Source organism: Ipomoea nil, unplaced genomic scaffold (assembly GCF_001879475.1).
Source record: "Ipomoea nil cultivar Tokyo-kokei standard unplaced genomic scaffold, Asagao_1.1 scaffold3245, whole genome shotgun sequence".
Lineage (NCBI taxonomy): Eukaryota > Viridiplantae > Streptophyta > Magnoliopsida > Solanales > Convolvulaceae > Ipomoea > Ipomoea nil.
The window spans coordinates 450,466-594,644 of NW_017619673.1; the positions used below are offsets into that span (position 1 = coordinate 450,466).

The window sequence follows — 144,179 nt, forward strand, 5'->3', positions numbered from 1 at the left end:
AAAAAAACGGATGAAATAGTACAATTAGACAATAATATTGCATATTTAGCAAGTTACCATTAATGTGACACTAATTATGCCAACACATGGTGTCTCAATACATACATGTACAGTTTTTATTTTATTTTGTTACTTTTTAGTTTCTACTTTAAAAAATAAATAATATGTGATTGTCTGTCAATGGAAACGACACTAGTCAATAGTTGTTGATGACAACGGGTGTTTTTTTTAATTTTTCTAAAATTTTAAATTAAAAATAAAATAAAAATTTACACAAATCCACGTAAGCAAATATCAAATTCTCAATATTCATCAAAACAAATATTATATGCTACCATAATTTTTTTAGGGTGTGTTTGGAAACTAGGAAAATGACTTCTGGAAAAATGAGTCATTTTCTAGAAAACATTTTCATTTCCAGTGTTTGATTATATTCTAGAAAATTGTCTTGATGTATTTGGTTCATTTTTCAGAAAATATTTTTTTTTTTTCCAAATAGCAGAGAAAATAAAAGAATAGCAGAGTACTGGTTTCCGAAGCCTAATACCAGTCTGGTTTCCGAAGCCGAATACCAGTCTGGCTTCGCCGGAGCAGATCTGGCACTGGATAGCCTCGACGCCACCTCGACTGCGGCCTCGGCCCTTGCCACGACCTCGGCCTCGATTTCCGCCGCCACGCTGCTGCCCGCCCGAGCGACCTCCACCTCGCCGAATACCAGTCTGGTTTCCGAAGCCGAAAACCAGTCTGGTTTCCGAAACTGAAAACCAGTCTGGTTTCCGAAGTCGAAAACCAGTCTGGTTTTCGAAACTGAAAACCAGTCTGGTTTCCGCATGGCTTCGAAAACCAGAGCACTAGTTTCCGGCTTCGAAAACCAAAGATCTGGTTTTCAAAGCCGAATCTTGTTTCCAAAGCTGGAAACCATGGTTTCCGGTTATGGGTTTTCGTCCCCATAGTCGAAAATTGTCTTTGATGGCGGAGGTCCGCCAGATCTGCCACCGGAGGTTAAACAAAAAAAAAAAAAAAAATCAAAACTGTCAAGAGAAAGAGAGAGAGAAGGAAAAATACCTTGGACTAGCAAATGAAGAAAGACGGCTGAAGAAGGTAGGCAATGGGATGGCCGAGGAAGAAGTCACGGAAGATGAATTAGAAATGGAATAAGGTTGCAGACTATTTGAGAAGAGAGATAAGGGTCGGTAGTTTGTTGGAGTTTTGCGTTCAAAGATGCCGTGTGGATTGAGAGAGAGACGAGAGGTGGATGAGATAGAGTGTGATTGGATGAGTGAGTAGGGTTCTAATGAAAAAAGATATTTTTGTTCAAAGAGTCAAACCTTTTCTCCTACAACTCTCGAGATTCACGGAATTAAAATTTTCATTTGTGGAAGGCGAAGGGGACAATGGTTGGGATTTGTAATTCCACGTAATGAAAGAACTAAAATTGCATGATATGATACCAATTGTCATAATCAAGCGATTGATATGTGCATGATACGTGCGTGCTATATCTTTTTGGTGTCGCCGCCCACTTGTGACCTATTTTGATACCAATTGTCAAAATCAAACACTTACCACTATGTCAAAAGTTATAGCTAACAACGAATCAAATGTGCAATTTTATTTCTTTATACTTTAATACCAGTCAATGCCACATTTTGATAGTAGGATGCTGGGTTCACCTCTTTAAACCGCCGCCCAATATAAATAATTTGTGATTGTCTGTCGATGGAAACGACACTAGTTGTCTATCAACAAACAAGACAACCATGATTGTATTGTCAATTAACGGAAATAGTCACTAATTGTTTATGGCAATGTATTGTTTTTCTAAAATATTAAATAATCAATTACACACTTAGGTTCCACGTAAGCATGTATCAAATTCTCAATATTCCTCACAAAAAATATTATATGCTACCATAATTTCTTAGCAGAAAAGAAATGTCATGTATTTAAAGTTTTCCTTATTCGATGAAATCAAAATGATCTTTTGATATCTGTGAATGGCACAAAGTCACGGATTATGAAAGACAAGAAAAAAAAAAATCATCATGATTTCATGTTTGATGTTGAGGAAGAAGGGATCAGAATTAAAAAAAAAAAAAAAAAAAAAAAAAAAAATATATATATATATATATATATATATATATATATATATATATATATATATATATATATATATATATATATATATATACTAGTTTTGTACGCGCATTGCGCGATTGGGATAATGCCCAATATTTTTTTTTTAAATAAGTACTTTAAAGTATATTAAGGCAGGATTATATTGAAATTGTTCATGCATAGATAATTGAAGGTTGAATTTGCATATTTAAATAGGTAATTCTTCTCCCAAAGGTTGAGTCCCCAACCCCAAGGGCCCCCCACACTCCGACCCGACAGAGCATTGTGGGAAGTTGTAAATCACGGTGACTCAATGGTTCAGCAGACAGGGCTAAATGCTGATACGCACAAGGAATCTGCCCACTTTGGACATAATTCCCGCATTGCCGCTGCCGATGTTCAAACCTTGGTCTCTTCTCCCAAATACTACCCACTAAACCATTGAGCTAAGCCCGTGCGGGTTAAATAGGTAATTCTAAGTTTACAAATGCAAGATAATATAGTCAAGATTGATTATAATTGTCAATAAAATAATTGTATAGGTATGGTTGAAACCAAATACGGGACATAAGAGAAAACAAATAAAAATTAGGGCATAAAATATTAAATATATACTAATATTGTTTGAGAAGATTCTGACATTAGGATTTGTGGTTAAGTTCTATTAAGACTTTAATATTAGAATTGGATTAATGGTGTAGTTATAATTCTATATTAGACTTTAATATTAGAATTAGACTAACAGTGAATTAACGGAAAAGTTAAATGGATAATCATATAATTAAGGATAAATTATAAAATCTTAAAAGAAAAAAATTAAAACCTGAACAATATGAACCATTCATTTGATTTAATAATTTGGCGGTCATTTTTTCTACCCAATGTTAATAATTAAATAAATTCGCTGGTCAAATCTGCTAGTATAATCCGCTAACGCTAACCTCTAACTGCTGATTGTCAAACAAGGACATTGCGAGGTAGTTCTCACTTCAATTTGTTGTGTGATTTGAATACTCTCTTACTTTGTCACAAAATCTATCAAGTAGTTAATATGGTTGGCTTTATTAATTATATTTTTTTTTAATTTTTTCATGGTATTAATAAAATACTTGGTAAATAAATATACAACATTATTTTGTATTATAACTTTGATATTTAATTAGAAAAGTAGTGCACAAAAAAGATAATAGATAATGTAGTGAATATAATCAATTGAAGAATTTGAATGTAAAATTTTTTACATTTGAGAAAAATAAAGACAATATAACTAATGAAAATATTTCTTTTAATTAATTTATTGATAATTAATAATTTTTTTTCACTGAATAAAAACATTGTAAGGATAATGTAGCGAATATAATCAATTAATAAATTTGAATAAAAAGAATTTTTATATTGAAGAAAAATAAAGACAATATAACTAATAAAATTATTTCTCTTATTTAATTTATTGATAATGAATAATTTTTTTTTTTTGAATAAAGACATTGTGGACACATAATTCTAAATTAAAGAAATGCATATGTATTATTTTTCGTTGTAACTACTAAATTATTATTTATATAATTTAATAAGAGTAAAATAGAGTACTAATTATGCCAACTTTGATTGGGATAAGGTTCGAACCTAAGATCTTTTTTTTTATTGAAATCAATGAGTAAGTTAACGGTGAACTAACGGCAATTCTTAAAATTTTAACGGAATTAGTAACGATGTGTGGGTATTTTAGGAAATTTTAGTGTAAAATTTAAATCTGATCAATCTTTTAATCAATCTGAGCCATACATTTGATTAAAATCTGTGACCGCCATTTTTTCTACCCATTATATGCCTAACTCTCTTGGGCTCTTATTAGTATATTAGTATGATGAAGATATAATATTTCTGAATGAATCAGATAATAAGTCTGTACAGGAATATATATAGTTGCGAATAGCAAACCTAATACAAGACTAATACTAGTAACAATAGGTAACGAATACTAATAATAATAGAGTCCTAATACTCCCCCTCAAGCACAAGGTGGACTAGCTACAACATTGAGCTTGCCACACAGAGTAGAGAAACGCGGACCAGGGAGAGCTTTAGTGAACACGTCAGCCAGCTGATCCTTAGTAGAAATGAAGCTAACCTGCAACTCTTTCTTTGCCACTTTGTCACGAACAAAGTGATAGTCAATTTCCACATGTTTCGTACGAGCATGGAACACCGGGTTGGAACAGAGATAAGTTGCACCCAGATTATCACACCAGAGAGTGGGAGGAGCTGCCAACGGCAACCGAAGTTCATGCAATAGAGAAACCAACCAGGTGACCTCAGCAGACACGTCAGCTAGTGCCTTGTACTCGGCCTCTGTAGACGAACGAGCAATCGTACGTTGCTTCCGGCAAGACCAAGAGATCAGATTGTCACCAAGAAAAACCGCTAGTAGACTTTCTGTCAGCGGGGTCCCCAGCCCAGTCCGAATCCGAAAAAGCATGCACTGCAACAGAGGAGGATGGGCGAATAAACAGACCAAAATGCAAAGTGCCTTTAACGTACCGCAGAACACGTTTGAGCATTGCCCAATGCTCAGTGGTCGGGGAGTGCATATGCTGACAGACCCGATTCACAGCAAAAGATAAATCCGGGTGAGTGACAGTAAGATACTGCAGAGCCCCAGCAAGACTGCGATACTGCGTGGGATCGGCATAAGGAACCACAGATTCAGAAACGGGTCGAGTCACAGGCACCGGAGTAGCCAACGGCTTGCAGTCCACCATACCTGCACGGCTCAAGATATCTCGCATGTATCGCTGCTGAGAAAGAAACAAACCATCACCACGAGAGACCGTCTCAATGCCCAGAAAAAAAGACGGAGCACCCATGTCATGAATCTTGAACTCCGAGGCTAAGTCAGTCAGAAGCCGAGTAACACGCGAAGCATCAGATCCCATAACAAGGATATCATCCACATAAACAAGCACATATAAAGATACAGAGTCACGAGTGTATATGAATAAAGAGACATCAGTCTTTGAAGGTGAAAAACCAACCGACACCAAGAAAGCATGTAACCTGTTAAACCATGCGCAAGGAGCCTGCTTAAGACCATAGAGTGACCTCTGTAATAAGCATACATCATCCGGTCGTGACGAGTCCTCATAGCCAGGCGGCTGTCGCATGTAGACTGTCTCTGCAAGATTACCATTCAGAAAGGCGTTGTGAACATCCAACTGCTGAATTACCCAACCGCGAGAGACAGCCAAGGAGAGAAGAAGCCGCACGGTTGTGGGTTTTACAACAGGACTGAAGGTCTCAAAAAAGTCCTATCCTGCGACTTGATTGAACCCCTTAGCCACCAACCGAGCCTTGTGCCGCTCAATCGTGCCATCAACCTTGCGCTTTGTCCTGAATACCCATTTGCAGCCTACAACATTCATACCAGGTGTGCGACTAACCAGACGCCAAGTGTGATTCTGGAGCAAGGAATTAAACTCAAGATCCATGGCCTCACGCCATTCCGGATACCGAACTGCTTGAGAATAACAGGTCGGCTCAGAAACAGTCATAAGAGCCACATGCTGCGTCGGCCCCAAAGAACGAGTCGCCATAACATGAGACCGAGGTGGAACCGGTTTTACCGCGCGCCGACCTCGCTTGGGCGCCTTAGGAGCACCCGAGACTGCCACATCTGGAGCCACGGCAGTCTCGGTGCGGGAATCAGAAGCAGCACCAGCAGCCCCGGAATCTGTGTCCATCTCCGGACGAGGATCCGGCCTAGCAGAACAAACACCGGAGCTCGCGCAAACTTGAACGGCGCCAACACCCCACGGCTCAATCGGGCGAGAGCTAGAGACCTGAGAGGGGACAGAAGAAGCAAATGGAAATATGGTTTCATCAAACCGCACATGACGGCAAATGAATACCTTGTTAGTAGCAGGATCAAAACAACGATAGCCACGAAACGAAGACGGATAACCAAGAAACACACACGGAGAAGACCGATACTGCAACTTGTTACGATTATACGGGCGTAACAGAGGATAATAGAGACAGCCAAACACACGCAAGAAAGAGTAAGAAGGACTAGAATGATGCAACCGAGAATGAGGACTATCATTATCCAAAACCCGAGTCGGCATCTTATTGATGAGATAGACCGCTGTCTCAAAGGCATAATCCCAATATCGTTGTGGAACCGAAGCCTGGGCCAAGAGAGCCAAACCCGTTTCCACAACGTGACGATGCCGACGCTCAACTCTACCATTCTGCTCATGGGTATAGGCACAAGACTGCCTATGATTAATACCCAAAGAGACAAAAGTACGGTGCAACCGTTTATACTCTCCCCCTAAATCAGATTGAATAGAGACAATCTTACGACCATATGAACGCTCAACTAGTGGCCGAAACTGCTCGAAGATAGCATACACATCAGTTTTCAAACGCATAGGATAAAACCATACATAGCGCGTATAGTCATCAACAAACAAAACAAAATAACGAAAGCCATTGGCGGAAAGAAAAGGCGCTGGGCCCCAAATATCAGTATATATAAGTTCTAAAACATGAGACGTAGTAGTATTGACACGAGGCAAGGGAAACCGTGAGGATTTCCCAAGCATACAAGCACGACACAATTCCGAAGTATCACTAAAACTAGACTGAATAGAACATGAATTTAAAATCTGCCGCAAGACACGCGGGTGAGGATGACCCAACTGGCTATGCCACACGTCAGAGGAGACTCGAGAGGCCACAAACGCAGCGGGACTTGAACGAGAGACAGGCCAAGAATAGAGACCCCCCGAGGCCGGCCCTTTATATAGAACTTCCCTGGTTGAACGATCCTTCACAAAGAAACAATCAGGGTGAAACTCAAAAAAGACATTATTATCACGAGCAAACCGTTGCACAGACAATAAAGACGCAGAAAGCCCAGGAACATGAAGAACATCAGACAATCGAAACAGTGTTTTAGATGCGGCTAACGAAGATGAACCAGTACTAACAATAGGTAAACACTTACCGTCACCAACACGAAGATGATCCGGACCATTATAAGGAACCGCCGAGGACATTAAAGACGGATCCAGAGTGGCATGATTCGACGCACCAGTGTCAGGAAACCACTGCTGAGGATTAACCGAAGCCGAATCATCAACAGAATATGCAACATGTGCCTGCGGCCCCGGAGCGCCATCATAACGACGATAGCACGAAGCGGCCGAGTGGCCTTCGCCGGAGCAGATCTGGCACTGGATAGCCCCGACGCCACCTCGACTGCGGCCTCGGCCCTTGCCACGACCTCGGCCTCGATTTCCGCCGCCACGCTGCTGCCCGCCCGAGCGACCTCCACCTCGCCGAATACCAGTCTGGTTTCCGAAGCCGAAAACCAGTCTGGTTTCCGAAACTGAAAACCAGTCTGGTTTCCGAAGTCGAAAACCAGTCTGGTTTTCGAAACTGAAAACCAGTCTGGTTTCCGCATGGCTTCGAAAACCAGAGCACTAGTTTCCGGCTTCGAAAACCAAAGATCTGGTTTTCAAAGCCGAATCTTGTTTCCAAAGCTGGAAACCATGGTTTCCGGTTATGGGTTTTCGTCCCCATAGTCGAAAATTGTCTTTGATGGCGGAGGTCCGCCAGATCTGCCACCGGAGGTTAAACAAAAAAAAAAAAAAAATCAAAACTGTCAAGAGAAAGAGAGAGAGAAGGAAAAATACCTTGGACTAGCAAATGAAGAAAGACGGCTGAAGAAGGTAGGCAATGGGATGGCCGAGGAAGAAGTCACGGAAGATGAATTAGAAATGGAATAAGGTTGCAGACTATTTGAGAAGAGAGATAAGGGTCGGTAGTTTGTTGGAGTTTTGCGTTCAAAGATGCCGTGTGGATTGAGAGAGAGACGAGAGGTGGATGAGATAGAGTGTGATTGGATGAGTGAGTAGGGTTCTAATGAAAAAAGATATTTTTGTTCAAAGAGTCAAACCTTTTCTCCTACAACTCTCGAGATTCACGGAATTAAAATTTTCATTTGTGGAAGGCGAAGGGGACAATGGTTGGGATTTGTAATTCCACGTAATGAAAGAACTAAAATTGCATGATATGATACCAATTGTCATAATCAAGCGATTGATATGTGCATGATACGTGCGTGCTATATCTTTTTGGTGTCGCCGCCCACTTGTGACCTATTTTGATACCAATTGTCAAAATCAAACACTTACCACTATGTCAAAAGTTATAGCTAACAACGAATCAAATGTGCAATTTTATTTCTTTATACTTTAATACCAGTCAATGCCACATTTTGATAGTAGGATGCTGGGTTCACCTCTTTAAACCGCCGCCCAATATAAATAATTTGTGATTGTCTGTCGATGGAAACGACACTAGTTGTCTATCAACAAACAAGACAACCATGATTGTATTGTCAATTAACGGAAATAGTCACTAATTGTTTATGGCAATGTATTGTTTTTCTAAAATATTAAATAATCAATTACACACTTAGGTTCCACGTAAGCATGTATCAAATTCTCAATATTCCTCACAAAAAATATTATATGCTACCATAATTTCTTAGCAGAAAAGAAATGTCATGTATTTAAAGTTTTCCTTATTCGATGAAATCAAAATGATCTTTTGATATCTGTGAATGGCACAAAGTCACGGATTATGAAAGACAAGAAAAAAAAAAATCATCATGATTTCATGTTTGATGTTGAGGAAGAAGGGATCAGAATTAAAAAAAAAAAAAAAAAAAAAAAAAAAAAATATATATATATATATATATATATATATATATATATATATATATATATATATATATATATATACTAGTTTTGTACGCGCATTGCGCGATTGGGATAATGCCCAATATTTTTTTTTTAAATAAGTACTTTAAAGTATATTAAGGCAGGATTATATTGAAATTGTTCATGCATAGATAATTGAAGGTTGAATTTGCATATTTAAATAGGTAATTCTTCTCCCAAAGGTTGAGTCCCCAACCCCAAGGGCCCCCCACACTCCGACCCGACAGAGCATTGTGGGAAGTTGTAAATCACGGTGACTCAATGGTTCAGCAGACAGGGCTAAATGCTGATACGCACAAGGAATCTGCCCACTTTGGACATAATTCCCGCATTGCCGCTGCCGATGTTCAAACCTTGGTCTCTTCTCCCAAATACTACCCACTAAACCATTGAGCTAAGCCCGTGCGGGTTAAATAGGTAATTCTAAGTTTACAAATGCAAGATAATATAGTCAAGATTGATTATAATTGTCAATAAAATAATTGTATAGGTATGGTTGAAACCAAATACGGGACATAAGAGAAAACAAATAAAAATTAGGGCATAAAATATTAAATATATACTAATATTGTTTGAGAAGATTCTGACATTAGGATTTGTGGTTAAGTTCTATTAAGACTTTAATATTAGAATTGGATTAATGGTGTAGTTATAATTCTATATTAGACTTTAATATTAGAATTAGACTAACAGTGAATTAACGGAAAAGTTAAATGGATAATCATATAATTAAGGATAAATTATAAAATCTTAAAAGAAAAAAATTAAAACCTGAACAATATGAACCATTCATTTGATTTAATAATTTGGCGGTCATTTTTTCTACCCAATGTTAATAATTAAATAAATTCGCTGGTCAAATCTGCTAGTATAATCCGCTAACGCTAACCTCTAACTGCTGATTGTCAAACAAGGACATTGCGAGGTAGTTCTCACTTCAATTTGTTGTGTGATTTGAATACTCTCTTACTTTGTCACAAAATCTATCAAGTAGTTAATATGGTTGGCTTTATTAATTATATTTTTTTTTAATTTTTTCATGGTATTAATAAAATACTTGGTAAATAAATATACAACATTATTTTGTATTATAACTTTGATATTTAATTAGAAAAGTAGTGCACAAAAAAGATAATAGATAATGTAGTGAATATAATCAATTGAAGAATTTGAATGTAAAATTTTTTACATTTGAGAAAAATAAAGACAATATAACTAATGAAAATATTTCTTTTAATTAATTTATTGATAATTAATAATTTTTTTTCACTGAATAAAAACATTGTAAGGATAATGTAGCGAATATAATCAATTAATAAATTTGAATAAAAAGAATTTTTATATTGAAGAAAAATAAAGACAATATAACTAATAAAATTATTTCTCTTATTTAATTTATTGATAATGAATAATTTTTTTTTTTTGAATAAAGACATTGTGGACACATAATTCTAAATTAAAGAAATGCATATGTATTATTTTTCGTTGTAACTACTAAATTATTATTTATATAATTTAATAAGAGTAAAATAGAGTACTAATTATGCCAACTTTGATTGGGATAAGGTTCGAACCTAAGATCTTTTTTTTATTGAAATCAATGAGTAAGTTAATGGTGAACTAACGGCAATTCTTAAAATTTTAACGGAATTAGTAACGATGTGTGGGTATTTTAGGAAATTTTAGTGTAAAATTTAAATCTGATCAATCTTTTAATCAATCTGAGCCATACATTTGATTAAAATCTGCGACCGCCATTTTTTCTACCCATTATATGCCTAACTCTCTTGGGCTCTTATTAGTATATTAGTATGATGAAGATATAATATTTCTGAATGAATCAGATAATAAGTCTGTACAGGAATATATATAGTAGCGAATAGCAAACCTAATACAAGACTAATACTAGTAACAATAGGTAACGAATACTAATAATAATAGAGTCCTAATACTCCCCCTCAAGCACAAGGTGGACTAGCTACAACATTGAGCTTGCCACACAGAGTAGAGAAACGCGGACCAGGGAGAGCTTTAGTGAACACGTCAGCCAGCTGATCCTTAGTAGAAATGAAGCTAACCTGCAACTCTTTCTTTGCCACTTTGTCACGAACAAAGTGATAGTCAATTTCCACATGTTTCGTACGAGCATGGAACACCGGGTTGGAACAGAGATAAGTTGCACCCAGATTATCACACCAGAGAGTGGGAGGAGCTGCCAACGGCAACCGAAGTTCATGCAATAGAGAAACCAACCAGGTGACCTCAGCAGACACGTCAGCTAGTGCCTTGTACTCGGCCTCTGTAGACGAACGAGCAATCGTACGTTGCTTCCGGCAAGACCAAGAGATCAGATTGTCACCAAGAAAAACCGCTAGTAGACTTTCTGTCAGCGGGGTCCCCAGCCCAGTCCGAATCCGAAAAAGCATGCACTGCAACAGAGGAGGATGGGCGAATAAACAGACCAAAATGCAAAGTGCCTTTAACGTACCGCAGAACACGTTTGAGCATTGCCCAATGCTCAGTGGTCGGGGAGTGCATATGCTGACAGACCCGATTCACAGCAAAAGATAAATCCGGGTGAGTGACAGTAAGATACTGCAGAGCCCCAGCAAGACTGCGATACTGCGTGGGATCGGCATAAGGAACCACAGATTCAGAAACGGGTCGAGTCACAGGCACCGGAGTAGCCAACGGCTTGCAGTCCACCATACCTGCACGGCTCAAGATATCTCGCATGTATCGCTGCTGAGAAAGAAACAAACCATCACCACGAGAGACCGTCTCAATGCCCAGAAAAAAAGACGGAGCACCCATGTCATGAATCTTGAACTCCGAGGCTAAGTCAGTCAGAAGCCGAGTAACACGCGAAGCATCAGATCCCATAACAAGGATATCATCCACATAAACAAGCACATATAAAGATACAGAGTCACGAGTGTATATGAATAAAGAGACATCAGTCTTTGAAGGTGAAAAACCAACCGACACCAAGAAAGCATGTAACCTGTTAAACCATGCGCAAGGAGCCTGCTTAAGACCATAGAGTGACCTCTGTAATAAGCATACATCATCCGGTCGTGACGAGTCCTCATAGCCAGGCGGCTGTCGCATGTAGACTGTCTCTGCAAGATTACCATTCAGAAAGGCGTTGTGAACATCCAACTGCTGAATTACCCAACCGCGAGAGACAGCCAAGGAGAGAAGAAGCCGCACGGTTGTGGGTTTTACAACAGGACTGAAGGTCTCAAAAAAGTCCTATCCTGCGACTTGATTGAACCCCTTAGCCACCAACCGAGCCTTGTGCCGCTCAATCGTGCCATCAACCTTGCGCTTTGTCCTGAATACCCATTTGCAGCCTACAACATTCATACCAGGTGTGCGACTAACCAGACGCCAAGTGTGATTCTGGAGCAAGGAATTAAACTCAAGATCCATGGCCTCACGCCATTCCGGATACCGAACTGCTTGAGAATAACAGGTCGGCTCAGAAACAGTCATAAGAGCCACATGCTGCGTCGGCCCCAAAGAACGAGTCGCCATAACATGAGACCGAGGTGGAACCGGTTTTACCGCGCGCCGACCTCGCTTGGGCGCCTTAGGAGCACCCGAGACTGCCACATCTGGAGCCACGGCAGTCTCGGTGCGGGAATCAGAAGCAGCACCAGCAGCCCCGGAATCTGTGTCCATCTCCGGACGAGGATCCGGCCTAGCAGAACAAACACCGGAGCTCGCGCAAACTTGAACGGCGCCAACACCCCACGGCTCAATCGGGCGAGAGCTAGAGACCTGAGAGGGGACAGAAGAAGCAAATGGAAATATGGTTTCATCAAACCGCACATGACGGCAAATGAATACCTTGTTAGTAGCAGGATCAAAACAACGATAGCCACGAAACGAAGACGGATAACCAAGAAACACACACGGAGAAGACCGATACTGCAACTTGTTACGATTATACGGGCGTAACAGAGGATAATAGAGACAGCCAAACACACGCAAGAAAGAGTAAGAAGGACTAGAATGATGCAACCGAGAATGAGGACTATCATTATCCAAAACCCGAGTCGGCATCTTATTGATGAGATAGACCGCTGTCTCAAAGGCATAATCCCAATATCGTTGTGGAACCGAAGCCTGGGCCAAGAGAGCCAAACCCGTTTCCACAACGTGACGATGCCGACGCTCAACTCTACCATTCTGCTCATGGGTATAGGCACAAGACTGCCTATGATTAATACCCAAAGAGACAAAAGTACGGTGCAACCGTTTATACTCTCCCCCTAAATCAGATTGAATAGAGACAATCTTACGACCATATGAACGCTCAACTAGTGGCCGAAACTGCTCGAAGATAGCATACACATCAGTTTTCAAACGCATAGGATAAAACCATACATAGCGCGTATAGTCATCAACAAACAAAACAAAATAACGAAAGCCATTGGCGGAAAGAAAAGGCGCTGGGCCCCAAATATCAGTATATATAAGTTCTAAAACATGAGACGTAGTAGTATTGACACGAGGCAAGGGAAACCGTGAGGATTTCCCAAGCATACAAGCACGACACAATTCCGAAGTATCACTAAAACTAGACTGAATAGAACATGAATTTAAAATCTGCCGCAAGACACGCGGGTGAGGATGACCCAACTGGCTATGCCACACGTCAGAGGAGACTCGAGAGGCCACAAACGCAGCGGGACTTGAACGAGAGACAGGCCAAGAATAGAGACCCCCCGAGGCCGGCCCTTTATATAGAACTTCCCTGGTTGAACGATCCTTCACAAAGAAACAATCAGGGTGAAACTCAAAAAAGACATTATTATCACGAGCAAACCGTTGCACAGACAATAAAGACGCAGAAAGCCCAGGAACATGAAGAACATCAGACAATCGAAACAGTGTTTTAGATGCGGCTAACGAAGATGAACCAGTACTAACAATAGGTAAACACTTACCGTCACCAACACGAAGATGATCCGGACCATTATAAGGAACCGCCGAGGACATTAAAGACGGATCCAGAGTGGCATGATTCGACGCACCAGTGTCAGGAAACCACTGTTGAGGATTAACCGAAGCCGAATCATCAACAGAATATGCAACATGTGCCTGCGGCCCCGGAGCGCCATCATAACGACGATAGCACGAAGCGGCCGAGTGGCCTTCGCCGGAGCAGATCTGGCACTGGATAGCCCCGACGCCACCTCGACCGCGGCCTCGGCCCTTGCCACGACCTCGGCCTCGATTTCCGCCGCCACGCTGCTGCCCGCCGAGCGACCTCCACCTCGCTGAGCCGCCATGGCGACCGGAGCAGCAGCAACGTCACCACCATCATCAGCACATATAAAGGCCTGCGAAACAAGAAAATCGGATAACTCGGGTAAAGACACCGGAGCACCCCTCGTCAGCGACGCCACCAAAGGGTGATATTCGGACCGCAAGCCCCGGAATATATACATATTCTTATCTTCTAGTGTCACCGGACGGCCGGCAAGTGCCAAATCCTCAATAAGCACCTGAGCACGCCCAAGATAATCTGGGATCGAAGCATCCCCCTGCCGCAATCCTTGCAGTTCGCCCACCAACCAAAGAGCACGGGCCCGAGTCGTCGAACCAAGAACCTGTTCGATCGCCACCCACAAATGCCGAGAGGAGGTTTTACCGATGGCAAGATGCATCATCTCGTCGGACAAGGACGAGATCAACAAGGAGAGCACGGCCTTATCTTGACGAAGCCATGCACTCCGAGCGGCGGACGATACGGCCGACGAAGACACAGTAGCAGCAGCCTCCTCGGCAGAAGGTACCGTAATCGCAGTAAACGGGGGACACACAGACGTTCCATCGACAAAACCCAATAATCCTTGGCCACCCAGAAACGGAAGAAGCTGAGTGCGCCAAAACAAAAAATTACGGGATGTCAATTTGATGGAAACGAAGTGATGAGCCGAAGAAAACGACACCCCGGACTGCAGGGGTGCCACAAGCGCAGCCTCAGAAACAGTCCGTTCAGAACTTCCAACAGAACCGCCATCAGAACCGAGGTGCGCCATAGAGAGAGAGAAAAAAAACCTGCTGATACCAGATGAGGATATAATATTTCTGAATGAATCAGATAATAAGTCTGTACAGGAATATATATAGTAGCGAATAGCAAACCTAATACAAGACTAATACTAGTAACAATAGGTAACGAATACTAATAATAATAGAGTCCTAATAAGTATAATATATATATATATATATATATATATATATATATATATATATATATATATATATATATCTACTATACTAATAAGAGCCCAAGAGAGTTAGGCCTATAATGGGTAGAAAAAATGGCGGTCAAATTTTTTAATCAAATGAATGGCTCAGATTGATCATATTTTAATTTTTCCTTGAGATTTCCTAATTTATCCTTAATGAATATGATTATCCGTTAACTTTTCCGTTAAATATTATCTTTTCCGTTAGTTTCTGTTAGTTCACTGTTAACTTACTAATTAATTTTAATAAAGGTCTCAGGTTCGAACCTCATCCCAATCAAATTAAAGTTGGCATAATTAGTACTCTATTTTATTCTTATTAAATTAATTAATAATTAATAATTTAGTAGCTACAAAATAATAATAATAATAATAATAATAATAATAATAATAATATATGCATTTCTTTAATTTAGAATTATGTGTGTACAATGTCTTTATTCAAAAAAAAAGAAATTATTCATTATCAATAAATTAAATAAGAGAAATAATTTCATTAGTTATATTGTCTTTATTTTTCTCCAATGTAAAAATTCTTTACATTCAAATTAATCAATTAATTATATTCACTACATTGTCTATTATTTTTTTTGTGCACTATTTTTTAATTCAAAGTTATAATACAAAATAATGCTATATATTTATTTACCAAGTACTTTATTAATACCATGAAAAAATTAAAAATTAAAAAAATATAATTAATAAATCCAGTCATATTAACTACTTGAGGGATTGGTTGACAAAGAGAGATTTCGAATCACACAACAAATTGAAGTGAGAACTACATAATGAATAATTTTATACTTTAGATTCCAATTGTTGAACTTTGTTTTCACAAATCAGAGAATTATATGTTCATAATTGATAACTATACAGTTTAGAAATTATGAATTTTACAGTACAGAAATTATGAATCTACAGTACAGATATTATGAATCTGCAGTATAGAAATTATGAATCTACTATATAGAAATTATGAATCTACTGTTTTTAAATTATGAATCTATGGTTTAAAAATTATGAATCTAAAGTATAGAAATTATAGATCTACAATATAGAAATTATGAATTTACGTACAGAAATTATGGATATGGAACCGTGCCCACCTTGCAAGGTGGGCACGTGCTCATAGCATGATGCTCCTACTGCCAGAATCTCCTCAAACAATATTAGTATATATTTAATATTTTATGCTGTAATTTTATTTGCTCTCCCTTATATCCCGTATTTGATTTCAACCATACCCATACAATTATTTTATTGACAATTATAATCAATCTTGACTATATTATCTTGCATTTGTAAACTTAGAATTACCAATTTAAATACACAAATTCAACATTCAATTATCTATGCATGAACAATTTCAATATAATATTGTCTTGATATATTTTAAAATACTTTTTTAAGAAAAACATTTGGCATTATCCTAATCGCGCAATGCGCGTAAAAAACTAGTACATACTAATAAGTCTACTATATCTACTATACTAATAATAGTCCAAGAGAGTTAGGCCTATAATGTGTAGAAAAAATGGCGGTCACAGATTTTAATCAAATGAATGATTCAGATTGACCAGATTTTAATTTTTCCTTACGATTTTCTAATTTATCCTTAATGAATATGATTATCCGTTAACTTTTCCATTAAATATTATCTTTTCCGTTAATTTCTGTTAGTTCACCGTTAACTTACTCATTGATTTCAATAAAAAAGGTCTTAAGTTCGAACCTCATCCCAATCAAAGTTGACATAATTAGTACTCTATTTTATTCTTATTAAATTAAATAATAATTTAGTAGCTACAACAAAATATAATACATATGCATTTCTTTAATTTAGAATTATGTGTCTACAATGTCTTTATTCAAAAAAAAAATTCATTATCAATAAATTAAATAAGAGAAATAATTTCATTAGTTATATTGTCTTTATTTTTCTCCAATATAAAAATTCTTTACATTCAAATTCATCAATTGATTATATTCGCTACATTGTCCCTACCAATGTCTTTATTAAAAAAAAATTATTCACTATCAATAAATTAATTAAGAGAAATAATTTTATTAGTTATATTGTCTTTATTTTTCTCCAATGTAAAAATTTTTTACATTCAAATTCATCAATTGATTATATTCACTACATTGTCTATTATCTTTTTTGTGCACTATTTTTTTTAATTAAATATCAAAGTTATAATACAAAATAATGTTATATATTTATTTACCAAGTATTTTATTAATATCATGAAAAAATATAATTAATAAAGCCAATCATATTAACTACTTGAGGGATTTGTTGACAAAGAGAGTATTCAAATCACACAACAAATTGAAGTGAGAACTATCTCGCAATGTCCTTGTTTGACAACCAACCGTTAGCGCACTGCTGAAAATTTCGCTATTTCCGTCCAACATTTCCGTCCAACAAAAATGTTGGTCGGTAATTTGTAATAAATCACAACATTCCGTTGCAAATAGAAGTGGACGGAACCTTGGATGGAAATTCCGTCTAACTGTAGCACGTTGGACGGAAGTTTTGACTGCCTCAAAATGTTGGACGGCACTTCCGTCTAACAGTTGCGCGTTGGACGAAAAACCGAATTGACTGGTAGGTGAATTGCAAACTGGTAGGTATTTTTAATTACCGTCCAACATTTAAATGTTGGACGGAAAATTAAATATTAAAACTTCCCTTGCGTATTTAAGCTCATTTTCTTCAACTTTCCTCCATTTTTTTTCTCTTCTCCATTGTAAAATTTGCTTCTTTGTTCGAAATTGGCATGGATAACAACATATAGAGTTATTTTCAACAAAATACATTTTAAATCCAGGTATGAGTTAAAAATAATACTCCGTAGCTTTTAATTTGTATTTGTGTTTATGGATAATATATATGGACATACAATTGCAATGTTATTATATAAAATCATTTATTGTGGTTTTAATATATATATATATATATATATATATATATATATATATATATATATATATATATATATATATATATATATATGTGTGTGTGTGTGTGTGTGTGTGTGTGTGTGTGTGTGTATGTATGTATGTTTAAACAACAGAATATGCAATACGTATATATATATATATGTGTATGTATGTATGTTGTTTAAACATACATACATACATACATACATACATACATACATACATACATACATACATACATACATACATACATACATATATATATATATATATATATATATATATATATATATATATATATATTTATTTATTTTTGTGATTTTGAGATATTTTTATTTTTATAATAGGCATATATGGATAGTATACCAGAACATCGAAAAGGGATGTATAATCGATTGTTGCCTGGAAAGAGAGGATACACTGATGAATTTTTAGCTGGTGTTGAGGAATTTGTTAATTATGCATGCACACTTCCAGTATATGAGTCGACAAATACAGTTAGGTGTCCATGTAGTAAATGCAAGAATAAAGTACATTTATCTGCTGATGAAGTCCGTGTTCACTTGTATAAGAAAGGATTTGAACCGTATTATTGGGTATGGACGTGTCACGGTGAGCCGATTCCCACGGTAAATGAACAATTTCCAGAGACACGTAACGAAAATAATCAGTATGAAACAATGGTGTTTGATGTAGGTGGTTCATCATTTATTCCATTTAATGTGCAAAATGACCAAGAAGAAGATCCACATACAAGTGCAAAAAACTTTTATGATTTATTAAGCACTGCTAGGCAACCTTTATCCCCTACTTGTGCTGAGGAAACAGAGTTGTCATATGCGCTTAAGATGATGAATATAAAGGCAACCTATAACATTCCGCAACTAGCAATGGATGAAATATTTGAGTACAATAAGCATATAATGGGTCAAGATAATCGAGTACCGTCTAGGTATTACGATTCAGAGAAATTGATCTCAAAGCTTGGTCTTGCTCATGAGAAGATTGATTGTTGTGTTAATAGCTGCATGTTATACTATAAATCTGATATCAATGATAGACATTGTAAGTTTTGTGGTGAGCCTCGGTTTAAACCACGTCCACCTAATTGTACTCGTGGGAAAGAAGTGCCCCAGAAAAGGATGCATTACTTGCCTCTCATCCCTAGATTGCAGCGATTGTATGCATCGCCTAGTTTTGCTGAGCACATGAGATGGCATTATGAAAATCGTCGCCAACCAGGTGTTATGTGTCATCCTTCAGATGGTGAGGCATGGAAACACTTTGATAGTCAATATCCTGACTTTGCAACAGATCCTCGTAATGTCAGACTAGGTTTGTGTTCTGATGGGTTTTCTCCATTTGGTTTAAATGCTAAATCATATTCTTGTTGGCCAGTTATGGTTGTTCCATATAATCTTCCACCTTCAATGTGCATGACTCCCCCATATACATTCTTAACTTGTATTATTCCTGGGGAGCACAACCCAAAGGCCAATATTGATGTGTATCTACAGCCTTTAATTGATGAGCTTCAATTGTTATGGGAGATAGGAGTTTTAACTTATGATGTCTCATTAAAGCAAAACTTTATGATGCGAGCTATGCTGATGTGGACCATCAATGACTTTCCTGCTTACGGTATGTTATCTGGTTGGCAAACCGCAGGAAAACTAGCATGTCCTTATTGCAATCATTATACTAAATCTTTTTATTTAAAGAATGGGCGTAAGACATGTTGGTTTGATTGTCATCGACAATTTCTTCCAATGGATCATCCGTTTAGAAAAAATCGTGATTCTTTCATCAAACAACGGGTAGATAAGTCAAGACCCCCAAGGATTTGGACAGGGGAAGAATTGTTGGCTAGTGTATTGATGTTCCCAAAGATTACCGATGGCCCAATCGGTCGACTTGAAGGGTTTGGATGTTCACATAATTGGAAGAAAAGAAGTATTTTCTGGGATTTACCATATTGGAAAGATAACCTCCTCCGTCATAACCTTGATGTAATGCATATAGAGAAGAATGTGTTTGATAACATCTTCTACACAGTTATGAATGTTAAAGGAACAAGAAAAAACAAAGACACACCTGCTGCTCGTTTGGATATAAAGGATTTATGTCATAGGCCACAATTGGAATTGGTGGAACATAATGGAAGATATCTTATGCCAAAGGCGAGCTACAGTTTGAGCCGAGATCATCAGATTGCTGTTTATGAGTGGTTAAAAATTCTAAAGTTACCTGATGGATTTTCTTCAAATATAAGTAACTGTGTTGATTCAACGTGTTCAAAATTATGTGGGATGAAAAGTCATGATTGCCACATTTTTATGCAGTGTCTTTTGCCAATTGCCTTCTTCTTTTTACCAAAACCACACTGGAAGGCTTTAGTTGAGTTAAGCACTTTTTTTCGAAATCTATGCTCAACTAATCTCAGGGTCGACATGTTGAATGAAATGAAAACTTCTATTGTCCTTATACTCTGCAAGTTAGAGCGTATTTTCCCGCCAGCGATGTTTGATTGCATGGAACACTTGCCTGTACACTTGGCTGATGAAGCATGTTTAGGTGGACCCGTCCAATATCGCTGGATGTATCCATTTGAAAGGTTCATTAACCATCTCAAATCTAAAATGAAGAACAAGAGATATGTTGAAGGGTCGATATGTGATGCATACTTGATTGAAGAGATAACACAGTTCGCTTCATTTTACTTTGAAGATAATGTACAAAGTAGGAGGACACGTATTGGTCGAAATTTGAATGATGGTGGAATTGACCCGGATTTGCCTATAACTTTATCCATTTTCAATCGACCAGGCCGTCCAATCGGGGCGAAAGGTCAAAGATATTTGGACACCAAAGAGCGATTCACAGCTCATCAATATATATTACTTAACTGTGAAGATGTTCAGCCAATTTTACGGTATACACTATGTCTAGGGCTAAAACATTCTGAGCTTCTTCCTAAACAATTCAGAAGCCATCAAGGGTATTGTACAGGAGATTTCGAGAAAACATTCTGAGCTTCTTCCTCCCACAAAGGTTTTACTTATATCTCTTCTCTTCTCACATTTCGAGTTGATTGTTCATTTTTGTTCCCCAGTTTTTATTCCAGTTGAATGTTGATTTTTGCTAAAATTTTCTGTGTTTTCCCTCTGTGGAGAAAATCTCCAGCTAAAGTGCAAAATCTAGGGCTAAAACATTATGAGCTTCTTCCTAAAGAGTTGAGAAGACATCAAGGGTATTGTACATGCGATTTCGAGAAAACATTCTGAGCTTCTTCCTCCCACAAAGGTTTTACTTATATCTTTTCTTCTCTCACATTTCGAGTTGATTGTTGATTTTTGTTCCCCAATTTTTATTCCAGTTGATTGTTGATTTTTGTTGAAATTTTCTGTGTTTTCCCTCTATGGTGCTTAATCGGAAAGGTACACAAAGTGATAAAAAAAAACATAAATCTTGCTTAGTTCTTTTCTGCATGCTATTTTGTTGCTGTGAAAGAAGGGTATTTTGGTTGAAGAAATCATTAGGCAAATGGGTACCAAGCATTCATAAACTAATAATTAACTCAGAATTGTTTTTACTAATGAATTGTTGGGGCTGTAGGTCCAAACCCAAATGCAAAGAGGTTTGCTTGCTCGTTAAGCTGGTAGACTTTGGTTGTGAAAAGATTTTGTTGCTTTGTAAAGAGGGAATGAAGAGGTTTGCTTGTTTTGATTATGTTTTGTTTCATTCATAGCTTGTTACTAGGGAAAGAAAATAGTTTTCATAGATGGTTAAAAATGAGGAGGAAAATAATATGTCAATTGTCAAATGCTGTAGATAAATGAAGCCTAAAGGAGACTGTAATTTAACATATAACTCTCTCTTTCTGGGTTTCTGACCTTGTTAGATTTAAATTGGATGATTGAATAAATGTTTTTCATTTTAAAAGACACCTTATTTTAATAATTAAATGAGTAGACTTGGTGTTTCCATTCACATTTTAAGTCAACTCTCAGAGCATATCTTGTAATTAATCTATACTTCAAGTTTTAGTATTTCCGTTTTCAGTTTTTGTCCTTCTGATAGTAGAATCAATAGGCTGTTTTGGTAGGAATATAATGCTGGGAATTGCTGTGAATATAATGATGGCAAATGACAAATAATCCCCTGGAGAGTGATATATGCATGTGTACCAATTTGTTGGCCAATTTCATTGTTTGCATGTGAACCACATATAGCTTTCCCTATGTTTGACAGATTTACATTAAAAACTTCAACAATCATGACCATAATCCTTTCATCATAAATCTGCAGACCTCTCTTCTCTTTCTCTTCTTGTATGGGTAGAAGTGCATTTAATATTGTATTTTATTAATTGCATTTGACTATCATCTTGTGGTGCTATATAGATGTCTCAACATAAAAGAAATAGAGGGAGTAAAAGGAAGACATGTACAAGTACTCAGTCACAGCTTCACTTGTCACGACCGCCAGCATTGCATCCCATAATTAATGGCTCGGAAGAAGAAAATAGAGTGACAACAGAAAGTAATGAAGTCAGAAGGCATTTGCATGACACTGATTCTGAGCGTACTGCCTCAGCTTCCAGGGAGAGTGAGCATACTGTTGAAGCAGCGACTGAGCATACTTCTCAACCGACTTCTGAGCCATCAGATGTTCCACCAAACATGATTCCAAATGACCGTAGGACTCTGATTCACCCAATTGGCGGAAGAGCGTAAGTACTATACATTTTCACATATATTATATAAATGCCATAAAACCTAACATTGCATTATAATTCAGATTTGAGCCTCATTCAGCACATCGTGGGATCATCGATTGCATACAAAAGGCATACACGCAGGCTATAAAATCATTTAAGGTTGCTCCTTAATATCTGAAGGACGTGTGGTTTAATGAGTTTAAGGTAAGCATTTTAGAAGAGTTTGTAATTGCATTAAACAACTGGACATATGTATATTAATTTGGTAGAGAAACTATATTAATTCCCATGCACTCATCTATTATTTCTTGTTACTTATCAAAATATATAATTTACCTAATGACCAGCTTATCTTTTATCTCTGTTTCTGCTGTTTACACTAGTATATTAGCTGGACTTCTTCTGCAATTTTATAGGCATCTCTTATTTATACTTTATACTAGTATATCTACTAAAACTTTGTCTGAGTTAGCACCTCATGTTATTCATTTTTGAAGTGTATCTTTTTATGCAGTATATCTACTAAAACTGACTCATAGAATTAAAAGATGAATCTGACTCAATAAAACATTACTTGTCTTTGCTAATTTAGAATTTTGATGATTATAGAAACATTATAGATGGGATCCACTAGAGGAGAATACTGTACGCCGCATCTTTGAGAAAAAAGGTGCAAAGCTCCTTACAGACCATCTGACAGTGGTTCGTGTGGGCTTGACAAAAAAACAAAACCAAACCACATTGGATTCCTAATGATGTGCTAGATGACTTGGTCCGCATTTGAGAGAGTGATGATTTCAAAAAGCTCTCGGAGAAAAACAAGATTAATAGAAATTCAAATTCTGGAGGACTAGGTGCATCACTTCACAGTTGTGGTTCTATTCCTATGACTGAACATCGCCGAATATTGGTAAGTTTGAAGAAAAAAAAAAACTTAAAATAGCTTATCTTATAAAATTATACTAAATATGTTGTATTATTCTTGAATAGAAAGAAAAAATTGGAAAAGATCCAAGTATTGTAGAATTATATCAACACACTCATAAACGGAAGAATGGAGATGGAGCATATGTTTGTCCAAAAGCTCAAAAAGTTGTGGTAAGAATCTTTGTAATATAACCTCTATTTAAAGTGTGACATTGAATTATTTTAGTAGATAAAAATACTTTGTTTTACTTTATAGGATACAATGGATGAACTGCGACAGACTCAAACTGATGCATCAGATGTAGAGCTGTGGTTGGAGGCCACCGGTGGTGTAAAGAGGGGAGGGAACGTATATGGCTTAGGATCGGATACGCCATACTATTTTCCTGAAGCTTCAAAGAAATCAAAATCTCAAGCTGGAGCATCATCTTCAAATGCAACTTTTATGGCAGAAATTCAACAAATGAGGGAAGAAAACAAAATGTTTCGGGAAGAAAACAAGATTATCCGAGAAGAACTTGAAAAGATGGGTAATATATTTGCACAATTCAGTGCAAATCCTGAGTTGTTAAGTTCTTTAAACTTGAACAACTCCAGCTTACTAAATGATGAAACACAAGCTGCTTCCGATGAAGATTAAGTACTTGATGTTTGTATGACTTTTTTTTGGTGTGTATGGCAATAGTACACTGCTTAAATATTTATGCACACGATACTCTCTTTTGGTTGTAAATAATTTTGATATTTAAGTATTTTCATTTTGAATTTAGATAGTGTGTAATTACTTTGTTTATGATATAGAATGTATTGATAACAGGTAAAAAAATATTATAGCAAGATCAAAATAAAAAAATAATAATTTATATAAATTTATATTCTCCTGTCAAAATCAATGGTCACAATTTCCATCCAACGGTTCAAAGTTGGATGGAAATTCTCATTTTAAAATGTGAGTTACCATCCGGATTTTCCGTCCAACGGGTCAAAGTTAGTCACAATTGTTGACCAACCTATTGGTCAGAATTTCTATCCAACGGGTCAAAGTTGGACGGAAGTTTCCATCCTAAAATAGTAGATTGCCATCCAGAATTTCCGTCCAACGGGTCAAAGTTGAACGGAAATTCCCAGCCTAAAAATGGTGGGTTACCATCCGGATTTTCCGTCCAACTTTGACCTATTGGACGTAACTTCTGACCGACATCTGATGTTGGACGGAATTACCGGTGTTCAATTTTCCGAGGTCTCATTTTGGACGGAATGTTGGACGGAAACCCGTTTTCCGACCAATAACCCCCGTTTTTCGTCCAATTTTCGTCGGACGGAAATAACAGAATTTCCAGCAGTGGCGGTTAGCGTTAGCGAAATTATATTAGCGGATTTGACCAGTGAATTATATCAACGGTGGGTAAAAAGATATTTGAAAAAATTAGCAATTTAGATTAACATGTAAAACTGATGATATAATAATAATAAGAAAAAAGTGTCAAATTGGCCCCGTCAGTCGAGTGGATAGTACAATTGGGTCCCCTAAGTGAAAAAAGCTCCATTCATGTCCTCTAAACTGGTAAAATTGTTCAATTAAGTCCAAATTAACTTGTTTATCAGGTTAAATGCAAACGGTGTTGACATGTGTCCTTATTTTATTTTTTATTAAAAATATTATTTATTATAAATTAATTAAAATAATAATGATAATAATTAAAAAATTAAAAAAAAACAGACAGTCGGTGGCTGTCTTCCTTCTTCAAGGACGGCCACGACTGTTTAAGGTAGACGGCCGCCGTTGTTTTTTTTTTTTTTTGTTTTTTTTTTTAATAATAATACTTATTATTGTTTATCAGGTTAAATGCATACGGTGTTGACACGTGTCCTTATTTTATTTTTTATTAAAAATATTATTTATTATAAATTAATTAATAAACAAGGCAACTTGGACTTAATTGAACAATTTTACAGGTTTAAGGAACCTAAATGGAGTTTTTTTCACTTAGGGGACCCAATTGCACTATCCACTCGACTTAGTTGGCCAATTTGACACTTTTTCCAAATAATAATAATAATAATAATAATAATAATAATAATAATAATAATAATAATAATAATAATAATAATAATAATAATAATTGTTTTTAAAAAATAAAAATATAAAAAAAAATATAATAATCCAATCATATTAACTACTTGGGGGATTTGTTGATAAAAAGATTATTCAAATCATACAACAAATTGAAGTGGGAAACTACCTCGCAATGTCATTGTTTGGCAATCAACGGTTAGCTCTTCAATATTAGTATATATTTAACATTTTATGCCCTAATTTTTATTTGCTCTCCCTTATATCCCGTATTTGGTTTCAACCATACCTATACAATTATTTTATTGAAAATTACAATCAATTTTGACTATATTATCTTGCATTTGTAAACTTAGAATTACCTATTTAAATACGCAAATTCAACATTCAATTATCTATGCATGAACAACTCCAATATAATCTTGCATTGATATATACTTTAAAGTACTTATTTAAAAAACATATTGGGCATTATCTCAATCACGCAATGCGCGTAAAAAACTAGTATATATACTAATAAGAGTCCAAGAGAGTTATTAAGCCTATAATGGTAAAAAAAAATGGCAGTTAAATTTTTTAATCAAATGAATGACTCAGATTGATCAGATTTTAATTTTTCCTTAAGATTTCCTTAAAATTTCCTAATTTATCCTTACTGAATATGATTATCCGTTAACTTTTCCGTTAAATATTATCTTTTTCGTTAATTTCTGTTAGTTCACCGTTAACTTACTCATTGATTTCAATAAGAAAGATCTTAGGTTCGAATCTCATCCCAATCAAAGTTGGCATAATTAGTACTCTATTTTACTCTTATTAAATTAAATTAAATAATAATTTAGTAGCTACAACAAAAAATAATGCATATGCATTTCTTTAATTTACAATTATGTGTCTACAATGTCTTTATTCAAAAAAAAAAAAATATTCATTATCAATAAATTAAATAAGAGAAATAATTTCATTAGTTATATTGTATTTATTTATCTTCAATATAAAAATTCTTTACATTCAAATCCATCAATTGATTATATTTGCTACATTGTCTCTACAATGTCTTTATTAAAAAAAAAAATTCATTATCAATAAATTAATTAAGAGAAATAATTTTATTAGTTATATTGTCTTTATATTTCTCCAATGTAAAAATTCTTTACATTCAAATTCATCAATTGATTATATTCACTACATTGTCTAATATCTTTTTTGTGCACTATTTTTTAATTAAATATCAAAGTTATAATACAAAATAATACTATATATTTATTTACCAAGTATTTTATTAATACCATGAAAAAATTTAAAAAATATAATTAATAAAGCCAATCATATTAACTACTTGAGGGATTTGTTGACAAAGAGAGTATTCAAATCACACAACAAATTGAAGTGAGAACTATCTCGCAATGTCCTTGTTTGACAATCAGCAGTTAGCGGTTAGCGTTAGCGGATTATATTAACGAATTTGACCAGCGAATTATATCAACGGTTGGTAAAAAGATATTTGAAAAAATTAGCTGTTTAGATTAACATGTAAAATGACATAAGGGTATATATATATTTAATAATAATAATAATAATAATAATAATAATAATAATAATAATAATAATAATAATAATAATAATAATAATAGTTTTTAAAAAATTAAAAAAATATAATTAAGCCAACTATATTAACTATTTGGGGGATTTATTGACAAAAAGAGTATTCAAATCACACAACAAATTGAAGTGGAAACTATCTCGCAATGTTCCTGTTTGGCAATCAGCAGTTAGCTCTTCAATATTAGTATATATTTAATATTTTATGCGCTAATTTTTATTTGCTCTCCCTTATGTCCCGTATTTGGTTTCAAACATACCAATACAATTATTTTATTGACAATTATAATCAATTTTGACTATATTATCTTGCATTTGTAAACTTAGAATTGCCTATTTAAATACCAAATTTAACATTCAATTATCTATGCATGAACAATTCCAATATAATCTTGCCTTGATATACTTTAAAGTACTTATTTAAAAAAAAATATTGGGCATTATCCCAATCGCGCAATGCGCGTAAAAACTAGTATATATATAAAGAACAAATACCAATTTTGGTCCCACAATTATAAGTAAAATGACAGTTTTGGTCCACATATTTAATTCCTACCAATTTTCATCATCGACTATTGTTTTAATACCAATTTTCATCCACGACTATTATTTTAGTACCAAAATTCATCAGGCCGGTCATCCCTCCATTTAAGACATGCCAAAATCTAAAAATTTTAAGGGAATTTTCGTCCTTTTCAACTTAAGATTTCAATTTGAGCATGAATAAAGGGATTTAAGTCCTAAAATTGATCTCATTTAGAAGTTCTCCTCCTAATCCTACCTTAATTTGATGAGGAGAACTACGAATTGGGATAGATCTTAGGGTTTAAATCCCTTTTATTCATGCTCAAATTGGGATCTTAATTTGAAAAGGACGAAGATACCCTTAATAATTTCATAATTCGACATGTCTTAAACGAAGGGGTGACCGGCGTAATGAATTTTGACACTAAAATAATAGTCGTGGATGAAAATTGGTATTGAAACAATAGTCGTGGATTAAAATTGATAGGAATTAAACATGTGGACTAAAACTGTCATTTTCCTAATACTCGTGAGACCAAAATTGGTATTTGCTCTATATAAAAACCCTATATTTTGAGTTGGAGGTATAGATGTCAAAACGGGCTAGCCCGTCTCGGGTTCATCCAGAAACGGGCCGGGCCGTCTCGAGTTCATCCAAATACAACCCGTGTTGGACGGGCTGATGGGTTGGCCCGTTTATTTATTTTTTATTTTGTATTATTAAAATTTATTACTTTTTGTATAATTTAAGAATTAAACCCTTGATCTTTGCATTAATAATTAACACTATTTCCAACTAAACACATAAATCTTTTTGAATAATACCATGTATGAAAATATATATATATATATATATATATATATATATATATATATATATATATATATATATATATATATATATATATATATATATATATATATATATATATATATATATATATATATGTTGGCCTTGTTTGGCAAACCTAGCTGAAAAGCTATAAGCTAGGAGCTGAAAGCTGAAAAGCTATAAGCTAGGAGCTGAAAGATGAAAAGCTATAAGCTCGGAGCTGAAAACTGAAGAGTTGTTAAGCTAGCTATTATGATTGAAAGTGTTTGGTAAAATTAGCTTTTTGATAAGCTGATAAATGTAAAAAGACTAAAAAGGACATTTTCATAAAATTTAAATTAGTTTGTTTACATATTAAAATTTAACATTTTGTCTTTAAAAAAAATTAACATTTTGAAATAAAACTATTAGCATGATCACGATCTAGCATCTCATAACGAAGTAGCAATATTGTTGCAAATAATAATAATAATAATAATAATAATAATAATAATAATAATAATAATAATAATAATAATAATAATAATAATAATAATAATAATAATAATAATAATAATAATAATAATAATAATAATAATAATAATAATAATTGCGGTGAAAGTTGCGGATAAAGGAGAAGAGAAAAGAGTTTTAATTGGGAAGGGTAAATTATGTCATTTCTTTAAAATAATAAGGATAAAGATGGAAAAAAAGTTAGGAAGCTAGGAGCTTATTTTGAAACGTTACCTTGTTTCAAAATAAGCTCTTATTTTAAGCTAGGAACTTATTTTGGGAACATACCAAACAGAGCTTATAGCTTATTAGTAGCTTAAAATAAGCTATAAGCTCCTAAATAAGCTCTGCCAAACAGAGCATGTACGTAGGCTCAGTTTGGCAAACCTAGCTGAAAAGATATAAGCTAGGATCTGAAAGCTGAAAAGGAGCTGAAAGCTGAAAAGCTATAAGCCCGGAGTTGAAAACTTAAGAGCTGTTAAGCTAGCTGTTATGATTGAAAATGTTTGGTAAAACTAGCTTTTTGATAAGATGATAAATGTAAAAAGACTAAAAAGGACATTTTCATAAAATTTAAATTAGTTTGTTTACATATTAAAACTTAACATTTTGTCTTTAAACAAAATTAACATTTTGAAATAAAACTATTAGCATAATCATGATCTAGCATCTCATAATGAAGTAGCAATATTGTTGCAAATTTAATAATAGTAATAATAGTAATAATAGTAAAAATAGTAATAATAATAATAATAATACTAATAATAATAACAATAATAACAACAACAACACAACAACAACAACAACAACAATAATAATAATAATAATAATAATAATAATAATAATAATAATAATAATAATAATAATAATATTTGTGGTGAAAGTTGCCGATAAAGGAAAAGAGAAAAATATTTTAATTGGGAAGGGTAAATTATGTCATTTCTTTAAAATAATAAGGATAAAAATAGAAAAAAAGTTAGGAAGCTAGGAGCTTATTTTGAAACGCTACCTAAAGTAGCGTTCCAAAATAAGCTCTTATTTTAAGCTAGGAGCTTATTTTTGGAACATTACCAAACAGAACTTATAGCTTATTAAGAGTTTAAAATAAGCTATAAGTTCCTAAATAAGCTGTGCCAAACAGAGCCAGTACTCTTTTGTTTTCTTCATTCAACAATAAACATATATGTTATGTATGTACATACTCTTTTGTTTTGTGTTTGTTGATGATGGATTAATGTGAATGTAAATAAAATTTGATATATATATAATTTGTATTTAATAGTTAATATATATATATATATATATATATATATATATATATATATATATATATATATATATAATTTATATTTAATAGTTAATACTAATATTGTTTACATGTAATATTTTATTATTTTGTAATTATAATATTATAAATTTATATAATATATAATTTATAAATTTTTATAATTTATATTATAAATAAACTTTATATTAATATTGAATATTTATATAAAGATACAATTAATTGTATTAATTAATATTTGTAATAAATGTAATATAAAGTATATATAAAGTATATATATATATATATATATATATATATATATATATATATATATATATATAAAATGCTTGTGAATGATCTTAATAAATATATAATTATTTAAAGGTACTCAACATGTGCGCTTAGTATAGTTAGTTTTAATAGTGATAGCTTAACTAAAAGGTCAAGTGTTCAAGTCTTATTAGTAATAATATTTTAAAATATTAATACAACACCTAATTACACAACTAATTTGAGGGTACCCGTGTAGCCCGTATCCCCCCACACGGGTTATACGGGTCGGGTTGGAAATTCTCCAACTAGGGTTGTAAACGAGTTGAGCTCGACAATTTTCAAACAACTCGAGCTCGAGCTCAAGATGAACTCGAATTCGGGCTCGATTTTGACCTCAAACGAGTCGTCGGCCGGCAGTCTTCTGGTGTCTTCGTATCACGTCTCCGCGTTGTCGTCGTCGATAATCTTCTAGACTTCAGAGTTAGGGCTTGGGGGGAATAGGGGTGGGAGTGCGGAACTGCGAGAGTACTGGAGGAGGGTAAGCCTTAGAAGCAATCGTTTTACCCCGCGCTTTCCAAAACGACGTCGTTTTGTTAAGTTGTGTTAGGAGTCGACGCAACAGAGTGTATGTGTATTATGTTATATAATTATGTACATTATGTTATACAATTATGTACATTCTGGTATACAATTATGTAATTCTGGTGTACAATTATGTACATTATTTTATACAATTATGTACATTTTTTATACAATTATGTACATTCTAACATACGTTTTTTTTAACAGTTAAAAGTTTATGTGTATTCTGTTATACAGTTATGTACAATCTCATATACAATTATGTACATTTTCAAAACTTGAATTTTCTTTTAACAAATTAACATCAAACACAGAAAAACAAATTTTTTTTAAAAAAAAGAGTGCAAAACGACGTCGTTTTGCACCAGAGTGCACAATGCAATGTGCGCCCTGGTGCACGATATAAATTGCCCCTAAGAAGGGAGTAAAATGTTAATTTTTGATGACAATAATAATAATAATAATAATAATAATAATAATAATAATAATAATAATAATAATAATTATAAGGCTCGCGAGCGGCTCGTCGAGCCACGAGCATAGGATATGCGAGCTCGATAAGTAAACGAGCCGCTCGAGTTCGACTCGAGCTCGATTTTGACCGAGCTCGATTTTGACCGAGCTCGGACCGAGTTGCTCGCGAGTGACTCGACTCATTTACACCCCTATCTCTAACCCATCCTATCTAAAATATGGGCTAAACGAGCCCAACACGACGGGTTGGGCCCGTTTTGACAGCTCTAGTTGGAAGTGTAATAAGAGAGAAGGGGGTTTAGGAAAACACACCTATTAGGGTTGCAAAATTATTGGGAAGGGAGATGAGTATTCGACAGTCTTTTGGAGTTGCGTTCGGAGATGTTGTATGGATGGAGAGAGAAACGAGAGATAGATGAGTGAGAGAGAGGGTTATTGGATGAGTGAGTAGAGTCAAAATGAAAGAAATATTTTTGTTCAAAACATCCAACTTTTTCCCTACAATTCACGGAATTAAAATTTTCATTTGTGGAGGGCGAGGGAGCGAGGGTTGGGATTTGTAATTCCACGTAAAGAAGGAACTAAAATAAAAAAGATTTAATACCAATTGTCATATTCAAGCGCTTGATTTGTGTATGATCTGTGTGTGCTATAGCTTTTTGGTGTCGCCACCCATCCGTTACGTGCTCTGATATCAATTGTCAAGATGAAACGCTTACCACTACGCCATAAGATATAGCTAGTAGCGAAGACTTAACTTTATTTCCATATACTTGCGTAGCAGATAGATCTATGTTTCAATAGTAGGATGTTGGATTCGACTCTCTAAACCGCCGCCTAATATAAATAATATGTGATTGTTTGTCAATGGAAACAATACTAGTTATCTAATCAACGGAAATGACAACCATGAATTGAACGTATTGTCTATTATGGAAATTGATGGGGTGTGGACCCCGGCCCAAGAAGAATTGGGAAGCCCAAAGAGTATACGGAGCGGCCCAAGGGAAAAAGGGGCGGAAGCCCAGAAAGTAATAAAACCCAGGAGAAGATCAGACCGAGTCCAGGAGTCGAGCCGACTCTGAGGTCGGGGCGAGGACTCGGCGAAAGTGACAAGGAGCCGTTGGAGGGCATTTAAAGAAGCAAAGAAGAAGCCGGTCAAAGATCCGTTGGGAGGCCCAGTAACGGCAGCCCAACGGCCCTCTAATATAATTAGTCATCAAGGTCCAAATTAATCTTAATTATAATAAAGCCATATGGTCTTGTGAAAATTAAATGTTGATATTAATGGTTAAATGTTGGTATTAACAACATTTAATTTTCACAAGACCATATGGTATATATATATATATATATATATATATATATATATATATATATATATATATATATATATATATATATATATATATATATATATATATATATATATATATATATATATATATATATATATATGAATATGAATTACAACTATGTTGATATTTGGTTATGTATTTTTTAATAAATAATATTATTATAATGTTGTCCAATATTCATTCCGTGCATCGCATGGGTAGTATACTAGGAGTAGACATACTCAATATCAAATATGTATACCGCTAGCTGCGATTAATAATAGTAACTTTTTGTATCATACTATTTTCAATTATTAAATTAAATATTGTAAATACAATATCATAATTATTTTGTCATATACTTAATAAAAATGTAATTTTAAACAATTAAATTGTGGTTCATGTTTTCTTCTTCTGTACTTCAAATACCATTATTAAAAACATTTTTTTTTTACCTATTCTAACATTACAAACAAATCTTTAATATTTAGTTCGTGCATTGCACAGGACAATACTAGTGCACTTAAAGCCCGAATTAAAGAAGGGCCTACTATATAAAGGCCCCTCCTGGATGTAAAATGGGCGAGTCCATGCCAAGAGGAAACAGAGACACGTTTACTAAAAGTATTCATTCCCTTTCTATTTCGAATAGCTTTATTGAAAGGTGTATCCACCAACCAAGGTTGTGTTGGACCTCCCTGGGCCCGAAAAACCATAAAACCAACACTGGCACCGTCCGTGGGGATCGATACAAAGAGTCACGTCCATTCTTGAGCATTGGAATTCGCAGAGAAAGAGAGACGAGCCAGCGGGAAGAAGAAGCCTTACAGCATGTCGGAAGGACGAAGCTGTGCCTCCAACCGTAACCACGAACCGGAAGCCGATTTGAGAGATCAGCTGAACCAGCGAAACTCGCAGAGTCAAGGAAACGACTCGACACCCTGAAATCGATCCCCGACAATAATACCTCTCACCCCCGAGCAAATTCGGGCCATCGGTCGAGCGATCGTAGCCGAGACTCGAGAAAGAGGAGAACCGTCGACCCCTCGGCCGCCGAACGCACAGCCGCGTAATCAGCAATTGCCTCACCAGTGCGGTCGGTACATTCGAGGCTAGGCCTGAACGCGACGCGCCAATCGGTGAGAGAACGATTGGGGGAAGGGGAACCCAGTCGCGTGCCGACAAACCAGCGAAATCGAGAGGCCCCCCGAGAAAGGACCGGTACCGGAAGGACGCGAACTCGAGCGCGCCAGGCCGATCGACCCATTCGCAATGAGGAGCGGCATGCCGAGTCACAGGTCGGCGAAAGTACAGAGTCCACAGGAAACCACACCCGAAACGCTGAAGATGTGGCCCACTTGGCCCAAGAGTTATGGAATTTGATGGAGCAAGTGGAAAGTAGAACCAAGTCCCCAGGTCGGACGTTGCTCACCGCCTTGCCCTTCTCGGCCAAGATTATGGCGTACAAGATACCCGGCGACTTTAAGTTCCTAGAGCAGGCCACCTTCGACGGATCCGGCGACCCACGCGAACATCTTTTGAGTTACTAAGCCAAAATGCAGGTGCTGGGGGTCCAGGATCCCGTCATGTGTCGCGCTTTCCTGCCAACGCTGAAGGGCTCGGCGCAAAGATAGCTCGTGGCCTTACCCCTAGGCTCAATTCGCAGCTTCGAGGAATTGGCTGATTGCTTCATGAGCCATTACGTGGCTAACATCAAGCCACAAAAAGATTTAACTTATCTGGGAGATATCCATAAAGTAGAGGGCGAGTCCCTCAAAACTTACCTAGCCCGGTGGCAGAAAGAGATCCAATCCATTGAGGAGGTGGAGGACTAGACTACCCTCACCTTCTTCATTGAGTCGTTATGATCCGGACAACTGTATCGTGACTCACGGGACAACCGACCTGCCACTTATGCGGAGGCAATACACATGGCCAACAAGCGAGCCAATACGGAACAAGCTATGAAGTACAAGCGACAACGAGAAGTCGGAGGATCTTCTTGCGGAAAACGAACTCGTGCAGAAGTAAAGGAAAGGCGTCCGGAACTAGCTAGATGGCCCGAAGCTCGATGCGTATACGATAGGCCCAGTATCCAGCCTTACCGGCCGACCTCCCAACATCCGGTACATGAAGTGCAGGCGGTCGCACTGCCTCCACCTCCTCCGACCGGAGAGCGCGCGGTAAATGAGGACCCGGGTAAGTCGTCTAAGTATTATCGATACCACAAATCATACATCCACAACACGGAGGAGTGTTATTACCTGAAGAAGATCATGGAGGGGATCATCCAACAAGGGATGCCGCCTCCCAACCAACGGCGAAGAAGGTCTGCGGCTAAGGAGGATGCCGACCCTTCGGAAGCGGTCGAAGGCGATCACGGCAAGCAGCCGGTAATCGATGAAGGCGAAGCCCAGTGGAGGCAGAAGCTGGTTATCAACATGATAGTCGGCGGACCTGAAGGAGGCGACTCTGCCATCACCAGGAAAGCCTGGCTCGGCAGCTGTACGTAGGGACTGTGTACGGACGAGAAGGTGGCTCAAAGAAGGTATGCCGGGAGCCTATCATCTTTACGAACAAAGATTTGCCTACGGGAGAAACTCCGCATCGCGACGCCCTAGTCATTGCCATGGATGTGAACGGGGTGGTCGTCCGACGGATCTTGGTAGACACGGGGAGCAGCGCCAATATCCTATATCTCGAGACTTTCACCAAAATGGGATTAGCACGAGAACAACTAGCCTCAGTCAAGACACCACTAGCCGGTTTCACGGGCGACTCCGTGGAAGTTGAAGGATCCATTATTCTACCCGTTGAGATTGGTACCTATCTTGATGTACATAAGCTAGACATGAAGTTCATTGTGGTCGACTTGGCATGCTCTCACAACGCAATCCTCGGCCGGCCTGGTTTAGAAGATCTAGGAGCTTTGATCTCCATCGAGCATCTTTGCTTAAAATTCCGCACACCAAGCAGAGTAGGTACGGTGCGTTGCGACAAGAGGGCCGCTCGCGACTGCTACCTGCAAGCTTGCCAAGGTATGGGCAAACGGGAGATGTAAGTTCATGAGATCACGGAACGACCCCCGAAGAAGATGATGCCACCTCGCCTCGAGCCGGCCGTAGAACTGGAGGAAGTTGAGATTGACCCGTCTCGACCAGAAAGGCGAGTGAGGATTGGAGTCGGCCTCCGTGAGGAGGTGCGAGAGGAAGTCATCAAGGTGCTCCGAGAAAACCGCCTAGTTTTTGCGTGGGGGCCCGAAGATATGCCTGGAGTGGACATGTCTATAATTTCTCATCGGCTCGCCGTCGACCCTGGCCACCGACCTGTGATCCAGAAGAAGCGATACCTGGCTAATGATCGCAGAGAATTCGTCAAGAAAGAGGTAAATACACTGCTGGCCGCTGGCCATATCCGGGAAGTCAAGTATCCGGAATGGTTAGCCAATGTGGTGCTTGTGCCGAAACCACCAGCCTGGAGGATGTGTGTAGATTACACCGACCTTAAAAAAGCTTGCCCAAAGGACCCTTGTCCTTTGCCCAGGATTGATTAGTTGGTCGACGAGACGGCATGTTCGGCGTTATTGAGCTTCATGGATGCCTTCCGAGGGTATCACCAAATCTACATGCACAAGGCCAATGAGGAGAAAACAACCTTCTTGACCCCGAATGGCGTATACTGTTACCAAGTCATGCTCTTCGGACTCAAAAATGCGGGAGCCACGTATACACAAATGGTCGCCCAGCTGTTTCAGGACTTGTTGGGAAAATCCATGGCGGCATACGTGGATGATATGCTGGTGAAGAGTCGGGAAGAAGTCAGTCATGCCGGGGACTTAGCCGACTGCTTCCAGGTAATGCTTAAGTATAATTTACGACTTAACCCCAATAAATGTGCCTTTGCTGTGCAAGGGGGGAAGTTCTTGGGATACATGGTAACCAAGAGAGGCATTGAGCCCAACCCCGAGAAGGTACATGCCATAATGGATATGCAGCCTCCCAGCACCGTTAAGGATCTGCAACGACTGACTGGTCGACTGGCCGCCCTAAGCCGTTTCCTAAGTAAGTCGGCGGATAAGACTGTGCCCTTCTTCGAGGCCATGAAGGAAAAGGAGGGTTTCGCGTGGACGGCCGAGTGTCAGCACTCCTTCGAAGAGCTGAAAAGATATCTCTCCACACCTCCGGTGCTGTCCACCCCCCAGGTCGGCGAACCTTTATTCTTATATCTGGCGACGTCCCCCAAGGCTGTGAGCTCGGTACTTGTTCGAGAAGAGGAGCGGACTCAACACCCGGTGTATTATGTGAGTCATTCCCTAAAATCGGCTAAAACTCGATACACACCTCTGGAGAAGATAGTTTACGCCTTGGTGATCACAGTGCAAAAATTAGCACCTTACTTCCAGGCTCACACCGTTCGAGTCCTGACAGACCAGCCTCTGGGAAGTGTGTTGCGAACTCCCACGTCGTCTGGGCGACTCGTGAAATGGGCAATAGAGTTAACCCAATACGGAATCGAGTACCAGCCTCGCCCTTCGATTAAGGGGCAGGCCTTGGTCGACTTCTTGGTCGAGTGCACTGCGGGAGAAGATGACAAGGTCACGGTCTCGGAGGATGGCCCCGGCGAATGGTGGGAGATGCACGCGGATGGAGCTGCAAGTCGCTAACACTGTGGCGGCGGAGTCATGCTAATTACACCCGAAGGGTTCAGGCTCTATTACGCTCTGAGTTACCTATTTCAGACATCCAATAATGAGGCCGAGTACGAGGCAGCACTGGGAGGTCTACGACTTGCCAGGACGTTAGGGGCGGACCGCCTGCGGATCAAGACTGACTCGCGCTTGGTGGTAGGACAAGTGTCTGGAACCTACGAAGCTAAAAACGCCCGGATGGCCCAATACAAAGAAAAGATAGTGGAACTATTGAAGGGATTCGTTGCCTACGAGATAGAGTACATTTCGCGGGCCGACAACACGAAGGCAGACATACTATCAAAGATCGCTTTGGAAGGAGTGCCGGACCATCTTGTGAAGATTTGTCAAAAGGAGGAGTTGCTTCGACCCAGCATAGAGGAAACAACCATGGAGGTTCAACAAGTGACGACACAGGAATGGGATCGTGACAAGAACCCTGAAATGTTCTAGATGGAAGACATTCGCCGCTACATAGAGGAGGGAGAATTGCCAGACGACCCTGGGGTCGCCGCACGGGTTCGCCACAAGGCTCCGTCGTTCGAGATTATAGACGGGCAGTTGTATAAGCAATCGTTCGGGGGTTCTCTCCTCAGATGCGTACTTAGGATGGAGGCGAAGAAGATAATGGACGAGGCTCACCGTGGAATATGCGCGGCCCACCAAGGTGCTCACACTCTCGCCCGAAAGCTAGTCGTCCAGGGCTACTATTGGCCCACTATGATGAGAGACTGCATCGAGTGGATAGCCAAATGCGTAGTATGTTAAGCATTTGTCCGAAAGGATACTCGACCAGCTACCTTTTACACGCCGGTCACCACGGCCATTCCATTCGCGAAATGGGGTATTGACCTGCTAGGTCCTCTACCGGTTGCCCCCGGGCGTCTAAAGTTTTGTGTGGTAGCCATCGATTACTTTACCAAGTGGATTGAAGCCGAGCCCCTGGCCACCATCACGGAGTATCAATGCCGACGTTTCCTGTGGAAGAAAGTGATTTGTCGTTTTGGGCTACCCGAACATATAGTTAGCGACAACGGTCGACAGTTTGACTGCGACCCTTCGCCAATTTTTGCCGACAACACAGCATACGACACACTAAAGTGTTGGTCGCCTACCCCTAGGCCAATGGGCAGGTTGAAAATGCAAATCATACGATTGTGGATGGTATCCGGAAGAAGTTAGAGGATGTCGGAGGAAACTGGGCGGACGAGCTTGACCGAGTCTTATGGGTATATCGGACTACCCAAAGACGGGCGACCGACGAGAGCCCATTCTCTTTAGCATACGGCTTCGAGGCCAAGGTACCCGTAGAGGTCGTCTAGCTCACTCACAGAGTCCACAACTATTCGGACGAAGGAAACGAGGAAAGCCTTATGATCGAAAAGAACTTCCTGGAAGAGCGAAGGGAGACCGTGCATGCCCGCATGGTGGAGTATCAGCAGACTGTGAAGAGATACCGGGATCGGCGAATTCGACCACGAACCTTTCAGGTGGGCGACCTTGTGCTACGAGATCGGCAGGCTAGTCAGCCCACGGAGGGGGGAAAATTCGCTGCCAAATGGGAGAGACCTTATCGTATTGCCATTGTGGTCCAAGCCGGCACATACAAGTTGGAGACGCTAGAAAGAAAGCCCGTCGATCGAATCTGGAATGTAATCCACTTAAAGAAATACTACCAGTAAAAGGTCAGCCTCATGTATTCATTTGAAATCCGACTTTGAATAAAATGCCTATTGCTTTGCGCATTTTGGCAATAGTTTCTAAGTAAGAAAAAGCCTAAAGGGTCGCCTCGACTGAGGGATTTGGCGAGAAGAGATGGGAAACAAGGGCACTGACCCTTAGACGTTTCCGAGAAAAAGCCTACAGGAGTCGCCTCGACTGAGGGACTCGGCGAGAAAAGAAAGAAACGATGGGGCACTGATCCTAAACAGTTTCTAAGTGAGAAGAAGCCTAAAGGGTCGCCTCGACTGAGGGACTTGGCGAGAAGAGATGGGAAACAAGGGCACTGACCCTTAGACGTTTCCGAGAAAAAGCCTACAGGAGTCGCCTCGACTGAGGGACTCGGCGAGAAAAGAAAGAAACGATGGGGGCACTGACCCTAAACAGTTTCTAAGTGAGAAAAAGCCTAAAGGTTCGCCGCGACTGAGGGACTCAGCGAGAAGAGATGGGAAACAAGGGCACTGACCCTTAGACATTTTCGATGGTGATGCTATGATGAGTCTATTGATGTTTCCTCTTCTCGTTTTAAAGGATATATACTATATTCCACTGTCTCGAATGGTTTTTATTATATTTATATATATTGATACTCAACGCGTATTGGTGCGTTACCAGCATTATTCGCTAACGGGTGTTATCCCTTGTTTTACAGGTTTTGAGTAGACCCAGGAGAGTGCGCTAGTGGAAGAGCTAGATAGCGTAGTCTTTCCTTTTGATAGTTTTAGATTGTTGGCCTGTGAGCCTAGCTTATGAATACTTAACTGTTGTTTGGTTTTGACTTTAGATTTCTAGCCTGTGCATCTATGGTTAGATAGATGTGGCATGACATCCCTGTATTTGGTTAATTAGCTTCCGCTTTATCTTAAATGAATGACTAGTTTATCCTTTACAATTAAGTTTTGAAAATTTAAATTGGTGTTAAAATCGGGGGTGTTACAGTTGGTATTAGAGCCTAGGATGTTAAGAGTTCGACTTTAAGAACCTAGGATTGAGCCTAGGTTAGTGCTTGTAGTTTGAGACTTTAAGTTACTTAAGAAAGCCTTTAAGTGTTTAAGTGCCTAAGTATAGGATTCTTAGGACGCGCGGTGAGGATGTGAGTTACCTTTGTTATCTGTGTAGTTCTCTTATCTTGTTCTGTTGTTAGCGCTAGTAGTTGTGGTTGTTGCTCTCGGTTGGTTTGCGCCTTCGCGGTAAGTTGCGTCGTTTTGGCTTTCGCTAAAGGCTTGATGAAGACTGTGAATAAGAGAAGGAAGACTCGAAGGCCTGCTGATGCAAGGTAGTCAATTCATGGTGTTTGCAACTGGACACGTGGTCAACTCAAAGAAGAAGGTTGCGTTACTCGCGATCTGGAGTCAGTTGTAACAATCCCCGTCCCAGCAAGTGGCGTCGTCTCTGGTACAGTAGCATCTATCAAATCTGCGTTAACCTCTGGAGTTGAAGTCTAAGTTTCACGCAGCTGAAGCCCGACAAGAAGCAAATACGTCGTTTGGAGTTTGAAGATCAAGACTTGAAGACCCTCACTCGCGAGGGGAAGTCAAGAGCGGACACAAACGCTCTAAGAAGAGGTCAACTCATGCTAAGTGGTCGTCTTTGGATCAACGCAATAGAAACCTCCAAGAGTTAAAGAACTAAGAGTCAACCTTGGACTTTTAAAGCACGAAAAGTTGAAGTGTAAGTTTGAGGCGTTCAACATAGAAGTAGTTCTACCTACCCTCGAAGAAACAAAAAATGGGCAAGTTCGAAGCAATGAACTTGGAGTTAATGAGGAACAAGATGGCTAAAAAGGAAAAGCTTGGACCTTTAAGGTACACGGAAAAGAAGAACCACGTTGTTGGTAAGTCGTCTGACCCTGTGAGACGTGAAGAAGTTGGGAAGTATCTGGTAAAGGAGGGAAACTTATACCTTAGCCGGCACACCCTGAAAGTGATGGCTAACATGAAGACTTTCGGTAAGGAGGTTTGCAACAAGAAGGAAAGAAGAAGTAACCGAGTTGCAATCAACTGATGGAGTTGTCAAAAGACTAAAATCGACAAGGGCGAATCTAAAGGACAGATTTAATCACCAAGTGTTCCTAAGTTAAAAGTAGGACTCTGTGCCAATGATTCATGGTAAGAGATCTATCCTTAACAAAAACCAGGCAAGAACAAGAAGTAACTAAACTCGTGATTAGAAGTTTGAACAGTCAAAAGATAAGACTGACAAGAGTGAACTTAAGGACGAGTTCTATTGTTGGATCTTCATAAGTAAGACAGGTTCGTGTGGCAACAAAGTTTTGAGGGGAGACTTACTGTTAATCAAGACAAGAAAAAACAAAGTTGGTTTGTAGCTGACTACCTTATGAAGATTGCAAGGTTATCAACCGTGAACGAGTTTTAACCTATAGAGCATTTAGTAAGGACTTGAGTGAACCTGAGTAAGGAATCATGGGTTGTCTCAAGATGTTGACTTTGATAAAGATTTGACTCACGCTATACTTTTGGAAAGGTACTATCGTTTGTGTTAAAGTGTGAGGTCGCAGTTGAATCTACGATTCAATCAGCTAAGAAGTGGTTAACGAGAAGGAACCATGCAAACCAAGAAGGCAAGTTGGGAACTTACGCTATGGATTTACGAAGGCCGTGGAATGTGCCCTAAAGACGGATCAAGTTTTCCTTACAGTGGTGGTTATTGTCAAGCATTCAAAGGATTCCTTACAAGATTTTGTGATATCAAGAGTACAGAAATTCACGATGCTATGGAAGGTACAAGGGATACTCTGGTGCTAGACCTCGATGGTCTTAAGGTTCGACAAGGAAGAAAGTTTGGTTTGTAAAAATCACCGAAGTCTGGGATGACAAGAACAGACAACCGGGTGCACTTAAAGATAGAGGAAAGCGTTGGTCAGTGTTTTAACCGATAATGGATTAACAAGAATGGACAACAAGCCGAATCTTCAATATGTGTAGCTCATGTGTGTAAATGTTTGAAAAATAAATAAAATACATAAATAGCAAAACCTTAGATGACGTAGCATAAGATGCAGTATTTACAAAAGGCATAGGTCACTCACTGATGCTTCGAAATAGAAATGTACACTCTCAAATCTATAGAAAAATAAAATCAATCAAGGGTTTAGATGAATCGATGTTATATAGGGAGTCACCAGTAAAGTCAATCAACAAAAGTTGTATACTAATAATACTTAAATAGTTAAATCGAATTGATATGGTATTTTCACTTGTACCCTCACAATTCATACCGTCCAACCTGAACCCCCAAATAATTTTAGTCAAGCAATCATACCAGCTCCAAATCTATTCTAGATACCTAAGAAGATTTGTTAAAGAATAAATTAAAAAAGAATTGAAGTAGAGTAGGAAACCAACATACCCAAACCAACCAAACCTACGACAACACACCTCAATACCATGGACCCCAGCCCCCTACGCTCCGGTGGCCGGAGCAAGGGTTCCGGTGGCGATGGTCCGATGATTGATCTGATGGTTGGGGTAAGAAGCTGATGATGCGAAGAAGCCAGCGATGTGAACGCCACCTCCATCTAGCAATATATATATATATATATATATATATATATATATATATATATATATATATATATATATATATATATATATACATATATGTATATATATATACATATATGTATATATATATACATATATATATACATATATATATATATATATATATATACATATATGTATATATATATATATATATATATATATATATATATATATATATATATATGTATATATATATAGAGGATCATATGAGGTCATGTTCCTACATGTGGACTGTGGACAGAATCTGGCCTTTGATTTTGAGTTGATCTGTGGTTCATATTTCTTTGGCTATTTTTGGTTTTTTTTTTTTATTTCATATTTTCCCCGTGATTGTGGTAAGGGCTGTATAGTCTTTGCTTCTTTTTTTTTTTTTTCCTTTTATTTTTTGGGGTTTTATTTTCGGATGATTTGCTTGATTTTAGGTGTATTGTATATGGTAAATTAAGATATTGTTCATTTAAATTATGATGCAGTGTGTCTCTTTATATTCGTTGTAGTTTTCTGTGGTTTTTGTGTGTGTTGTTCCAGAGTGTGCAGTCTTCATTGTTCTTTTTTGCGGCATTCTCTGTGCAAAGGCCTATGGATTCTCCAGATTAGGGTTTTAATTTGTTTCGTCTATATATTTATTGAGCAGTAGGTGTTGTTTGGTTTGTGCATGATTAGGTGTTAATGTGTAAGATATGGGGTGGCGGTGTGGTGTATTGGCATTGGTATTTAAACACTTTAATCGTGGTATTTGGTCGTTTGATTAGTCATTGACGTAGGGATGGGGCTTTTTTTTGTTCTCGTTAGTAGTCGTGGTTTATGGGTTATGAAATATATATTATTTGGTTGTTGTAATTCTCATTTTATTTTTTTTGTTATTTCCATTGGCTTTTGGTGTTCGTCTGTATTTTGTATTGCTTTTTTATGCGGGTTTCCTTGTTGGTTGAACAACATGAGTTTGTAGGTTTGTGCATTGTCTGGTACATGTCCTTTGCATTGTATAATTTTTTGGCGCAATCCTATTCATTGGGTGTTTTGTTTCGGTTTTCATTTTTGTATTCCGTTTTTTAGCCCTTAAGTTATGTTATCGGTCTTTTTTCGTGGTTTATTTCCTGTGGGTTTTATTTGTTTTTTTTTTCGTATTTGTTCGAAGGGTTCTGGCTGGGGTGGTTACTTCGTAGTGTGCATATGTTGTCATTTGAAGTGTGCAACCAGTATGTTACGGTTTTTTTTTAAGTTTTTATGTGGAGCATGTTGGTTTTGATTGTTTTTTTTTTTTTTTTTTTTTTTGTTTATGTGTGTGTTTCTGGGTGATGTTTGTGCAGTACGTTCGGGATCGATTCAAGGTTGTGTTATTGACGTGTCTCCCGATGGAACTAAGTTCTGGACTCCTTCGTGTGATGAGGTGGTTAGGCCTTTTGAGGGGCAGCTTTTTCCTTCTCTTGCTCACGGTATTGTTTTTAATCGCCAGTATGGGTCTCTTTTTGGTTTTGACGTACGTTGTAGTTCAGTGCGTAAGAATAGGGAGGGTGTGGTTGTAAAAAACTTGTTGGTTTGTTCGCGTGAGGGATTCAAGCCAGGGGGGCATGGACCCGGTGTTGTGAATGGTGCGTTGGATCAACCAGCTGTGGCTCTAAAGTGCCGGCGTGTTTCGAATATAGTGGGTTGCAAAGCTAGGATGTTGTTGAAGATGGTTGACGATGGGGTTTTTGTGGTTCATTTCATTGAGCACCGACATAATCATTGTCTTTGCTCGGATGTGGCTAGGCCGTTCCTGCGGGTTAATCGTTCCATAGATGTTCAATACCAAATTTTTATGCTTAAGTGTGCCAGGGCCAACGTTGGGCCTAATAGGTCATTTCGCTTGGCTAGGGAGTTTGCGGGGTCATATTCCAATGTTGGTGCGACATGTGTGGACTTTAAAAACTTGAAGCGTGACTTTATGGCGTATATTGGCACTTCTGATGCTCATGTTGTTGTGAAAAAATATGCTAAGAAGGTAGAAGATTGCCCAGACTATTTCTTTAAATATGATTTGGATTCTGAGGATCAGTTACGGAGGGTGTTTTGGGCTGACCCTATTGCGAAGGAAAATTATTTAACTTTTGGCGATGTGGTGTCGTTTGATGCGACTTATGGTACTAATAGGTAAGCCACGTTTTTTTCTAAAAAAATCCCAGTACTTTGTTTATTTTTAAATTGCTTGTTTGTGCAGTTTGGTCTTTTTTATTTGTGCATGCAGTGCGCTAACGCCCATAGTTCTATTCGTTTTTTGGTTTGGTGTTATGTCTTGCAGGTATGGTATGGTATTGGTTCCATTTACTGGTGTTGATAATCACAAGAGAGGCGTCACGTTTGCAATTGGTTTGATTTCTCGTGAAGATGTGGATTCTTATGTGTGGCTTCTTCAACAATTTAAATCTGCAATGGGTTGTGTGCCTAGTTTCACTATCAGTGACCAAGATCCTTCGATGCGGATTGCAGTCCCACAGGTGTTTGGTACTATGCGCCACAGGTTTTGTATGTGGCATATAATGTCAAAGGTTGGTGAGAAGGTTGGTAATGTTCTATCTAAAGACGAGGAGTTTCGACGTGCTTTGAATGATGTTGTTTGGAATGAGACGTTGTCCGTGGAGGAGTTTGAGCGGGGTTGGCAGGACGTAATGGAAAAGTATAGCCTTGGTGATCACCGGTGGTTTCGTCTAATGTATGATCTGAGATCGTATTGGATTCCTGCGTTTTTTAATGATCTTTTCATGGGTGGGCTGCTTCGCACGACATCCAGGTCCGAAGCTGTGAATAGTGTGTTTGGTAGTTGCACAAACCAACATAATAGTTTGTCTGCGATGTTCAACAATTTTGAAGGGGCTATTGATGCTCAACGTGCGACGCAGGCCAAACTGAATGCCGAATGTGAGGGCCATTTTCCTACTTCCGAGACTCCGTTGTTGATTGAGAAGCATGCGGCTGCAGTGTATACTGTTAACATTTTTTATGATGTTCAAGCCGAGGTTATTGCGGGATCTTTTTCGTGTCGTTCTGTTCGTTCAAATGTTGATGGGGTGGTAACCCGTTATGAGGTGCAAGATGGTGATGAGTTGGTGCACACGGTGATTTTTGACTCTGGTAATATTGTTGTGGAGTGCACGTGTAACATGTTTACACGGGTTGAGTTACTTTGTCGTCATATTTTCTGGGTTTTCAAGGACCGCAAGGTTGTTTCTATCCCTTCTCGGTATGTTGTTTCACGTTGGACTAGGGGTGCTTGTGTGCGGCAGTTGTTGGGGGTTCAACGTCGGGGGTCGGCGGATGTAGATGTCGCTATTGGTGAAGCTTGGGCAGAATTCTTCTCATGCATGATCATCGCGTCACGGAGTGTTGATAATGTTATGAAGCTGACTGCATATTTGAAAGATTTCAACGCTAATTTATTGGCTGAGAATGGTCCCAACGATCCCTCTTCTTCTTCTTCTTCTAAGAAGCAACTTTTTGAGGTGTTTTGCGGTGCTTCGCTCGATGGTGAAGTTCATATTCGTCCTCCTCCTATCTCCATTAACAAGGGTGGTGGCAAACGTTTCAAAAGTTCAAGGGAATTAGCTATTGAAAAGGCTGGACGTCGTCAACGACAATGCCAAACTTGTGAAAAGTATGGCCATAATAGTCATACATGCCCGATGCGGAACGTAAACATTTGAGGGCGGGGCTCGTACTGGTCTTTGAATTTTATTTAAGCTTCAACACATTGCTATGGTTTTTACTTCTCCAATGACTTGTTCTTATTTTGCATTTTCTATTGGTTTTAAAATAATGGGTTTGTTTTGTTTTGTTTATTGGGTTTGTTTTCAAATATGTGGAACAATTTTATGACATGCGTTTTTTACATAGATTTTGTCAATTTCTCAATGCCCTGTTATTATTATTGTGGCTTCGTTACTTCTTTAAATGACATGCCTTTGGTATTGTTTTATTTTGCTTCCCCATTTTTTTAACCATTCCCCAATTGCACAGTGTTGTTTCGTGCCTTTGCACATCGTTTCTGGTATTTTGACCAATATTACACATATGCTTCCTCTTGCATTGCACATCACTTCAAGTTTTCTTGCAATCATGCACATTCCATCGGGGATTGCTACTGGTTGCACATTCACGTACGGAGTCGTTGCACGATTCCTGGCTAATGAATATATTGCATTTCTATAACCTTCGTTGTTGCACATCCAACTTTAGGGTTTACTACTGGTTGCACGTTCAAGTACGGGGTCGTTGCACGATTCCTGATTTATGAATAAATAGCATTTCTATATTCTTCATCTTTGCACATTCCAGCTTTGTGTGTTACTACTGTTTGCACTTTCGAATATTGAGTCGCTGCATGAATTCTAACTCATAAATAAATTTCATTTTTATAACCTTCATCTTTGCACATTCCATCTGTTGGAGTATCTACTGTTTGCACATTCAAGTACGAAGTCGTTGCACGAAAGCTGAATTATGAAAATCCATTTCACGTTTCTAAACTATTGCATATTCACGTATTTTGGGTTCTTTTACGCCTTTGTTAGTAGCCCGGTGCGTGTTTGTGAACCTAATGTTGGGAATCGCGCGCAATCCCAGTATAACTACACTTTTAAGATCAAAAATAAGTTAATGCACATTTGCAAACAAAACAATTCTTCCTGGCCAATTTCAATGTTCTAGTACCAGTCGTCATCTACCTTATTCGTGTGTCTTTTAGGCATAAAAAAACTAATTCCCAATCTCAGATAAAACCACTTTCTCCAATTGCATTCTTTCTCATATTTTCCACTCAACAAGTACGCTACACCTGTTGCGTGAATTCTCCCTGGTCGAATATAGGTGAGCTTTGAAGGTTTTTGCCGTGCTGCTCATTACACTCGCTGAGCAGGATCTCCTTCATGTACCTCATTCTAAATGTTTCGATTGTGGATTTGTCTCCTTTGCGTAGTCCACATTCCCAATTCCTAGCTTGCTCCCCTATGAAGCACTCCATGTGCGTCATTGCATACACACCACTATCTGGACTTTCTTTGGCATTCCTCCATGGCATTAGCATTCTTTTTGGTTCCATGTGTAGTATTTCAGCTGCCCGTTTATAGTCCTTGTTGTCGTCTATAAAGCACCCAAGCATGTCTTTCTGCGTACATAACACATTCGGTTAGTATCTCATATCCGGGCACCATCATTCATTATATAAAACTGTAGCATAACTCTTACATATTTTCATACATGCAAAGCAGGCACTTCATTGCACATTGAATAGTGTTTCAAATGCATAACGGGTATAAATACCGATGCTCAGTACGGTAGTCCGTTGGTGTACTCTCATATCATAACATCTTCAAAGTATATACTACTCTATACGCTCATCTACCATTACTCTTTTTACCATCACTCATGCATTCTTTTTTAAATCACATTACTGTTCAACTACTTTATCTTTTTTTTTTTTTTTTCGAATTATAACCCAATTAATTTTACAAACATATAATGCGTGGTGCTTACCAAATCTGCAGGGATTTTGCCATATTTTTGTTCTTTTTTCCCAGCTGATGAACTGTCAATTATTTGCATTTTTCCTCCCCTCACATCCACGGCGATGATATAGTAGTGAGACTTGTCAAGTATTGGGAATAGAAACTACATTGCACGTTTAGCTCAAATGCTTAGCAAGTATTTTGGTAAAGTAGGCAGAAACAAATTAACACCTATTCACTGTGTTTTTGGCATTCTAACTTACCATGTCAACTTCCGGCCACGACCTGTATGGGCTGAACGCTAGCTCGTCTCTCATTTTCCTTTTAAATGACTCAAGGCGCTGTGCTCGTGTCTCTGTGTACCCCACCACTGTTTCCATCTGCACATGCATACGTATTAATATTAAATCAATTGTAATATTAAATACTATTCGTGCATTTCAAAACTTCCTTTCTTTTCAATTTGTTTACCGTAATTTTTGTTGACCTAAAGAATCTATGCGGATGGTGGTCTGGTTTTTTGCGCTCTTTGTCATTTAACACACTTGCCTATGTGTCTATTACTGTCTCATTCACCTCTTTGTCCTTGTCCAGCGTTGTAACACCCCAGATTTTCAAGACATTTAAAACTTATAATAAAGGTAGAATCTTATTAAATCCCAAGATATAAATACAAGCGTTCGGGGTGCTATGCCACACCTGGGCTAGAGAACCCAAGTGCACAGGCTAACTAACTAATATCCTCAAAGCGTAAATACGTAAACGTGGCACGCAGGCCAAAAGGGAAACTATCTACTCCTAAGTTCTAGCGCACTCCAGTGACTTAATCTTCTGTGCCTGAAAGCCAAATATATCTGTTCAGCGAGAGATGCTGGTAACCCACTCCAACGCGTTGAAATACAATACATATAGAGATATATATAGATATACGAAAACCATTTTGAGCATGAAGATATATCCTACGAACTCTAGCTTTAAAACCGGGAATGACTCGACAGATAAGGCCAGACACAAGCAACAGTCATAACAAGCATATGCAGTTCACAATAGATAAGGCAGATAAGGCAAAGCATAAACAATGATCATAACCCAACATGAACAATCCCCAATATAATCCCATGGTCACATCCCCCAAGACACTCGTAATCCCAACTCGTCCATGTCACCGCACATAACACACTTTGTTGGCGCCACAGGACCAATCGCATGCCCATACATGAGGGTCAGCGCATATAGCTCTGACACGGCCCCGCAGCACCCTGCCCCGTATCGCAACACGGAGGGGTCGATCGCAACCGACCGATGAACCGCAGCTCATCATAGTGTTTGATCGCAACCAAACAGTGGACCGCAGCCCAAGAGAATGTCATCTGACCGCAGCCAGGAAAAAGGACGAACCGCAGCTCGTATAAAAACGTTTGATCGCAACCAAACGGTGGACCGCAGCCCAAGAGTATCAATCTGACCGCAGCCAGCTTCTGAACCGCAGCTCAGGATAACCAATCCGATCGCAACCGAATTGGGGTAACACACACACATAACACATAGCACGCACATGCAACCCATATTACACATTGGGAAGGGGGAGAAAGCGCATAACAAAACCTATGCGTGATCCATCACATACTAAGAATAGTCCTAAGGGGTTCATACTCCTTCCACCTAGGTCAACGGGATACCAATTCAACTAGCATGCAATATAATAGACTCATAAACCTACGAACGGTACCCGAAACATCAAACTAGACATAGGCACGATAAACGGAGTCCGTTGGGACACCACGGGGAACGGGGGAACATCAAACGGGGAAGCCGGGATCCCAAGGTGGGATAATTTCCAGCGGGTAGCCGGTGGGTGGGGGGCCACCCGCCGGAAACTACTATTCCGGGCAGCGGGTCGCCGGCGGGCAGCTGCCCGCCAACCGGCTACCCGCTGCCGGGCGGTGTTTCACGGCCGTGGGTAGGTGGCGGGTCCCCTACCCCCCCCCCACCTACCCCCCGCTGACTCTTTTCATCACTTTTGCGTCCCGGGAACCATTGTGGAACCCGAAACCATGCTTAGACACCTTACAACGCGATTAACGACAACACGTAGACAATTAACGGATCAAATACGAGAAACGAACGGCACATAACCTATCATGTTTTTCTAGACATAATCAACACCCAAACATGCGATTTCCCCACCCGACAAACCAAGAATAATATCATACGATACAACCTAGGGTTCTAATCACTTTTATATCAACAAGAATACGATTCGTCTTCTAATTGCAAGATTCGGTAAGAATAGCACATAAACATCAAGAGCATCACACAATCATTAAGAACAACACCTAATCATCAAGAATTCCGTATAATCATCAAGGACACCATAATTATCAAGAATCTCCCAATATCAAGATTATCAAGATCCCTCATGGGATCATCACATCATACATTAATAATCATCATCATATTTTGCCAATCACAATAATATGGGGGAAACCCTAAGGGGGAATCATAGCTATGAAAATAGGTTTTGTTGAGACATGGGTTACCTCTTAGCCTTAATTAATTCCTTGGCTATGAAGGATCTTTCTTTAAGCTTTCTTGATTTCTTGATTTCTCCTAAGGGGATTCTTGGAACTCTTTGGGTGGTGAGAGATTATTGTGGTGGGGATTCTAGGTGCCTCCTAAGTTCCCTATTTATATATTTAAGACTCCTAGTTAGGGCCTGAATGGTATGGGTTTACTAATTCTATTCCTTATAGGGCTAGGGCTTGTTTTAGGGATAAGGGTCCGTGGTCCATAGTGGACCATATTAATTAAAGAGGATCCTAATCATAATCTGAATAGTAAAAGGCCTACTTCCTTTATTCCTAACAGGCTTAAGATTCTTATTCGGGCAAGGGTCCACGGTTCATGGTGGACCTTACTAATTAATTAAAGGTAAACCTAACATAATTAAATCATATTTAATTATTATTAACGGGATTAATTAAATAATTAATCCGGGATTGAAGGCCGTAACACGGGGTGTTACAAGCGTCATCATGTCCGACCTAAATGCTCGCTGTCCCTTGAAGTAGAACACCTCCTCGTTCCTGGTCATTAACAAAGCTTTTCAATTATAATTTAATTCATGAACCAAGATCTTCTAATGCTTTTGTATTTAGTCTTTCTTACACATCAGCTTCCATAGACTCTATCAGCCACTGCCTCACGTCATTTGGTGTAGGTGAGTACCAGTTTGTGAGTTCTCTTCGGGCCACACGAATATCCTCGTCGGCCGTACCAGTGTTACGTGGTAACTGGGACGTATTGCCTTCGGTTATTGGCATTTTCATTGGTGCACCTTGCAATTCAACTCTTTGCTCTCCTTCGTTCACTCCCAATGGGTTGAGCAGTTGCTGTAGAATGTATTTTCAAATTGTATTTTTCAATTCTTCACTAAATAATGATGTTATTGTCTATTCTTTTGTACTTGTTACCTCAGCTGGTGTGTGGAATGATTCTTCTTCCTGGTTTTTCGCCCGGTCGCCTTCGTTGCCCTCAATCTCGCCTACACCATCTCTTTCCCCATTCGCATCAGTTTCCTTGTTTATCTCGTTCTGCTCCTGTGTCAACCCTAAGCTGAATGACGGCATGCCAGCTTGCGTATCGTTTTCTGCCATGCCCAACCTCGCCTCAAGCTCGCCTACACCATCTCTTTCCCCATTCACATCATTTTCCTTGTTTATCTCGTTCTGCTCCTGTGTCAACCCCAAACTGAATGATGGCATCCCAACTTGGGCATCGTTTTCTGCCATACCCCCCTCTACCTCATCGACTTCCATCCTTTCTGATGCGGTCCTCAATGACTCTTCTACATTTTCAGCATGGTTTGGGTTGTGCATAGTAGTGCACATTGCCTTAACTACTACATATCCCTGCCCAATTCTTAGCAACATTCTGCTGGCGTCCAATAGCATCTCAAATGTGGTATGGTGTATCGTGCATTCGCCTGCGTTGTCGGCAAGTGTAGTTAGGTCTTTGACGTTCTGTATTACTTGTTGCGCCCCTTTTTCAAACATGTCCTCCATTGCCTGAAATACAGTGTATTGTGATTTATCACAATCTACATTTCATAACTGCTATGTAATAATTGTTGTATGTGCAAGTTCATGCAATATTTATCATTTTGTATTGCATTATTCTTATGAAGTGAGGCGTTTGAAATTTTACCTTGATCCGATCATCACCTTCATCTTCTTGATTTTCTTCCATAGGTTCATGTTGTGCACCATTGCCTCCATCCTAGTATCATCACGTACGAATATTATTTTCTAGTATCATTTTGAATTAATTAATTGTGCACTACCACTTCTTGTAAGTGTGCAAGCAGAATACTTGGACATTGTGTGAAAGTAATTCTTTTTAAAAAAAAAAAAAAGTTTTCCCATATTCTAACCTGTGCAATTTGACCTTTCACTTTGTGCAACCAGTTACCAACAGGTTAGGTTTCGCACTATGTTATTTGCACTACCCCATGTGCCTGGTGTGCAACGCGTTTCTTTTCCCCTACTTTGATATTAATAAATTGTGCACTACCACTTCTAGTAAGTGTGCAAGCTAAATACTTTTAAGTGTGCAAGCAGGACAGAACAAAATTACTTTTAATTCTGCACTGCCACTTCATTGCGCATTCCCCCTTCTCCTAAGTGTGCAAGCAGAACAGAATTCCTTTTAAATGCAAGAATAAACTGTGCATTCTCATATTACAAATAATTCCAATAACCCATTTGTGCTCACCTCATTCATTACCGCCTCCGTTTCCAATGCCAGCTCAATGTTCCCTAATCCAAATCCGCCCTTTTTAATCTCTGCAAATTCTCAATCATTCAACAGCTTTGATGTCCATCCTTTGAACGCGGGCCTCCCTCGCTCGACGTAGCGTGTGGAGTTCACAATCGTATCTACATACAGCATCTGCCAAAACATACAAAGGGTGTGCTTATTAAAATACGTGAATTACTGTAGTGGTCAATGGACTACGTTTTCAGAGTGTTGTATAATACTTTAAATGTTTAATCACTAAAACTTTGCTGGTTACCGTTATAAATGTAATTTTGCAATTCCTCATTTTAAGTAACTTAACAGAATTAGATGACTGATGTAGATTACTGATTGATTCAGATAAGAGACCAGTCAGTAATGATAAATCATGAAGAGAGTATACGAGAAAGATAACCGCACAAAAGCCAAAGACACATAATGTTTACCCAGTTCGATACGGTGTGTATCTACGTCTGGGGGACGATCACATATGCGTCCAATCCACTAAATCATAAACCAATGTACAAAGGTAGATATACAATAATCTTACCCAAGTACCCCACACAAGGTTCAAACCCAGTCTACACAAGTCTAGTAGATTGTTGAAGATGGAGAGCCATGCATACAGAAGCTAATGAAATCCCTTCACTTGGAGAGCCACTCTGATGCAGTCCACTTCAATGACGCTCTATAAAGTTGTTCCCACAACAGTGTGATCACAGTGTCCTTTCGTTTAAGCAGCAGTAACTATTCTCAAGTTCATCATCTTAATCACCGTGAACATATTGTATTGAGAAGATACATGACAATCAAAGATCTAATCTCATGTAGCAGATATGGAGTGTTTCTTCTTACTTTCGGCGTAACCCTAATTCTCCTCGAATAAGGGTACTTATAGATCCTTCAAAAACCACTCTCCATAGATGTCTTTGATTGTAGAAGGTAGGACTATAAAAGAGGAATGTAATCTCAGAAGATTAGGTCCATACCTTTCTTAAGAATATACGCTAATCATCTTTCCATATGAGTCTGATAATACCGCGTAAGCCTTTTAAGAAACCAGCTTCCTAAATCAGATCTTCAGTGTCAGTCCTTCTGTTGTTGCTTCTGATTGATCAGTTATCCATAGAGATAAACGGACAGACTCTAAACCTATCTTAGTATGCCATAATAATATTGCCAATTATAATATGGGGTTTTTGAACATTTAAAAACACTAACAAACTCCCCCTTTGGCTATTATTTGGCAAAACAACTCGACTAGAAACTTAAGGAACTAAGATAGGTTATTATAAAGAAGCAACCTATATGTCCAAACAGATTACATATAATGAAAACAGAAACATAGGATCCAAAATAGTTTAGGATCAAAAAACATAAACGCCCAGCCAGGGCCAGAAGGGACTCAAACAAAAACCAAAAAAAAATAAAAAATAAACTCCCCCTGAGTTCATACTACTCCCCCTTTTTGCCAATTGTAGCCAAAGATCAAGCATTGGAGGGAGAGTCACTATCAGACTTCACAGGATCAGCAGCAGCAGCAGCTTCAGTCAGGCTCAAACGAAGAAGAACAGTAGCTAGCTCAGTACGGGCACCTGTCAGTTGCTTTGAAATAATGCTGTGCACCATCTCAAGATCAGCAACTCTTGCCTTCAGCTGTATGGAAACATGAACATCCTTAGCATGAGGAGAGTCATCAGGCACAGCATCTAGTTCAGGATTGGATGGGACAGTCACAGGAACAACATCCCGAATGTGATCTCCAGACAGAAGATGTTTATCAACAGTATAAAGCAGCGTTGGGCTAATCACTTCACTGGGCATAGGCTCAAGGCCCTGAGTGGTAAGGATGCCAAAAATCAGATTTGGGAAGGGTAGTCTTACCTTCTGTTCGCGTGGGTGAATCAGGGTGAGGATGTGATAGTAAATCCATTTGCCCAGATCAAGTTGCATCTTTGTTTCAATTCGAAATAAGAACCCAGCCAGAAGCTTGCCAACTGTGTGAAAATGGGCTGATGGGAGCCAGTTGTGAAGAGCTAGGTGGTGTAAAATCACATATATGGACGTGAGATGGGAGCTTTGCAGATAGTCCTTGTCACCCGTAGGCCATGATTCTGTATGCCCACCGGTCAGAGTTTTGGCAACTAAGTCCCAGTCAGTAACAGCTTCTTCTTGAACTGCTGGCAAGCCATAGTATTCATTAATCATATCCGGCCCAAAAACATACCACCTTCCTCTGATAAAGATCTGCATCGGTCGTGGCCCTGTGAGAACGTCAATCTCATTATTGAGATTGCAATAGAATTCATATGTGAGCAGCTTAGAGTAAGGGTAGATGTCCGTGACAGTTTCCAACAATCCTACTTCATTCAGCAAGGGCAGAATGTCACAAACGGAGTTCAGCTGGTTCTCATCCACCAATCTTTGAACAATAAGATCCCTTCTAACCATAGTGGCCCATTTGGTCTGTGCAGCAGGAGATACAAACTGAGGCCGGTAAACAGATGGGTCAGTTTCTTCAACATGTGGGACCTCAGGGGTGATACTTCGACCTCTCGATCGAGTGGATGGCTTCCCTTTTCTGACAGAAGGGGCTGGTACAGAGGTAGCTTGAACAGCAGTAGATCCTTTTTGCTTAACAGACGATCGCAGAGTCTTAAACACTTGTTGAACAGGCGGGTTTCCTTCAGGCTTAACATTCTCATTCAACTTTCTCTTCTTCTCAGGCTGATCCACATCAGCATTATCATCACCGGTCTCAACAACAACCTTTACCGGGACATTCTTCCTTTTTGACCGTCTTGTTTCCTTGGTTGGGGACTGAACCGGAGTCACAGAGTGGCTAGAATCAGAAACATTTGCAGACGAGCTTCCAATAATATTCGAAATCTCTCGAATTTTGAAATTCGTGGAGTCAGGATGAGCAGTTGCCTCAACAGTTGGAACATCAGATTGAAGTGCTTGAGATCCATACACTTCAGCCAGTATTTTATCATCTTCACTGGAGGATTCGGAAGGATGAATCACTCGATATGGTTGAGGGATGGAAGCAGATGGTAGCCCAGCAAAGTGTTGCACATGTTCCAGACTCTCTCCAAAAGATGTTGCAGTGTAAACAGGAATTCCACCTGTTTTCTCAGACTTGTGGGGGCTTGATAAATCAACAGTTTCAACAGTAGCAGGTAAAGCAGGAGTATCAACAGCAGAACAAGTTTCTTTAGTTTCATCAATATTCTCAGCAGGAGGTAGAGCAATATTATCAGGAGAGTAAACGACTAAACTCAGTGGATTTAGCTCATCAGTGGACTTTGTTTTCTCATCAGACACATGCAAGACATCAGTTTTCATACCAACAGATTCACTCAAAGGCAGAGATAAAGAATCAACATTCATAAGAGGCTTCTCGGAATCCAAAGCAGTTAAATTTTCAGAAATAACAGGCACACAAGATGGGGTAGTAGAAACATCAGGTTTATCTGGTGAAATTTCAATAGGAGTTTCAGAAAAGTTTGACCTGTTTCAGAGGATCTCCTGTCTGTGTGTTGCCTCTTTTTGAGCAGCTGCGAGATACAGAGGTTGCGCCTCCTCTTGCCATCGAGAGGCCTCAACCAATTCTAGGGCTCGATGTGCAAAGTATTGGAGGAATGCCCCGGCCCGATTTCCATCCAAGGGTTCTGGAATATATGCAGGAGAAACTTCATCACTGGCTTCAGAAACCATCATAAGCAGTTCAGTCGCATCATCTTCAGACCATTCTGTATAAAACTCTGGGTAATAGGTCATCACAGTTACTAAAATCTCGTCGCGAAGTAGAGGATCAAGTTTGAGCTTCTTCTTCATAGCAAACTGCAGCAGCATCTGAATATGCTTAAGGGCCACCTCCGGAGAGTGTGTCTTGCTTCCAAGTTTGATAATGATGTTTCTTACAGGGTCTGCCATTGAAGGTTATGTGCGAAGAGAAGAGCAGATCACTGAAGGCAGATATGCAAGAGAGATAGAAAGCTGAGAGCTGTGGTGATCGAAGATGTGTTTTTCTTCTTGACCCGGTATCAAATAGGCTTAAGGGTGATGAACCCTAATTAATGCGGCTTGTCAAATATCATGCATACGCGATTGATTGACACAACGGTACAACTCCTTTTTAGGAAGGAAACGAAACCCAAGAAAATTTGAAATTCGAAAAGAAATTAAGATCTTTTAAGATATCTCTGAGAAGCATAATGTTAAATAATCTTCTTAACATAAATAGAGAGGAGTCTTTAAGGAAAGTCAAATCATAACACTGACCCGTATACACCAACTCCTCTCTGACGGACCAACTGCTTTAATCAGTCAATTCTGCAAATTCCCAGAGCAGATCTGAGAATTTCAAAACGATTAGCATCCAATGGCTTAGTCAGAATGTCCGCTTGTTTGTCAGTCTGAATGTATTCCAATTCAATTTCCTTGGATTCAACCAGGTCTCTGATGTAATGATGCCTGATGTCAATATGCTTCGTTCTAGAATGTTGAACAGGATTATTGGAGATGTTAATAGCACTGACATTGTCACAGAAGAGTGTCATTGTTCCTTGAGTAAGACCATAATCCAGAAACATCTGTTTCATCCATACCAACTGAGTACAGCAACCACCTGCAGCTATGTATTCTGCCTCTGCAGTGCTTAGAGAGATTGAATTCTATTTCTTGCTTAGCCATGATACTAAGTTTTTACCAACGAAGAAACATCCTCTAGAAGTACTTTTCCGATCATCAATATTTCCTGCCCAATCAGCATCACAGTATGCAACCAGATTCAGTTCACTGTCCTTGGAATACCAGAGTCCATACTGTATCGTTCCTTTAATGTACTTCAGAATGCGTTTTGCAGCTATCAGATGAGATTCCTTTGGATCAGATTGATACCTTGCACAGATTCCTACACTGAACATTATGTCTGGTCGATTGGCTATTAGATACAGCAGACTGCCTATCAAGCTACAATAGACTGTGTTATCCACTAATGCACCAGTTTCATCTTTCGATACTTTTGTAGAGGTGGAGATAGGTGTTCTGGATGATTTACATGATTCCAGATCAAACTTTTTGACAAGATTCTTTGCATACTTCTCTTGTGAAATAAAGTATCCTTCAGAACTTTGCTTGACCTGTAGACCTAGGAAGTATGTCAGTTGACCAACCATGGACATTTCAAACTCTTCCTTCATCACTTTTACCAACTCATCAGTGTATTTCTGCAGGGTTGATCCAAACACAATGTCATCAACATAGATTTGAGCTATGGTTACATGACTTCCAGTAGTTTTTACAAACAGAGTTTTGTCAACACTTCCGCGTTTATACCCATGCTGGAGCAAATACTATGTCAGTCGGTTCATACCATGCCCGTGGGGCTTGTTTAAGACCATAAAGAGCTTTTCGAAGCTTATAGACATAAGAATGATGTTCTGGATCTTCAAAACCCTTAGGTTGAGCCACATAAATATCTTCATGGAGATACCCATTCAGAAATGCTGTCTTGACATCCATCTGATATAATGTAAATCCCAAAATGCATGCGACAGCCAGCAAGATTCTGATTGACTCGAGTCTAGCTACAGGAGCAAAAGTCTTGTCATAGTCAATCCCTTCAATCTGAGTGTAACCTTGAGTAACTAACCGAGCTTTGTGTCTGGCTATATTCGGCTTGATCAGTTTTATTTTTAAAGATCCACTTCGTTCCAATTACGTTGACATCATCAGGTCTTGGTACAAGATTCCAGACATGATTCTGCTCAAACTGATGTAGTTCCTCCTGCATTTCCTTGATCCACAGATCATCTTGTAAGGCTTCTTTGACATTTCTGGGTTCTATCTTTGAGGTATAGCAAGCAGACCCAGATATTTCTGTCAGATTATTTCTTATTCTGCTTCTGGTCTTCATCCCATCTGATGGATCTCCAATAATGTTATCTGATGGATGGTTTTTCTGAGTTCTGGTGGGTTTGTCTTTACCAGCATCATTCATGAGATCTATCTCCTGTTCTGAACTTTCTTGATCTTCATCTGACGATTCTTGTGGTTTGAGTTGACTGTTGTTATTACTCGCATCTGGATCACTTAGAGAAGACTCTATCACTGTTGAGTCTACTGATTCTTCTGGGTTGTCATCGATAACCACGTTTACTGACTCCATCACAGACTGAGTCCTCTTGTTGTAGACTCTGTAGGCACGACTGTTCGGAGAGTAGCCAAGGAAGATGCTCTCATCACTCTTGGGTTTGAACTTCCCTCTTTGTTCTCTATCGGCCATCACATAACACTTTGTCCCAAACACATGAAAATATTTCAGATTTGGCTTCTTTCCCTTCTAGATCTCATAAGGAGTTTTCGTTGTTCCTGGTCTAAGGTAGACCCTATTTATAGTATGACATGCTGTGTGAACTGCTTCAGCCCAGAAGCGTTGTGGCAGATGTGGCATGTAGCATAACTCTAGCCATTTCCTGTAAAGTTCGATTCTTTCTTTCCACTACTCCATTCTGTTGAGCAGTTCTAGGAGCTGAGAACTCATGTGATATACCATGCTCGGAGCAGAAGTCTGAATATAGTGAGTTTTCAAATTCCTTTCCATGATCACTCCTCAATCTCTGAACTTTTATAATGGACTGATCCTTTTCCTTCTGAACTCTTATGCACAGAGTCTTAAAGGCCTTGAAAGCTTCTGTCTTTTCTCTCAGAAAGTATACCCAGCTGTATCGAGAGAAGTCGTCTAAACACACAAATATGTACTTCTTTCCCCCAATACTTTCAGTCTGTGTTGGCCCCATAAGGTCTATATGGACAAGATCTAGGCATTTCTCAGTGGTGATACCTCTTACTGCTTTGTGTGGAGTTCTGATTTGTTTCCCAATTGCACATGCGCCACAGATTTTTTCTGGATCAATTCTGATCTTAGGTACACCTTTTACTGCTTCCAGTTTTATCAGCTTATCCATATCTCTGAAGTTTATGAGACTCAGTCGTCTATGCCATAGTTTTGATTCATCAGATTTGGATAGATGACAGGCAGTGTCATTTGTCAAAACATAACAATTGTCTGAGGACCGAGTTCCTTCCATGACAAGTTGATTTGCTTTGTCACTAACTCTGTAGTAGTTACGATCGAAGCACACATTCCAATTTTGATCACACAACTTACTGATGCTAATTAGATTTGCTTTCAACCCACTGACTAGCAGGACTTCTTCTAATTTAGGTAAGCCTGGTACATTTAGGATACCTTTCCCCACGATCTTACCTTTTTGTCCATCTCCATATGTTACAGCTCCACTGCTAGGTTGAACAGCCATCAGACACTTAATATTTCCGGTCATATGTCTGGAACATCCACTGTCGAAATACCATCTAGCATCAGTTGTAGATGCAGTCAGAACAATGGTGGGGTAGCAGATAACTTCTGACTTTCTAACCCAAACCTGTCTAGTGAATGGTGTAATAGTCTTATTCTGATATTTTTCCTTCCTTTGATCTCTGTAGAGAAAATAACACTCAGGTCGAGTATGACCTTTTGTTTGACAGTAGTGACAAATGGGAGTGTAATATTTAACTTTGACAATCTTATTTTTGAACCTCGAATAATGAGATTGATGAGTTGATCTGGCCAGGTCAGTATCAGTATTCTGATCATACCTCCTTCCCTTGTTTTGTACTGACTGAGATGATTGTCCTTGTTCATACCTGTGATCAGCAGTGGTCTTAGACATTCCCTCTTTGATGAACTTTGGTGCGTTATTCGAAGATTCTCCTTGTTCAAATCCCAGACCCTTTTTATCATTAGGATTTCTGCCAGAGTCTAGAATCTTATCTAAGGTAGATGTGGTGTCCATCATCTGGATATTTTTCTTCAAGCTCTCCAATTCCTTGATTAGTTTTCCTTCTCTGGACCGTATCTGAGTGATGAGATCTTCTTTTATGACCAGTTCTGCATTCGATTTCTTTAGAAAATCATCTCTTTGCTTCAGCTCGTCATTCAGATTCTTATTCACTTTCACAGGTTGTTCCCAGCTAGTAACAAGTTTTGCAAATTCTGTCTCAAGTTGAGTATGTCTCTCTTCAAAATCATCAGTTGATATATATGATTCTTCATCAGATTGATCTCCGTCTGACTGAAGGTCTGTAGCAGTAAAGAAAGCTACAAAGTTTCCTACATTATCATCTGATTGATCATTTGAGGTTTCCTCCTCATCATCACTAAGAGTAGCTACAGACATAGCCTTTTTCCTTTTAAGATATGTTGCACATTCAGCCTGTATGTGACCGTATCCTTCACATTCCCTACATTGCACTGACCGATTGAGGGGTTTTCCTGTGTCTGTGGAACTGTTTTTGTTTTGTCTTGATCGCCTAGTCTGAGATTGATTGTTTTGTGAGAAAGGTGCTGTTTCTACCTTTTGATATGAGGAGTTGTTGCCTTTGTATTGTGTCCTGGTAGGCTGACCTTGACCCTTTCTGTTGAAACCTTTTAAAGTTTTCTTGAAGTTTTTGGTTAGAAGAGCTAAGGTTTCATCATCTATGTCGTCTGTGTCAGATTCTCGATCAGCCTCAGCCACAAAGGCTACCGACTTTCCTTTCCTGTTGCTTCCAATATCATCATCAGCAAGAACTTCCAATTCGTATGTGTGTAAGCTTCCCATGAGTTCTCCTACAGTCTTCTTTTCCCAACCTGTGTGTTCCTGAATAGCAGTTACTTTCATTCGAAAACGTTTAGGTAAAGATCTAAGGATCTTTTTGACCACCCTCTCATCAGTGAACAGTTCCCCAAGAATTGAGGCTCGATTCATCAAGTTCTGAACCCTACTGTGGAAAGTTGAAATGGTTTCGTCTTCAATCATTCTGAGCGCTTCAAATTCTGACAGAACCATTTGCAGCTTTGACTGTTTGACATCACTGGTTCTTTCAAATCTGGTTTCAAGAATTTCCCATACCTTTTTAGCCTCTTTTACTCCTGTAATAAGCGTAAAAAAAAATTCATGCAGTGATCCTACAATTGAGTTCAATGCTTTGTTGTTCAGATCAGAGGGATTCATTTCATCGTCTGTCCAAGTCTACATGGGCTTTTCTTCAGCAACTCCTTGCGCATTCTGAGTAGTAGGCCGACTCCACCCAGTTAGGATGATGCGATAAACCCTGGTACCTTGTGCTTGAAGATATATCTCCATTCGAGCCTTCCAGAAAGAGTAGTTGTGACCATCTAGTTCTGGCGGTTTCATACTTGCGTCCATCCTGATTACAACAACCAGACAACGAACACACAGAGAGACTTGCACAAAAACAGAGAGAATGCAAAACTAAAACAGCCCTTCGGATCAAGTCACTATGTAGACTTAAAAGCTCTGATACCACATGTAATTTTGCAATTCCTCATTTTAAGTAACTTAACAGAATTAGATGACTGATGTAGATTACTGATTGATTCAGATAAGAGACCAGTCAGTAATGATAAATCATGAAGAGAGTATACGAGAAAGATAACCGCACAAAAGCCAAAGACATAGAATGTTTACCCAGTTCAATACGGTGTGTATCTACGTCTGGGGGACGATCACATAGGTGTCCAATCCACTAAATCATAAACCAATGTACAAAGGTAGATATACAATAATCTTACCCAAGTGCCCCACACAAGGTTCAAACCCAGTCTACACAGGTCTAGTGGATTGTTGAAGATGGAGAGCCATGCATACAGAAGTCCAATGAAATCCCTTCACTTGGAGAACCACTCTGATGCAGTCCACTTCAATGACGCTCTATAAGGTTGTTCCCACAACAGTGTGATCACAGTGTCCTTTCGTTTAAGCAGCAGTAACTCTTCTCAAGTTCATCATCTTAGTCACCGTGAACATATTGTATTGAGAAGATACATGACAATCAAAGATCTAATCTCATGTAGCAGATATGGAGTGTTTCTTCTTAATTTCGGCGTAACCCTAATTCTCCTCAAATAAGGGTACTTATAAATCCTTCAAAAACCACTCTCCATAGATGTCTTTGATTGTAGAAGGTAGGACTATAAAAGAGGAATGTAATCTCAGAAGATTAGGTCCATATCTTTCTTAAGAATATACACTGATCATCTTTCCATATGAGTCTGATAATACCGCGTAAGCCTTTTAAGAAACCAGCTTTCTAAATCAGATCTTCAGTGTCAGTCCTTCTGTTGTTGCTTCTGATTGATCAGTTATCCATAGAGATAAACGGACAGACTCTAAACCTATCTTAGTATGCCATAATAATATTGCCAATTATAATATGGGGTTTTTGAACATTTAAAAACACTAACAATAAATAGTATTGGCCCTCCAAACACCTTTTTCTTTTTTGTAGCACACTTTCCGTGGCATTCAACCAGCTCATCAACTACATACTTGCACCAATTTAAATCTTTAATCCTGCTCACATCTTTGGGTTCATGAAGGATGTCCTGAGTAGCATACCCATTCTGTTGTATGCATACCAGTACGCTACTCACCAATACTGCAAAATGCCTCCTAAATCACTCACCGCCGTCCTTTGCTTTAATTAACTCTACTCCAATCATGTATGGTGTAATTGTGTGGTCATCCTTGTTGAACTTTGCTCTCCATGTGTCTAGCTCTGCACATTGTGCATTCCTCCTTCTTTTTTGAATCACCATATTTCCTCGTGGGAATCCTAGTACTCTTTCCACATCTTCCTCTCTTATTTCCAACATCCGTCCCTGTCCTAAGTTTACTCTCTTTGTGCTTGCATCGAAGTTCTTCAACAACCAATTTCCCATTAGCAGGGGCGTGTCCTCCACATGTAACTGTAGCAAGCCTCCGAATACGATTTCCCGTACTGCATTTCGTTGCAAGGTACCAAATTTCTTTATTGGATCCACCAGATAACGAGCACTTGCATGTGTGTTGAAAGTTGGGAACCTTTTCTCCTCTTCAGGGAGCAACTCGTACTCACTACCTCCATGATTTTGTTGCGTTTGTGGCCTCCGTACTTGGACCGGTGGGCTAACAAAGTCATTGTCGGGATCCACGTTTCTTGCAACTGTTCCCTACTTGTTTGTGCTCTTCGCTTTCTTCCCTGCAAAATGTTAGGACTCCTTGTTCATTCTTAAAGTGGTTCCATTCTAACATTATGTTTGCACACAGATTATACTCAGGCTGTCACATCAACATTTCACAAAATTCAATGCTCGTTTGGTATTTTTGTATTCATTATTTAATTAAACTGCTTATTCCATATAATACTACACTAAATATTCCCGATCCACAGTTTTCTATGGCGCAACTACCTTTTCCACCAACACTTATTCCAATCTATCTCTTTTCATGCCAATATTTAATTCTGTTGTGCTATTAGTGGTCCCTACCTGTTGTTTTTATTCATATCATCACATTTATATGGATACCAATTGAAGTTTAACCACACCCTTTTTGCAATCTTTGTTAAAATCAAAATCTATACTTTCTGTCTCCATTATTTTTTTTCTTGGCAGTGTGTGGACCTTTTCATTTTGTGTAATCCTCTACATATTTGTGAGGTCTGACTCTTCTACACCGAGTACGGTGGCTGTACTACACTACACTTAACCCACCGTAATAAAAACCATTTAAACCATAATTGGTAAAAGCTTGTTGACAACACTTAACCATGTTTCCACTTCGTATCCCCCGTTCACCCTTGTTCCCGGTCTATATTTCCAGTCCTTACCCAACGGCGGCCCTCCAACCTAGTCCAATCTAATATTGTTACTCAACCCACTTCATCGCCCTCTGTAATTATCACAAAGATAAAACATAAAAAACAATTGGTTCGCACAACACCATTCAGTACGAATCCCCTTGTTCCTGCAATGTAATCGCCGCCCTCACCCACCACCGATAGTCGTAGTCAGTCGCCCTAATCCACACCCACCACCGGCCATTTTTTCATTACCCAAAAACACTCAGATTTGCACAGACACAGACCATTTGAACATGCCAAAATCACAAAAATTCGTTCCAAACTGGAATGCAAGTTTTCGTAAAAAATCAAAACGATAAACAACTCTTCGCTTACCGAGTTTTGTTGATGCTTCCAGAGATACACGCCTTTTACTCCTTCTCGCAGTTCCGTCCGCCATTTTTGTCGGCTCTAAACTATCGCGCAGCCCTTCAACATGATGTCCTTTGAGCTCTCGGATTCGCCGTTGGTCACTGTGCAATACGGACAGCCTCCCATATCTTTCGCCGATTAAACCCTACACGTTAATCCCCGACTTTTCGCTTTTTCCTTATATTAATTGCAAAAGTCGATTAACTCTTTTACTCTTTTACCCCTTACATTAATTTCTAATACTCTAACATACCAAAAGTCCACATGGTTTAATAACGTCCTTGTGCAATCTGGACCTTTAATTCCCTTGATCTGATGGTCACAACTTGACCACAATCCTCGCCTAATACCTTGACCTCACTTGAACCTCACCCTATATATATATATATATATATATATATATATATATATATATATATATATATATATATATAACAAATAAAAAAAAGGACCACTGCCGGCGCACTCGGCCGGAAGGAAAAAAAACCCCAGTTAGGAGACTCGGATGGAAAAGCCGGTCATGGAGAATCCGGTAGGAGAACGGCGAGAAGAAGAATCTGGTAGGAGAAACGAAGAGAATCCATAATGCGAGGGGACAGGGGAAATGGCGAGACTGTGACAACCCAAATTACTTTTCCCAAATTCCTATTTTATAAAGTATCAAAATAGAATTATTTATTCATTCGATGATTTATTCTAAGCTTTTGACCCGAAAGTCTATTTGAGATGTAACCGTATTTCTTCATATCAGTTTTTCCTAGCCTAAATGATTTTATTTGAGCCCAAGTGTATTCATTTTAGCCAAAGGTTTTGATTGAGCCCAAATTCATTTCAAGCCCAATCTTCTATATTTTTACCCAAACTAGAAACCCTACACCTTATATTTTATATCTAAATACCTAATTATCTAAATATAAATTATGTATATAAAATATATATGTTTTTATGTTGGGAAATAATCAGAAACCAAACAAAACCTTTGTCTGTTTCACGATATGGAGAAAGAGACAAGCAAGCTCAGTATCTCCCTTATTTTTTTCTCCTTCACCTCCCCCGTTTCTTCTCCTATCAGGAGATACGGATGGTTGACAAGTGGAGTCCATCTGTTGCTCTAGTTTGTTAGAAGCAGTTATCTTTCCCTCCCTTTCTTAGCTTTTAGAAACAGTGCATATAAAGCTTTGTATTCAGCAGTCTTTCAAATGTAATGTTGAATTCATTATGTTCCCCTTTCAATTTGTGTTCTCTTCTTGCTTCTCTGAATCATCACATGGTATCAGAGTTTTGAATGAAGTGATCTCCAAAGCATCATCCCTCAAAGGAAGCATGGCTCCCATCGACAATCGATCGACTCTGATCAGTAATCCGGCAACTGCGCCGGCAACTGCCACAAATCCTAACCTAAATCCCGCTCCGGGAACTCCTGCGCTCTACACCGATAAGTGTCCGAATATTGGGAGAGGTGAATTTCGATCCAAACCTTCAATCCAATCCCTACTTTCTGCATGCAAACAAAAATCTGGCGTTGGTGCTCGTTTCTACTCCGATGGACGGCTCAAACTGCCTCCCCTGGGCTAGGGCTATGACGATGGCTTTGTCCTGCAAAAACAAACTTGCGTTTGTTAACGGAATGATCACCAAGCCTGCGATAGACGATCGAAAGTATGATGTCTGGGAACGTTGCAACAACACAGTGGTATCGTGGATTGTTCTATCGTTATCACCGACTGTTGGTCGAAGTGTGCTCTGGATAGACACGACGTATAGAATCTGGAATGATCTGAAACAAAGATTTAGTCAACAAGATCTATTTCGAATCGCGGAAATTAAATGTGAAATCTATCGTCTCTCTGAATGAGTATTTCACTAAACAGAAAATCCTATGGGATGAGTTAATGATCCTTAGACCTACCATGTTGTGTGCAATCCGAAATGTCAATGTGGTAAAAAGGATTGATGAGATGAATGAACAAGCAGAGAAGGACAAAACTCTTTGTATTTCTGATCGGGTTGCATGATAGGTACACTGGAGCAAGAAATCAGATCATGCTCATGAGACCTTTACCTGATGTGTGTGAGCTTATTCGATGATATCACAACAAGAAAGGCAATTCCAGATGAGCACTACTGGTTTTGGAAGCCAACTTCATCAAGCAGGAGAAAATGGAAACAGTGGTAGTGTGTTTCTAGCCAATACTCACACTGGAAATCATCAGAACTATAAGAGGTTTCCTTCAGGCAACAAGAACTATAAGACATACACAAGATAAATGCTACAAGAAATATGGTTGTCCCCCTTGTTGGAAGCCAAGAACAAAGAATCAAGGTTCAGTCAATCTAGTACAAACAGAAAATCAGCCAAATCCAAATACAGCTGGTTCCTTCACTCAAACAAACTTCAAGATTTTTTGGAATTCATGCAGCTACAAAAAAATTTTGGGGGAAACTCAAACACTCCCATTGATCAGCCCCTAGCCAACACCATATCTGCAATCTCAATGCCAGTCACTCAACTAGAAGGTAAGAATCCTTCTCTGAATTCTGTAGTCCATAACAAGAATAACTGGATATTGGATAGTGGTGCTACCCACCATATTGTGTGTGATGAGAATTTGCTGAGAAATCAAAAAGAGGTCCAAAATATGCATGTTGGCTTAACTAATGCTCTGCAGGTTGCCATCACATACACTGGATCAGTGCATTTATCTGATGATGTTGTCTTACATAATGCCCTTTATGTTCCTGGATTTTGTTACAACTTAATCTCTGTTGGTGCTTTTATTCAAATCTCCAATTGTACTATGAGATTACACACTGATGAGTGCATTATACAGGATGCCCATGACAAGAGGATTGGAGCAGCTGAGCTCAAAAATAGATTGTACCATTTGGTCTTTCCTAGTGTTTTTCTTCTGTTTGCAATGTAGTTGCCACTTTGAACAAGTGTACTCTATGGCATGCTAGACTAGGGCATGCCTCATACACCAAAATCCAATGTTTGCCACAAACTAGATCCCACTATACAAATGAATAAAGATTTAGTTTGTGATTGTTGTTACCTTGCTAAGCAGAAAAGGTTTCCTTTCCAGCCCAGTTTATCTAATTCAGTTGCTTGTTTTGATTTGTTACATATGGACATTTGGGGCCCCTACAAAGTTGCTACTCCCCATGGCCATCATTACTTCCTCACCATATTAGATGACCACAACAGATATAGTATGGTACACTTAATGAAGAAGAAGTCTGAGTGTTAGAAACTTGATCACATCTTTCTGCAGTTTAGTTGAGAATCAGTTTGACACAAAGGTGAAGTGTATAAGGACAGACAATGGCCTAGAGTTTGACATGGTTGATTTTTTTAATCAAAAAGGGATAGTGCATCAAACCTCCTACACTCACACTCCTAAGCAAAACAGTAGGGTGGAAAGAAAGCATGGTCACCTTCTATGTACAACAAGGGCTCTCATATTCCAAGCTGGTTTGCCAGAATCGTTCTGGGGAGAATGTATACTACATGCAGCCTATATTATCAATAGACTACCCTCTGTTGCCATCAATAATCAAGTTCCATATCAGCTCCTGCTTCACAAAGATCCTCAATATCAACATTTAAGGGTCTTTGGATGCCTAGCATATGCCACTACAGTGCGGTCCCAAATCAAAATTTGACCCTAGAGCTAAGAAGTATATCTTCCTTGGATATGCCAATGAGTTAAAGGTTACGAGCTGTATGACTTACAAGCCAGAAGTTTTTTCATCTCCAGGGATGTGGTATTCTATGAACATGTGTTTCCTCAACAACACATGGATAAACCAGAACAGGCGTTCAATCTGATTATATTGCATGTTCTAGATGGTGCCCCAGAAGAAGATGTAGTGGTTGAAAGTATGGTGGCTCCACAACCCCATATTTCAGACAATTCAGTTCCTTGCAGTCCTGAGCTGACAGCTGAATCTAGTGAATGTGATTACCCTCATGATGATGTTATCTTTGAGGAAACAAATGAAGCATATAGTCCTCCATCTGAGCAGCCAGTTATAATGAAGTCTATCAGACACAAGCAGGCTCTCACCTACCTGAAAGACTATGTGTGCCACAATTCTATAGTCAAAACATACCTCTCCACACAATCTGCATAAGGTTCTAAGCTATGATATGCTTTCACCTTCTTTTCAGTCCTTTGTGATGAATATTACTTGCACTACTGAGCCCAGGAACTATAGTGAGGCAGTGAAACATGAATGTTGGAGAAAAGCCATGCATGATGAGATTTCTGCTCTTGAAAAGAATAACACCTGGAAACTAGTTGACCTGCCTCCCTCAAAGAAATCTATAGGCTGCAAGTGGGTATATAAGATCAAGCATAAATCAGATGGTAGCATTGACAGATATAAAGCCAGATTAGTAGCCAAAGGCTACACTCAAACACTTGGGGGTGGATTACCTTGACACCTTCAGTCCAGTGGCTAAGGTAACTACAATCAGAACCTTCCTTGCTATTGCAGCAGCTAAGGATTGGCACCTTCACCAAATGGATGTCAACAATGCATTCCTCCATGGAGAACTAGATGAGGAGGTTTATATGCAAATTCCACTTGGCTTTGAGAAAAAAAAGAATAAGGGCCAGGTGTGCAGACTAAACAAGTCCTTATATGGGCTCAAACAGGCTAACAGACAATGGAACACTAAGTTGAATTCAGCTCTGCAATCTATGGGGTTTAAACAGTCCTTGCTAACAATTCTTTGTTGTTAAAGGAGAAGGAAGGTCCTTTGTGGCATTGTTGGTGTATGTAGATGAACATAATAGTGGGAAGTGCAAATCTGAACCTGATACAACAGATCAAGTTGCAGCTAAATGACAACTTTCAGATAAAAGATCTTGGACCCTTAAAGTACTTCCTAGGATTAGAAGTAGTAGCTAGGCAGAGAAAAGGGATTGCCATATCTCAAATGAAGTATGCACTTGAGCTGTTAACAGATACAGGTTTTGAGAATGCTAAACCAGTTCACAGTCCCACTTCTCCATCACACAAGCTCAGCAAAAATGAAGGAACTCTGCTGGATGATAATACTCATTACAGGAGATTAGTAGGGAAACTCCTATACATAACTATCGCCAGACCTGACATAAATTTTGCCACACAACTTTCTCAGTTCCTGGACACTCCTACTGATTTACATCTATAAGCAGCTCACAGGATCTTTGACCATCTAGTTCTGGCGGTTTCATACTTGCGTCCATCCTGATTACAACAACCAGACAACGAACACACAGAGAGACTTGCACAAAAACAGAGAGAATGCAAAACTAAAACAGCCCTTCGGATCAAGTCACTATGTAGACTTAAAAGCTCTGATACCACATGTAATTTTGCAATTCCTCATTTTAAGTAACTTAACAGAATTAGATGACTGATGTAGATTACTGATTGATTCAGATAAGAGACCAGTCAGTAATGATAAATCATGAAGAGAGTATACGAGAAAGATAACCGCACAAAAGCCAAAGACATAGAATGTTTACCCAGTTCAATACGGTGTGTATCTACGTCTGGGGGACGATCACATAGGTGTCCAATCCACTAAATCATAAACCAATGTACAAAGGTAGATATACAATAATCTTACCCAAGTGCCCCACACAAGGTTCAAACCCAGTCTACACAGGTCTAGTGGATTGTTGAAGATGGAGAGCCATGCATACAGAAGTCCAATGAAATCCCTTCACTTGGAGAACCACTCTGATGCAGTCCACTTCAATGACGCTCTATAAGGTTGTTCCCACAACAGTGTGATCACAGTGTCCTTTCGTTTAAGCAGCAGTAACTCTTCTCAAGTTCATCATCTTAGTCACCGTGAACATATTGTATTGAGAAGATACATGACAATCAAAGATCTAATCTCATGTAGCAGATATGGAGTGTTTCTTCTTAATTTCGGCGTAACCCTAATTCTCCTCAAATAAGGGTACTTATAAATCCTTCAAAAACCACTCTCCATAGATGTCTTTGATTGTAGAAGGTAGGACTATAAAAGAGGAATGTAATCTCAGAAGATTAGGTCCATATCTTTCTTAAGAATATACACTGATCATCTTTCCATATGAGTCTGATAATACCGCGTAAGCCTTTTAAGAAACCAGCTTTCTAAATCAGATCTTCAGTGTCAGTCCTTCTGTTGTTGCTTCTGATTGATCAGTTATCCATAGAGATAAACGGACAGACTCTAAACCTATCTTAGTATGCCATAATAATATTGCCAATTATAATATGGGGTTTTTGAACATTTAAAAACACTAACAATAAATAGTATTGGCCCTCCAAACACCTTTTTCTTTTTTGTAGCACACTTTCCGTGGCATTCAACCAGCTCATCAACTACATACTTGCACCAATTTAAATCTTTAATCCTGCTCACATCTTTGGGTTCATGAAGGATGTCCTGAGTAGCATACCCATTCTGTTGTATGCATACCAGTACGCTACTCACCAATACTGCAAAATGCCTCCTAAATCACTCACCGCCGTCCTTTGCTTTAATTAACTCTACTCCAATCATGTATGGTGTAATTGTGTGGTCATCCTTGTTGAACTTTGCTCTCCATGTGTCTAGCTCTGCACATTGTGCATTCCTCCTTCTTTTTTGAATCACCATATTTCCTCGTGGGAATCCTAGTACTCTTTCCACATCTTCCTCTCTTATTTCCAACATCCGTCCCTGTCCTAAGTTTACTCTCTTTGTGCTTGCATCGAAGTTCTTCAACAACCAATTTCCCATTAGCAGGGGCGTGTCCTCCACATGTAACTGTAGCAAGCCTCCGAATACGATTTCCCGTACTGCATTTCGTTGCAAGGTACCAAATTTCTTTATTGGATCCACCAGATAACGAGCACTTGCATGTGTGTTGAAAGTTGGGAACCTTTTCTCCTCTTCAGGGAGCAACTCGTACTCACTACCTCCATGATTTTGTTGCGTTTGTGGCCTCCGTACTTGGACCGGTGGGCTAACAAAGTCATTGTCGGGATCCACGTTTCTTGCAACTGTTCCCTACTTGTTTGTGCTCTTCGCTTTCTTCCCTGCAAAATGTTAGGACTCCTTGTTCATTCTTAAAGTGGTTCCATTCTAACATTATGTTTGCACACAGATTATACTCAGGCTGTCACATCAACATTTCACAAAATTCAATGCTCGTTTGGTATTTTTGTATTCATTATTTAATTAAACTGCTTATTCCATATAATACTACACTAAATATTCCCGATCCACAGTTTTCTATGGCGCAACTACCTTTTCCACCAACACTTATTCCAATCTATCTCTTTTCATGCCAATATTTAATTCTGTTGTGCTATTAGTGGTCCCTACCTGTTGTTTTTATTCATATCATCACATTTATATGGATACCAATTGAAGTTTAACCACACCCTTTTTGCAATCTTTGTTAAAATCAAAATCTATACTTTCTGTCTCCATTATTTTTTTTCTTGGCAGTGTGTGGACCTTTTCATTTTGTGTAATCCTCTACATATTTGTGAGGTCTGACTCTTCTACACCGAGTACGGTGGCTGTACTACACTACACTTAACCCACCGTAATAAAAACCATTTAAACCATAATTGGTAAAAGCTTGTTGACAACACTTAACCATGTTTCCACTTCGTATCCCCCGTTCACCCTTGTTCCCGGTCTATATTTCCAGTCCTTACCCAACGGCGGCCCTCCAACCTAGTCCAATCTAATATTGTTACTCAACCCACTTCATCGCCCTCTGTAATTATCACAAAGATAAAACATAAAAAACAATTGGTTCGCACAACACCATTCAGTACGAATCCCCTTGTTCCTGCAATGTAATCGCCGCCCTCACCCACCACCGATAGTCGTAGTCAGTCGCCCTAATCCACACCCACCACCGGCCATTTTTTCATTACCCAAAAACACTCAGATTTGCACAGACACAGACCATTTGAACATGCAAAATCACAAAAATTCGTTCCAAACTGGAATGCAAGTTTTCGTAAAAAATCAAAACGATAAACAACTCTTCGCTTACCGAGTTTTGTTGATGCTTCCAGAGATACACGCCTTTTACTCCTTCTCGCAGTTCCGTCCGCCATTTTTGTCGGCTCTAAACTATCGCGCAGCCCTTCAACATGATGTCCTTTGAGCTCTCGGATTCGCCGTTGGTCACTGTGCAATACGGACAGCCTCCCATATCTTTCGCCGATTAAACCCTACACGTTAATCCCCGACTTTTCGCTTTTTCCTTATATTAATTGCAAAAGTCGATTAACTCTTTTACTCTTTTACCCCTTACATTAATTTCTAATACTCTAACATACCAAAAGTCCACATGGTTTAATAACGTCCTTGTGCAATCTGGACCTTTAATTCCCTTGATCTGATGGTCACAACTTGACCACAATCCTCGCCTAATACCTTGACCTCACTTGAACCTCACCCTATATATATATATATATATATATATATATATATATATATATATATATATATATATATATATAACAAATAAAAAAAAAGGACCACTGCCGGCGCACTCGGCCGGAAGGAAAAAAAACCCCAGTTAGGAGACTCGGATGGAAAAGCCGGTCATGGAGAATCCGGTAGGAGAACGGCGAGAAGAAGAATCTGGTAGGAGAAACGAAGAGAATCCATAATGCGAGGGGACAGGGGAAATGGCGAGACTGTGACAACCCAAATTACTTTTCCCAAATTCCTATTTTATAAAGTATCAAAATAGAATTATTTATTCATTCGATGATTTATTCTAAGCTTTTGACCCGAAAGTCTATTTGAGATGTAACCGTATTTCTTCATATCAGTTTTTCCTAGCCTAAATGATTTTATTTGAGCCCAAGTGTATTCATTTTAGCCAAAGGTTTTGATTGAGCCCAAATTCATTTCAAGCCCAATCTTCTATATTTTTACCCAAACTAGAAACCCTACACCTTATATTTTATATCTAAATACCTAATTATCTAAATATAAATTATGTATATAAAATATATATGTTTTTATGTTGGGAAATAATCAGAAACCAAACAAAACCTTTGTCTGTTTCACGATATGGAGAAAGAGACAAGCAAGCTCAGTATCTCCCTTATTTTTTTCTCCTTCACCTCCCCCGTTTCTTCTCCTATCAGGAGATACGGATGGTTGACAAGTGGAGTCCATCTGTTGCTCTAGTTTGTTAGAAGCAGTTATCTTTCCCTCCCTTTCTTAGCTTTTAGAAACAGTGCATATAAAGCTTTGTATTCAGCAGTCTTTCAAATGTAATGTTGAATTCATTATGTTCCCCTTTCAATTTGTGTTCTCTTCTTGCTTCTCTGAATCATCACATGGTATCAGAGTTTTGAATGAAGTGATCTCCAAAGCATCATCCCTCAAAGGAAGCATGGCCTCCCATCGACAATCGATCGACTCTGATCAGTAATCCGGCAACTGCGCCGGCAACTGCCACAAATCCTAACCTAAATCCCGCTCCGGGAACTCCTGCTGCTCCTACACCGATAAGTGTCCCGAATATTGGAGAGGTGAATTTCGATCCAAACCTTCAATCCAATCCCTACTTTCTGCATGCAAACAAAAATCTGGCGTTGGTGCTCGTTTCTACTCCGATGGACGGCTCAAACTGCCTCCCCTGGGCTAGGGCTATGACGATGGCTTTGTCCTGCAAAAACAAACTTGCGTTTGTTAACGGAATGATCACCAAGCCTGCGATAGACGATCGAAAGTATGATGTCTGGGAACGTTGCAACAACACAGTGGTATCGTGGATTGTTCTATCGTTATCACCGACTGTTGGTCGAAGTGTGCTCTGGATAGACACGACGTATAGAATCTGGAATGATCTGAAACAAAGATTTAGTCAACAAGATCTATTTCGAATCGCGGAAATTAAATGTGAAATCTATCGTCTCTCTGAATGAGTATTTCACTAAACAGAAAATCCTATGGGATGAGTTAATGATCCTTAGACCTACCATGTTGTGTGCAATCCGAAATGTCAATGTGGTAAAAAGGATTGATGAGATGAATGAACAAGCAGAGAAGGACAAACTCTTTGTATTTCTGATCGGGTTGCATGATAGGTACACTGGAGCAAGAAATCAGATCATGCTCATGAGACCTTTACCTGATGTGTGTGAGGCTTATTCGATGATATCACAACAAGAAAGGCAATTCCAGATGAGCACTACTGGTTTTGGAAGCCAACTTCATCAAGCAGGAGAAAATGGAAACAGTGGTAGTGTGTTTCTAGCCAATACTCACACTGGAAATCATCAGAACTATAAGAGGTTTCCTTCAGGCAACAAGAACTATAAGACATACACAAGATAAATGCTACAAGAAATATGGTTGTCCCCCTTGTTGGAAGCCAAGAACAAAGAATCAAGGTTCAGTCAATCTAGTACAAACAGAAAATCAGCCAAATCCAAATACAGCTGGTTCCTTCACTCAAACAAACTTCAAGATTTTTTGGAATTCATGCAGCTACAAAAAAATTTTGGGGGAAACTCAAACACTCCCATTGATCAGCCCCTAGCCAACACCATATCTGCAATCTCAATGCCAGTCACTCAACTAGAAGGTAAGAATCCTTCTCTGAATTCTGTAGTCCATAACAAGAATAACTGGATATTGGATAGTGGTGCTACCCACCATATTGTGTGTGATGAGAATTTGCTGAGAAATCAAAAAGAGGTCCAAAATATGCATGTTGGCTTAACTAATGCTCTGCAGGTTGCCATCACATACACTGGATCAGTGCATTTATCTGATGATGTTGTCTTACATAATGCCCTTTATGTTCCTGGATTTTGTTACAACTTAATCTCTGTTGGTGCTTTTATTCAAATCTCCAATTGTACTATGAGATTACACACTGATGAGTGCATTATACAGGATGCCCATGACAAGAGGATTGGAGCAGCTGAGCTCAAAAATAGATTGTACCATTTGGTCTTTCCTAGTGTTTTTTCTTCTGTTTGCAATGTAGTTGCCACTTTGAACAAGTGTACTCTATGGCATGCTAGACTAGGGCATGCCTCATACACCAAAATCCAATGTTTGCACAAACTAGATCCCACTATACAAATGAATAAAGATTTAGTTTGTGATTGTTGTTACCTTGCTAAGCAGAAAAGGTTTCCTTTCCAGCCCAGTTTATCTAATTCAGTTGCTTGTTTTGATTTGTTACATATGGACATTTGGGGCCCCTACAAAGTTGCTACTCCCCATGGCCATCATTACTTCCTCACCATATTAGATGACCACAACAGATTAGTATGGGTACACTTAATGAAGAAGAAGTCTGAGGTTAGAAACTTGATCACATCTTTCTGCAGTTTAGTTGAGAATCAGTTTGACACAAAGGTGAAGTGTATAAGGACAGACAATGGCCTAGAGTTTGACATGGTTGATTTTTTTAATCAAAAAGGGATAGTGCATCAAACCTCCTACACTCACACTCCTAAGCAAAACAGTAGGGTGGAAAGAAAGCATGGTCACCTTCTATGTACAACAAGGGCTCTCATATTCCAAGCTGGTTTGCCAGAATCGTTCTGGGGAGAATGTATACTACATGCAGCCTATATTATCAATAGACTACCCTCTGTTGCCATCAATAATCAAGTTCCATATCAGCTCCTGCTTCACAAAGATCCTCAATATCAACATTTAAGGGTCTTTGGATGCCTAGCATATGCCACTACAGTGGGTCCCAAATCAAAATTTGACCCTAGAGCTAAGAAGTATATCTTCCTTGGATATGCCAATGAGGTTAAAGGTTACGAGCTGTATGACTTACAAGCCAGAAGTTTTTTCATCTCCAGGGATGTGGTATTCTATGAACATGTGTTTCCTCAACAACACATGGATAAACCAGAACAGGGGTTCAATCTGATTATATTGCATGTTCTAGATGGTGCCCCAGAAGAAGATGTAGTGGTTGAAAGTATGGTGGCTCCACAACCCCATATTTCAGACAATTCAGTTCCTTGCAGTCCTGAGCTGACAGCTGAATCTAGTGAATGTGATTACCCTCATGATGATGTTATCTTTGAGGAAACAAATGAAGCATATAGTCCTCCATCTGAGCAGCCAGTTATAATGAAGTCTATCAGACACAAGCAGGCTCTCACCTACCTGAAAGACTATGTGTGCCACAATTCTATAGTCAAAACATACCTCTCCACACAATCTGCATAAGGTTCTAAGCTATGATATGCTTTCACCTTCTTTTCAGTCCTTTGTGATGAATATTACTTGCACTACTGAGCCCAGGAACTATAGTGAGGCAGTGAAACATGAATGTTGGAGAAAAGCCATGCATGATGAGATTTCTGCTCTTGAAAAGAATAACACCTGGAAACTAGTTGACCTGCCTCCCTCAAAGAAATCTATAGGCTGCAAGTGGGTATATAAGATCAAGCATAAATCAGATGGTAGCATTGACAGATATAAAGCCAGATTAGTAGCCAAAGGCTACACTCAAACACTTGGGGTGGATTACCTTGACACCTTCAGTCCAGTGGCTAAGGTAACTACAATCAGAACCTTCCTTGCTATTGCAGCAGCTAAGGATTGGCACCTTCACCAAATGGATGTCAACAATGCATTCCTCCATGGAGAACTAGATGAGGAGGTTTATATGCAAATTCCACTTGGCTTTGAGAAAAAAAGAATAAGGGCCAGGTGTGCAGACTAAACAAGTCCTTATATGGGCTCAAACAGGCTAACAGACAATGGAACACTAAGTTGAATTCAGCTCTGCAATCTATGGGGTTTAAACAGTCCTTGCCTAACAATTCTTTGTTTGTTAAAGGAGAAGGAAGGTCCTTTGTGGCATTGTTGGTGTATGTAGATGACATAATAGTGGGAAGTGCAAATCTGAACCTGATACAACAGATCAAGTTGCAGCTAAATGACAACTTTCAGATAAAAGATCTTGGACCCTTAAAGTACTTCCTAGGATTAGAAGTAGCTAGGCAGAGAAAAGGGATTGCCATATCTCAAATGAAGTATGCACTTGAGCTGTTAACAGATACAGGTTTTGAGAATGCTAAACCAGTTCACAGTCCCACTTCTCCATCACACAAGCTCAGCAAAAATGAAGGAACTCTGCTGGATGATAATACTCATTACAGGAGATTAGTAGGGAAACTCCTATACATAACTATCGCCAGACCTGACATAAATTTTGCCACACAACTTTCTCAGTTCCTGGACACTCCTACTGATTTACATCTATAAGCAGCTCACAGGATCTTAAGATATATCAAAGGGGCACCTGGTCAAGGGCTTTTCTTCCCAGCCTCCTCCAGTTTGCAGTTATCAGCTTTTTCTGACTCAGATTGGGGAGCTTGTGTGAATACTAGGAGGTCCATTACTGGTTTCTGTGTCTTCCTACGAGATGATTTGGTCTCATGGAAATCTAAGAAGCAAGTTACAGTTTCAAAATCATCTTCAGAGGCTGAATATAGAGTCTTAGCAGCCACTACTTGTGAGATACAATGGCTGCTTTATCTACTGAATGAGTTTGGATTGCATGTTGATGTTCCTGCACCTCTTTATTATGACAGTAAGTCAGCAATAGCCATTGCTGAGAACCCCGTTTTTCATGAACGCACCAAGAATATTGAGTTGGACTGTCACTTGGTTAGGGAAAAACACTTTTGCATGTGACTTCTGCAAATCAATTGGAAGATGTGTTCACCAACACCCATTGTCCGAGCTCCTTCAATCCATATGTTTGCAAGCTTGGATTGTTTAGTCTATACAATCCAGCTTGCGGGGGGCTATCAGGAGATACGGATGGTTGACAAGTGGAGTCAATTCGTTGCTCTAGTTTGTTAGAAGCAGTTATCTTTTCCTCCCTTTCTTAGCTTTTAGAAACAGTGCATATAAAGCTTTGTATTCAGCAGTCTTTCAAATGTAATGTTGAATCATTCTGTTCCCCTTTCAATCTGTGTTCTCTTCTTTCTTCTCTAAATCATCACATATCCTCTTCCTCGTATGGCAGCAAACAAACACCACCATCATCAAACCCTTATTCTGTTTCTATCTTCCTCTCATCTCCCTCACTCCTTCCGGCGAGGCAGCAGTGGCGGTAGTGGTTGGCGACGGGAAGAGCAGCAACCTGACCCCCGACCTTCTCTGTGCCGGCGAGCAAGGCAGCAACAGATCTGACGGCTGGGTCTCCTCCGACGGAACAGATCCGACAACCTCCAGCTTTCTCCGGCGATACGTGGCGAGCAGCGGTGCAGCTGGAGCAGATCCGTCGAGGCTGGCCTCTTCTCCGGCGAGCTGAAGTAAGCTGGGCAATGGTGGGGAGTTGAGGATGAAGATAATAGACTAAGTTGATGAAGACGTCAAAATTTTATGTTGGCAGTGGCAAGACGTGGTGATGCGAAGCAGATGAATGGCAGATGATGAAGGTACTTAGCATATTGATAAAGATGCTATAATTATTGGATTATTATATTGATGGGATGTTAGTATGTTATTAATGAGTATGGATTAATATTAGAATGTCATTGATGAAGAGGAACAAGAGTTTGACGTGAGGATGAAGATGCTATGTACGTACGGTGGGTGATGGTTGGAGATGAAGATTAGTAAATGAATTTATTAATGTTAATAAAGATTAGTTGTCAAGTTAATCATTAATGAATAATGTGGTACAATGGTTAGAATGATGGTGCGGTATGAGAATAGTAAGGGTTTAAATCTCTTATTTAACATTTTAGCCACAATTTATATAATTTGCTTTTGGGAGGATTGAGACCATAACACATTATAATAATTGTAGTTAATGAGGATTACGTTGGTGGAGTGGTTAGAGCTTTGATTTTGTAAAGAGAAGACTTAAGTTCAATTCTGGCTAAGTATATAATTTTAGTTTTATACTTAACTATTTTGCAGGGATTAAGGAAGTGTTGGGATTTGGATAAAGAGAAGTAAGGATGGGATTATGGAATCAATTATTTTAAGAAGAGAAGTATTTAAGTAATGATATTAAAAATGGTTAATACTATTATCGTTGATAATAATAGTATGAGTAACGAAAGAGGTTCGGTTGATTTACAGTTTCCTCGTTGAAGTGGCTAGCTCGGGAGTGAGCTCAAGATCGAGTGTTTGGCTTTTGGAGTTCGGATAAAGGTATAACCTCATGGACTCCCAATATCTTTTGACTATGTGAAGTCACTTTAGAAATGTGTAGAAATGCTAGCATATTGTGTATTTGAGCTATTAGGTGTCTTGTTGATGTTGTATGATGTGTTGTTGATGTTTTGGAAGTGGAAAATTGTCTGAAAATGCTTTACAGGTGAAGAAGAAGCCTTTGGTGCACAACTCAGTGTGCACTAGTGAGAGTCACGGGCCTAGCCAACGGCCCACGAAGGGAGCCGCTGGCTAGAGCCGTGACGGGACGGCCCTAGGCAAGGGCCGTAGCCCTAGGCCGCCGCCGGGCAGTCCTAGGCGGCGGGGCTCCTCTAGCCCCGTCGCAAGCTCCGTTAGTTTTGGTTGTGCAGTGGTTGGGCCCTTGTGGCTCAGCTACGTGTCGTTTCAGACCGGGTGTCACAGGCCCTTGTGGCTCGGTACCTTGGGGCCGTCATGACGCACGATTGGACTTTGACTTCTTTGAATTTGGATTAGAAATGATCATTATGTGATTAAGTGTTGTTAGAAAAGCATGACTAAAGTGTGTATTATGTTTCAAGGAAATTGTAGTCTGTTATTAATGGTGGAAATGTACAGAGTATGTTGTTTTGCAATTCAAGCATGATTGTGTGTTCTTTGAGAGTTCACAGTGACATATAGAATTGGAGCTTGTGTTCAGTAAATTACATTCCAAGCATTTCATGTTTTAAAAGTGCATAAATGGCCAACTTGAGCCTTATATTATTTTCCAAAACTCATGAGCATGTGTAATGTCATTTCCTTGTTGCATTGAGAGTTTCTTGAGAAGTGACATCCATAAGTTTGCAAAAGTAGAAGAGTTGCCTGATATATATATATATATATATATATATATATGTGTGTGTGTGTGTGTGTGTGTGTGTGTGTGTGTATGTGTGTGTGTGTGTGTGTGTGTGTGTGTGTGTGTATAGGGACGCACTCAGGTGCGAATAAGTACCCAGGAAGGAAATGCAAACGAATCAGTGCGCGACACGTGTCCAGATCTAATAACTTAAAAAAAATGCGGTGGCATTTTCGTAAATAATTGAACATCAAAGTGCAAGTAAAATCTCTTATAAGTGCACATATTATCACCTATAAGTGCATGTAATTTTGCCTTGTTAGCATTCACTTTCCGCAACCATTCATGCATCTGGGTGTGCTTATAACTATATATGCAACTATTTATAACTATAGGTGCAACTACTTATAACTATAGGTGTACCTACTTTCACCTATAAGTGCATGTAATCTTGCCTTGTTAACATTCATTGATCTGAGTTCAGCGGGTAGTAATACTCCTGAAAACCACTCGCAAACATTCATACACCTAGATGCAACTACTTATACCTATGTGTGCAACTACTTAGAACTATAGGTGCAACTACTTAGAACTATAGGTGCAACTACTTAGAACTATAAGTGCAACTAAGTATTAATGCTCAGTGTAATTTTTACTTGAACCTATAATACATTTTACATGCACTTGTAATACATTTTACTTGCACTTCGATGTTCAATTATTTACGAAAATGACACCGCGTTTTTTTTTTAAATCAGTGTTTCTCATCCATTAGATCTGGACACGTGAACGAACAGAATCCATTCCTATTTCGCGCCTGGGCGAGCCGTTCGCACCCGGGTGTAACTATATATATATATATATATATATATATATATATATATATATATATATATATATATATACTATCCATATAAATGAGTTTTTGGAGGACCCGTTGGGACTATGTCCTTTCGGATGATGATGACCGGATATTGAGATCCGATGTTTTGTAACGCGGTGTATTCCCACGTTACGAGGTTAGAAACTGTCCGCCAGGCTTGGAATCCTGGTCAGGGGGTGTGCACGCTGAAATTTCGATACCTGATTCCACAGAGTTGAGCATAGAACCAAGAGAGTGGTTCGGTGGATGAGATTGAGCATAAGTCGGCTAGAGGCCGTACCGGGATAGGTTCGTTCACGCTACAGTGAAGTTCCTACCTCATCCATTTGTAAAGAAATTGAGTCATTGCGACTCTAAGAAAGCGAGTCATTGCGGCTCTAAGAAAGCGAGTCATTGCGGCTCTAAGAAAGCGAGTCATTACGACTCTAAGAAATGAAAGCAAGCGAGTCCTTGTGGCTCTAAGAAACCTCCACAGAAAAGTACCCTATTTACAAACGAGAGTATATGTATACTTATAGCATTTCATTACATTTGAGTATAGTGTTGCACAAGTTTGCATATCAAGAATGTTGCACAAGATTGCATATCGAGGAAGTTGCACTAGATTGCATATTGATATCTGGTTGCACGAGTTTGCATGATATGAATTCGTTAGATCGTATATTGGATATTTGATTATACTTAATTGCATAATGAAAACCTGCTAGCATGAGATTGTTAAGGAGTTGTTCCATAAAGTTGAGTTTTGCTTGTTAATTATGTGTTGATATGAGCATGTTGATAAGTTGTTTATTGTTAAAGTATGCCTATTGATAAATTAGGTTGTGAGCATATAGAAAGCTTTGTGGTTTTTATTAAGGTTTTTGTCTAAGTGTTTGAGATTGCTTAATTTTGGGAATGTGATCAAATGTTTTTCCAAAGTATATACTGTAGTATTTTTCAGGGTTGAGTGTGGTTATACTTAGCTTCGTGCTAACGGGTGTTTTCTACTTGTCTACTTGTTGTTTTGCAAAACCCCTTTCAGGTGGGCCAGCGTTTGAGAGTGCTCGAGTTAGACTAGTGTAGTTAGTTGCTATTTAGTCTAAACTCTTGTTTTATGGATGATGTTTTGGATTTATGGATGTAGACACTTGTTATTTTGTTTGGTGATAGACACCCGGGTACTTATTTCCCGAAGTCACTTTACTGTAGTAAATTTCGGATGTTAGTTTGACTTGATGTTTAGTTTTACCCTTAGCCTGTGCAATCACCGTGGGAAGGTGGTTGTGGCGGTGACATTTCCACTAAGTTTGTTAATTAAGTTTGATTTTCCGCTGCTTAGTTTATCTTAATTTGGTTTTAGAACTTTAATTAAGTTTAAGAAAAGTTGGGTGTTACAGAGACACTGGTAGGCGATGAGACCGTGAGCAAACTCGATGAAGCTGGGAAACTAGATAACAGTGTACACGTTGTAGAAGGAAATCTTGATAAATCTCAATGTCTATATGGTAACAATTTAATGGCATTGCAAAATTACACAAAGACCTCTAAGCATTATAAAGATCAACTTAAACAAAAAAAAACCTATAATCTAAACCGTTAAAATAACATAATGGATACTCAGGAATGAATCTCACGATCTCACCTACTTAGAGTGACCTCACTGGATCCAAAATCTATATATATATATATATATATATATATATATATATATATATATATATATATATATATATATATATATATATATATATATATATATATACACACACACACATACATGGTTAATGATTGGATGTTGAGAATACCGTACTTTGGACTATTGATGTATTCCCTCTATTATATTGATCTTGGTTTGAGTTAGTGTGAGTAATGCTATCAAAGTATTTTCTAAAAGATTGAGTATTGTTTCAAAATGATTTATTGGGGTGAGTTCATTTTACTAAACCTATTATTTCAGTTTGTGTATAACCCTTTTGAAAACCTCTCTATAGAGTTTGCTAGAAGGTGAGTAGTATTCATCTGCCAAAACCTATTTTGAATACAAAATTGCTTTGGAAACTAAATAAGTATTTTACGTGGTGGATTGGGATTTACTTAGCATTGTTCGCTAATGTTTTAATACTATTTTCAGGTATGGAGTAGACTTTGTGAGAGCAACGCTTAGATTCGTTGGTCTAATTGCTACCTTATTTATTCAAGTATGGACTTGTAGTTATACACTTGGTTGAGACAATTGTTATGTATTAAGATTTGGTATTTGTGGACATTTAACTTTAGACTTTTGTTTTAGTCTTTTGATGTTTAGATAGTAGCCTTAGCATTTGAGCTTGGTTTGACCTAGATGTGGCATGACACCCCTAAACTTTAGCGTTTCTTTTAAAGCTTTCGCACTTAACTTGTTTTGAAATCAAATATTATCTATGTATTCCTCTTTTATTTAGCTATTCCTGTGTTAGAAATTTGGGGGTGTAACACCCCTATTTTTTAAAACATTTAAAGCTTATAAAATAAAGGCGAATCTATCATAATTTTCCCAAACAAATCTATCATAACTTTAAACCAAGATCGATGCATAACGACAAGTTGACACCATGAACACCATAAAGATACTAACATTCATCCTAAACTCGCATGATAAGATAATAACAAGGTTCAACAATAACAAACAACGACAACAATGGGGCTCCACAACAATCAATTACAACAAGTATCAACAGAGAGTACATCCATCATCCAACCTTATACCAAGTTCCAACCTTTACTCCTCTCCATCCTTATATCAGTTCCAACCTGTACCTCCAGGCCACTCTTATAACGCCTCCCTTATCCCTCCGAAGCACGCATGCCCTCCACCGACGTACCGCCAACAAATCCACCGATCTAATAGCGCCGCAGTACCATTAACGCATGATCTGTACCTATAGCACAATAATCAAGGGGTCTTGCCTATAGCACAAAGACATGACACCGCAGCGCTTAAAACTTGATTCATGCCTTTAGAAAACAAATCAAGGGTGGTCTGTGCCTATAGCACAATGACCGAGCACTCGTTGTGCTAACCGCCAACAAATCATTTCCACCAATCATATCACATTTTCCATCATGGACAAATCCACCACGACAACCGGTGCACCGCGATAACAACGACCAACAACACTCAATTAACAACGATAATCAAAGCTCAACAGCAACAACAAGCAAAACCTAACAACAACAATAACCACGACACACACAACTCGTAAAACGGTACTCAGAAACATCACACGGGGCTCATAAATACCAAACGGGGCACGGGGAAACACTAAATGGGTAAAACGGTACCCTGCCCCGCCCGTACCAGAGGGTGGTCAACCACCCGCCGGCGAGCGACACTATACCAGCGGGTACACGGCGGGTGGCCGTCCACCCGCTGGTACGGGGGCGGTACCCGGCGGGTGGTCAGGTGGGGGTTCGTCCCCCCACCGATCCCCCGTTGGTACGATGGTAATCCGGCATTTTTCCCTTTCGGGAATTCATCAATTAAACCCGAAATCAAGTCCAAACACATCCCAAAACATATCAACAACAATATGGACTCGAACAACAAGAATCAAACCAAGAAACACCACAATTATACCCTATACACAACCCCTAAACATGCCAAGACTCGAGATTAAACACATAACGGTCCAAGAGCATCAAGAACCGCAACATTAATAAGAAACCTATATGCAAAGCCCTAAAAAAAGCCCTAACCTTGAGTCAACACCCAAGCATGCATAAACCCACCCAAGAGCACCAAGAACATCACAACAACAAGATTTACAATATAAACCCTAAGGACGAGCTCTAAACATAATTAAATACAAAAACATACCAAAACCACACAGGGCCACCAAGAAAATATCAAGAATAACAATAATTCATACCACAAATCCCTAAAGACAAGCTCTAACAAAGCACGAATACAAAATCATACATTCAATCGTTCAACGGAGCCAATCAATAAAAGATAACAAGGAAAATAGGTTTTGTAAGACATGAGTTACCTCTTAGCCTTAATCAATTTTCTCTTGGCTACTAAGGTCATTCTCTAAGATTCTCCTTCAATTGATCTTCCTAGGCTCGGTGGTGGCGAATCCCTTTTGCTAGGTTTCTTGAGCAATTCGTGTATCGGAGTTGTGAGAGGTGAGAGGGTTCTAATTGCTTTCTAATCCCCTATTTATAGAGTCAGGAAATCCTAATTAGAATCTGAATGGTAGAAGGTGTACATTCCTTGTTCTTATCCAGCTTAAAGTCTTTTAATACAAACGATGGTCCACGATCCATGGTGAACTGTACTAATTAATTAGGGGGAATCCTAACCAAATTAAATCCCTTTTTAACCATTTGTTAACGAGATTGATTCAATAATTAATCCGGATTTGAAGGCCGTAACACTGGGTGTTACACCCTCCCCCCCCTTACGGGAAGCTTCGTCCCCGAAGCTTGTGTATAGATTACTCCCCTAGTTCCTGGACACAACGTAGGTTCACAAGCAGCTTAGGGAATTGTCACACCAGTTTGTTTTCTAACAAGAATAGGTCAAGGTTTGATCAAGTTGGACGGTAAGTAGGGTTTGAGATTGAGGTTTACCTTGGTTTCCTGCTCCCGAGCTTGAAGCTTCGTGTGTGCCTAGAATGATCTCGATTGCTGACACCCTATGCTCCAAGGAGCTTGTCGCGAAGATCAATGACGAGAACCCTTCTTCCATGATCCTTTTTTGCCTCACGAGTTGTGCGAGGATGCGTTCATTGGTTGACCTCTCGTCCTGGTCCTCCTCGGTCCTCCTTCCCCTTGCGGGTTCCGGGGGGTTCGGCTCATCTTCCTCATCTTCTTGCTCCTCCTGCTCCTCGTTTTCTTGAGTGGCTTGCTTCATCTTTTTATTTGAAATGCCCAACTGCTCCACTAGCAATCTTTGTTCAGTCGGGGACGTCAAGCATACCTCCTCAAGGGTGATGTATTGTCCCTCTCCGACGTGGTAAATGTCGTTGCGGCGGAGGTTTTGGGCGTTGAAGACCATCCCACCTATGGGCTTAGCTTCGGTCCGACTTATGTCCACCCCTTTTCTTTCCATAATCCAACTCAGGATCATTCCGTAGGGTAGGCTGAGCCGATTACTAGACTTGCAGCCTCTAAGTGCCTACAACGAACTAATCGAAGGATAAAGACTGGGAAATAAATCCAACTGTCCGGTTACTGGTAGAATTTCTTAAGATGGTGGGCATTCCATGTTCTCTCCACGAGTTCTCCTTCTGTGGTTTCTAACCGGTAAGCCCCTGGGTAGACTTCATCTACCACCCGGTACGGTCCTTCCCACTTGACTGCCATTTTTCCCCCCACGGTGGGCCGACTAGTCGTCCTTTCCCTCAAAACAAGATCCCCTACTTGGAGGTATCTGGTTTTGGCTCTTTTGTCCCGGTAGCGTTTGACAGCTTGCTGGTATTCGACCATCCGGGCATAAGCCACGTCTCGCCTTTCCTCCAAGAGATTCTTCTCAATTCGCAACGTTTCTTCGTTGCCTTCGTCATTGTACAGCAGGACTCGCCGACTAGGCACTAAGAGTTCCATTGGGACCTTCGCCTCGAACCCGTATGTCAAGGCAAAGGGGGTTTCGGTCGTAGCCCTTCGCGGAGTTGTTCAGTAAACCCATAAGACCTTCTCTAACTGTTCGACCCATGTGCTACCCAGCTCTTCCAGCTTCTTTCGTAGCCCGTCCAGGAAGGTGCGATTCAGGTTCTCGATCTGTCCGTTAGCCTAGGGGTAGGCTACGGATACCTTAATATGCCGTATACTGTTCTGCATGCAGAAGGCCGCGAAGACTCGGTTATCAAACTGCCGTCCGTTGTCCGTTACCAGCTGCTCGGGTAGCCCGAATCTGCATATTATGTTTTTCCAAACGAAACGGCGGCACTGATATTCGGTGATAGTTGCCAAGGGATCTGCCTCTGCCCATTTAGTAAAATAGTCCACGGCCGCCATACAAAAATGCACTCGCCCGGGCGCTTGGGGGATCGGCCCGAGCAGATCGATGCCCCATTTGGCGAATGGGATCGCAGTGGTGATCGACGTATAGAAGGTCACTGATCTGGTGCCCTTTCTAGCAAACATTTGGCACACGGAGCATCTTAGCACTTCTTCGACGCAATCTTTTACCATGGTTGGCCAGTAGTAGCCTTGAATGATGAGCTTTCTAGCCAAAGTGTTGGCTCTCTGGTGGGTCGCCCAGATCCCACGATGAGCGCCAGCCATCACGGTCTTAACCTCTTCAGGAGGTTGGCAATGCAACAGTGGCCCCCCGTAGGATCGTTTATAGAGCAACCCGTCCACCAACTCATAGGAGGGATCCCTCCTCCGAATGCGATCAGCGTCTTCCTTGTTGTTGGGCAGCTCTGCTTTCTGTTTGTATCTGACCATGTCTGCAAACCATGACTAATCGAAGGAGTTCTCGCGGCCGGGCGGGGGAGTAGACACCCGAACAACTGTGCAAACTGAGAGCACTGCGGTGCTCGGCCGTTCTACGACCTCGGTGCAACAAGCCATCGACAGGTGTGAGGGTGTACTTCCCGAGGCCAACTTAGATAGGATATCGGCCTCCATGTTTCCTGCTCGCGGGATGTGGGTAATCTCATAAGCTTCCAATTTATCTAACAACCCCTCAGCCACATCCTTTAGAGTACTAGTCTCTCCTCCCTGGTCACAGATTCGTTATTCAGCTGGTTGACCACCAGGCGGGAATCCGTCTTTATGCGCACCCTGGCGGCATGGAGAGCGATGACTAAATGCTGCCCCCCGATGACCGCCTCGTACTCTGCCTCGTTATTCGAAGTCTGGAAATTGTACCTCAATGCGTAGTATAGGCGGAATCCTTCCAGGGTTGTGATCATAACCCCGCCCCCACAGTGTTTGGAGCCGGTCGCACCGTCAGTGTGTATTTCCCACCACTCCACTGCTTCCGGGCCTTCGACCAACGAGCCCTCGACTGGGTAGGCAGAGCATTCTAATATGAAGTCAGCTAAGGCTTGAGCCTTGATGGATGGTCGCGGGGCGTATTCGATCCCGTATTAGGTGAGCTCCATCACCCACTTGATTAGTCGTCCGGATGAGGTCGGACTACGCAGCACGCTGGCCAGGGGCAGGTCAGTCAAAACCCGGACGGTATGAGCTTGGAAGTAAGGTACCAACCTCCTGACCGTTGTGACCAGCGCGAAAGCTACTTTCTCGAGAGGTGAATAATTGATCTCCGCGCCCTTCAGAGTCCGCCCAATGTAGTAAACTGGCAGTTAAGCCTTATCTTCTTCCCGTAATAGCACAACTCCGACCGCCTTATGGGGAGGCAGCTAGGTATAACAACAATGTTTCTCCCGTCTTCGGTTTTGACAGGAGGGGCGGAGTCAGGAGGTACTTCTTCAAGTCCTCGAAGGCTGCCTGGCATTCTCCAGTCCACTGGAACCCGTCCTGCCTCTTCATAACTTCGAAGAAGGGGAGGGCCCTATCGGCGGACTTAGACAAGAATCAGCAAAGGGCAGCCATCCGTCCTATCAATCGCTGCATTTCTTTAAGACTACTGGGTGGTTGCATATCCAAGATGACCCGCACTTTCTCCGGATTTGGCTCGATTCCTCGCCGGGTGACCATGTATCCCATAAACTTTCCTCCGTGGACCGCAAACGCGCACTTTTTTGGATTTAGCCTCAGGTTAAACTTCCTCATGATCTCAAAGCAGTCTGTCAAGTCTTTCACGTGGTTCGTTCTTCTTTGCTTTTGACAAGCATGTCGTCCACATAGGCGGCCATAGATCTGCCCATCAGCCCTTTGAACAAACGGGCCACCATCCGAGTGTAAGTGGCTCCAACATTTTTAAGACCGAAAGGCATTACCTTGTAACAATACACCCCATCCGGGGTGATAAAGGCGGTCTTTTCCTCGTCCGATTCGTGCATGAATATCTAATGATACCCGCAGAAGGCGTCCATGAAGCTGAGTAGGGCGCAACCAACCATATCATCAACTAGCTGGTCAATCCGGGGCAGAGGGAACGGATCCTTTGGGCACGCCATGTTGAGGTCGGTGTAGTTGACACACATTCTCCACGCCCGTGGCTTGGGCACCAACACCACGTTGGCCAGCCAGCTGGGGTATTCAACCTCTCGAGCGTGCCCTGCCGCTAGCAGTGCATCCACTTCTTTCTTTACAAATTCCCTACGGTCATTCGACAGATGCCTCCTCTTCTGAGCCATGGGCTTGAGGCTGGGGCCGACCGCCAACCTATCAGTTATGATTGATCAATCGACTCCCGGCATGTTTTCAAGCCCCCATGCGAATAGTTCCTTATATTCCTTTAAGACTGTCGTGACCGCCTGCTTCACATAGGTAGGCAGGCCGATCCCGACCCGGACCACTCTGTGCGGATATTCCGCCTCCAGGATGATTTCCTCCAGTTCGACTGCCAGTGTCAGGCGCTCTACTGGTCGACCAGATATTTGGTGATCGATAGTGTTCACCCGATCACAATTCTGCCCAACCTTTCGACAGGCCTACAAGTAGCAACTACGAGCCGTCTTTTGATCGCATCACACCACTCAAAGTGCCGACCTCTAGGGTTTGGCCCTCAAAGTGCAATAAAGATAAAACAATAGAGAGAGAATAATGCGATATTATTTCTCTAGGGTTTGGCCCTCAAAGTGCCGACCTCTTACATGATGATCCCAGGGGGATATTTGTACATAGATGTTAGTTTCATACATGGTAAGTAGGGCTGGCGTGCAGCCAAGCCTAAGGGGGGATAGGGCTGACGTGCTGTCAACTTACTACCTTTTCCGCATGAACTAATTAAGGAAGCTGCCTAATGAGCGAAGATCGCTTCCGTAGAATCCGCTGAACGCATTTCTGGGTGTGTGCCCAGTCGGGAACGGTCCCGGCTGTGCGGGGGCCCTCCTAAGTCCTTGTTTTCAGATAATGACGTCTCATCTATAGAGCTTGGTCGCTCGACCGGGTCCCGGAAAGGCATATGATCAAGGACTCACCGCCCGCGCGGCCTGGTCGCCCGCCCGAACCCCAGGGGTGTCTGGTCGGGGACACGCCGACTGCCGTGACTGGTCGCCCAACCGTAATACATCCGAGAGCCCGCCCGGGGACGCGCCGGCTAGCGGGCTGGCCGCTTTAAGAGTGCTTGACGGCCATTATGAGGCGCCTAGCATCATGGCTGAGTGGTCCCTGCGAACCTCCCCTTGTTAAGTAATGAGCCATCTCTTGGTCTGGCTGCCTTGTCTGACCTCTCATCCAGGCGGCTGATTTGGGGTATCTATCAGTTACGATTTGGTAGTATAAAGCTGAGCCCATGTAACAAGTAGGGGGACACACATTCTAATTCTGTACTGAAATACATTGCAATACAACTTGTTACTCCTTGATTATATTTCTGGTAACATATTTACCGGCAACTCCCATGATACCGAACTTGCAATTGTCAAAGTAGGGGGAGCTGTTTGAAGATCCTGAGAGGTATAGGAGATTAGTTGGGAAGCTAAACTACTTGACAGTAACTCGTCCAGATATTGCATACCCAGTTAGTGTTTTGAGTCAGTACATGGCATCCCCAACTATTGATCACTGTGCAGCTGTAGAACACATTTTGAGTTACTTAAAGGGAGCCCTAGGACATGGAATCTTGTATAAGAATCATGGTCACACTAGGATTGAGTGTTTTACTGATGCTAATTGGGCAGGTTCCAAAGAGGATCATAGATCAACGACCGGATATTATGTTTTCTTTGGAGGGAATTTGGTTTCGTGGAAGAGTAAGAAGCAAAACGTGGTTTCTCGTTCGAGTGCAGAGTCTGAATATAGAGCGATGGCACAATCAACATGTGAAGTGATGTGGATGAATAATCTTCTGAATGAGTCGGGTTTCAAAGCTCCGATTCCTGCAAAGTTATGGTGTGATAACCAAGCTGCTCTTCATATTGCATCAAACCTAGTGTTTCATGTACGATCCAAGCACATAGAGATTGATTGTCATTTTGTTCGTGAGAAGATACAACAAGGGCTAATTTCCACTGGATTTGTGAAGACTGGAGAACAACTTGGGGATCTATTCACGAAGGCCCTCACTGGAACCCGAGTTAGTTATTTGTGTAACAAGTTGGGCATGATCAATATCTATGCTCCAACTTGAAGGGGGCGGGGGGGGGGGGGGGGGAGGGGGATTATAGAACATTCAATATTAAGAATCCTATATATTAGGAAACCTAGAGATTAGGGTTTGAGGTGGTATATGGAAACTTCCATATCAGTTGCCCTCTTGCCCCTGGATTTGTAGAGAGCTGAAATCTCCCTAAGGATGTGTGAGACAGAGAGAGCTGCTCCAGAGGTACTTTATTCTAAACCTATTCACAAATACCATTAAGGGCATACATCCATAAACTTGACATTTTTAAAGAAATCCAGATTCAGGGTTTTAATTTCCCTTTCCAGAGAGGCAGAGACTGTTATAATTATTATACAGTTCATGACCTCATGTTCATCAGGCATCATTATCTGGATTTCAAAACTTAGGGGCTTCCACCATATCAGTATATCACAAATTCACAAAGACTCAAACTCAGAGTGTGAGAAAAACATTTCACAAACTGACAGTATTGATAAGTGTAGTTTTTAGTGTGGTGGATGGAATGAAGGTTGTGAAACCCCCGAGTGTCGAACTCAAGGATGGCCGTTCGGAGCAAGTAAAGTTCAAGACAACCATTGTAACAATGTGTCAACAAGGTAAACTAGGTGCAAGATAGGAGAGTTGGTAGTTAAGTGTGGAAGTGGGGAAAACAAGGAAACAAAGAAAGTAAAGAAAACAAAGGAAACTAAAGAGAACAAACAAGAAGGTAAAACGAGGATTTGGATGGAATTGGAGTTGGGGTCATGTTCTTATTGGTCTTAAAATGGTGTAAGGGAATGGCGAAGCTAAGGGAGACCTAAGGCACCATCAGTAGGCCGCGTAGGACCTAGTCTCTCATTCCTTGCGTCGGGTGAGGCATTTCACCAAACACTTGGTGGGCGGTCTACCGTCTCCTCCCCTAAGCTCGCCCTCTCGGGTAATAGGAAGGGGATTGCAAGGGCAAGACTAAGGAGAGTGCAATCTCTTGCTAAACTCCCACTCTCACACTTATCTAACCATTAGGGCCCTTAATGGAAAGAGATCAATATGCACTCCTCTACAACATAGACATTCAAAGCCAATCCATACATCAAATCCTACTAATCATCTATACAAAGCATAAGAAACACAATCACAAACCAATCCTCATCCAAATCCTAGAATTCTAGCAATTCATCATCATCAAAGAATTACAAACACAAATTAGATATGAAATATGGACAAGGAGAAGAAATGTTACCCAAGTCTTCAATCTTTAGTGTTGTAATCCAAATAGCAATGTTGAGCAATGAATTGTAGAAGGAAAATGGAAATCTAATCTAAGAAATGAAGAAATGTAAAACCCTAATCTATCCTAACCTAAGAGTGCTGAGTTCTAACGAGAGAAAATGAAAATGAGATAGATGATTGAAGATCCCCCTACAAGCCCTTGCTTATATACTGAAATTTCCTTTAAGTGATTTTGCAACGCACGTTTTGAGCTGCGTGGATCTTTCAGAAATTTTTTCCCTTCTCCAAAATTGTAGCCCTTGAAAAGCCCGAACCATAGCCACTTGAATCACCTCATTTGGACACTCCTAGCTCAAGATATGATCATTTTACTGAACTGTCGTCGAAATGCCCTGAAAATGACAATGTTTTGCTATTTTTCTACAAATGCAACATAATTAGTCCTTAATCCTAACTTATATCAAATTAAGCTATTTAAGCATTGATTAGGCATAAATGACTCCAATTATAGCACAATTTACCTCCTAAATACCCTATAAAACATAGCATCTTTGGCACTTATCAAGTATAAAATTAGGGTTTGCAATAAACAGTCAATAAGTCAGTGCTTCCACTAGATATTCACATAACATATCATAAATTCTCACAAAATGAGAAAAACATTTCACAAACTGACAATATGAGAAAAACATTTCACAAACTGACAGTATCAAACTAGGGTTTGCAATAAGCAGTCAATAAGTCAGTGCTTATACCAGATATTCACATAACATATCATAAATTCTCACAAAATGAGAAAAACATTTCACAAACTGACAGTATCAAACTAGGGTTTGCAATAAACAGTCAATAAGTCATTGCTTCCACCAGATACTCACATAAGTGACATAACATATCACAAATTCGCATAATATCATAGCAACTTGATGAAAACAAATTCAAAAAACTAGGGTTAGACGATTTACTTCGTTTCTCACAGATACCCCGGAGAACAATGGCTTCTTTTTACAGATATCACCAGTCGAGGTCGACGACAGCAGTCACAGCACCAACACCAGCAACAAGGGCTTCCACCAGACTTGAGAGGCTGAGACCAGACCACCGGAGTACCGGACTACATAGTGGGTGGTTGTATGGAAGTGTGGAACTGTGGATGTATGGAAGAGAAGACAAAATTTCAGAGACTCAGAGAGTGAGAGACTAAGAGTCTGAGAGTAGAGTGTTGAGAGAAATCCGAATCGCGATTCGTGAAGGGAGAATGGAGAGAAATCTCAGAGAATGAGAGACTAACCGAAACCCTAGCTTCGACTGTGCAAATCGCTAATGAGGAGAGATCTGAAGTCTTGAACCTTATCAACAGATATATATATATATATATATATATATATATATATATATATATATATATATATATATATATATATATATATATATTAAGGCCAAACGACGCCGTATGGAACTAGCTGTAGGTAACCTAGCTTAGATCGAATAACCGGACGGTTCGGGTGAGGTTTTCCCCCTCCCCCCCTACCCGAAACCTTACACACCGACGGTTTTCGCACATCGGGTTCGAATTGCAACGGTTTGGCTGAATCAGTTTTCAGGTCAATCAGGTACGTCGATTTTTTTTAGTTTTGCACAGCCCTAAATCCAGATGATCAATTACTATACTCGAAGGATCTCAAATGGTATTAACTCATAAAATACATGTATGTAATCCTTATTTATTTTGCTCTTTTTTCTAGGAAAGATTTGGTATTACGTGACATTGTACTGCAAAAATTATAATCTCAAGTTTGCAGAATTTTAAAGAAAATAGTAGTTAAATTTTCAAATTTTACTCTCTACTTTTACTCCCTTACTCTAAATTTTGATGTAAACATTTTCCTTAAGATCCACAAGATAAAAATAACTTATCATATCTTGCCTCATCAAGGAGTAAAAATAAAGATTTTGATGTAAACATTTTTCTTAAGATCCACAAGATAAAGATAACTTATCATATCTTGCCACATCAATGAATAAAAGTGAAAAATTAGAGTAGAGTCCATGTAGTTAAACAAAAATTTTAAAGCAAGTAAATCAAGGTAAATACGTGTAAAGCTTAAAAGGCAAATCTACCGTACGCAAAATGAAAGAGAATATTTGGTTCCTCGTCACTTGAAAATGTTTTTACATGATACATACTCCCTGTAAAACTGACGTAAATCTTTAACTCGATGTTTACTCTATTTTGGCATCTGAATTCTGAAGTCAAGGTACACCTTCGGACTTTCTATGAAATCCTAAGACAAAGAAAAGCTTCATATGTCCGTCAAGATTAACGATGACACAACCACAACATACGCAAGAAAGAAGAAAATTGCTATTTGAAGGAAGAACTTCGGGTTGTCCCTCATGTTTGGAGATGTCACAGCCCTGCAACAAAATTGGGGGGTAGTTCTGTCAAAACTTTTTTAAGAACAAAAAGAGCAAGAGTATAAGTATTGTGCTGAGTAGCAAAGCAAGGCCGCACGGACCAACCAGCTTACTACTTCAGCTGGCTATAAATAGTTCATGCTGCTACAAGAACGTACCTCGCAATGCGCTGTGAAAGTCGATGAAAAGGCAGGCTTTGAATAAACACGATGCCTGGTCCTGTTAGAACTGCTGTTACGAGATTATCACCCTGCAATTGGTTACAAATTCCACCTTTAAGGAAAACTAAATGGAATGCAAGTTCAAGAATATAAGCATGGATAAATAGAGCTATCTCAACCAAACATGAAGAACACATGATATCTAGTGAAAGCCAATTCACAACTCCATGTTAAACAGAAAGAATAAAGAATACAGATTGGAGAAAATGCTTCCATTAAATTAAAAGCCGCATAAGGGCCAATTGGATTATCATTAAATCAAAAAATAGAAGGGAAAGAAAAATTTTTATTCCCTCAGTTATTCATGATTGTAGCAGTTCTGGTCCTCCAAAACGGATGGAAACAGAAGACGACATTAAGATTCAGATATTTCCATGAACATTTTAGTACTTTGGATGTTTGATTATGGGTGACATAACTAAGTTCTAAGGAAATAACCCTAACATTTCCAGTTGCTGAAAAACTAAAAGTGCCACAATCTTGCAAAGTTGAGCATATGTTTTGCAACTTTTGATACTGAGGGGCCAAAACGACCAATTGAGAATATTCAAGGGACCAAAAATGCTTTATTCCAAAATAAAAAAGAGCCAGCAAATGAAAAGAAGCAACAATGACTGAACAGGGGCATACAAATATTGAAAGAAAAGAAAAAGAAATAACATACCCCAAAAACGACCCTTCTCATTGGTCCATTGTATTTTACTTGGACATTTACAGTGGCTGAGACTGCAGCAATACTTGACATATCAACACAAAGCACCTCACCAACCTCAAGATTTTTTTGTACAACTAAAAGCAAAAAATAAATTTGGTTAGATGTCAGAAGAAATCAATGAGAATAAAACATATAATGTGAAATATCATGCAAAATCTTTGCATAGAAGTAAATAGTCCTAATAGACTTTGACTAAGCTATAAAGTGCATCCCAAACATTTCAAAGTTTATCCTCATTCAACTTCAGTCTATTGACTAAAAAAATACAAGGAAACATTTTGAAATCCAGCTTATCAATACAGCTCTGTAACAACAAATAATGTTAGGAGATGGAAAGTTTACTAATTATTAAATATCAAATTATCAAGCTTGACAAAACAGTATTTCAGAATAAAAACACAAAATATTCCTCATTTCACAGATCTTCCCTACAGAAATGGAAACATAGACATTCTTCACTTGGTCTTTGTAACCAAAATGAAGACTACATATTCTACATTTCTTCCCTTGATTTTACATTTCCTTTTAAAAGCATAAATAAAAATTCTAACTTGGCCCTAATTTTTTTTAAAGGAACTCCTTTTTATACATACTTTAGTAGAGCATGGAACTGTGGAGCTTTGGACTATAAAATTTTCAATCACCATGACACCATCTAGAAAGAATGCAATCTTTTGTCATTAAGGAAACTATATTCTAGTCTCTAAAGATATTTCACATGTCTATAATAAATTCCCAATAGTTGGCTCTTGTCTCTTATTCTTATTATTATTCATTCTCTTTCATCACACATGTTCATGAATGTGCAGATACAGAAGAGCTTCTACAAAAAGGAGAAGTCCGTAGTCTAGAAGACTATATCAAAAGTTCACCATTTACCCCAGTATCATCAAAATTAGTCATGTAAACAATCCCTTAGAATTCTAGAACTTATCAGTCATCAGCAAGCTAAGATTCACAAGCATACCAGAACCACCACCAACTATAAAAGCAAGCCCTTGACCTGATATCTTCTGCCTTAGGAATCCCTACAGCAAATGTCATAAGTGCATAAATAAAAAAGTCATCAGGTTTTACTTAGACTCCAGAAGAGGGAAAGGTCAAGAAATTCCCATGATCTCACCTCTGCAGTAGCAACCATGTAGCGTGCCCTTTGATCAACTGTATTATTGACTTTCACATCGTTAATTGAGCAAAGGAATGCATCTGGCTACAGAACAATATCAGAATGGTCATATTTTATTCCAGCACATTGGTTTTCCCAGCAAATAAAACAAACATGTTTTATTTATTTGGGTAGGTGGAATTGGGATAAAGAATGAAGAAGGGATATCCTCAGCAACACATGGGAACAAACAACATACAGACTCTCAATCATTTGTACCTGGCACAATATCTCGCCACCAAACATTGCTAGATCAATCTGCAGATCAACAAATCAGAAGAACAAAAAAGTAATAATTAGTAGTATAAAAAGCAAAATATAAGCATAACTAAGATAGTAGTTCGAATTATCAAAAGTGAAATAGAAGCAACAGTAGCATGAGCTTGGGGTATTGATACTTACTGGGAGGATTCTTGCTAGAGAAGGTGCGGCAATGCCCACAAATCCATCAGTTGTGCCTGTATTATGGAGAACTATGCTAGTCACACTCTTCCCAAAGAGCCATTGCGTCAAGCCAACTTCATTTTCTGGGATGTATATATTTTCCATTTGGATTGAACCAGACATATAGCACATGGAACCTGCAAACAAAAAAGATAACTACTAAGGAAAAATTTAGAAAAAACTGAAGCATGCAAACAGAATTGTTTTTCCATCTAAATAGGATCATAAACACAGTTGATATTTAAGCATGGCAAACAATGTCTTACAGAACTGAAATCTAATTACACTCATTACAAAAGGCCATCTCACGTAATCACATTTCTGTCTTCCCAAATTAGACTTCAAATCAAATGATGGCTGGCTACCTATTTGCAATGTATGGATCTTTTTTCTTCTTATTTCTATGTGACTATGCAGTACCCCACACTACTCCATAACCCTGCTTGAAACAATATATTTTGCATCGCAACTGACAAATATCCCACATAGGGTAGGTTTAGGTGTAAGCAGTGCATAACCAGCACCACATTGCCATCCTTACTCAAGCATGAGTCTGATACATTAGCAGGAATATCAAAAGTACACAGTAATAAATTCCAAACGAACTATTAAAATGTCATTTAGAAAAACACACACAGCCACTAAAATGTAATACTTTCTTCTGAGAAATATTAATGTCAAACATACACGCTTATTTTAAGTGTTAATTAATGAAATGATTTTGTGTTTGCACACAGAATCATTTCTTTCCTCCTTTTTATTTTTCTTTTTTGGTTCGTTGCATACAGAATTCATCATTTTTGTTCCAGCACAGACATTATGGAAGCAATCATTTAGTCCATGTCTGATCCAAGAGCAATGAAGTCAAGTTAGACAGTCCACTACTCAAGGGGAGAGGTAATAGGGGGAGGGGTTTGGTTTAATTTGCTAGTGATTGGCATCTTGTTTGAAAGAATGTGTATGGTTGATTTCCAGAATGGTTTTAGTAAGATAAATTACCTGTGGAGCAAGTTTTAGTAAGATAAATTACCTGTGGAGCAATTCTCAAGATTAAATAACCATAAGCTTGACCAGAGAAAAATATTTACCATGTATGATATTGTATCTTGGAGACAATTATTGATTTGGAAACCAAATATCTAGTGATTACAATTACATTATTGAACTCCATTATTTGTAAGAATAATATTTTGTGGTTTAATCTCATAATAATACTGCATTAGATTAGCACTTTCCTTAAATGAAAATTTAGTTTGAATGTCACAGTTTCAGAATGTGACATAATTTGAATTTCACATGTTTATTTATTACAATACCACTTAATATAACAGTTTTAGATTTCCAACATTCCAAAAAATTCCTCTATACATGTAAGCTATTCCACAATGAATGTTATCACCAACTAACCAGGCTTTGCAATAATCTTTTCTTGTGGCTTCAACATAATCTGAAATTTTGAATTGAAAAAGGAGAAACAATCAATCACAATGACCATATAGATAGGAATTTCCTACTACAAGGGAAAAGAACAAGACTCAATAAATACCTGAACTATCTGAGCTTCACCTCCGAGAATCTGAAAAGGTGTAACAGCATCTTGTGGACTCTACAATAGTACAAAATGTAAATTCTCAAGCATCTCATCTTATACAGAAAACAAAAATGTCAAGTATGAAATTATAGAGTTAATGTACCAAAGTCTGCTACTTTAATTTTTTTAGTCATGTTCCATTGAGAATAAACAAAAGACAATGGCCAACATATTAATGTAAGACAGATCTAGCTTTGAATTTTAGGTAAGTTTTCTGTAGGAACTTTGGGCAAATGTACGATGGAATCTTGGGTTATGAGCAGAAAATGGATGTGTTATGGTCTTTAACAAATGCAAGCAAGTTGTTAAAATATCTGACATTGAGTAATTAGACTGAGAGAGATTGCACTATTCAAAATTTCATTATGAAGTATCCAAACATTCCATAAACAATATTATCAAGCCTATAATGCTTGACTTTGAATACTAAACTGACCAAACCTTTAGATGCATGTTATTCTACAAATAAAATGAACTTATGATAAGTGAAGTATGCACTCGTCAATGGACATCAGGGACTAAGAAGTTGCACTAGAAGCAGATCTTGAACTCATTTAAGTCACTTTTTACTAACTTCCTTATACAATTTTAAGTTAGCTTCATTTAAAAGTTACTCGTGTAAGATCATTTCAAGTATATCAAGTAACAAACTATGACAAGATCAAATAACATCTGGAACCAAATCCAGTTATAAAAAATGCACAAGGGAATACATCAACAATCAGAAAGCCAGCTTCCTTAAACCTTTTGCCATAATGCAAAACTATTTATAATCTAAACAGGTACTAACAATCGTTCGGTCAACTAAAATTCCTCTGATTTAGCATTGGACAACTCAAATTTACTTAAAATTCTCCAAATTAACAAAAATCAATACAATGCAAGCAACTAAGCGCTGGTTTAGCATTTTCACAGCTGCCAAGTAGTATTCCAAGATTACAAAAGCATGATCACCAAGCACCAAAAGAAAAAGAAGAATATGATAAAATTCAAAATTCACATCCTAAGAGCAAACCTAATTAGATATACTCACAGAGATACGTGTCCGACATACATAAAATAAATGAAGGGAGAGGGAGGATACCTGATAGACGAAGGGTTGAAACGGCGTCGAAAAGAACGGAGCAGCCATGAAAGAGGAAGACGTGGGTAGAGAGTTGATTCAGATGAGAGATCGAAGAGTAGGGATTTCTCAAGACGCCATTGCAGAGAAAGGGAGAGAAATTTTCAGATCGCCATAAGATCGACTTCCGAGCGGTGCTAAATTTTGTTTTGCTCCGTATTTATGAGGGTTTTGGTTTTTTTTTTTTTCCCCTTCCTTTTCTCTCTTTGTTAAAAATATGTGCTTTTTTCTTCTTCTGTACATTGCGGTGCGGTTTGCTGGTCGGAATACATGTCATATAGTGATGACATGGCTACTTATTACTGGTGGAATTTCTTTGTCGGACGTGGCTATTGTTAAAAGTGTTTCTCTACCGGGCAGGTCAGTGGTAATGTCGGGCGCCCGTTTCGGCCCACTCAAGTTGGATAGGCAAATTATACTTTGGACCGCGATCCAGGATTATGGTCTAACTGTTTAAGCATCAAAATGGCGTAAATTATGCCCTGAAAACGTGTTCACCGTAAATGGTGAACACAAGTTCAAACGATGTCGTTTTTATGCCCAAAAAAAAAAAAAAAAAAAAATTTACGGATGTGGAGTTAGCGGCGCGTTTGATTAAATTATGAATTTTCTGTTATGAGATTATGAATGTAAAGTAAATTCATAATCGGATAAAAGTAAAATATTTATTAAATTATGAATTTTCTGTTATGAGATTATTAATTTTCTGTTATGAGATTATGAATATAATGTAGATTCATAATTTCATAACAGAAAATTCATAATTTCATAACAGAAAATTCATAATTTCATAACAGAAAATTCATAATCTCATAACTGAAAATTCATAATCTTATAACAGAAAATTCATATCTCATGGTTCCAAAGTGAATGTGCAGGTGATACTGCTAATTGCCACGTACGCAGTAATTAAATAAATACGAGACCAATTAAAGCAAATAAATGTCTTTTATTGATCACGGTGAAGGCCCTAAGTACAATCTACTTGGTTGCTCTGACTGCCGACTGACTGCGGTCGGGATTCTCTAACAACAACCTATCGATCGTCCAAAAGTCCCTCACACTGTAACTATCGCGGGTATTTATAGCCGCGGCGCCGGAGACACAAATCCGGCCGTTCGGCATGCTTCCCACGTAGCCACCACGTGTCGCCGTCCCGGGTGCCCTGCCTGTCAACGCATGGAGCCGCCACGTGTCTCTTGTCAGCTCTCTCGCCAAAGGGCTACCACTCGGTGGTCGACACTCCCGCTCGGGCAACTCCCGGTCGGACCCCGACCGTGTTCTTCACAAGAAGCCCGACCTGTTACCTGCAAAGACAAGAAGACAAAAACGAAGGCACACCAACCGGGGTAAAATTATGTCGGTCGGGATATTCCCTACCAAGAGCCCCCCAGCCTGGGCCTTTTTGACCGTCCAGGAAAAAACGGGACGGGATGAAGAAGCCCAACCGTCGGCTACCAAACCGACCGACCAGCTGTCATTCCTTCTCTTGCCACGTGTCGGCCACTGCCGGCTTCTGCAACTGTAACGGTTGCCTCGGAATCAGTGCGGGTCGTGTCATGCAAGTGGACTCATTTCCCGCCTAAATGTTCTCCTATAAATAGGCCCTTGAGGCCCTCATTTGAACTTTCTCTAATCTATTGCTTCGATCGGTACCCTCAAAGAGCCCCGAGCAAAGCACTTCAGCAAGGCAATCGAGCAAAGGATTTCAAGACTCACCTCGCCAAACACCTTCAATCGGTAAGTTCTCTGCCCCCTTTCTTATTTAGCATTTACACTTATATGTAGAGCTGATAGGCCGCAACTAACTGTCCCGAACGCCTCGAGTCCCCTACTAACTTGACCGACCTTTAGGTAGATCGAAATGACAGACTCCGACATCCAAAACGCCTCAGTCGCGGACTACGACGAGGAAGTCGAGCACCTTAGGGATGAAGAAGTGGACATCATGTCCTACTCACCCGAGGTCATCCACCGACCGGTACAAGCCCCCGAGCGAAGAGAAACATCCAGCTCGTCCGGGTCATCGGGCTCCAGCTCAAGCGGGTCGGGGAGTTCCAGTGGAGAAGATGAGGAAGCCTCGATAGACGGATGAAATTCTCCGACCGAGGGCGCTAGGGAAACGCCAACCCGGGTGATAGGGGATCATCCGGAAGCCATTCCTCGAGGAGACGACCAAGGGAACATTCCCGAGCCGACTGAGGAAGATACGGCCAGGCCGGCCGCACCAGCAGCCGAGGAGTTTGAATTCTTGAACAGCGAGAATGTCGAACAGCAGATGAGCCGGCTGACCAAAGGAGAAGCAGCCAGGACCGCCGAGAGGCTCGGGGGGCGGGTAGAGTTCGACACAAGCCGGAGGCTCGGGAATATCATAGACCGACATCGGGGCAAATGGATCGGGATGCACTACGATTCCCTGATGGCCCCGATTGCTATTCCCTTCCCTCCTCTCTTGACGGCCTTCTTGGGGTACTACCGGGTCGTTCCGGCTCAGATCTGCCCCAACTCGCACAGGATCATTGCTTGCTTCCCCTAGATCTGCGCTCGGCATGAAGCAGCTTGCACGATGGAGTTATTCAACTTCATCTACCAAGTAAAGGTTCTCCCGGTCAGCTATGGAGGCGGCTTTCTGATGCTACAGTCCCGAGCGGACATGTGCGCAATTGAAGGTCTGCCCGGGAACAACAAAGGGTGGAAGAACCGAATCTTCTCCATCAAGTATGATCCCTGGATCCTTCCGGTCGAACGTGCTTGGAGCACTCATTTCCGGAAACAAGTCGTGCCGGCCGAGACACAGTCGCTCGGATCTCGAACGAAATTCACGAGTACACGATTTTCCGGACGGCCGAGAGTCTCGAGGCGGCTAAGCTCCCGCCCCCTGTGTACGACCTGCCGGAGAAGTATCTGCCCGTGCCAATGGGCGTGACGGTCGCCAAGGCATCTAAACGGAAGAAGAAAGGTCTAACATTAGCTAACTCCTCCCGATCGCAACTCCTCGAGCGTTGCTTAATTTCTCGACCTGACTAACTTTCTTCTTTATTTGCAGCCATGGCAGAGTTCGGAGATGATGACGCCACTCTTCCCCCGCCCGCCAAGATCTCACTGGGCGGCAAAAAGAAACCAAAGGCAAGACCAACCGGGCAGAAGGAGGTCCCGGTGGCCCGTCCTATCAGTACCTCGACCGTCACGACGGTCGAGTCACGACGGCCGAGGGCTTCGTCGTCGAGCCGACCGACGTCCTGGTTACCCGGGTAGAAGTCGCTCGGGGCAAGGAGAAAGCGCCCGAGCAGGGCGTGACCGAGGTGGGCGGCATCAAGTGCCGCCGAGAGCAACACAGCCCGAGCCCCTCGACCGGGCGAAATAAGGACGAGTCGTCCATACTGGCCCGTATTGGCAACGCCGGGCCAGTCAGAGAAGATTTGGGGAAGATGACCCCAACTCAGGTGGCCGAAAGGATCGGCCACGACCTGGCCGAGGTAAGCACCTTGTTCTTTTGATTTTTCACACAAGTGTTTCTGACCGGGCCAACTCTGATCGCCTTTTGCATTGCAGATCTCCCGAGCGGCCCAGCTTCTGCAAGGTCGGGCCATGCTGGCCGAGGAGGCCGACCGCCACAAGAAGACGGCTGCCCGACGCCTTCAAGAGGTCAAGGACATCCAGGTCGAGCTGGAGAAGGTCCAGAAGGACCTGAAGAAGAGCGAGGAGGATCGGGTCCTGGCGGAAAAGGTCGCCCAACGGGCGATCGGGGAAAATAAAGAATTGAAGACCCGGTTGGAGAACCCGGACGAGCTAGCCCAGTCGGCGTTCAAGGACGACAAAACGGGCTCGGCATTCCTCACGGCGGCCCGACGGACGAAGATCGGGGAGGACCTGATCCTATCCATTGGTCGGTGGCCCTTCAAAGCCGGCCAGAGGAAAATGCTCGAGAGGGCCCAGAAACGACTAGGGCAAGCTCTTGAAGGGGACGACCTCCAGCTTGTTCTGTCTGCACTCCCTCCGGACCTTGCGGACCCCGGTCCTTCTCCTTTTGCCCCAAAGGAAAAGGCGGCCGACCCAAGCGCGTCGACGGCAGCCACCCCGAGCGAGGCGGAAGCTTCCAAGAAGGGCGAGGCCAAGGAAGTGAAGAAGTAGAATTAGTACTTCCTTGTTTTGGTAATGATGCTGATCGAGAGCCCGGTCCCGAGTTTGTACCGGGCACTCTTTTTTAATTAATGAAATTCAATTTTATCCAACTTATATCGTTCGTTTCTTTTACTTCTTATTCGCACTTCTATTTCTAGTTAATGCATGCGCCGACCCTTAGCACTCGACCTTACGGCCTATTGGCCCGGTCATGCACCAGTCGACTTGTTCGACACCCGACCTTGTGGCCTTAAGGCCCGGTCGTGCATCTGAAATTTTGACGACAAGCTGGCCTACCCGATCGGGTTTACCCGATCTCCTGGCCTTGTTGAATTTTTTTTAAAAAAAAAAATGGGTAAGCCTCCACGGTCGGGGTTTTCCCGAGCGACGGGCCTAATTCACTTCATCCCAGCCCCCACACTATTGCGCCCTCAAGGCATGAGTGGGTGCGATAGTGGAAAGAAGTTGGACGGATCGGGGAATAATGCTGGGAGCTCTGGCTTTCCCGATCGGTGGCGTGACCCAAGTGTCCGCCGAAGAGGAGCGCTTTTGACCGTTCGACTGACTCGTCCGGTCGATGTGACTTGGTAATGAAATGTCCTGCATGCAATGAAGGTAAAGAAAATAACCGACCGGGCCGCCGTATGCAAACGGTCGAGCAATCACCGATCGTATATACATTGAACTTTCCCGCTCGCAGGCGGTTGAATAAATATTTACAATAATAAATGGAAATATATATGACGACCGGGAGTAACTCGCAGGTCAAGCCCCCACTTTGTCCAAAAATTACAAAAAATAGGCTAATGCCTAAACATGACGAGGTGCTCAGAATTCCAAGTCCCCTCGATTAGCCGACCGGTTGTCGTCTCCAGTCGGTATGTCCCCAGTCGTACGACCGCGCTGATGACATACGGCCCTTCCCAGTTTTGAGCTACCTTCCCGCCTTCCAAAGGTTGGCTGGCCTCCCTTCGTCGTAAGACGTAATCTCCCACCTGAAAGTAACGAGGGTTGACTCGGACATCCATTGAACTCTTGACTCGCTTCTGATACTCAGCCATACGCCGAGCGGCTAGCTCTCTCTTCTCTTCGACCCCATCAAGATCCACGACCATCGCGTGTTCGTTCTCCTCCGCGTTGTAAGTTCTTTCTCGATCGGTCGGGATCCAAGCCTCGATCGGGAGTCGGGCTTCTGCTCCATAAACCAGGGCGAAAGGGGTCTCCAAAGTAGCCTCTCTCGGGGTCGTCCGATAAGTCCACAATACGTATGGCAACTCATCGGCCCAACTACGACCAGCCGAGTGTAGCTTCTTTTTTAGACCTTCCAAAATCGTCCGGTTGGCATTCTCTACTTGTCCATTTCCTTGCGGGTAAGCCACCGACGACCGGACGTGGGTCGTCCCGATCGTGGCCAAGAAGTTTTGGAAATACTGGCTTACGAATTGGCGGCCATTGTCGCTGATGAGATGCACAGGCACGCCAAAGCGGGAAATCACATTGTGCCAAAGGAACCGAGCACATTGCTGAGAAGTGATCGTGGCTAACGGCTCGGCTTCTATCCACTTGGAGAAGTAATCAATGGCGACAATCACGAACTTTCTCCGACCGGAGAGTTGAGGGAAGGGTCCCAAAATGTCTACCCCCCACCTAGCAAAGGGAATTGCCGTCGTGACGGGCTGATAGAAGGTTGCCGGTCGTCCAGGCATCCGGGCAAACAGTTGGCACGTCTCACATTCCCGAGCTAACTTTTCACAGTCTAGTTGGACGGACGGCCAATAGTACCCGATCAGCATGATACGACGAGCTAGCGATCGGCCTCCTTGATGTGAAGAACAAATACCCGAGTGCAATTCCTTCATGACTAAATCGGCCTCAAATGCGGTCAAGCAACGCATAAGAGGGCCTCCATACGATCACCTATAAAGTCGACCGTCCAAGACTTGGAATCTCGGGGCTCTAAGCTTGGCCTTTCGAGCACGCTGGGGGTCGTCCGGGAGCCGACCGTGCTCGAGGAACTCCTTCAGATCGGTGATCCAATTGTCTTCTACCGGTTGGATCGGATTGACCGGCAGGCGATGGATGCTATGTCTCGGGATCACCAGAATCCGAGCTATCTTCGACATGTGTTTCGGGGCGTCTTGAGCCAATTTGGACAAGATGTCCGCATCGACATTATCCAATCGGGGTATGTGCCGGACGGTATACCCCCGGAACTGAGCAAGCTTTTCCATGGCTAGGTCTCGGTATAATTGTAGACGCTCTCCATTGACTTCATAATCCCCGAGAACCTAATCGACCACGAGCGCGGAGTCTGTTTGTGCTCGAATATATTCAGCCCCCAAGTCCCGAGCGCACTGTAAGCCATTGATGAAGGCTTCATACTCGGCTTCATTGTTGGTCGGATGGAACTGATACATGAGGGCGAAGTAAACTTTGAATCCCTCCGGGCTCGTGACCACCACTCCTCCTCCTGCTCCTTTCTTGCTACTTGACCCATCAGTAGCCAACGACCACCACTCAGCCTCGGGGTCCGCAACCTCGGGAGGTTGGGTATCCCAGGCGGTGCACTCGACCAAGAAATCAGCAAGGGCTTGACCTTTGATGGCTGGTCTCGGTCGGTATTCGATCGCGTACTGGGTCAGCATTAACGCCCACTTGACTAGGCGACCGGATGATGAAGCAGTTCGGAGGACTGGCCCGATCGGCTGATCGGTCAACACGCGAATTGCTCGACCCTGGAAGTAGGGAGCCAGCTTCTTCGCTGCAATGTATAAGGCATAGACGACCTTCTCTAACCGGGAGTACCGGAGCTCGGGACCATGTAGCGCATGGCTTACATAGTACACCGGTCGCTGGACCCCTTCCGGATCGGTTCAGCACAACACTGCGCTTATTGCACGATCGAAGACGGTGAGGTACACGTCTAGCTCTTCCCCGAGCTCGGGCTTTGAGAGCACAATTGGTGACATGAGGTACTCCTTTAGCTCATCAAAAGCCGCTCGGCACTCTTCGTCCCAGACGAATCCATTCACTTTACGCAATACCTTGAAGAAAGGTAAAGCGCGCTCGGCTAACTTAGAGAGGAACCGGCTGAAAGCCGCCAACCGACCGGTCAATTGCTGGACCTCCCGAACGGTTGAAGGTGGTTGCATGTCCAGAATCGCTTTCACTTTGGCTGGGTTGGGCTCGATTCCCCTCTTAGTCATCATGTAGCCGAGGAACTTCCCGGTCTGACCCGCAAATGTGCACTTGGTCGGGTTCAGCCGCAACTGGTACTTCCTCTTGATCTGGAAGCACTCCCTGAGGTCCCGAGTGTGGTCGGATCGGTCCCGACTCTTGACCAGCATGTCATCAATGTAAGCTTCCATCGTTCAACCTAGCAGATCGGCGAAGAGCATATTGACCATCCTCTGATAGGTCGCTCCCGCGTTGCGAAGGCCGAACGGCATCACTCGGTAGCAATACAGCCCGTCCGGAGTTACGAAGGCTGTCTTGCTCTCATCTTCATGGTGCATCATTATTTGATGATATCCTTTGAATGAATCCATGAAGCTCATCAACTCGGCCCTGGCCGTCTCGTCGACCATCTGATGGATACTTGGTAGAGGATACGGGTCGAGCGGACAGGCCTTGTTAAGGTCGGTGAAGTCAATGCACATCCTCCAAGCTGGGGGCTTCGGAACAAGGACAATATTGGCCACCCACTCGGGATAGATCACCGGTCGGATGTGCTCGATCGCCGCCATCTTCTTGACTTCTTCTCTGACAAACTCGCGGCGATCGGAAGAAAGGTGCCGGGTCTTCTGTACGACCGGCTTTGCTACGGGATCGACGGTTAGCTTGTGACAAATTACCGATCGATCGATCCCAGGCATGTCTTCGGGCCCCCATGCAAAGATATCGGCATACTCTCAGAGTATGGCTAGGATTTCTGTTCGGAGCTCGGGGGTGAGGGCCCGGCCAATTTTGATCTTCCTATCCGGTCGATCCTTGGACAGGGGAACTTCCTCTATTTCCTCGGAAGGCTCGGGTTGCTCCTTCCGGTCCTTTGCCTCTTCCTTGGCTATAGTGTTCACCCGGGAAGACTGACTGGAGTCACGTCTATTAACCGCTCGGGTGTAACACTTCCGGGCGGATTGAACGTCGCCGCGGACTACACCGAGTGGGGAATTTCATGCAGAGGTGAGGCATTGAAATTATCCCACCGATCTTCATGATGGCAGGTCGGCCCAAGATAATGTTGTGGACGCAATGGAGGTTGACCACAACGAACTCTAGCTCCGTCTTGATCGACTTCGGGGATGCGCCGATCTCGACCGGGAGCGTTATTTTTCCTTAGGGGTAAATAAGAGCCCCGGTAAAACCCGACAGTGGTACACCGACCGGAGTCAGCTCCTTCCTGTCAAGTCCAAGTTTCTCAAATACGTCCAAATAAAGGACGTTCACACTGCTGCCAGTGTCCACCATAACCCTCTGGACATCTGTCCCTTTCACATCAATCGTGACCACGAGCGCCTCCATGCCGTGGTCACCGCTGCTGGGTTGATCTTCGAGGGTGAAGATTATGGGCTCCATTTTCTGCCTCTTCCCGGTGTCCCGGGAATCCACTACAGCGACGGGGCAATTGCCCCTCGACCGGGAAGCATCGTCCAATCCACCAAAAATGACGTGGATGGTCGGCTTTCCTGCTGGTCGGTTGCTAGATGGAGGGTCAGGGTCCCGTCGGTCATCACGACGATCATCTCTTCGATCGTCTCCTCGGTCCTGACCTGACCGATCAGAGCGTCCATCACGATCAGAACGATCGGAACGGTGATGGGAATGGCGGTGATCTCTCCGATCGGTGTTCCTCTTGGTATCTTCTCTTTTCCCCACACACTTGTCCAACTTCCCAAGGTTGAGAAAATCCTCCAACAGTTGGCGCAAGTGGGTACACTCCTCAGTGTCATGCCCGGCACATCGGTGGTAAGCGTAATGCTTACTCTTGTCTGGACCGTCTCGATCGGGATGGGGGAGTTTGATGAGATTGCAGGACTGAGCGTACTGCATGGCCTCCACTGCGGATCGGTTCAGGGCCGTAAACTCACCAGGCCTGGTGCGGGATCGGGGATGGTCATCACCCGATCGGTGTTCCGCCCGGCCGGCCGGTTTACGGGACGAAGACCCGACCTCCTGCTAGCGCTTTACGGCATTCGCCTCGCCGGCGTTAGCATAATCTGTGACCCTTCGAAGGGCCTCCTCATAAGTGGCCGGGGTGTAGAATAAAATCCTGGTACAAATAACCCGCCCGGAGGGAGATGTGAAGCATGTGGGTGGCGGTCGCATCATCCATGGGCTCGACTTCCCCGACCGCCGCCTTCCACTTGACAAGGAAATCGGTCAAGCTCTCCCCTTCAAGCTGCTTGGCCTTCTCCAAGTACATGTAGGGCTTTCTCACCACCTTGGAGGTGATGAATTTCCTCACGAACTTGATTGCCAAGGCGTCAAAATTTGCAATTGATCCCGGCTGCAAAGTCCGGAACCACTCCGCCGCCCGACCGGTAAGCGTGGAATAAAAAGCCCTACACATCATGGCGTCTGATACGTCCTTCAGCATCATGTTGCCGTAGAAATCATTAACATGGACCTCAGGGTCCGTACGACCATCGTAACTTTTCTCCCCGAAGACCTTCAAATCAAGCGGGTAGGGCTGAGCCATTACCTCCGCCGTGAAAGGAGTCCTAAGCAGGGTTAACTGGTCGACCGAGGTTGTTGCAGGGTGCGCGTTTCTGAATTGCGCAAACTTCACCTGGAGATTATAGAGCAATCCTCGGGTCTCGTTGAGCTTGGCGGCTTGGGCAGCTTGGGCTACATCCCGAGCGCGTCGTCGTCGATGAGATCTCGACTCGCTATGCCCTGATGAAGCCTCCTGGCTGGCTTCCTGCATCTGTACGTCTTCCGGCTGTCGGTTCGGGTCTTGGGGTCCCAAACGTTGTCGCATCGCCGGTCGAAGACAATCAAAAGCTACCGCTCGGGCAACTTCTTCGGGGTCCTCCGCTTGAGTGGGAACCTCCGCTGCTTGTTGGGCCTGCCGTGGTGCCTCCATCGCATCAGCACCCCCCGACCCCAACCGCGAACGAGCCAAGCGTCTAGCCCGGGAAGCGGGCTGAGGCTGCGGCTCTACTTGTGCGGCCGAGTAAACTGGAGGGGCGGCGGCTGGAGCTGTGTACGCAGGCGTGTATGGTGGGTAGCCAACCGGGGGCGTGTAATACATCGGTTGGCCAGGCCAATACCCGTACGGTTGAGGTGGGACCGGGTATGGATACTGGCCGGGATACATCATCGGCTGTTGTGGATATTGCTGACCGGGTGTTGGGTACCCCGGTTGAATGTAGTTCACCGGCTGTTGGGCGGCCGGGTATGTGTTGGATGGATGTGGTGGTGAGAGATTGAGGTTGAGGTCCATCGTCTGACCTTGTTGTTGTGTGGCCTGGTGGTCGGATGAGCTCGCTGCATCCGCCTGATCGTCGGCAAAGAGGTTCTGTGCCCACGGGTACATGGTTGGTGAGTGATCGGGTGCTCGTCAAGACAATGGCTTTCTTGTACGGGTCCCCACGGACGGCGCCAAAATGATACTGTTAATTGCCACGTACGTAGTTATTAAATAAATACGAGACCAATTAAAGCAAATAAATATCTTTTATTGATCACGGTGAAGGCCCTAAGTACAATCTACTTGGTTGCTCTGAGTGCCGACTGACTGCGGTCGGAATTCTCTAACAACAACCTATCGATCGTCCAAAAGTCCCTCACACTGTAACTATCACGGGTATTTATAGCCGCAGCGCCGGAGACACAAATCCGGCCGTTCGGCATGCTTCCCACGTAGCCACCACGTGTTGCCGTCCCGGGTGCCCTGCCTGTCAACGCATGGAGCCGCCACGTGTCTCTTGTCAGCTCTCTCGCCAAAGGGCTACCACTCGGTGGTCAACACTCCCGCTCGGGCAACTCCCGGTCGGACCCCGATCGGGTTCTTCACAAGAAGCCCGACCTGTTACCTGAAAAGAAAAGAAGACAAAAACGAAGGCACACTAACCGGGGTAAATTGCCACGTACGCAGTAATTAAATAAATACGAGACCAATTAAAGCAAATAAATGTCTTTTATTGATCACGGTGAAGGCCCTAAGTACAATCTACTTGGTTGCTCTGACTGCCGACTGACTGCGGTCGGGATTCTCTAACAACAACCTATCGATCGTCCAAAAGTCCCTCACACTGTAACTATCGCGGGTATTTATAGCCGCGGCGCCGGAGACACAAATCCGGCCGTTCGGCATGCTTCCCACGTAGCCACCACGTGTCGCCGTCCCGGGTGCCCTGCCTGTCAACGCATGGAGCCGCCACGTGTCTCTTGTCAGCTCTCTCGCCAAAGGGCTACCACTCGGTGGTCGACACTCCCGCTCGGGCAACTCCCAGTCGGACCCCGACCGTGTTCTTCACTCACAAGAAGCCCGACCTGTTACCTGCAAAGACAAGATGACAAAAACGAAGGCACACCAACCGGGGTAAAATTATGTCGGTCGGGATATTCCCTACCAGCAGGCATGGATTCATAATTTATGAATGTCCGTGATTTCGGACAGGAATGTGTAGGCATGGTTCCAAAGTGAATGTGCAGGCATGAATTCATAATTTATGAATATCCGAAATCATTGCTCACCTCAAATTAAAGTGAAACCGCGAAATGTGAAAATGAAGAAGAAAAGTCACGCAATTAATTAAGAAAAAAAAAAAAAGATAATGGTGTTGGTAGGGAATACCCCGACCGACATGCCTTCGTCTTTTTGTTCTTATTTGTGCAGGTTACAGGTCGGATTTCTTAGAAGAACCCGGTCGGTTCCCGACCGGGCATCACCTGACCGGCGTCGTCGACCACCGAGCGGTAGCCCTTAGGCCAGAAAGCTGGGAAGTGACATGTGGCAACGCTACGTGCTGACAGGCAGGGCACCCGGGACGACACGTGGTTGCTACGTGGGCGACATGCCGGACGGCCGGACTTATGTCTCCGGCTTCGCAGCTATAAATACCCACAATGGCAACAGTGTGAGGGACTTTTGGACGATCGATAGGTTGTTATCAGAGCATCCCGACCGCAGTCAGTCGGTACTCGAAACAACCATTTAGATTGTACTTAGGGCCTTCACCTTGATCAATAAAAGACATTTATTTGCTTTAATTGGTCTTGTGTTAATTTATTTTCCGCTTACGTGGCAATTAACACTATCAGGTGTACTAACACCGTTGGAACCGTGTTCACCATGAATGGTGAACACGGTTCCATGGCATAACGATTGTCAAAATGGTATCGTTCTTTTTAATTAAAAAAAATGGCACATGTTCCGCGTTGTCCGCAAAAAATTAACTTTGATTATATAGTATATTTAGTTTCATTTTGTATACACTGCATTTTCATTTCAACACAATTACAGTTTCATTCGTAATTATACACTCAAATATGTGAAAATGTTATTTAGTTTTATTTTATATACACTATAGTTTTATTAAAACATAACTACATTATCATTTCGATATAACTACAGTTTCATTGCACAATATACACTCAAATATGTGAAATGTTATTCAGTTTCATTTTATATACACTGCAATTTCATTTCAACACAACTACAGTTTCATTTCAATTCAATTGCAGTTTCATTTGATAATATAAATATAATATGTGAGGCAGTGTCAGTTTAGATACATTGTAGTTTCAATTGGTAATTAACATACCAAAAATGCGCGTTCCGTTAAGCTGTAACGGCTGCAGTTTTTGTACTTAAAGAAACGATGATGTATTAGGATCGCGGTCCACAGTATAATTGCTGAGTTGGATAAGTGCAGAATTGGACATGGCAAATTATTATGTGGATCTGGGTCCACCTTGTAAGGTGGACTCGTGTCTAAAAATACACAATTTATATACTGTATGTTTATAATTTACATATTGAATGTTCACAATTTTTATATACTAAATGTTCACAATTCACATATTGAATATTCACAATTTACATACTGAATGTTCATAATTTATATATGGAATGTTCACAATTTTATATACTAAATATTCACAATTTACATATTGAATGTTCACAATTTGAATTATGAACATTCAGTATGTAAATTTTAAATATTCAGTATATAGATTTTATATTTTGACTCGAGTTTACCTTGTAAGATGGACCCAGGTCTAATAACTATTGATTGGACATGCTTTGGGCTTGTTGGACTTTGGACTACATCATGGGCTAAACATCTATAAACTGTAGCTGTCTCCACAAATTTTGGAACGTTATGTTGTGAGCACGGTTCCATATCCATAATTTCTATAGTGTAGATTCATAATTTCTATACTATAGATCCATAATTTCTATATTGTAGATTCATAAAATTTATACTTTAGATTCATAATTTATAAACCGTAGATTCATAATTTAAATACAATAGATTCATAATTTTTATACAGTAGATTCATAATATCTATACTGTAAATTCATAATTTTTGTATTGTAAATTCATAATTTCTAAACTGTATAGTTATCAAATTATGAACATATAATTCTCTGATTTGTGAAAACAGAGTTCAACAATTGAAATCTAAAGTATAAAAATTATGAATTTACAATATAAAAATTATGAATCTACAATATAAAAATTATGAATATGAAATTGAGTCCACCTTACAATGTGAGCACGTGCTAACGGCATAATTTACCACAAATCTTTGATATGAAATTTGAGGACTCAAACTAGGGATTCTTTCCCACAAAAAGAAGCATGAGAGCTTAGAAAATCTTAAGGAAATGATATATGGATTTTTAAGGAATAAAACTTTCGTTATATACATAGTAAAATTAGAATTCTTTTATAAAGTTTTTATGGACATGATGAGGATTAAATGATAATGATTTTTTTAGATTTCCTGATCTTTTGTCTTTTATTTTCAGCATCTTCCACTTTCTTGTATATCTTATATTTCAATATTGTCTATCCTGCAAAGTTCATCAGTTAGGAGCTAACGGCCAACGGGCATAACAAACTACAACATGTTATCAGCACGCTATCACTATAATCGCTGAAAGGTAATATTTTGACTAAAATGTCATCCCACCATGAACTATAACCGATTCTTCATGCCGCACCTTGACCTTTCATAACATCCAGTTCGATCCACAAATCAATTACTTTTTTCCATCTAGAACTTTTAACAGAATACCTATATGATACAGGTGATAATTTGCTGACATTGATTTTTTTTCCTTTCTTTTTTTTCATCAACACAGTCAACTCTCTTCTCCCTAATCTTCTCGCCCTCCATCTTCTTCTCCAACCCTCCGTCACTACCGCTGCTAATTCGGCAGGTGTTCGGCAGGCATCTGTCCCCCACTGAACCCACCCGCTAGTTCATTTTGCTTTTGCCTCTTGAATTGTTTTGTTGTTTCCCGTGCACTTTTGACTATTTGTTTATGCTATTCGGGTCTATAGCTATGTGTTATGAGTCTATTGATTATGTTTTGAGCCTTGATTCTTTGTAAAGATTCAATCTTGATATTCAATTGAGTTATTGTTGAAATCTATATCATGAATCCTTCGTATTTCTTTCGCAAGAATCCTTGTGAGCTTTCTACCGACTTGCATGCCAATATGTTCCTTTTGATATCCTTTGCCTTTATTCTTGTTGAGTTGTTGACTTGAGCTTATTTGTCATTGTTGTATCCTTTCTTTGGAATCTGTCGATATTGATCTATTGCTTTGAGAATATATCCTTGTTGTATCCTTTCTTTGGAATCCGTTGATATTGAGTTATTTTCCTTGAGATTATCTGTTGTTGTACTCTTTTTTTTTTAATCCGTTTTATTGCCTTCGCTTCGTGAGATTCCTTTGTTGAATTGAATCCTTGTTGAGATTCGTTATGCTGGCAAAGTGGACAGTGTGTAGACTTAGTTGATTTGATTTGATTATTGATTTGCGGGCAACCTGGTCGAAACGTATCATGTGTTGTCAGATCTAGTTCTACTTATTGGGACCTAGAGATCCCAATAAGGTTGTATACACTTAGAGCATCCTCAATAGTGGGGATTTTATTGTGGTTTTTGAGGAGTTTTTGTAAGTGTGATTAGGAAAGAGAAGATGGTAGGAAAGAGAAGGAAAGAAAAAAAACAAATGCTGATTTTCAAAAAAAAAAAAAAAGGTGAAAGACCGGCCAGCAACGCGCTGGGCGCAATTGTAAGCTTCACGCGTGAAGCGTGAAAGTAGCTATAAATTGGTGTGGGTCCCACTATTCTGAAAAACCCCCTAATTAACATAATGCACTGAGTTCTTCTCTCTCCTCATTATACCCTTCCATTTTAGCAACTTTTTATTAAAACATGTGCATAATCCCCTTATTGGGGATGCCCTTAAGGAGCAGAACTGCCTCCATTAGGTTGATTGTTATTGAGATATTGATTGATTGATTGGTCACTTGGTGACATTAATTGCTGTCTGGGAGCCCTCCACACTGATTCACTGGTATTTGAGTCATTGAGATTGACTCCGCGATATAATGGATGGTATTCGAGTCATTGAGGTTGACTCCGCGATATTTGAGATGTTGTTGTCCTTGTGAGAACTTGAGAATTGTTCTATACTTGGATTATGTGAATTGATCTACATTTCTTGTCATTCATAACTTGATATTGTTATCCTATTGAATCAGTCTCGTTGTTGGAATCCTTATTGTATTTTGTCATGTCTTTGAGTTTGAGTTTGATTGATGAACCGAGTCATGTCATTGTATATATCTCTTGAGTTGATCTTGACTTGATTCTATTCTTTATTATTTACTGAATTAGAGTTGACTAGTAATATATACATATGTATCCCCAAGTACCAAAACCTATTTTGGTTATGAAAAGTATACTTACATAGCTTTACATATTGGAGTGGTGTTACTTAGCATTCCCGATAATTCCTTTAAAATGTTTTCAGGTATGGAGTTAGGACCTTATCCGAGCGCGCTTAGCATGATGTTTAGCTCTCCTACTTTAGCTAGTCGTTGTTTTAGTTTCCTCTAGACTATGTTGTTTTGTTGGGATGTAGTTGAACCCTTTGATGTCAGAATTATGTTTTGAATTTGGTTTAGTTTTGGCCTTAGGACTTAGGCTTGTTGACCTAAGTTTGCATCACACCCCGTTTAAATTGTTTTGCTTTCGCACCTTAATATCAATTTTAGACTCTATTTACCCATCTTTGTTAAGTTTAATGCTTAAAGTTATGTTTATAACCGGGGGTGTTACAAAACCCATAAGAATATTGAGTTCGAAAATTGTGAACAGTCAGTTCGAAAATTCTGAACATTGAATTTGCAAACTGTGTTTAACAAAATAATTGTGAACATATAATTTTGTCAACAAATCGTCAATAAAAATTAAACAAAATCACATACATTGTCAATAATCAATGCAAATCACAAATTCAAGAATTGAAAATACGAACATGAATAAATCATAATTCTAACAGCAAATTCCTCGCACTAACATCACAAAAACAAAATCAAATTGATAATTCATCTTCATACGTGCCAAAAACCAGAAAAACCATAATTAACATGAATTACTAATTGACTGTAAAAACCATAAAAAAATTTAGAATTGAAGATGAGCCATCAATGATTAAATCTGTCTGATCTGTTGTCTCCTCCATCAACGAAATCAAAATTCAAAATAAGAAGAAGAAGATAAAAAATAAAAAAAAAAAAGAGATGCGAAGAGAAGTTAGGGATGAAGAAAAGGAACGAAACAAGATTTAATGTCGTTTAAAAAAAGTAAAAGTGAATTTAAAAAAAAAAAAAAAAAAAAAAACACTAAGATGGCGTTGTTTTGAAGTAAAACAACGTTGTTTTGGACCTGGGTCCACATAATAATTTGCCTAACATTTTGGTTACGGATAAAAATTTATTTTGGTCCATACCAAAGAGATGGGGGTCCATATCAAAGAGATGCATACGACATAGCTCAATCTTTTCTTTTTGATAGACTTGATCGAGAAAGTGTTGACAAATATTAAATTTGTAATGTTCAAATATAAAGAAGAGTTAATTCCAGCAATAGTCCTCTGACTATTGTGATTTTCAAATTTGGTCATTGTCTTTTAATTTGGACGAAATAAACCCTTGACTATAAGAATTGTTCCACCATTGGTCCTTCAGTTAACCAAGAGTTAGATAGACGTTAGTGAAGGGCTTAAAGGGTCATTTCCTCTGTTGGGTTTCTTCTTCCTGATGTTGGTCGAGTATATATACATTACACGCAATAGAGACCCCAAAACTCCATTGTTTCTCTTCTTGCTCATCTAGCTTAGGTTTATATAGGGTGGTTCCTCCATACACGCAGTGAGCTTTCTTGACAACGACTCCCTGGCACTCTATTGCTTCTGGATTATTGAAATGTCTACAAGATATTCTAGTGAAAGCTCTTCATCTTCAAGGAATCAAGAATACATCTATGGTGAGTTAGTTACCATTCCAAACTTTCAATCTGCAAATAATATATATATATATATATATATATATATATATATATATATATATATATATATATATATATATATATATGCAAAACACTATATAATAAAGAACACGTACAACATAAACTCCATATTTGATCCTCACTTTTATCTTTTTATTCTCCTAAAGCTCGACAAAAACACAAAATGCAGTGCAACAAATTAAGTACATACATGGTGGACCAGTATTGTGACTCTTTCCTGTCGGATCCATCACCTCACAATCTGTTCTTGCTACTTTCGGCTTCGTATTACTTCGTTCTTGAAGTCCTAGTACGAGGATTGAGACCACACAATCTGTTCTCGCTATATTAGGGTTAAGAAAAATGGTTTAGACAATTGGGGATTTTGGAAATAACTCGTCGAACAGGAAAGAGAAGAAGAGACCTAGTTATGGAAATGCCCCTTTTACCCCTTAACGTCTATCCAATGCCAAGTTCACGAAAGGACCAATGGTGGAACTATTCTGATAGTCAAGGGTTTATTTCGTCCAAATTAAAAAACGAAGACCAAATTTGAAAAATCACAATAATCGAAGAACTATTACTGAAATTAACTCTACAAAGAATTATGCTACACTTATTCGATCACTCTTTTCCTCCCATTTAGATATTTTCCCCTCATAATCCTACAATTATTATTTTTGTAATATTTCTTATGAAAATTTTAGAAACATGTTTTTTTTTTACTCGTTACAATTATATATGCTATTTGAACGGTAAATAATACTTTAGAAATATTATTTTGCCACGTCAGATGGAATTGATGAATACGGTCCAACGGTATATATAACAGCGGTCAAGCGGAGCATTTTCCCTCCGGTTTTCACACATTCCTTGGCATTGCCGTAGTCATCGTTTGCAATCTGCCGGACGATTACTGTTGATCGGAAAGTGTATAAAACGTACGGAAACGGCGGCGGAGCATTTCCCACCGTTTCCGTTTTCTTTTTCAATGCATCCTCATCACCATCGTCATCGTTCGTCATCGTCCGGACGATAACTGCTCACCGGAGGTCTATAAAACGTACGAAAACGACGGCGGAGCATTTCCCTCCGTTTCCGTTTTCTTTCTTCCATGCATCCCCATTCTCGATCCAGCGGAGGATTAATGTTGATCGGGAAGGCATATAAAACGTACGAAAACGGCAGCGGAGTATTTCCCTCCGTTTTCGTATTCTTCAATTTGTTCCACACATTCCCATTTCGCCATCATCATCAACAATTCAACCGTTTTCCTCTTTCTCTTCCACTTCACTTTCCTCAATTTTCCTCTCCCGCAATATCGTTTTAGCAACAATCCAAAGGTACAATTACCGCGCAGACTCCCTTTTCATATACATTTTACAGATTTTCCTTGCAGAGCATACTTAATTACATATTACCTCGCAATAGTTTGTGTTCATTAATTGTAATTGGTTTATGTTGATTCCGACGACATTGGCATTGAATATACATATATACTTAAATATGTAGATGCTTTTCCCTTCCCTTTAGTATTACTATTAACTTTGCACTAAACTGAGAATCAAACAGCTGGGTTGTTTCTCTGTATTTCTCCGTATTTATTATTCATGTTTCATTAATAGATGGTTTCAGGTTAGCTGGTTACTTTATACAACTCACAATGGTATTTTTTGAAGAGTGGGGGTGAGGATCTTAGTTTCAGATTTGGGATGCTTTTGTATGATTACTTTGTAGATGGAAATCATTAATGTTATGGACGATTTTTTAGTTTGAGGCACTGACAAGTGCTGGAATATGTTAGAAGAATGGTATAGCTTTATTATGCTTCCTAATGGGCTGAGAGTTAATTTGAATTTGTGTTTTATTTTATTGCGAAGGTTGGCATTTCATAGCACACGTGGGAGATTTTTTTGGATGAAATGATGAGGAAGTCGTTGGGGACTACTGTTGTTGTTCTGCTGTTCAAAATCTACTCAAGAAGGCTACTTTTTGTTGGTGCTATTCTAACAGTTGTTAGTGCCCTATTTCAAATTTATACGCTTTCTTACCCATTGACAGGGTGGTGGTTCCACCCTCTAGTGGAAGTTTCACCCACTAAGAACTTGAACCTTGAGAGGCATTTGGAGGAAAATATAAATATTCATCTGGGAAAGATTGACCATTTGGAGGTTATTCAACATTTCCAGTCAGTTGTTCCACAGAATTATTCTGCTGATCAGGTTCCATTAAAGAAATCTTCGACAATAGCAAAAAAGACCGCTCGTGTAAGAAAGCGAACAAGAGAGCCTCCTTCTGCACCTTTACTTCCTGGTAGAAATGTGTCTAATCACCTGCTGGTACGTTTGCGATCGTTCTGGCTATGCTAATGGAAACTTGTATGTTTGTATTTCGTTTTTCCTAAAGTTTCGCATTATAATGTTATTCCTTTTGAAATGTAAATTTAAGTTGTGCAGAGATATATTGAGTCATTGTCACCTGATGAGGGACTTGCATATGCTAAAAAGGAGATTGAGAAAGCCCCATTCGTTGTTGATGATCCAGACTTGTATGTCCCTCTATTCAGGAATGTTTCTATATTTAAGAGGTATGATTTATAGCGTTTGTATTGTAATTTCATATATTTGATTACAATGTTGTACTATTAATAGATGGCTTTAACAGATTTAAGTATCCATATTTCATCAATAATGGAATTTGTGTTTTACCACTCTCACGTATCTTATATCTTTTTGCCCATAGCATTTTAACAAGTTGAATTATTCTTATAGTGACTGGAATCTGTTCTAAGCTTCTTTTAAAGAGTTATATAACACTAGCTTGATGCCTGTTTATCCCAGCATTCGTTATAGTATTTTAGTTGGTGTGCCTATCAAATTGTTGATACAAAATTGAGTTTGAACTTCTTAATTACTTTTGATAAAGTTTCCTCTTTAAAAAGACTGTAATATGTGTTTTAGGTCTATCAGCAAAAGATGCATATTAGGAGATTTCTTTTGCCTCACACCATATTAAGTAATTTCTATCAAGTAGTTTGAATGCAAAATGAGATATCTCAACTACAAGTAAGAAACATAGTTTACATGTTCCTAGCTATCCAGTAAATCGTGATTTTAGTCATGCACGTACTTCACTATAAGGAAGTTGCTGCAGGTCTCTTTGATTTTCTGTCTAACTAAAATAATCTACGCATATTTCTTCACGTGTCTGAAGTTTTATAATACTAATGAATATGTATTTCACCACTAATTCAAGTGAGTTTTAACCTCTACTAAATACATTATTTGTCTATTTCAGAATATTGATGTCTGTAAATATCTATTCGGTTTGACTTCCAGGAGCTATGAGTTAATGGAGCTTATACTTAGAGTTTACATTTACCAAGAAGGAAAGAGGCCTATTTTCCATGTACCTTATCTTCGAGGAATTTATTCATCTGAGGGATGGTTCATGAAACATATGGAGGAAAACAGGCAATTTGTTACAAAGGACCCGAAAAAGGCTCACCTATTCTATATTCCATACAGTGCAAAGCAGTTGCAGAGAGCACTTTATGTTCGTAACTCACATAACCTTAGGCCTTTGTCATTATTTCTACGGGATCATGTGAACATGCTTGCTGCAAAGTATCCTTTCTGGAACCACACTCGTGGATCAGATCACTTTCTGGTAGCTTGCCATGATTGGGTATGCTAAGTGCTAACTACATCATATATACACACATATAAAACTCAGAGATGTGCACAATACTAATTCATTCTCTCTCTCTCTCTTTAAAAATTTTCTGTGCATTCTTGCAGGGGCCTTATACTTTGACGGATCATGAGGAGCTCCTTAAAAATACAATAAAAGCTCTCTGTAACGCAGATCTTTCTGAAGGAATATTTGTTGCTGGGAAGGATGTTTCCTTGCCAGAAACCACCATAAGGAATCCCAAAAGGCCTCTCAGGAATGTTGGTGGAAAAAGAGTGTCACAACGCCCGATCCTTGCCTTTTTTGCTGGACGCACGCATGGCAGGGTTCGTCCCAGACTTATAAAGTACTGGAGTGATAAAGATGAAGACATGAGGATATATGCAGCTTTACCTAACAGAGTGTCAAAGATAATGAATTATGCTGAACATATGAAATCAAGTAAATATTGCATATGTCCTATGGGTTTTGAAGTGAATAGCCCGAGGGTTGTTGAGGCAATATATTACGAGTGTGTCCCGGTGATAATTGCTGATAATTTTTCCCTTCCATTCAATGAAGTACTTAACTGGAGTGCATTTTCAGTGCGTGTTGCCGAGAAAGATATTCCAAAACTGAAAGAGATTCTATTAGCTATTCCAGTGAGACAATATCTTACCATGCAGACTAATATCAAAAAGTTGCAGAAGCATTTCCTCTGGAACTCAAGACCAACTAGATTTGATTTATTCCATATGATTCTGCATTCACTCTGGTTTAGCAGGCTGAACCAGTTTCAGATACCAGAGCAATCTTAATATTGGTTAGCTCTTCTGCCTGATATAAGTGGTTATGAATGTGAGCCAGATATATTTTGGCATGGCTGATATCTATACAGTTGAGGAAGAGCTTCTGTTTTGGGGAAAGGGTAATTAATTTACTTAGGTCGGGTTAAAACCTGTCCAAGAGGGCAAGAGTCTGCATTGAGTTCGGTGTCGGAAAGAAAATATTGCCATATTGATGTGCACCGTGGACATTGTTTGATTGGTGCCTGTAGTTGCCTTATGTTGGATTGTTGGTTGATTCTCTTCACATTTTTGCCACCTTCAATTCAAATGATCTCCGGTAAAATGCTCAGGCTTCTTTTTAAGGAATTTTCTTACAACTTCCTTTGTTTTTTGGTATGGAAATATTTCTGTTGAATAGCTATTGATATGGAGAAGTATTCCTTAATCTCATACTATGCAGGAGGCAGTCGCATTCTGCATGCTTACCAAAATTATTTTACAGTATCGGTGTTTTTATCATTATCATTTTGTGTGATCTACATGCAAAGAGCGTGATGGGGAAATATATATATATATATATATATATATATATATATATATATATATATATATATATATATATATATATATATATATATATATATATATTTTACTTGGAGATCAGACAAGATTCAGAGCAACATGATGGTTATTCTTTTGCCAATTAGGGAGCATTTAAAGAGCACTTTCTTGGTGTCTGATTTTTATAGATTGCAAACTTTTATTGAACAAACTGCTAGGACAGATAGCTGCACAGTGTATCAATGTACATACAGAAGACTACCAGTTCTCTAAGCTAGTGCATTGAAGGAGAATGAATTCTCATTTTAGCTGTGTACTACATCCCCTTTCTCCCCCATTGAATTAATATATTATATGCTTATGTATTTTTTTTCTACTACTGTTTTTGGATGTCAATAAACTTCAATTTTCACTTTTAAATTAGTGCTTTTACAGTATGTATTTGCAGTGTCTGATGAGGTGAGCACATTGCACATACAATACATCTACCGAATTGATTTCATCATCACATTCATGCTCAAGTACAGTACAGGTTAGTCTTCTGCACAGGCATTAGGTAGGCATATTAATACATTACAATCTGCCAGCCATCTATGGCATACCCTTTTCAACTTCAAGAAACTTGTTGACCCATTCTGTGCCATATGTCCCTTCCACAGAGAAGTCAAAGAACTCATCTACATCAAAGTTCAATTCTGGGTCTTCTTCGCTTTCTTTATTGCCTCCCATTTGTTCAGCATCGGCCATGCCATTCTTGGGTGGCTGATTTTCTGTTGCTGGTAAAGAAGATTTTCCCAGTTGGGTGACTTTTTTGCTCAAATGAGTATTCCAGTAGTTCTTGATTTCATTGTCGGTTCGCCCTGGAAGTCTCCCAGCTATCAAAGACCACCTGCTATCAAAGAACACTACCATCATTCTCGATCTCTCCTAAACAGTTGATTAGCTAGCTAGGTTTGGCATGACTCTGATACCAAATTGAAGCATGTGCTCCATCTCAACTAAAAGCCTAAGCTAATAGTTGAATTGCGCTCATCAGGTTCTTATACAGAATGGAATACAATACTATTCTCGGAATAGTCCTATTTCTAATCTAAGAATATAATGTTATTCCATTCGATCTATAAACCAAAGATGGTGTTGGATTATGAACCTGTTTCCTAGTAGTTTATGAAGCCTAAGGATCAAGTCAGCTTCATCTTCAGCTATGTTGCCTCTCTTGATGTTTGGCCTCAGATAGTTCAACCACCTCAGCCTACAACTTTTACCACACCTATTCAAGCCTGCAAGAACACACACAAAAACCAGTGAGTTGCAGCATATTACAGCTATCAGCTAACAGCCATTTACCAAACAGGAGCTTATTAGCTACTAGCTTTTCAGCTTCAGCTTTGAGAGCATGATTCTGAGCAAGGAGAGAGAGAGAGAGAGAGAGAGAGAGTAATTAATTACCTGATTTGATGGCCACAGTTTTCCACTTTTTAGCACCATGATTCTCAATGTAGTGGGTCAGTTTCTTGTCCTCCTCAGCCGTCCATGCTCCTTTATGAACATGCATTCTAGCACCTCCACTCTTTCTTGAAGTCATGAGGTGAAATGATCAGATGAGATGTATGTAAATTGTGTTTGTCTACATGCCAGTCTGCAGAGAGAGAGAGAGGAATAGAAAGTTGTTTTGATATTCACGAGAGAATCAATGACAGGAGAGTGACATTTGGTAAGCAAAAGAATGAAGTCGAATAGCTGCGAAGCCAAAGTAGCCTATTTGTACTTGCTACTGCATTCAATGGAGATTCCATGTGGTAGTTACGTTATGAATATGGCTTGCTTTTTTCACCTTTTGCTTTTGAGGCCTATCACGTGATCATCCAAATTTTCAATTATCAAAATATTACTTAGCCATGTTTGGTAAAATAGTTAACCTATAAATTAATTTTAACTTATTTGATCACTATTAATTGTTTGACTTGATTTCAAAATTAATGTAAGTATTTGGTTAATTAACTTTTTGTACTTTAAAATACTAAAATTTAAAAAGCTACTCAAAACAAAATTTTCAATTAACTTTTTGAGAAAAGAAATTATACCAAACAGTTATCAGCTAACCGTTAATTTACCAAATACATTTTTACAATCAACTAATGTTATCAACTAGTTATACCATCTAATTAACTCAATCAACTAACAGTTATCAATTATCAGCTAACAATCATTTATCAAACAGGGCCGTAGAACTCAATCAACAAACAGTTATCAGTTATCAACTAACAATCATTTATCAAACAGGGGCCGTAGACTTTTATCTTTAACCCCAACTTCTACTCTCGCTCTCAAATTCTTAAGGGTAAAAGTGAGTAAAAATTTGAAAAATATACATACTAGAACTCTTTTGAATCTCAAATTCTTAAGGGTAAAAGTGAGTAAAATTTGAAAAATATACATATTAGAACTCTTTTCAATTTAACTACCACAGTATTATCGCCACTCCGTCTCACTCTAGGGGAAAATGTCACAAAAATCTTATTTTTTTTAAAAAAATCATGATATTTGATCAATAAAAAGATAAATAATAATATGAAAATTTAATTTATTCTTCTCCGTAATTTATTACAAAAAATTGTCAAATAAATTTACTGAAACATAAAGACATCTATCATAAGTAAATAAATAAAATCAAATTTTCATATTACTGAAACCACCACTTTGAAATTGAGGAACCAAAAATAAATACAACAATAATTGAGAGATTAGATTAAATCTATCCGAATATGATGAAGACAAAATGAAATATAATATTTTTCTAAATATAATATCACTTTTCTCTATTCATTATAATGAATATAGAAAATGAATCAAGTTTAACCTGTATAAATGTAATTTTGTATAAGTTGTAAGCAACAAACAAAATTGAATTTGAGACCTCATGTCTAAAGTCTCAAATTATATCATTAATGCACACTAATCTTTATACTAACTACAACAGCAACAGCAATGAGCTCTTGTTTCTCTTCTCATTTTTTCTCTTTTTCATGACTCACTGGGCAACATTCAGCTCCTTCTTCCTCTTTTGTTTCAGATAAATTATTTCTTCACACTGTCAGGTTTCTCAACCCAGTTTGAGAGGTTGTGAAACCCTTCTTTACTACAAAATATGCAGAAATAATAAGCAACATCATCACTACCTTCTTCAAGGCTAGCACCCTAAAGTTCACCTGCAACCCATGCTTTCTCATTAACTCAACTCCTACCCCACTCAAACAAATGAGCCAAGATAGGAAAAACCATAACACCGCTTTCATCGTCTCTGCGGTCCCACACACGATTTTGGATGACAACTCAATGTAGGACCAAGAAGGACTACCCTTATGGCTGCTCATGCCCATCATGTCCCGGTTAAGCCCTAGACTCTCATTTATCCAGGCTGAGAACTTCACCAGAAGCTTTGCTAACCATGCGATCTCATCATTGCAGATGGGACGTTTCATCCAATCATCCTTGCACTTGAAATCAACCACTGCACGGTGCCCAAAACTTCGGGGCTTAAAAATTTCATCACGTCGGTGCTCACAGTATGTTGTCTCTGACATGCTAATAGGCGTCTTCATAATAGGGGCGCCAAATAAGTGCACTAGTTGGGATTTGAGTGTGTCCAAACATTCTAAGTTTTGTGCAAGTTTGTCCCCACCCATAGCTTGCAGCTCAGACTCCGCTCGCAATACAAAGAGCTACACAAGGGATTTACAGTAGTGAATAAGTCACAGTCACAGACATGTGAAAAGAAGCTGCAGGGCCCAGTTTGGATGAATTTATTTTCAGCTTATCTACTGCTACAAGAACTTGTGTTGATTTTTTACTATGGAATATGACTTTTGAAATGCATTTTTTTTGGAGGGTGAGGGTATCTCTTTAAGTTATTGCAAGAGTTAATAACCAAAATGGTCCCTCGACTATGCCGTAATTACCAATTTAGTCCTCGACTATCATTCTTACCCAATTAAGTCCTCAACTATGTAATTTTTACCCAATTTAGTCTTCTGTTAATTTGACTGACTGTTTGTTGACTGTCAAAAGTGGAGATAAAGTTATAATTTTACAAGCTTTCTCCTTCATCCTCATTTAGCAGCACCAAACCATGCAGCAATAAGCTCCAGTCGGCTTCCAAACCTGTCAGTGTTGAAGCACGGGTTGTGCTCGGAGAGCCCAAAAGGATTTGATTTCCAACGATTTTTTAAAGGTCGGAAGCCGATCAGAGCATAGTGTTGCATAGTTTGGCGCTGCTAAATGGGGAGGAAAGATAAAGCTTGTAAAATTACAATTTGATCCCCACTTTTGACAGTCAACAAATAGTCAAATTTACAGAGGACTAAATTGGGTAAAAATTGAATAGTTGAGGACTTAATTGGGTAAAAATGGTAGTCGAGGACCAAATTGGTAATTACGACATAGTCGATGGACCATTTTGGTTATTAACTCTTATTGCAATTAGCTAATCAGGAATTCAGAATAAAGTGAAAATATCTTTTTAAATGCCAGTTAAAATGGGTAAACTCTTATAAGATATTTTGAGCTTATTGAAAATTGCCTATCTTAAGTCATTTATCCAAACTGGGCCTGGGCATAATTACAATAATAGAAGTTGTAGATGGCGTTTATTTACCATGCTACTAACCTGTAGCAATTTCTGTCCACCATCTTCACTGTAACTGAAAAGTTTTAAGCCTTTGTTTCCAATCTCGGGTAGGGAAGATCCATCAACCTCACTCTTGCATAAACCATCTTCCCAGTCCTGATAATGTTAGAAATGAATACAATGATATTAGTGAACAACAAGAACCCCACAAATCAAGATTGCCCACTCTAAACTATATTGACACTTGCTAGATAGAGCCATCAAGCAAAAATGCAGAGAATTCTAAGGCACAAAAGATGCCAACTCAAACAAGCTTCTTCTGCAAAAGTGAATGCTTTCACTCTACCATAGTGATCAATGGCACATTTTTTAGGCGAATCAGGCACATTTTTTGCAGGTTCTTAGGTTTGAGCCAAGAATATTTAAATACAGTTTTATAGGGAAAAAGGAATATGTGACGAAAACAATGTAACGCAGAAAGCAAACGAAAGATACCTGTAACTGTTCATGAATTGCAGGAGTAAACTGATCTAAGTTAAGCATTGATTTGGATGATCCAGATGATTTTGAATGGAAAACAGAGTCCACATTTTTTATGAGATCTGTTAGCTCCACAGATGAAGTTAATATGACTATCACCTGCATTAATTGAGCAAAAAACTCTTTATACATTAAGAACAATAAATAGATATCCTATGCATAGAATTCATTGGCAAAAGGTTATTGTATGTTTAACACTTTAACCAGGTCATCAATAAGCATGCTAAATATGACCAACTTGACTGTGTGAAAGTAAAGTCTTATGTTAACCAAGTAATTGTTCAAAATGCAAGGACATCTCATGGCATTTTCATGCTTATCTAGTCATATTAGGAAATAGGTGTTGAATTTGGAAGATGGAATGGTCTGACGGGTGGAGAATAACACCACCCGCCAGTTAGGCGGAAGCAATAATGAAGAATCGGAAATGAGAGAATGTATATAAAACTAAGATGTTATAATATATTCTGTATTCTCTGTTTCTAATACAGAAACACAGTACATATATATACACAAAGACATAACTGTAAATACTTATCCATAAACTAACACATATTCATAAACAGACACAACCTTATAGATAAACCTAACTATTTAGTTTTCAACAATAGGAACACCCAACAAAGAAGCACTTCACCTTCTCTTAAGTTCAACTATCAGCCAATGCAACCACTAAAAGGAAAGGCATCATGTAGTAGAAAAATGCAATAATAAAGGATTAATGAGTGAGTGAATTAACCTTCAACATCATCTGGACAATTATTTCAGGATCTGTGTGAAGAAATCTGTGTGAAAACTCAATAAAATGCATAACCAGAGAGCTGTAAAACAAATAGTTAGCCAACACAAAACCCTGCCAAGCAGAAGAATATCCACGTGTCAATGAATTAGTAACCTCCTTTTGCATATCTTTAGAGGTTAAGTCTAAACCTGCATCAAGCTCTTCCAAACTGACCGTCCAAGGTTCCAAGTAATTAACCCAAACAGTGAAGACTTGAGATGCAGTTTTTAAGTGACTGCACACAGGTGAAAACATAAATGTCCTTAATATAAATCTATACAAAGGCCTCTGGACCCATGGGTGCCAATAATTAAAAGAATGCATACTCAATGCATCATCCCTTGATTTAACAGTATCAGCTGACCCTGAATTCCTTCTAGGACTCTCAAGTGTAAATGAGTTCAAGTTCAAATATTTCACAAGAACATTCACCACCTCACATAATCTTGAATTCGGGGGAGTCTCATTCAAAACTGGATGGAAAAGTTTCAACACACCATACATCTTGCACAAGTTCACTGGCAATGGTGAAAAATCATTGTCCACTAGCCAAAAGTGTATTAGTGTATTAAAGAAAAACTCTGCTTGTTCAGCAACAAATGTGTTATATACTGAAGAGTAATGCAGTAGTGAGCTACAGTATGGTTGATGAGCATTCAAGTCGTGCATATATACATAAGCATGAAGATACGCGAATAAGAGGCGTGCATAAAGATTGCCATCCTTTTTCCACTCTGTTCCAGGCTTATTGTTTGATAAATGAGGAATGGAATAAGCCCAATTCTTGAACCTAAATTCTCTGCTTCTCTTAACGCTAACAGCTGGTGGGGTTTCACTACAGCGCCTACAAACAGGGTAATATGCAAACCAAAAAGTATAATACTCAAAAACATTCAAATGAACCTGAGAAACTGGACCCTTGATTGAATCCTCCTTCAACCTACCCCTAAACAATGGGCACAAGTCGGACAATATCCTAGAATTCTCGGTTTGAAGCATATGCTGAACCCATACTGGCAATCTTTCAACCGGAAACACATATTTAACCAGAGATAAGTCATCAACAGCTGCAATTGATGACAGTAACACACCATTGGGGGATAGTAAGCTGAAGAGTCTACCTATCAGAAAAGAAAATATGAACAAATATCAGAATAGGGAAAAACAAATAAAGGTAACACATTTCTTAAAGAGTGAATTCCATTTTTGGTCCTATTGTTATAGGAGCGTTTCCAATTTTAGTCCACCTTAATTTTTTTTGCCACTTTACAACCACTGTTATTGAATGTGCTCCACTTTTAGTCCACCGTTAATATTTCCGTCAAGAGGCTGTATAATTCAGGGGTATTTTGGTCTTTTTATGGTTGTCTCTTCTCTTTTAATTCAGGCGCTTCGTCCTCCTCCTCCTATATTTGAAGATGGCTCTTCGAACAACGAGAATGGGAAGCCAAGGCTACATCTTTTCGTTCATTCCAACGTGGACTGGCGAGGTTTCTTAGATTTTATGTTTAATGTTCTCAGAAGAAAGATCAAAATACTCCTAGATTACACGGCCTCTTCATGAAAATACTAACCGTGTACTAAAAATGGAACACATTCAATAATAGTGGTCATAAAGTGGCAAAGAAAATTAAGGTGGACTAAAATTGGAAACACCCATATAACAATAAGACCAAAAATGGAATTAACTCTTTCTTAAATCACAAAACATTAAATGTAGGCATGTGCATATGCAACGTCTATATGTTTATACAGTATATGACAGGAGAGTCTAGTTATTATAGAGTAAAAGTAATGGTCTTGAATTAGGTAGAAAATCCAAGATTACGATGTTAAGAAGCATGCCTGAGAGCTGGGGATCATCCGATAGAGCGGCAATATCGAGCCAACCGGTGGGGGACTGAGCTAGCTTAGCAGCACAGTCGAAGCCGAAGATTTTGCAGATTAGGGTAGGGAAAGTGAGGGAGAAAAACCAGCGGGACTGGTCCGGGGTATGTTTCTGGAGGAAAGACTCCACCTCTGCGCAGGCGGCCACGATCTGCAGCGGCGAAGTAGCGCCTAAGACGGCGGTGGCCATCTCGGCGGCCTTGCTCTGCGCCTCCGCCTTAGTATAATACGAACGCGGAATCATTTCCCTGCAGACTGCAGTGTGTGTGTGAGGGTGAGGGTTTAAATGGGAGGAGGCAAACAAGGGATGGAGAGTGCCGGCACTGGCCGGGACAATGGGACAGGTTTCTTGATTTGCCGGTAAAATTTTCAAAAAAAGGCCAAGGATTATTACGGCCCACAAATTATTTATAAGAGTAAATACCAAAATGGTCCCTCGACTATAGCTAAATTCACAAATTGGTCCTCGTCTTTCAATTTCAACCAATTAAGTCTTTAACTTTGTAATTTTAACACGATTTGGTCCTCCATCTATTTGACCGTTTGTTGACCGTGATCGACAATCTCCAGAAGAACCTCCAGCTCTCGTTGGAGCACGTGGTGGCCTCCCGGATGACGTTGCACTGGTTCGGAAACACGTCGTCTTCTTCGCTCTGGTACGAACTCAACTACATTGAATCCTAAGGGAGGATGAATAAAGGCGACCGGATTTGGTAGATTGCTTTCAGGAGTGGATTCAAATGTAACAGTGCGGTCTGGAAATGCAACCAGAACTTTAAAAAATCGACAATGGACCATGAAATTACATATATATCCTCAAAAATCACAGTCAACAAACGGTCAAATAAACAAAGGACCAAATTGTGTTAAAATTACAAAGTTAAGGACTTAATTGGTTGAAATTGAAAGTCAAGGACCAATTTGTGAATTTTGCTATAGTCGAGGGACCATTTTAGATATTTACTCTATTTATAATGTTGTTTCGGCCGGAAATTGAGCTGGTGGTTTTTTTGAAAATACCCTATAAACGTGTATATTTTTTCTCTCACTTCGTTTCCAAGTAGGGAAACCGCGTTGGAGGAGTCCGATTTTATTTTAAGAAACGGCCTACCGCAATGCATTTATTAATTGAAGTCTTAATACGCCGCTAGTGACATACGATGTATTTACGGTGATAAATATTTAATTTAATATAGGGGTGTATACGAATCGAATCGAGTCAAATATCTCACTATTCGATTCGAATTCGACTATATATTCGAATATTCGTATTCGTATTCGTTTAATATTCGAATCTCAAATTGGATTCGTATTCGTATTCGATTCGACCAGTTTATTCGAATATATTCGATTCGACTCGATTATTCGAATTCGAAATGACTAACTTAATTTTTTACAAAATTTTCCAATAAATTAAGAAAAATGTAATAAAAATTTATATTTAAATAGCATAAAATATTATATTAATACACTAAGCAAGAATCACATTAAAATAACAACAAAAGGTCAATTATCAAATTCATTCATATATTAAATACTAGATTAAGAATATTAGGTTTGAATTAAGCTTCAACATCAACCCAAAAAAAAGTCAATCAAATTCATAAATTAAGTACTACAATAACAATCACAATTAAACTTCAAATATTATCCGGCCATCATGCTTGCAATATCACATCAATTGGTTCTTCTTCATCCTACAAAAAAATAAAATAAAGTTAAAATTATTATCATTTAATCAATAAGATATATTAAATTACTAAAGTAGAACTTACATATGTCATAACAGGCTTATTGATCCCATGAAGTTGACGAACCCAATCTGCTCCACAAATTAAAACTTGCACCATGTCAGAAGATAGTTTAGCACGATGAGGATCTAGAACTCGGGTACCCGCAATAAATGTGGCTTCTGATGCCACAGAGCTAATTGTAATAGCTAAAAAATCACGGGCTAATTTAGACAAAATACTGAACTTCAATTCATGAGATTTCCACCAAGATAAAGCATCAAATACGGAGGAGGTTACTTCACCATCTTGACACCTATAAACCCCTTCCTCCAAGTAAATGTTCAACTCTGATTTTTTTGGAGTTACATCTTCAACACTGTCTAAATATTTATCATACAAAGACAAACCAGAAAGGACTACTTTTTCTTTGGATGTAGAGCGTGTAGAAGTAACAACCGAACTGCCAACATGTGTCACAGAAGAACTACCTCTTCGATTTCTCATGTTATCAATTTCAACATATTCATAAAATAAGTCATGTAATGCATCCCTAACATTCTTCACATTTGCACGTGCATCATTTGCATTATATATTTTGTTGAAAGCAAAACCAACCAACCTCATTTTGTACCTAGGATCAAGTATTGCTCCAATAGACATCAAAAGATTGCAATCACCCCAATATTTGTCAAATTTTTGCTTCATCTTTTCAATCATATTTCTAATGACCTCTTCATGATGAAACTCATTTTCATTTAAGACATCCTTGACCCTCCAAACAACACCAAGAAAAACATTAGACGTGGGATAGTTAGTTCCAGAGATCACTTGAGTAGCTTCATAAAACACCTCTAAGATGCTAAGAACATCCTGTATTCTAGTCCAATCTTCCAAGCTAGGACAACATTTATTTGAAGGCTCTCTTTGTGCGAATATTGGGAATGCATCCTTAAGTTTAAGGGCTACAACTAACATTTCATATGTAAAATTCCAACGAGTAACACAATCAAGAACTAACTTTTTCACCGGATTTCTCAAATGATGCACAATTTCAGAGAACTTCATCAACCTATACTCAGACTGATTAATAAATTGCACACTATTCCTAACATCATCAACAATGGTTTTAATTGTAGAAATACCATCCTGAACAACAAGATTCAATATATGAGTAGTGCATCTCACATAAAATAGCTTACCACCCAAATGTAGCTTATGACTCCTGAAGAAAGTTTGTTTGGCAATTCTAACTACAACATCATTGTTTGAAGCATTGTCCACTGAAATAGTGAAGATTTTATGCTCTATTCCCTAATCCTTTGTGGACTTCATAACCCCATCAATGATATCAACACCTGAAATATGACAATAATATAATTAATTCAAGAAATAGTTATTATTAATTAATTATTATAGAGATATATTTACAAACAAGTGAACATTACCAGTATGCGGAGGAGGAAGAGGCATGAAACTAAGTACACGCTTTTGAAGTTGCTAATTTGAATCAACAAAGTGTCCAGTGACACACATATATGAAACATTTTGCACCTTAGACTTCCAAATATCAGTGGTCAATGATATCTTATTGATGGTTCTTAATAGTAATTGTAACTTTTTCTTCTCTATTTCATAAACAGTAATGATGTCATTCTTTGCCATGGCACGAGAGACTTTCTCATATTATGGAAGATTAACATTCAACATGAAATTAAAGCCAAAATTTTTCACAACATTTAACGGTTGCTCGTGCATAAGAATCCAATGAGAAATAGCTTCTCTTTGCTTTGTATGATCATATTTACCATCGGACAAAGGAGGTGTCTCAAACTTGGATTTTGCATTATGAAATTGCAAGGTTTTTTGATTTTTTGTTTGAAGCTTCTTTTGTGTACACCTATTCAAATGGTTCCAAAGATGAGTTGTTGTAGAAGACACTGACTTAGAAAGGAGTGTTTTACAATGTATACATTGTAGCTTTATACTTCCATCCTTTGCAGTAACTTCACTAAAATCAACGTGGGCTTTTGATACCCTCTTTCTTTTCTTCCTTTGAAATTGTTCTTGATCATCATTCTTTTCAGATTCCTTCTCATTACCACTTTTTTCATCTCCAACCTCTATATTTTCATTTTGTATACCATCATCATTAACCTCCACATTAGCATCCAAGTCATGTACATTATCACCTTCAAGGCCTCCATCATTAACTTCATTAAAATCAACATAATTTATTTCCTCATATTCTCTAACATCATCTCTTTGTTTTTGTTCATTTGGATTTGAAGATTGAATAGCCAAGGAAGAATCTACTGCCCACAAATTCAATAATTTCTTTTTGAGTACTATAATAATATAAAATAAATAATTTTCAAATTCAATTCACATAATCATAACTAGTAATTAGTTAAACAACAAAACATACTGTAACAAACTAACAATTACTAATTACTAATTACTAATTACTATAATATATATATATATATATATATATATATATATATATATATATATATAAAACAAAACATACTGTAATTCTAACAGAGAAATAACAAATAAGATTTATATTTTTAACAAATAATAATGTAGAGTGTTGTACTATTGTTACCATTGCTATCGGTCGCCATCGAGCCCTTGCCGTCCATTGCTGCCGAAATAGTCACAGATCTGGAGTGTTGGAGTTGGAGCTTCTCTGGCGCGGAACCGTCACGGATCTTGAGAATGGAGTGCAGACGTTGAAGCTTCTCTGTCGCGGCAGTGCGGAGCCGTCACAGGCCTGGAGTTCTGGACTCTAGACTCTAGAGTCTGGAGATTGGAGAATGGAGATGAGGTGTTGGAGCTTCTCTGTCACAGTCTCACAGACGAGGGCAGAGTCACAACCGGCACTCCGGCGACCAGCAGTGCTGACTACGACTGACTGCAGCGGCGTTGGAGAATGGCGGCTTGGAGTTGGAGGAGTTGCTTTTTCTTAGTTCTTCTCTCAAGTGATGATACTGACTTAGGTGTTACTTTTTAGGGACTTAGGGTTTATTTTTAGTTTTTTAATATATATATATATATATATATATATATATATATATATATATATATATATATATATATATATATATATATATATATATATATTCGAATATATTCGAATAGTATTCGAATCGAATATATTTTGATTCGTATTCAGATTCGAATAAATTTCAAATCAAAATAGGTATTCGAATTCGGATTCGAATTCGAATCAACATATTCGAATTCGAATCATGAATCGAATTAAAATTATTTAATTTATTTACACCCCTAATTTAATACGGTATGTGTATAGTGTATAATACGGGACCCACCCTTCATTTGATTCATACGGTATTTAATTTGAAAAGTAAACTCTAATGTTAAATTCACTCCTCACCATCAGAATTTCTTCATCTCTTCCGCCTTCTACCCAATTTTTTACATTCAAACAATCTTGTATGGTCTCACCCGATTTGAATATTGAAAAGCAAAAACAAAGATTTGTGGTCCCAAAACTTTGAACAATAACCAACATTCTAAAATTGTTTTTAAGTGTTGGCACTTGGCGTTAGGCGGCGGTGCGCGGTGGTTACTACAGCAGTCGGTGGCGGTGTTGACGGCAGTTATCCATTCACCATATTGATTACATTCCCTCTTTGGAGTGTTGGAGTCATTGCTATATAAGTCTCGAAAGTGAAGAAACCTGTATGTTGAAATAGCACCATGTCTCTAGGGTATAAATTATTTTTCACTAAGAAATCAGTAATTCCCTCGGTAAAGTGCATATCTTCGACACAAACGCGTATACATTACCTGTGATGCAACAACATTGTTTTCGTTGTCATATGTTGCATTAGATGCCGATGCATACAATTGAGAATTCTCTATTAAAAAAAAAGATAAAGCACGATTATTTGTATCAAATTTATGAGTGTATTAAAATGAGATTGTTATAATTACCATATGTTGATCAACTGTAACTTCGATAGTGAACCACGTAATTGTGCATTCACTAACATCAGGCATATGAATATGTTCGTTGCAAGCTAGTAACAAAAATTAAAAAAGGCAAATAATTGTTAACGAGAATTAACATAGTTTGAGAAAAAAAATTATCAAAACAATTGAAAAGACCTATAATACTTACGTGCTGAACCAAGTGGTCGAACATGCAGTGTGAAAATACAAATGATAATGGCATCACAATATCGACAACAAACCAACTACCGTGCGCACGGACGGATGGGGATGACCTCCAAGTTGAAGTGACGTGTAACAAGCTACAGTATACAACCAAAAAGTATTAAATATAATTTTAAGAAAATGTTATACATTTTAATAAATCATACAGTATATTAGAATGTCTTTTTAAAGTCATACAACGGTCAATGCGGAAATTGTAAGCAATTAAACCACAAATAAAATTTTGGATGAATTGATCTGCACAACTTCTGCTGCGGATTGTCGTTGGGAATGTTATGGAAAATCTTAAAACATTCGTCAACATCAACCACGTTTGTGCGACAACAAGCGTGTAATTGCTTCTTCCGTTCTCTCTAATTAATGAAAACATACAATACTTCCAATTGTGTAATGTATGCACAAAATACTGAATACTCTCCATCCCATTATTCATCTCAATCTCATTTGAACTAAAGTATCTCCACATATCCATTATTTGCCAACTTTGGTAAATTAAGGAAAAAAAATTCAGCTCTTACACTCAAGTAATGATAAGTTTCCACTATGTAACTATTTCTATTTTTCGACTTTCTTCTTGAGCAGTTTTATAGGTCACATTAACGTAACCTATAGTTGTGTGAAAACAGAGATTTGTTTTGAGTTTAATGTAATGTTTTTTTCGCGTGAAGCTCATATCTTATTTTTTAAAAAATGGTGACTTTAATGTAAAGTCAGACTGGGGGAGTACAACTTTAGTTCAGCAAAGTTGGTGCTTTATATTTTTGAAACAAATCTAGAGTATAATCGTTACTCTAAATTTTTTTTTTTTTTTTGTGAGTTCAATGTTTACGTTTTTTGCGATGGCATGTATTCATTACTCTGATACTTTTTTTTTATGAGTTCAATGTATAGGTTTTTGTGCGTGAAGCTCAGATCTTATATTTCAAAAAATGGTGAATTTATTGTAAAGTCAGATTGGGGGAGTACAACTTTAGTTCAGTATAAAATCTCACCTTTCTTTAATCTGATATCTTTGCCTTTACGGAGCATAATAGAAAGGAGTGAAAATTGAGAAGCATCAGGAATTAATATTGATTAGTCATTTCAAAATTTTATCTTTATAAACCATCATAAATAGGACTGATCAAACAAAGCATGGGAAATATCACTGACCCGAGTAGTTATTCCAACATGATCTTTTTTCAAACTATTTTAAATACGACTCAAAAATCAAAGCATGGGAAATATGAGTGACCCAATTTGTCATGTCAATCTTTATAATTAATGCAGAGTTGATTCCTGGGGAAGAAAAAAATGGAAGTATAGTCCATATCGATTATACAGTCATTCTGTCTTATTTAAGGGACCATCAATTTTTTTCAGGAAGACCATCTTGGAAACGAGAAAACATTTATTTTCCATAGAATCAGCATATCTTGTTCTAGTTTTACCACTTCAACCCAGTCATCAAGCTTGTGATTTCAACTTCAATGGTACGTAGTCTTAATTTATATTTCTCTTCATTATATTAATACTACGTCTATAACAACATGTTTAATATTAGGTGCAGATATATAATGTGTTTATCGGTCGACAACCAGGAATATATGATAACTGGGAGGATGCAAAAGCTCAAGTGCATCGATTTAGCGACAATTTATATAAATCATATACCAGTAAAGATGAAGTCATTGAAGCTTTCAACAAATTCATAAATAATCAACAAAATGATGTCGGAGAATGCAGTTCAAGTTTAGGTTTTAGTTCCACAACCCAAAATGCAAAAAATTCTTCTAATGCCGAGATTTTAGAGCATATGCAACAAGAACTAGTACGGGAGACTCATGAACATGCTATGAGAGTTGATGCAATCATTGAAGAAGGTAAATATCTACTTTCAAAGTAAAAAAAAAAAAAATGAGTATGTATGCTTATATAATTAATTCAATCTTTATTGTTAACATTACTACCTATATGCGTACGAATTTAGGCTTTTAATTGAATATTTATATTCTCTTTAAACCAAAAATGAAAACGCTGTAAAGGGAAATATTAAAAACTAAAACAGTTCGACTAGGGGAGTCCAACTTAAGAACTAAAAAAAAGGGGAAATTAAAAGAAGCGGAATTCTGAAGTCCGTTTGTTGTTTCCCTTTATATACCGTTCGACCTCTATTCATTTTATTTTAGACTACGAACCTCACTACTATTAAGTTTTTTTTTTTTTTTTTTTAAGAATACAAAGGTCAGTACTATTCAGTTTCAAGTTACGTTGAATACATACATATCAAACAACTACACATCAAATCCAATTTTTCAAACACAACAACACCCTTGGATAAAATATTTTATTATGGCAGCATTTTTCGGGAGTTATACTACTGAGGGCACACCTTCTTCTTCAACTATGGTGGAAACTTCTTCGGACACAGATGAAATTTATGTACCTGAGTCTATACCATCAGACAGTGAATGTAATGTTGGGAAAATTAAGGATGAAATGTTTGGTCCACATCCACCCCTTTCACCTTATCATTGGAATGATGGAATGGAAATGGTATTATCCATTTCATTAATTAGCAGCGCACCATGCGCTTCTCTGTAAGGAGCAGCGCCAAAGGTGCTAAAGTGTGGACATCACACTTGTCCATCATGTGGGTGGGATGGAGGGGCTGCTTACTATAAATAGCAGCTCCGAACGTCGTTTCAAAACACACATTGAATTCGAGTCATTTAATATTTCTCCTTCTTCCTCCTTTCGTCTGAGCAATAGTGAGGTTCGCCTACGTGATTGCTAGTGCAAGCTATCCGTAGTAGGTCTGTGTAGCCTGTCGAAAGCGTGCCAGGGTACTAACTGCACCGTTACCGGGCAAATAACGCTTTTAAGGTAGTGTTATTATAACACGGCACAGATTTCCTTTCAACCATACACCAATAGTGTCCGTGCTTCTTAAAAGGCTTCCAGATCGCGCGTTGACGTTGCAATTTTCCCCAACAGTTAAGAGCGTTATTGTGCAACAGTCAACCTTTAGCATTATGGCACCTTCTGTCATACCGGATCTATCAAAAATCACCGCGCTTGATGGGAAAAATTACAGCAGGTGGGCTCAAAGAATGCTTATTCTTTTTGAACAATTAAAGTTGGTTTACGTGCTATATTCAGTTGCACCTGAACCTTCTCCAACAGTGTTCTCTCTATTTGGTGCTACAAAATGTAATCATGAACCTGATTACACTCCGGGTGAAGAATCGAGAGAAAGCAGTCCTGAAATAGATTACATTCCGGGTCAAGAACCGGGTGTAACTCTGATTCAATTTAGAAATGACAATGCGGCAGCCAGAGGATACCTGCTGTCACAAATGAATGACGATTTGTTCGACATCTATGTCAAACAAGATTCGGCAAAAGTCATTTGGGAATCACTGTCAGAAAAGTACGGTGCCAATGGAACTGAAAGTCAAAGTGTCAGAACCGTCTACAACGAAAGGAGTAGAAAAATAAAGAAGTTTAAAGGAAGGTGTTTAACGTGCAGAAAGCAAGGACACCGTGCACACCAGTGCTACCATCACAAGGGCAAAACTAGCAAAAGTCAATCTGACAGAGCAAGATGAGTATTGAGTCTCTTTAAATAAATAGTTATTTTGAGTAACTATGTTTGCTCTAGTTCTAAGGGTTCGCATGAAGTATGGTTATCGTAGTACATGAATTCTAGTTGAGCTGTCTAGATTTTGATTACTTAGTAGTACTTATTTCTTTAGTATTTTGAATACTAATGACATTGATTGAAATAATTCGTGCATAGATATTGCTCAAACTTTTTACTAAAATTATTTGTATAAAAATAAGAGCATATATCATAGGCTTCAGTTGTAATTTAGTGAGAACATGGAAAAGTCATCATTCTTGAACACTCTGTCTAGGAAGATGGTTTTTAAGTAAACTTCGATTTCACCACTCGACCTGGGAGTTTTTAAGAAGTAGGGTGTTGATCATGCAGGCTAGTTAGAGCGCCACTTGATCTTTACCTTAAATGAGGTTGACTTTCATATGTTGCTAATACAATCAAAGCCTTGCAATAGAAGTTGTTGAAGTACTGCAATATTGATCTGCACCCTATGAATGCTTTATATGAGTTTTAAATTCCTTAAGGGAAGGAAAAAATTGTGCTAGTGGCAACTCTGAAGTCTCATTGTTGAGAGATATTCCGAATAAATATGAACTAGAACATATTCCTTGTGTATGAGATTAATTTCTTATAAGAATATGATGTGAAATTTGTGATTATATTGTTCAACTTCATGTAGCATGTGAACAACATTATTTCTATGGCTTACTAACAATGAGCATTTATATATATATTATTTAAACTCTTGGTTGAGTCATATTAAAATACCTATAATTCCTAGTTAAAGGGTAATTGTGATCAATTGAGATAACCAAGTTTGTTGAAATATCAACTGTTGAGCATGTATCAGGAAAAGTGCGAAGCTTCTATAATGCTCCACAAAGCAAGTCGGCAAAATTCAGTCTACAAAGGAGCTAATGATGGGCACCAAATATCAGTCTGGGTAAGAGATCAAATACATTTGACAAAAATATTTGTAAGTGTTGCTTTGTGGGGTAATAAACTCCATATATTTTCATCAAAAGTTTCTCTGTGGTATTGAGAATAATGATGAAAGAGAATGTGTCATGTTAAACATGAAAATCTCAAGGTATTATTTACGAGTAAACAAAGTACTCGTCAAAGTGCATGTAAGTTTGGTCAAGAGAATCAACTTACTTGAGGGCTAATTATGAGGATTAGTCGTTGACTCATTGGAAGGACTTAAAGTCCAAGTGGTAATGAATTCGTGGTGGATCCCACTTCTGTGGTCAAACGAAACCATGAAAAGAGTTACAAAATAGTACACTAGTTGGTCATTCCGACAGTGTGTGTATCTGTGAGGTTGAGCTACAGCTCTTAATGAATTCATAACTCTTTGAGAAAGGGTAGTTTTGTTGAGACGAACTTAATGAATTCATAACTCTTTGAGAAAGGGTGGTTTTGTTGAGACAAACCTAATGAATTCACCGCATAATGACATGAGTACAAAGTGCTCGTGGTGCCCATAGATACTCTGTAGCCAGTCATGGTGGTCTGCGTTGAGATAGACTTGACAGAGTTGAAGGTCTATCCTAGAATAGACCTAACAGGGGATATCTCAGGGTCAAGAGTATGACCTCACATATTTTAAAGCGACCAAAGCAAATTAAGTGCGTTAAGTTCAAACTTTGTCTATTCGATGAGTTCAAGATCAAATTCACTCCCGTTTAGAGAAGTACTTAATGTCACTATATGACAGTTCAAGTTTTTATACACTGGCATGAAAATTTGTTTTGATCGTTGTCAGGCAATGACAGCATCAGCCTAAGTCCCTTTAATGGTGGGGGATTATGTACCTTAGTCTATACCATCAGACAGTGAATGTAATACGGACGGCGACATAAATGAGCCAGTTGCAGTTGACTTCCAGACAATGGAACAAACTGCTCAACAATATGGGGGTCGAGGTCCAAGGATCCCTGATTCTGCTATTCCTTTCTACCATTCTCCAATACCACAACTAACAGCCACATTCAGCCACGGGTTTACTGAGAGGGATGACCAAGAAATGATATCATATGACCCCTCAACAAATGTCATAGGCATCGGAATGGTTTTCCCATATTTTCCAACACTTAAAAAAGCTATCAACTTACAGTATTCATCAGAGGCGAAGCTTCATAACGAATAACAAGAATAAAACAAATTGGAAAGTCTCGTGTCCAAATTTCCATGCAATACCATCTTGTGGCTGGACATTATCGGCAAGGAAATTGCATGAGGCATCTTCTCAATTGATGGTGACAAAATTCTTTGAACCACATGTGTGCACAGTACAATACAACCAAGGAGGCGCTAACAGAATGTGCACGTCCATTCTTCGGCTACCCACCGATGGTCCATGCGGTTCATTTTGTTGTGCGGGTGCCTCAACATTTCTTTGCTCTCCACGTGCACTCGACTCTCCTTGGTCCCTTCTCCTTTGTGATTGTCCGGCCCTAGTTGTCCTCATTTCTCCTACAACAATATTTTCAAGCATAATACAATGAAACAACATTCTTGGGTCCGTATTTGTTAACTAAGAAAATCAAGTGTACAATTCAACATTTATTTCCAAATTC

The 144,179-nt window shown here is 39.6% G+C and overlaps 8 protein-coding genes and 3 long non-coding RNA genes across 14 annotated transcripts in view; 7 read left to right on the top strand and 4 right to left on the bottom strand.

The window, feature by feature from the left end:
* The first annotated feature begins 22,827 nt into the window (after window positions 1-22,827).
* On the top strand, window positions 22,828-23,746 carry LOC109169054. The gene is made up of 3 exons (XR_002052163.1): window positions 22,828-22,859; window positions 22,928-23,051; window positions 23,457-23,746. It is a non-coding gene; the product is annotated as an uncharacterized LOC109169054 (long non-coding RNA).
* Window positions 23,747-23,880: 134 nt separating this feature from the next.
* On the top strand, window positions 23,881-24,543 carry LOC109169052. The gene is made up of 2 exons (XM_019317951.1): window positions 23,881-23,945; window positions 24,031-24,543. Exon 2 carries the CDS (start codon window positions 24,037-24,039, stop codon window positions 24,412-24,414), a length of 378 nt encoding a protein of 125 aa, XP_019173496.1. The 5' UTR covers window positions 23,881-23,945; window positions 24,031-24,036; the 3' UTR covers window positions 24,415-24,543.
* A 16,823-nt stretch (window positions 24,544-41,366) lies between these two features.
* LOC109169048 (protein FAR1-RELATED SEQUENCE 5-like) lies at window positions 41,367-46,884 on the top strand. The gene is made up of 3 exons (XM_019317947.1): window positions 41,367-41,586; window positions 44,515-45,337; window positions 45,486-46,884. Exons 1-3 carry the CDS (start codon window positions 41,367-41,369, stop codon window positions 46,882-46,884), a joined length of 2,442 nt encoding a protein of 813 aa, XP_019173492.1.
* Window positions 46,885-52,737: 5,853 nt separating this feature from the next.
* LOC109169055 lies at window positions 52,738-53,584 on the bottom strand. Its single transcript, XR_002052164.1, has 3 exons — window positions 53,458-53,584; window positions 52,891-52,962; window positions 52,738-52,751 (listed from the first exon to the last, which is right to left on the bottom strand). It is a non-coding gene; the product is annotated as an uncharacterized LOC109169055 (long non-coding RNA).
* Window positions 53,585-70,118: 16,534 nt separating this feature from the next.
* Window positions 70,119-70,774, top strand: LOC109169049 (uncharacterized mitochondrial protein AtMg00810-like). The gene is made up of 2 exons (XM_019317948.1): window positions 70,119-70,214; window positions 70,382-70,774. Exons 1-2 carry the CDS (start codon window positions 70,119-70,121, stop codon window positions 70,772-70,774), a joined length of 489 nt encoding a protein of 162 aa, XP_019173493.1.
* Window positions 70,775-75,267: 4,493 nt separating this feature from the next.
* On the top strand, window positions 75,268-75,949 carry LOC109169050. Its single transcript, XM_019317949.1, has 2 exons — window positions 75,268-75,408; window positions 75,554-75,949. The coding sequence occupies exons 1-2, from the start codon at window positions 75,268-75,270 to the stop codon at window positions 75,947-75,949; spliced, it is 537 nt and encodes a 178-aa protein (XP_019173494.1).
* A 20,027-nt stretch (window positions 75,950-95,976) lies between these two features.
* LOC109169073 lies at window positions 95,977-101,749 on the bottom strand. The gene is made up of 10 exons (XM_019317973.1): window positions 101,492-101,749; window positions 100,363-100,422; window positions 100,224-100,263; window positions 98,775-98,953; window positions 98,592-98,630; window positions 98,331-98,417; window positions 98,175-98,235; window positions 97,157-97,281; window positions 96,430-96,521; window positions 95,977-96,271 (listed from the first exon to the last, which is right to left on the bottom strand). The coding sequence occupies exons 1-10, from the start codon at window positions 101,537-101,539 to the stop codon at window positions 96,157-96,159; spliced, it is 846 nt and encodes a 281-aa protein (XP_019173518.1). The 5' UTR covers window positions 101,540-101,749; the 3' UTR covers window positions 95,977-96,156.
* Window positions 101,750-120,076: 18,327 nt separating this feature from the next.
* Window positions 120,077-124,212, top strand: LOC109169060 (probable glycosyltransferase At5g03795). 2 transcript variants are annotated; one of them, XR_002052168.1, is made up of 6 exons: window positions 120,077-120,541; window positions 121,079-121,537; window positions 121,655-121,785; window positions 122,537-122,885; window positions 122,999-123,995; window positions 124,119-124,212. XR_002052168.1 is itself a non-coding variant. In XM_019317954.1 (5 exons), exons 2-5 carry the CDS (start codon window positions 121,121-121,123, stop codon window positions 123,686-123,688), a joined length of 1,587 nt encoding a protein of 528 aa, XP_019173499.1. In that variant the 5' UTR covers window positions 120,077-120,541; window positions 121,079-121,120; the 3' UTR covers window positions 123,689-124,000. The 2 variants fall into 2 exon arrangements, 1 of the variants encoding a protein (XP_019173499.1); XM_019317954.1 differs by lacking the exon at window positions 124,119-124,212 and having other exon boundaries at window positions 122,999-124,000.
* A 193-nt stretch (window positions 124,213-124,405) lies between these two features.
* On the bottom strand, window positions 124,406-125,971 carry LOC109169062 (transcription factor MYB114-like). 2 transcript variants are annotated; one of them, XM_019317956.1, is made up of 3 exons: window positions 125,669-125,971; window positions 125,370-125,499; window positions 124,406-125,111 (listed from the first exon to the last, which is right to left on the bottom strand). In XM_019317956.1, exons 1-3 carry the CDS (start codon window positions 125,802-125,804, stop codon window positions 124,811-124,813), a joined length of 567 nt encoding a protein of 188 aa, XP_019173501.1. In that variant the 5' UTR covers window positions 125,805-125,971; the 3' UTR covers window positions 124,406-124,810. The 2 variants fall into 2 exon arrangements, with proteins under 2 accessions (XP_019173501.1, XP_019173502.1); XM_019317957.1 differs by having other exon boundaries at window positions 124,406-125,108; window positions 125,669-125,969.
* A 1,046-nt stretch (window positions 125,972-127,017) lies between these two features.
* On the bottom strand, window positions 127,018-132,416 carry LOC109169059. Its single transcript, XM_019317953.1, has 5 exons — window positions 132,013-132,416; window positions 130,126-131,288; window positions 129,342-129,485; window positions 128,886-129,002; window positions 127,018-127,941 (listed from the first exon to the last, which is right to left on the bottom strand). Exons 1-5 carry the CDS (start codon window positions 132,296-132,298, stop codon window positions 127,306-127,308), a joined length of 2,346 nt encoding a protein of 781 aa, XP_019173498.1. The 5' UTR covers window positions 132,299-132,416; the 3' UTR covers window positions 127,018-127,305.
* A 6,943-nt stretch (window positions 132,417-139,359) lies between these two features.
* Window positions 139,360-144,179, top strand: part of LOC109169063 — an 18,785-nt gene continuing 13,965 nt past the window's right edge. Inside the window, exons 1-2 of one of the 2 annotated variants that reach the window (XR_002052169.1) lie at window positions 139,360-139,465; window positions 139,537-139,659. This is a non-coding gene — a long non-coding RNA (uncharacterized LOC109169063). The remainder of the gene's footprint in view (window positions 139,466-139,536; window positions 139,660-144,179) is intronic. The other variant, XR_002052170.1, reaches the window with a different exon arrangement.

What these genes read in the sequence shown, in the direction of transcription:
- LOC109169052 (XM_019317951.1), top strand. Translation starts at nt 24,037, where the DNA reads ATGGATGAACTGCGACAGACTCAAACTGATGCATCAGATGTAGAGCTG.
- LOC109169048 (XM_019317947.1), top strand. Translation starts at nt 41,367, where the DNA reads ATGGGCAAGTTCGAAGCAATGAACTTGGAGTTAATGAGGAACAAGATG. An exon ending in GGCTAACATGAAGACTTTCG is followed by an intron (nt 41,587 to 44,514) that starts GTAAGGAGGTTT and finishes ATGTTTGTGCAG; the next exon opens with TACGTTCGGGATCGATTCAA. An exon ending in GCGACTTATGGTACTAATAG is followed by an intron (nt 45,338 to 45,485) that starts GTAAGCCACGTT and finishes TATGTCTTGCAG; the next exon opens with GTATGGTATGGTATTGGTTC.
- LOC109169049 (XM_019317948.1), top strand. Translation starts at nt 70,119, where the DNA reads ATGGATGTCAACAATGCATTCCTCCATGGAGAACTAGATGAGGAGGTT. An exon ending in AAAAAAAGAATAAGGGCCAG is followed by an intron (nt 70,215 to 70,381) that starts GTGTGCAGACTA and finishes TGGTGTATGTAG; the next exon opens with ATGAACATAATAGTGGGAAG.
- LOC109169050 (XM_019317949.1), top strand. Translation starts at nt 75,268, where the DNA reads ATGGCTTTGTCCTGCAAAAACAAACTTGCGTTTGTTAACGGAATGATC. An exon ending in TTCTATCGTTATCACCGACT is followed by an intron (nt 75,409 to 75,553) that starts GTTGGTCGAAGT and finishes TTCACTAAACAG; the next exon opens with AAAATCCTATGGGATGAGTT.
- LOC109169073 (XM_019317973.1), bottom strand. Translation starts at nt 101,539, where the DNA reads ATGGCTGCTCCGTTCTTTTCGACGCCGTTTCAACCCTTCGTCTATCAG. An exon ending in TTCAACCCTTCGTCTATCAG is followed by an intron (nt 100,423 to 101,491) that starts GTATCCTCCCTC and finishes GTACTATTGTAG; the next exon opens with AGTCCACAAGATGCTGTTAC. An exon ending in TGAGAAGGGTCGTTTTTGGG is followed by an intron (nt 96,522 to 97,156) that starts GTATGTTATTTC and finishes AACCAATTGCAG; the next exon opens with GGTGATAATCTCGTAACAGC.
- LOC109169060 (XM_019317954.1), top strand. Translation starts at nt 121,121, where the DNA reads ATGATGAGGAAGTCGTTGGGGACTACTGTTGTTGTTCTGCTGTTCAAA. An exon ending in ATGTGTCTAATCACCTGCTG is followed by an intron (nt 121,538 to 121,654) that starts GTACGTTTGCGA and finishes TAAGTTGTGCAG; the next exon opens with AGATATATTGAGTCATTGTC. An exon ending in AATGTTTCTATATTTAAGAG is followed by an intron (nt 121,786 to 122,536) that starts GTATGATTTATA and finishes TTTGACTTCCAG; the next exon opens with GAGCTATGAGTTAATGGAGC.
- LOC109169062 (XM_019317956.1), bottom strand. Translation starts at nt 125,804, where the DNA reads ATGACTTCAAGAAAGAGTGGAGGTGCTAGAATGCATGTTCATAAAGGA. An exon ending in AACTGTGGCCATCAAATCAG is followed by an intron (nt 125,500 to 125,668) that starts GTAATTAATTAC and finishes GTGTTCTTGCAG; the next exon opens with GCTTGAATAGGTGTGGTAAA. An exon ending in CATAAACTACTAGGAAACAG is followed by an intron (nt 125,112 to 125,369) that starts GTTCATAATCCA and finishes GTTCTTTGATAG; the next exon opens with CAGGTGGTCTTTGATAGCTG.
- LOC109169059 (XM_019317953.1), bottom strand. Translation starts at nt 132,298, where the DNA reads ATGATTCCGCGTTCGTATTATACTAAGGCGGAGGCGCAGAGCAAGGCC. An exon ending in GGATGATCCCCAGCTCTCAG is followed by an intron (nt 131,289 to 132,012) that starts GCATGCTTCTTA and finishes CTTTTCTGATAG; the next exon opens with GTAGACTCTTCAGCTTACTA. An exon ending in GTGGACAGAAATTGCTACAG is followed by an intron (nt 127,942 to 128,885) that starts GTTAGTAGCATG and finishes TCCCTTGTGTAG; the next exon opens with CTCTTTGTATTGCGAGCGGA.